The sequence below is a fragment of the Chlorocebus sabaeus genome, chromosome 7 (genome assembly GCF_047675955.1).
Source record: "Chlorocebus sabaeus isolate Y175 chromosome 7, mChlSab1.0.hap1, whole genome shotgun sequence".
Lineage (NCBI taxonomy): Eukaryota > Metazoa > Chordata > Mammalia > Primates > Cercopithecidae > Chlorocebus > Chlorocebus sabaeus.
This window is the reverse complement of record NC_132910.1, coordinates 62,437,395-62,581,573: the sequence shown is the minus strand read 5'-3', so window position 1 is coordinate 62,581,573 and position 144,179 is coordinate 62,437,395. Positions and strand designations below refer to the sequence as shown.

The following is a 144,179-nucleotide window of genomic DNA, read 5'->3' as shown; positions in this document are numbered from 1 at the left end:
GGGGCCTAATGGGAAGTATGTCTTTAACTAGATTAAGCTAAACATAAAAATAGACTGATGTCTCCAACTGTAGTTCAGTAGCACAGAGAACTCTAGTTCAGCAGCAACTCTAGTCCGGTACCCCCTGCAACCTTGCCTCTCTGTAACCTACCAACCATCCCAATAATAAGAAAGCTAACTCCCACTATTTTTCTTTCTTGTACTTTTTAAATTCTGGTGTATATCCATAGTGGTTTCAGAATTGTTTATCTGTATGTATAAAACAACAACTAACTGCGATATGGTGTCCACATACATTTCCTTTTGCCTTAGTCTCCACTCATTTCCAAAATTACGTAGGACAGCATATTTTCTCTCTACAATATGTAGTGAGGTTATCTCATTCACTTGTAATACAATGAGATACTTTGTCAAATATTTTTCTGCTTCTATTTATATAATCATATTGATTTTCTTATTTAGTCTATTAATAAGGTGAAGTACATTCATTGATTTTTGAATGTTGAACTAGTGTTTCATTCCTAGAATAAACCCCAGTTGATCATGTTGTATTTTCCAGTTTATATTTTGCCAAATTTGATTTTCTAGTATTTTGTTAAGAAGTTTTACATGTATGTCCATTACAGATATAACTCTGTTATTTTTCTAATAATGTATGTTTATCTGGTTTTCATATTAGAGTACACAGGCCTTGTAAAAGAGTTGGGAAGTATTCACTCTACTTATATTTTCTGAAAGGGATTGTTGAGGATTGGCAATATTTTTTACTAAAATGTTTGGTAGAATTCACCAGTGAAACTATATGGGACAAGTGCTTTTTTGGAAACGTTTAAAAAAAATTTAATTTATAAATTTAAATTGATATATATCTATGCTGGTTATCTGTTTCTCCTTAAGTGAACTTTGGTAGTTTGTGTCTTTCAAAGAACTGGTAATTTCGTCTAAGTTACTCAGTTTGTGGATGAAAAGTTGTTCATAGTACTATCTTGTTATAATTTTAATATCCATGGGATCAGCAGTGATAATCCCTTTTTTATTTCCAATCTTGGTAATTTAGATTGTTTTCTCTCTTTTTTCTCGGTTAGCCAGGCTAGAGTTTTGTCACTTTTACTGAACTTTTCAAAGAACCACGTTTTGTTTTCATTGATTTTCTCCAATGCTTTCCTATTTCCAATTTCATTGGTTTCTGCTCTAAATTTTATTTATTTATTCTGACTGCTTTAGATTTACTTTGCTTTTCTGTCTCTAATGGTCCTAAATTAGAAGCTTAGATCATTGATTTTAGATCTTTTTTTCTAATGTGTGCATTTATTTAATGCTATATATTTTCTCCAAGCACGTGTGTCCGTTCATTTTGTGCTGCTGTAACAGAACTGGGTAATTTAAACAGGAATGAATTGGCTCAAGATTCTGGAGGCTGAGAGGCTCAATACTGAGGGGCCGGCACCTGATCAGGGCCTTCTTCTCACATCACCCCATGGTGGAAAGACAAAAAAAGGCAAGAGAGAGTGAGGGAGTGAACTTGCAGCCTCAAGCCCTTTTATAATCAGCTTTAATCCATTCATGAGGGATTGTAACCCAAATACCTCCCATTAGGCTCCACATCCCAACACATTGTATTGGGGATTAAGTTTCTAACATGCACTTTTTGGGGGACACATTCAAACCACAACATAACTGCTTTTTGCTTCATCCCCCAAATTTGGATAGGTTGTGTGGGGTGAGGGTGGGACATACCAGAATTGGGAGGGAGACACAAAGTGTTTCATCAGGTTTCATCTCTGCTGCAACCTTCCTGTCCCGGAAGAACATCCACTCAATCCCTGCTGGTGCATGGCCAGGAGATGAAAGAACCTGCCTAGACAACTTTTTCCTGCTGGATAGGAGGATAAGGAGGTGCCTGGTCTGGTTTCAGGGCCCAATATTCTACCTGAGATTCTTAACTATGCTGATAATTCCTTCTGAGAAGATACTTCCTCCACGTTTCCCACCCCCAAAAAGTGACCTCTCTTCTCACTTAGAGATGATCTCTGCCCTCTGAGTATCAATCTTTATCTGATACTCAAATAACCTTTTCCTAAACTCACATTACATAACGAGCTACAATAATCACACTAAAAACTGCGAAAGATTTGTAAAGTATATGACACTTGCCTGTCACAAAGATGGAAATAATGAAGACTCCAGTCCCTCTCCCCTGCCAGAGGTGCCCGCAAAGCCTGCTTTGTTACAATTTACCTCTCTCCAAAATTCTTTGTGTGAATTCCTGTCCAACAGTTAATGATATGTTTTGGCTCCGTGTCCCCACCCAAATTTCATGTTGAATTCTAATTGCCAATGTTGAGGGAGGAACTTGGTGGGAGGTGATTGAATCATAGGGTGGGTTTTCTCCCTTGCTGTTCTTGTGATTGAGTTCTCCTGAGGTCTGATTTTCTAAAAGTATGTGGCACTTACCCTTTGCCTTCTCTCTCTCTTGTTAGCCGTGAGAAGATGTGCCTGTTTCCCCTTCGCCTTCTGCCATGACAGTAAGTTTCCTGGGACCTCCCTACCAAGCCATGCCTCTCCTCCAGCCTGTGGCACTAAGAGTCAATTAAACCTCTTCTCTCCATAAATTACCAGTCTCAGGTAGTTCTTTACAACTGTGTGAAAACAGACTAATACATTCTTGTTCACAAAAACCCTGACCACTGGAAAAGAAAAAGCAGGTCTCAAGAAGGGAAGTCCTTACCATAAATAAATAAATTCTCATAAAAAGTACTCTTGATTGCTTATACAAGTAACTAAGCTTCTATATAAGGGTTTTAAAAATGCATTTGTAACTTCAAGGTACTTGGTAGCTAAAAGACTAGAGCAGTCCCCTGAGAACAGTGAACTCTCTCTGTTCTTACTGTATGCATATTATTAATGAGGAAAAAGCAGCATCTTCTTTTAAAATTTTGACCAGCAGTTTTATTTTTAAATTTATACATATAAAGGATGCATATTATTATACATTTTTTAATGCCAGGATTGCATTTTTGTATTTTATAAAAAATGTCAGGATTGAATTTTGTATTTTAGAAAAAAAATGCTAGTACTGCACTCTCCACATTGTTCTGAACATTGTTTTTTATATTATCACTATATCTTGGAGGTTATTCAATGATATTATATATAGACCTGTATTATTAATGTGGAGTGACATACAGTATTTTATCGCACATTTGTAACAAGACTCATTTAATCTGTCCCATACAAATGGACTTTTAAGTGATTTCTTGTATTTTTGCCATTGCAATTATTGCTAAAAGATTTGCAAATGCTGCATATGCAAATGTCTGGAGAATAATTGCTAAAGTGTGAATGTTTATATTTTTCCAATCTTTAACCCTTCTTTGATTGTAAGCATACATCATTTATACAGAAGGGAAAAATGTTTTTAGAAAGGCCCAATTTTGCCATTATTAAAGAAACGTTAGCATTTTCAGGCATTCATATCCTGAATAGCATTAAAAATAAATGAGATACATAATAAAATGCTCTTTTTAAATAAAAACTGATTTTGAAACTATACTCAATTTTATTTGGACCACATTTAAAGATATTTATTTTTCAGCTCTCTAATTTTATAAACTCTTTAGTGAAAACTTTTCAAATAAGTTGTAGTCTACAGATGTTGGCTCTCTAAAATTTATCTCACCAAACATTTGTCAGTATTTTATCATTCTGAGACTTCTATTAAATTGCTCCATTGGTTTCCATGAAGATAGCTTAGTCATCCCAAAAATTTACCTCCGGAAGTTGTAAAACCCTGATCATGTTTCAGTTATTAGGTATTCCAAATTGAAAATTAATCTTCCTCAGACTTTTAAGAAGTTCCTCCTATCATGGAAATAAATTTGAAATCAACCTTTTTTTTTTTTTCATGTCCACCTGCCATCTTTATAAAAGTCAAAACCATATGTGCTTGGTCTTTGAAGTACAGTTTTGTCCTCTAATGATATCCTTCACATAACAGTATTATTCCACTAGCCCCAACTTCCCATTGCTCAAGTGGAGCCCAACTCAGCAGAAGAATGACAAATGCATGTGCAGATGGGTGATGTCGGGGTAACAAATGACCACAGCCTATGAAGTTACAAACACAGAAATGTCAACAAGTTGCCCAGATAAAATGACACACAAAATGAGCCAACATAGGCTGAATATTTAGAGCAATTTCTGGTTTGAATTACAAAATCAATTTTTCTTAGATGAAATGTTTCTGGGAACAGAGGATCTATTGTTTATTTTTTTCAAATATATATCAAGTTTTTTAGTTAGTAATTGTGATTAATGTGTACTGATTCATTTATTTTGTACAGTAAACTAAATCATTTTTGTTTGTGAAAATAGGCTTCACTGACCTGAACAAATACACATTCTAATTCACCAGTTGTGAAGTCTGAACCATCAATATTATTGCTAAAAACTTTGTGGCAAGTACTTTTTTTTGGTCTCATTTTAAATCAGAGATATAAAATGTAGAAAGTTTTACCCCATTAATATCAGCTAGAGGAATGTTTGATATATGAAATAGAGTCTTACAGGGCACAGGATAGACTTCAGCCTTCAGAAAAAAAAGAAAAAAAAACTGTAGTCAAATAAAATAGAGACCATTTTGAGGGATAAATGACATAGCTCTTGGATTGTTAGATGTAAAAACCAGATGGAAAGGAAAATCAAAAGAAAAGCTGCTCCATTTTTCAATCACACATCACAAAGGTAAGCACAGAATACTTTAAAGCCTATCAGTTATGGTGCCTTGTTTTCTGCATACCAACCATTATACTCTTAACATTTGGGAATGCTGGAAACATTTCTGTAGATTGAAATGTGAAGTTTTTCCATGTTCGTCCTTCACAATATATTGAGTCTATTCTATGTATCCCTATATATAAAATATCTTTTTAATCAACTCCACTAAATATTATTTGAGTCTCAAATCCTTAAGCAGGCAGGTTCTGTGAAAAAACTCCTTTTTGAAAACTTTGAAAAATCTATATAATAAGCCTCAGGTGGAAAGAGTCTGGTCTAAAGCATCTCAACTGGAGTGCAAAAGCACAATGGTGTTATTCAAACAGGTCACAGTTGTGCCCAAGATGCTGCAGAGGGACAGTACCTAAGTGGAAAGACCCTGGGCCAGCAACGTCCACCCAGGAACAAGCTTATGTATATATCCACAAAATGAAATACCACTCAGCAATAAAAAGGAGCAAACTATTGATACATGCAAAAACATGAATGAATTTCAAACACAATATGCTGAACAAAAGAGTGAAAGAGAAATGGTATATTCAATATGATTCCTTTTGTATAAAATGCAAATTTGTCTATAGCGACAAAATGCAGATGAGTGGTTGCCTCTGGCATGGAACAAAGGCAGTACTGCAAAGGAGTACGTGGAATCTTTGAGGATTGTGGAAATTTTCTGTATCTTGTTCATGGCAGAGTTTCATGGGTATACACAACTGTCAAAACTCATGAAATTTTATACTTGAAATGGATGCAATTACTATACTTGTTATTTTTCAATAAAGTTGATTAGAAAAATCTTATTCATATTATCACAAAAGTTTCAAGCTTATATTTATGAATGAAATAGAACTTTTGCGTATATATGTTATGTTTTAGTATGTGTAATTATTTCAGTTTTTATTTTATTCTTATGAAAAATATTCTGTCTATGGTTGCTACTAAGAATTTGGATAATAATATCAAACATTTAAATTTAAAATTACATACAGTCATTTTAAAAGTAAAACGTAATATTTAAAAATCACATGGATGAAAATCCTTGTTTCTCACTTAAATTTTTGGAAACATTTTACTTGCATGTAGAGTATAACCTCAATATTTGTTATATCCTCTAATACTTTGTACTTTTATTTACTTTAAATTATGTAATTTAAAAAACTTGCTAATTCCTCAGCAAACCCCTTACACATATCTCATCTCACCTCCTTTATAATTCTTATTTCCCACGTGTGCCATGATAGGATAAAATTGTAAAGCTCCCTGCCCAACTCTGGTGAATCAATCAGAGGCAACATACCCGCCCTAACATTTGAGGAGCCTGGGGAAAGAGTGCAAATGGAGGTCTATGGGCTCTTTGTCTAAACATTTTAAAGTTGTAAGTCTTACTAACAAACTATGATCTGTACTCCTCCTTTGACAGATATAACTTTAAAGAAAATAAAAATGGCCGGGCGCGGTGGCTCACGTCTGTAATCCCAGCACTTTGGGAGGCCCAAGCAGATGGACCGACCACCTGGGGTCAGGAGTTCTGGTCAACATGGTGAAACCCCGCCTCTACTAAAAATATAAAAATTAGCCGGACGTGGTGTCAGGCGCCTGTAATCCCAGCTACTCGGGGATGTGGAGGGCGTGGGGGGCCTAGGCTGGAGAATCGCTTGATAAAGAAAAGAAAAGAAAAATATGTGTAAAGCTATGGTTTTTACGTTATTGAAAGTCACAAATACATGTGATGACTAAATAATTATTGCACACGTCATACATTCTGTTGATGAACGAGTGATAACAATATATCGTTAAAATTTAAAATATATTCAGTTTATAAATTATTAAAAATGTATTTAATAAAATTATTTTTTCAAGCACAATTATTACTTTGTTATAATAAAGATTGTCACACAGTGTATTCTATAAGCTGTAATGATCTAATGAATTTAAATAGATCATGGTATTTAAAGTATATAAAAGTCTAATATATTTATATTTAAAATAGAAATTAAAATTATACAAAAATGAGATAATTTTTATTTTAAAAAAGCAGGTTTTTGAAAAATATTCAAATAAACACATAACGGACAAAATATATAAGTATTAAATATAAAAATAATAAATAAATAAAAGCTAAACATTTACTTTTTTTTTTTTTTTTGAGATGGAGTTTCACTCTCGTAGCCCAGGCTGGAGTGCAGTGGCATGATCTCGGCTCACTGCAACCTCCGCCTCCTGGGTTCAAGTGATTCTCCTGCCTCAGCCTCCTGAGTAGGTAAGATTACAGGGGTGCGCCACCATGCTTGGCTAATTTTTGTATTTTTAGTAGAGACAGGGTTTCACCATGTTGGTCACGCTGGTCTTGAACTCCTGAGCTTGCGATCCACCCTCTTTGACCTCACAAAGTGCTGAGATTACTGGCATGAGCCACTGCGCCCCGCCCACATTTACTTTTTAATATATATTTTCAGTAAATGTTGTATAAAAATAGAACTATTTTCAATTCCAGCATTTTATGTCCATCTAGTAACCACTGTAAAGAAAAGACAGTGTACTGTTTGCATATTCTGTCTAGATTTACATATAATATACAGTAAAACTTTAACAATAATATGAATAATTTTAAATTGTGATACTCTTCAGCTGTTCTGTGCAAATATTGTGAATACTATGCCATTTTGTGAATATCTACCAAATCACATCTTTGGCACACAATAGGAGGCAAAAAAGAGAATATTTTGCAATTAGGAATACTTTTTGGGTGAAAAAATCCTTTAAATTTAGGCTGAGATGAAGAATTTCTAAAATTATTTTATTTGTTTCTCTTAAGTGCTTTAAGTGTTCATTCATTGTGCTCTAAAGTGTCTATCTCTGACGACAGCTACAGCAACCCACCAAACTACAAGTTCTAAAGTCACCTTTGGTTTTCAGGCAATTGCAAAGAAGTGTTTTCCTGGGCCTGATTGTTGTTGGTCAAGAGAGCAGATGTTGACTGTCACAGGCCGTGCTGAGCCAGCACTGAGTGTCTGATTCCTAGTGACAGCATGGTTTATGTGTTTTTTTCATTTTTTATATATATATATATATGTGCATGTGTATGTATGGATGTATTTATATAGAGATAGATATAAATGGCATGCAATACAATTATAACAAATTATATATTTTATTTTAATTGTTTAAATAACATATAACTATGTATATTCTATAATATATGCATGTGTTTATTAATATATATATATATACGTGTGATAATTAATTACTCTTTCTGTATTTATTTCCGATTTGTAATCTGCAAGGCCTTCTAAATCACAGGATTCAGGGGGCAGTTACCTCTCTTGCTCAGATCTGATAGTAATAATGAGATTCAGAATTCATGGTCTACCTGAATCTGACCAAATAAATATGTAACCAGATATGAAGTGGACCCTTTTGCAAAGATTTTAGCTCAATATCAATAGTAAATAATATTCCTTAATGATACCAATGTTGTTCATACTTAAAATTCAAAAACTGTCTATTGATTCATTCAACATATGTTAAAAATTCATTTTTAGTTTAAAATAAGCATCCTTTCAGATAACCACAATTTTACCAGTAAGCTAACTTCTGTTTCAAATGGACTTCATCTTTTAGAGTAGTTTTAGGCTAACAACCAAATTGAGTAGAAAATACTGAGTTCCCATATACCCTCTAATTCCATACGTGCACATCATCCCCCGCTATCAAAATCCTGTACCAGAATGGTACATTTGTTACAATTGGTGCAATAATCCAAAATCTAGTTTACATTCTGTGGATTAGGACAAATGTATGACATGTATCCACCATTATAGTAATTGTACAGAATAATTTCAATGTTCTAAAAATTGTCTGTGCTCTGCCTATTTATCCCTTCCTCCCCTCTAACCCTGGCAACCACTGATCTTTTTACTGCTTTCATTGTTTTGTCTTTTCCAGAATTTTGAAATCATAAAATTAGCCTATCAGATTATTTTTCTTCACTTATTAATAACATTTAAGACTCTTCTATGTCATCTTGTGACTTGATAGACCATTTTTTAGTGTTGAATACTCCATTGTCTGGATGTACCACAATTTGTTAATCCAAGTACCTACTGAGGGTTGTCTTGGTTGCTTCCAGATTTGGGAAATTATGAATAAAGCTATAAACTTCCCTGTGCAGATTTTTATGTGGATATAAATGTCAAATGCTTTGGGCAAATATTAAGAAGTGCTATTGCTGGATGACATGGTAAGAGTATTTTTAGTTTTATGAAAAAACACCAAACTGTCTTCCTGAGTGGGCATAGTATTTTGCATTTCCACCAATAATGAATGAGAATTCCTGTTGGTCCACATCCTTGCCAGCATTTAGTGCTGTCATAGTTTGGGATTTGGGCCATTCTAATAGGTATGTACGTATAAAATTGCCTTAATTTGCAATTCCCTAATGATGTATTATGTTGGGTATCTTTTCACATGCTTCTATGCAATCTGCGTATATTCTTTAGTGAGGTGTCTTTTGCCCATTTTAACTCCTTTCTTGTTCAGGTATTTGTCTCCTTTAGTTGGGTTGTTTATCAAGTTTTGAGATTTCTTTGTATATTTTGCATAACTCCTTTATTAGACATATCTTTTGCGAATATTCTCTCTCAGTCTGTGGTTTTTTTATTCTGTTAACGGTATCTTTTACAAGGAAGGTTTTAATTTTAATGAAGTCCAGCTCATCCATTATTTCTTTCATGGATAGTGCTTATATTGATGTATCTACAATGTCATTGCCATGGTTAAAGTCATATTGATTTTCTTCTATGTGATCTGGGAGTTTTAGAGTTTTGTGCTTTACATTTAGGTTTATGAACCATTTTGAGTTAATTTTTGTAAGAGGTGTAATGTCTATGTCTAAATTCATATTTCTAAATGTAGATGTCAAGTTGTGTCCTCCCAACACCATTTGTTGAAAACATTATCTTATCTCCATTGTATTGTCTGTCTTCCTATTTCAAAGGTATTGTTTGTGAATCATTTCTGGACTCTCTATTCTGCTCCATTGTTCTGTCTATTTCTTCACCAATACCACTCTGTCTTAATTACTGTAGTTTTACAGTAAATTTTGAAGTTGTATAGTGTCAGTCTTCTGACTTTATTATTCTCCTTCAATATTGTGTTGACTATTCAGGGTTTTTGCCTCTCCATGTAAACTTTAGAAACAGTTTGTCAATATTCACAAAATAACTTTCTAGGATTTTGATTGAGATTGTGTTAAATTTCTAGATCAAGTTGGAAGAAAACATTTAGTATCCCTATCCATAAACATAAAATTTCTCTCCACTTATTTAATTCTTTGACTTTTTTCACCGGAGTTTTATAAATCTTATACTTATTTTGTAGATTTATACCTGAGTATTTCATTTTTGGGGGTGCTAATGTAAACAGTAATGTGTTTTTGATTTCACATTTTACTTGTTCATTGTATTTATAAAGAGAAGCAATTTACTTTTGTATGTTAGCCTCATTTACAACCTTGCTATAATCACTTAGTTGCAAGAGGTATTTTTTGTTCATTCTTTCAGATTTTCCACAGAGACAATCATATCATCTGTGAGAAAAGACAGTTATTTCTTTCTTCATGATTTATATACTTTTTATTTCCTTTCCTGTTGCATGAGCTAGTTCTTCCAGTCAAATGTCATAATGGTGCGGTGAGAAGGATTATCGTTGCCTTGTTCCTGATCTTAGCAGAAAGTTCCTAGTTTCTCACCATTAAATATGATGGTAGCTACAGGTATTCTGTGATGTTTTTTATCAAGCAGAAGACATTAGCCTCTATTCCTAGTTTGCTGAGACTTTTTATCATGAGAGGGTGTTGGATTTTGTCAAATGCTTTTCTGCATCTATTGATATGGTCATGTGAGTTTTATTCTTAGGCCTGCTGATGTGATGGATTACATTAGTTGATTTTCAAATGTGAAACTAGCCTTGCATATCTGGGAAAATGCCACTTGGTTCTGTTATATAACTTTAATTTTTTTTTTTTAATTTTTAACTCTTATGAGTACATAGTAGATATATGTATTCACGAGGTACATAAGATATTTTGATACAGGCATATACAGTGTGTAATAATCACATCAGGAGTATCCATTAACTCTAGCATTCATTATTTCTTTGTGTTATGAACATTCCAATTATGCTCTTCTAGTTTTATTTATTGAGACAGGGTCTCACTCTGTCATCCAGGCTGGAATGCAGTGGCACCATCATGGCTCACTACAGCCTCAACCTCCTGAGCTCAAGCGAGCCTCATACCTCAGCCTTCCAAGTAGCTACGACTACAGGTGCATGCCACCACGCCTAACTAATTTTTGTGGGTTTTGTAGAGACAGTGTTTCACCATGTTGCCCAGGCTGCTCTTGAATTCCTGGGCTCAAGTGATCTGCCCACCTCAACTTCCCAAAGTGCTGGGATTACAGGCATGAACCACCATGACTGGCATAGTTGCTTTTAAATATACTATAAATTATTGTTGACTGTAGTCACCTTGTTGTGCTATCAAATGCTAGATCTTATTCATTCTAACTATATATTTTTCACCATTAACCATTCCCACTTCTACCCCCATTGCCCCACTACATCTCCCAGCCGCTGATAATCATTACTCTATTGTCTACATCTGTGAGTTCAGTTGTTTTAAATTTTATCTCCCACAATATATTGCTAGATTCAATTTGCTAATATTTTGTTGAGAATTTTCACATGTATATTCATGAGCAATATTGGTCTGTAGTTTTATTTCCTTGTATGTCTTTACCTTGTTTTTGTATTAGGATAGGTTTTGGTATTAGGATAAATAGAAATGAGTTAGGAAGTAAACCCTCTGCTTCTATATTCTGAAAGACATTTTAGAGAACTGGCATAATTTGTTTCTTAAATGCTTGGTAGAATTCACTAGTAAAACCATCGAGGCCTAATGATTTCTGTTTGGAAACTTATTATTTATTAATTCAGTTTCCTTAATAGATATAGGCCTAGTCAGATTGTCTATTTCTCCTCGTTTGAGCTTGGGTAGATTGTGTCTTTCACAGAATTGGTCTGTCATCAGTGTTATCAAATTTGTGGACATAGAATTGTTATTGTAATTTTTTATTATCCATTTAATGTCCATGGAATCGGTAGTTATGTCCCCTTTTTCATTTCTGATATTAGTTGTGTCTTCTCTCTTTTATGCTTATCTAGCCTGTCAAGGCACACGAATGTATCTTTTTTTTTTTTTTTTTTTTTTGAGACAGAGTCTCACTCTGTTGCCCAGGCTGGAGTGCAGTGGTGTGATCTCGGCTCACCACAACCTCTGCCTCCCAGGTTCAAGCGATTCCCCTGCCTCAGCCTCCCAAGTAGCTGGGATTATAGGCGCACACTACCACCATGCCCAGCTAATATTTTTGTATTTTTACTAGAGATGGGTTTCACCACGTTGGCCAGACTGGTCTTGAACTCCTGACCTTAGGCAATCCACCGGTCTCAGCCTCCCAAAGTGCTAGGATTACAGGCGTGAGCCACCGCGCCCAGCCTAATTGATCTTTTTAAAGAATAAGCTTTTAATTTCATTGACTTTTCTCTATTGCTTGCCTGTTTTCAATTTATTTATTTCTCTCTAAATTTTATATTTTTCTTCTGTTTACTTTGGGTTTAATTTGGTGTATTTTTTCTAGTTTCTAAGATGAATGCTTAAATTTCTGATATTTGATCTTTCTTTTCTACTATATGCATTCAGTGCTATAAATTTCCTTCTAAGCACTGCTTTCACTTTATCCCACAAATTTTAATAGGTTGTATTTTCTGTTCATTTAATTCAAAGTATATTTATTTCATCTTGAGATTCCTTTTTTTGAGTCATATGTTAAGTAGACGTGTGTTATTTAATCTCCAAGTATTTGGGAATTTTCTAGCTATTTTTTGTTGTTGTTCATTTCTAGCCTATTTCCACTGTAGTCCGAAAACATAGATCATATGATTTTTATTCTTTTAATTTTGCTAAAATGTATCTTATGACCCATAATCTGATGAATGTTCCATATATGCTTGAGAAGAATGTGTATTTTGTTGTTGTTGGATGTAGTAGTCTACAAATGTCAATTATATCCAGTTGATTGCTGGTGTTGTTGAGTTTAACTGCGTCCTTACTGATTTTCTGCCTGCTGGATCTGTTCATTTCTGAAAAAGGGGTGTTGAAGTCTGCAGCTAGAATAGTGACTATCTCTCTCTCCTTACAGTTCTATCAGCTTTTGCCTCATGTATTTTAATATTCTTGTGCTAGGCACATACACATTAAGGATTATTATATTTCCCCAGAGAATTGGCCCTTTATCGCTATGCATGTTCCTCTTTATCCCTGATAATTTTTCTTGCTCTGAAATCTTCTGTATCTGAAATTAACTTTTTGTTTGTTTGTTTGTTTGTTTTGAAACAGAGTCTTGCTGTGTCACCCAGACTGGAGTGCAATGGTGCAGTCTTGGCTCATTGCAAACTCCACCTCCCGGGTTCAAGCAATTCTCCTGCCTCAGCCTCCCCAGTAGCTGGGATTACAGGCATGTGCGACCACATCTGCCTAATTTTTGTATTTTTATTAGAAATGGGGTTTCACCATGTTGGTCACTCTGGGCTTGAACTCCTGGGCTCCAGCAATCAGCTCTCCTCGGCCTTCAAAAGCGCTGAGATTACAAGTGTGAGCCACCACACTAGCCTTGTATCTGAAATTATATAGCTTTTCCACTTTTCATGTGATTAGTGTTTGCATGTACAACTTTTTTCATTTCTTTAGTTTTAATCTGTTTTTGTATTTAACTTAAAGTGGATTTCTTATACACAACTTACACACTTTTCTGATCTGCTCTGACAATCTCTTTCTTTCAGTTAGTGTATTTAGACCACTGAGTTTTAAATTGATTATTTATATACTTGGATTAATATCTACTATATTCACTATTGTTTTCCATTTGTTCCTTTTATTCTTTCTTCCTATAGTTGTAGGCATTTTATATGATTCTGTTTTCTCTTGTTTTTAGCTTGTCAATTATACTTTTCATACTCTTTTTCAATATTTGTTGTATAGTTTGCAATATGTATTTACAATTAATCCAAATCTACTTTCAAATAACACTATACCACTTGATGGGGAGTACAAATACCTCACACTAACAAAATATTTCTAATTCTTCTCTGCTATCCTTTGCATCATTGCTGCCATTTCTTTCTCTTATATATAAATGTATATATCATATATATGTTATCTGTTAAATCAATTAAGAATAATAAAACTTAAAGTTTTGTTTTACTTTTACTTTTTCATCCCCTGATGTTCTTCCTTTATCTAGACCTGAGTTTTCAACCTATATCATTTTCTTTATCTCTGGAGTTCTTTAAACATTTCTTTTAAAGAATGTTTACTGACCACAAAGTTCCTCAATTTTTTTTTTTTTTTTTTTTTTTTTTTTTTTTTTTTTTTTTTTTTGCTGAGAGGGTCTTTATTTCTTCTTAACTTTTGAAGGATAATTTTAGAGGGTACAGAATTCTAGGTTGGTGGGGCTTTTCTCAGTACTTTAAATATTTCACTTTACTTTCCTCTTGCTTGCATGAAGAGAAGGATATAATTTTTATCTTAGCTTCTCTACAGGTAATTTTTTTTCTCTTGCTTCTTTGGAGATATTTTTTATCTTTTATTTCTGCAACTTGAATATAACATGCCTACAGGTAGTTTGTTTTTGTTTGTTTGTTTTTGCTTTTGTTTTTGGCATTTATCTTAGTTGGTGTCCTGGATCTGTGGTTTGGGTCTGACATTAATTTGGGGAAATTCTCAGTTGTTATTAATTTAAATACTTCTTATGTTTCTCTCTTTCTTATCCTTCTGGTATTCTCATTATAAGTATGTATACCTTTTATTATTTTCTTATAGTTCTTGAATATTGTTTCATTTTTTCCAGTCTTTTTTTTTTTTTCCTTTGCTCTTCAGTTTGGGGAGTTTCTATTGACTTATTCTGAAGCTCAGCAATTCTGTAGTCAGCTGTGCCCAGTCTAACAATGATTCCATCAAAGACATTCTTCAGTTTTGTTACAACATTTTTATCTCTAACATTTTTAAAATTCTTTTTAAGAATTTCCATCTATCTGCTTATATTATCAATCTGTTCTTGTATATTGCCTATTTTTTCCGTTAGAGCAATTGCCATATTAAACATACTTGTTTTCAATTCCTAGTCTGATAATTTCAAATTTCCAGCCACATGACTCTCTGGTTCTGATACTGTCTATTTCTTCAAATTGTCTTTTTTTCCTTTCAGTATGTCTTGTAATTTTTTCTTGATAGCTATACATAGGCCTTTAGTGATGTGGTAGTAAGGTGTGGAGGGAGGGGAAGCATTCCAAAGTCTTACAATTAGATCACACTCTCTGAGAGTGTGTGTTCCTAGATGATGAACTTCAGAAGTGTTCCTCAGTGTTTTCTCCTTTTTAGATGAGATAGGATGGCTGGGGGTGGCCATCCTGTCTTATGGGAGTTGGGTATTTCACTTCTCCTACATGGAAAGCAAAAAGGTGCTGGAGTTGGGTATTTTCCTTCCCCCATGTAGAAGACTAGAGTAGGTTGGAGTTGGGTATCCCCTTTTGCCAGGATCTGTTGGGCTCTGATAAAACCCTAATATGTTGGGCTCTAGTAAAAATAGTTTTATCTTGAAGGCAAGCCTTAAGAAGAACAGAATACTCTGGCATATCTCAAAATAGCTACTTCTCCTCTCCCCTGCTAGAAATCCAGGGGAATTTTTCTCTGATTTTAGATGTGAGGACCTGGTAGAGCTCCTGGAGCCGAAGTCACACAAGAAGGGGGCACTACCTGCCCCCTCGCCATCATCACTGAGTTTCCTTCGATTTTTTAATTCTCAGAATTGTCCACACTGAACCTCTATGAATTTGTCAATTACAGCTCAGGTTTTCCTACCCTGGCAGTGGTTCTCTCAGAGGTTTCTCCTTCAGGGCTTTTGTTCTGCTTAAGTTGTAATTCCCTGTGTCTAGCTTGTCTGTCTTGCCAGTTTGGGGCACAGTGGATTGCCCTATCACCTCATTTCTCTTGTGGATCTAAGAAGAGTTGTTGATTATTCAGTTTGTTCCGCTTTTCACTTGGAGATAGAACGGAATGATGACCTCCAAGCTCCTTACATGACAGACTTAAACTGGAATTTTTTTTTTTATTATTATTTCAATAGATTTTTGGAGAACAGGTGGTGTTCGGTTACATGAATAAGTTCCTGAGTGGTGATTTCTGAGATTCTGGTCCACCCATCATCCAAGCAGCGTACACTGTGCCCAATATGTAATCTTTTATCCCTCAACCCCCTCTCATCCTTTCCCCCAAGTCCCCAGAGCCCATTATATCATTCTTATGTCTTTGCATCCTCATTGATTAGCTCCCACTTATGCATGAGAACATACCAGGTGAAACTGGAAATCTTTGCATTAAGTTAATTTTTATCAATTAAAAACAACTTTTCTATTTTATATTAGATAAAACTCTCTCTGTGGTTCCTTAGCTACTATGTGTACTTTAAGTAAGCTAGCATAGTCTGACTCTAGCCAGAGCTTTATGCAGGTGATAAAATGCTCAGTAGATATTTTTCAGAAATATGTAGCTCAACTGAAGGGGAACACCATTTCTAACTGGAATAGTAAAATAATCATCACAGTATTTTTTACAAGTTTGAGAAAAGAGCGATAAAGAACCAAACTTTAGGAAATGCATAAAAGTTCAAAATTGAGTTGACCATAACTCCTTTAAGTAATTGTACCCCCAACATATGAATAGAAGAAAGACGTTCATGAGATAGTATAAAATTAGGAATGTTGGGTGTTATAAATAAGAATCAATAAGGCTAAGGAAATTTAGATTTTTAATGTATACTATATTTTTATTTTAAATGGCTTATATTTACTGTTTGAGGGAAATCTGAATATAAATAATTTCATTTCAATACAAGTTTTATTATTATTATGAAATAAACAGTCATGTGCTGCATAGTGATATTTAGGTCAATGCTGGACTGCAGATATGACAGTGGTTCCATAAGATTATAATAGAGTTGAAAAACTTCTATCATCCAGTGACAATGTAGCTGTTTTAATGTCATAGTACAATTTTTTAAAATTTAGTGTAGCTTAAGTATACAGGGTTTATAAAGTCTACAGTAGTGTACAGTAATGTCCTAGGCCTTCACATTCACTCACTGACACCCAGAGCAGCTTGTAGTTCTGGTCAACTTCATTTACGGTACGTGTGCTACACAGATGTATCATATATTTATCTATCTTTTATATTGTATGTTTCCTGTACCTTTCATATGCTTAGACATGTTTAGATACACAATATTTACCATTGTGTTACTATTGCCTATAGTATTCAGTATAGTAACTTGCTGTACAGGTTTATAGCCTAGGAACAATAGGCTATACCACATAGCCTAGGTGCATAGTAGGCTATACCATTTAGGCTTATCAAACTACCCTCTATGATTTTGCACAATGGTGAAATCATCTAAGGACATTTTTCTCAAAACATCACATCATCGTTAAGTGATGCATGACTATATCGGAACATTTTAGTAGTTTGACTTTGAATAGAAACCATTCCTTGCATTAATGGGAAAATGTGGGCATCCAAATTTGTTTCCAGCTGAGGGTCAGCAATGTGTGTTTCTATGTAGCTGCTTTGCTTGGCACTTAAATTGTATTTCCATGATTTCACAAGTAGCTACTATACTACAGTTAATTTTTAGCTTTGTGATCTTTGAGCTAATTCTAAGTTAGAACAAAAAGAACATGCTTAGTGAATTGAGTCTTTATTCTGAATCCATAAAGAATCTTCAAACCATTGTGAAACTTTTTGATGCTTTTGATAAACAGCAGAAACAATGGTGCTTATAGCAATTAACTTTGCAAGAAGAATGCATCTAAAAATTTGTAGACAAAAAGACAATAGATATACTTAACAGAATGCCTCACTGTTAGCTTAAAATAAATACATTTAAACTGAAGTCATCATCATCTCCACCATATAGCCAGTTTTCTTTTGACAGTTAATTGCCACACAGTTCTAGTCACCATCAAGTGAGGAAAGTAATTCATTCTTCTTTCTAGTTTTATTTCATTCCCAATAACTAAAATTTATAAGATTTCACACAATGGCCTATCAGTTTTGTTTCTGTTCAAATTGCTTCCTCTCTCTTCTTTTCTCTTCTGCAGTTGTACCCAGGCAGATCTGACAACTCCTACAACATGCTACACTCCAGCAGTTCTCAACCTTTATTGTCCTTTAGAATCAATCACCTGGGAAGTTTTAGAAATACTGCACAGATTCCTGATCCCACCCATAGAGAGTCTTACTTGGTAACTCTAGAGTGTGGCCTTGACACCAGATTTTTAAAGCTCCTCAGATGATCCTAATGAGTCCAGAGCTATGCCTTTAATCTATTTTATCTCCACATGATTCTCAACCAGATTTCTTTGCTTGAAAGACCCTCTCTCCTCATTTCTGACTTTTTACATTTTGACCATTCTTTAAGACTTTGTTTAAATTATATTCAGAACTTAATTGGCACTTGGTTTAGCATCCAGCATTGACGTTATCTCATTAACATGAAAGAGCCATGTATTCCTGGCCAGATTATGTACTGTTTTTACTTCTTTTACTTTTATAAGTGACAAATAATAATTGTATATACTTATGGGATAAAATGTGATGTTATGATACATGTACGTATTGCAGAATAATTAAATCAGGCTAACTGATCTATCCTTTGCCCCACATACTTTTTCTATTTTTGTGGTGAGACCATTCAAAATCTACACTTTTAGCATATTATATATTCTTAAAGAAAAAGGACCAAAATTTAAGCTTTTCATACTCCTCACAATTTCTAATATATAATGATGATGATACGTCTAATAAAACAGAGGAAAATATCTATATCTATATCTATACAGATACTACATATATATACATAGTTGATCCTTACTGCATAGGTTAGGCTACTGACTTTCAAAGCAGTTGAAAATCCACTTACAACTCTTTACTCCCCAAAACTTAATTACTTATAGCCTACTGTTGACAGAAAGCCTTATCAATAACATAAACAGTTAATTAACACATACTTTGTATGTTATATATATTATAAACTGTATTCTTACAATAAAACAAGCAAGATAAAAGACAATGTTATTAACAAAATCATAAGAAGAAGGAAATATATTGACTATTCATTAAGTGGAACTGGATCATCATAAAGGTCTTCATCCTCATGATCTTCACATTAAGTAGGCTGAGTAGGAGGAGGAAGAGGAAGGGCTGGCCTTGCTGTCTCAGGGGTGGCAGAGGCAGAAGAAAATTCATGTATTAGTGGACCTGAGCAATTCAAATTCATGTTGTTCCAGGACCAACTACACACACACACTCACACACACACACACACACACACACTCACACATTAAAAGAGAAAAATATGGTGTTTTTCAAAATTATAGTAGTTTTCTTAACCTTTCATGTCAAACAAAAACATAAATATAGAATATTTTATAAAAATTGATTTTTAAATTATGTATTTTTGCATAAAATTGCTGATTCATGTTGTAAAACATTGTATAACTAGCATGAACATCTAAATATTTACTATTGAATGTCTTGATCATCTTAATTTTTTGTTAGAAATATTTTGTGTTGATTTTTAAATTTTTTAATAAACTTAATTTTATTAGATTCAAAGAAGAATTGAACAGGAGGTACACAGTTTTTAAAATAACTGTAAAATAAAGTCTCCTAGATAAATATAAGCAGTTTGTGTTTTAATTACATCCTTATCCCTGAATAAAATGGGGCATTTGGCAAAAGTGAGGGTTTTTTTTAATAAAAGTAAATAAAAATATTACTTTTAAGATATAAGAATACAAAATTTCAGAACCACTAATAAAAGAAGTACATAAACAAATACCTATAAATATAAAACTATGAACTGCATTTTATGATGATGTAACTTACTGCGAGAACTAAATGAATAATTTATTTCTAACTGCTAAATCATGTATACATATATATTTACACTTGCATTTGTATGAGCTCAACAAGTACACAAGATTTTTATTCTTCTCCAACTTTCCATGAGACTCATATGCAGCACAAAAAAATAAACAAATGAAAGCCTGATCTATATTTTTTTTCAAAAAAGTTGAGAACTTACAAGCTCCATAATTTTTTGCAGGAATAAGTCAAATTTCACCTAAACTATAGGAAAAAAAGTCTGTACTTACTACAAATAGCATCTATTCTATTTAACCCACGGATAAGGATATATTGCCAAAATATTAAAAACACAGATTTTCTAATTTTTAACCTACACTGATCCAAAGTCTTAAATTACATATTAACCAGAAACAAGGAAAATGTAACATAATATACATACACATTTAGATAATCCCTAACCTTTTTAATAGAATTAAATATTGGTTTATGCTTTGAATATTCATTTAATAACAGTTACTGAGCTAAAATGTTCAACAAAGCACTGAACAAAATATTTTTGTGTATGCAATCCCAGCACTTTGGCAGACCGAGGCAGGTAGATCGCCTGAGGTCGAGAGTTCAAGACCAGCCTGCCCAACATGGAGAAACCCTGTCTCTACTAAAAATACAAAAAATTAGCTGGGTGTGGTGGCGCATGCCTGTAATCCCAGCTACTCGGGAGGCTGAGGCAGGAGAATCGCTTGAACTCAGGAGGCGGAGGTTGTGGTGAGCTGAGATCACACCATTGCATTCCAGCCTGGGCAACAAGAGCAAAACTCTGTCTCAAAAAAAAACTAGTAATAAAATAAAAAATAAATAAAAAATAAAAAAATCACACATAATCCCAGGCTTTCAGAGTAAAATATCTAGAAGGAGAAATAATATAAAATATGTATCCAAATATCTATAGTGTAGAAAATGGTGAAAAGTGCCATGAGAAAGGTATGCTTAAATTATAGTTTTCAAAATGCAGAGATTGTTTTCAATCTATTTTATGAGGAAATGGTATCAAGAAATCTGGGTGAGTCCCAATACCTGATGCAATACAAACCTAATATGTTTAATATGTGCAGTGGTTAATTTTATGTGTCAATTTGATGAGGTTAAGGGACACCCAAATAGTTGATAGAACATTATTTTTAGATATATCTGTGAGGATGTTTCCAAAAGAGATCTGCATTTGAATTGTTAGGGTAAGGAGATCCCTTCTTACCAATGGAAGCAGGTATCATACAAACAGAATAAAATGGAAGAGAAAGAGCAAATTCTCTCTCTCTTCCCCTAGAGCTCTCATCTTCTCCTGCACTGGTACATCTTGGGCCTTCAGGTTCCAGGGCTTATACCAGCACACACAGCACATTTGTCCCTCCCTCTCTACGCTTCTCCATTCTTAGGTCTTTGGCCTTAGAACAAATTACATCTCTGCCTTTTCTGGTTCTTTACTTTGGAGAACATATTGTGGGAATTCTTGGCCTACATAATTGCATGAGGAAATTTCCATAATAAATCCTGTCTTATATATTTATATATACATATCCTGTTGGTTCTGTCTCTCTGGAGAACTCTGACTAATACAATTTGAAAACTAATAACTTTTCCTTTGCTTATAGTCCCCACATATAAATTTAATATTGTCCTAAATATGCTCCTATCTCTGGTAGAGAGATACAACCATTAATGGTTTGTCAGTTGTATTAATGTGGTGATGCTAGCTGCTGAAACAAATAAAATCACAAATCACAATGGCTTAACCAAATGGAAGTGTATTTCCATTAACCGAATGGAAATGCATGTGATGTCCAAAATGGATGTTCCTGATCTGTGGAAGTATCTTCTCTATATGGCAATTTAGATAATCAAGTATCTTCTAATAGTGGCTCTGCTGTTTTTAACACTTATGTCCGAAGGTCATGCTCAGAGTTACTTCCATTTCAAATACTTAGAAGGGATGAGGAAGGTCAGTGCACGAATGTTCTTATTAGCTAGGTCTGCTAGGTTCATCATTTGTGCTTTAGCTAGAACTAAGTCACACAGGAACACCAAACTGCAAGAGAGATTGGACAGTAAACAGCAAGCCATCTCTGCCACTGTTTTCATTAACATTTATGAGTCCAACAAAAGCGTGGCATATTAAGGATTCAAATTTTTCTTGGCACCACATGCTGGTTTTATGGAATGGAGCTTTTGATTATTGGAATGTGTATTCCTTTTCTCACATCCCAAACTGTTCTAGGAAAGAGCTTTATCTATGGAAGCATTGCTGTTGTTGGCACTCTATGAATATATTCAAAATTTCTTGAAATCTAGATTTGAGTATTGATTGGAGATGTTCTATTTTCTCCCATTCTTCAGTGTCACCAGCATCTTCACCAACCAGTCACTCAAACATTAATGGGTGCCTATGTGATGGCTTAGCTATTTTGAGATAGAAGAGTGAAGTTTTCTTATAGCTCTTTATGAGCCTCATCAGTTAGCTATCATCTGGACCTAGTTAAGTTGCTTTCAGATCTAATTCTGCTGGTCTTTAAAATCCAAATACGTTTTTAGTTTTTCCCTAAAGAGTTACTCTGCTAGGTGCTAAACAAAATGAATTGGCAATAGCATCCACCTCTGGGAACTTAACTTTCACATTTTTAATGCAATGCTACCTGAGTTCCACTTTGAGTACTAGGTGGAAAAAAAAAGTATCAAAAAATGTCTGCCTACTTTGGCCAAGGTACAAATAGTTTTGGAAGGTTTTTCCTGTATGAAAGAATGTTTTCCAGTTAGTTTTTACTTATTATTTAAATCATTAGCAGTTTCACATGCAAATGTTAATGAGTACCTCTTTGCAACTGGATCATTTTTCATTGTGCATGTGAAGTATTAGAATTTGAAAGTTACTTCATTAGTTAGGCTTAAATTATTTCTACATATTTGGTGGTAGGATAGTTTTGAGAGCATGTGTCTCTTAATCCAATCAGCTGTGACCCTTATAAATGGTGAGAAGATCAAAGTGACTCAAATGTCTATCTCTTTGTAGAATATAATAACCACAGCTGATCTATTGGATCAAAAGAATATTTTCACCTCAGTTCTGCATTTCCTCATATAGAAATAGCCTCAGTTATGTTTAGAAGCTTAGCATCATTATTATTAGCCTAAATTTCTAAAAATTAAAGTTAGAATCCAGAAGTTTAATGTACTAAAATATACAAGACATAAATCACATTATATAGCAAGCACAGTATTTCTAAATTTTACAATAATGATACAGTTTGCACCCATTGAAGATATGGTAACATTCGCATGTTAATGTTTATCTTGGAATTTTAAATCTCACTTATTAACATTCATTGGGTGTTATCCGCAAACTCACATATCTAATAACGTTTTCAGAATCACCAAGTTCAAATGAGTTTATATAAATTGGTTTTGAGCCACGTTCAGATGATACCTGAAAGATACCAATCTGTCTTAATGACAAAACTCCCTAAATAATACTATTCTTTAGATTCATTGGTAGATTACAATTGTGTTAAACAGCTACCAACAAAACAGTTTCAAATAGGGATCCTGTCTAGTTATCCTGACTCTCAGCCATAGAAGTTGTAAGTACATTCAAATCTTAAAGGCACAGCACTGTTACCACTTAACTTCCAGTTTGTTAATTGTATATAAGATATCAACTCCTTCACCATTCTCATTTTCTCCAGCTTCATCTAATAATCTCACTTACATATTATAAGATCTAACCTGATTTTTGTAGCTTGACAGCTTAACGTAAGATGACTCAAGTTTCACTATTCACAGTCTATGCTAAATTGTGTTTTTATATAGCTTTATTTAGTAATTGCACATATTTAAATCATGTAATTTGACAAGTTATGACATATATATTAATTAAATCATCACTTACTATCAAAATAATTAATATATCCATTACCCCCAAATATCTCCTCAGCCCCTTTGTAATTCCTCCACACCTCCTTGCCCTCTGCTTTTTTTTTCTTCTTTATTTCTTCTAAAAAAACAACACAGCAACAAAAAGCGGGATATGTGTACAGAACATGCAGGCTTGTTACATAGGTATATGTGTGCCATGGTGGTTTGCTACACCTATTGACCTGTCCTCTAAGTTCCCTCCTCTTGCCCCCTAACCACCAATAGGCCCTGATGTGTGTTGTTCCTCCTCTCTGTGTCCATGTGTCCTCAATGTTCAACTCCCACTTATGAGTGAGAACATGCAGTGTTTGGTTTTCTGTTCCTAGGTTACTTTGCTGAGGATGATGGCCTCCAGCTTCATCCATGTCCCTGCAAAGGACATGATCTCATTCCTTTTCATGGCTGTGTAGTATTCCATGGTATATATTTACCACATTTTCTTTTCCCAGTCTATCATTGATGGGCATTTGGGTTGGTTCCATGTCTTTGCTATTGTAAATAGTGCTGCAGTAGACATATGTGTACATGTGTCTTCATAATAGAATGATTTGTCCTCCTTTTGGTATATACCCAGTAATGGAATTGCTGGGTCAAATTGTATTTCTGGTTCTAGATGCTTGAGGAATCGACACTTTCTCTCCCACAATGGTTGAACTAATTTACATTCCCACCTACAGTTGTAAAAGCCTCCCTATTTCTCCACAGCCTCCTCAGCATCTATTGTTTCCTGACTTTTTAATAACCGCTATTCTCACTAATGTGAGATGATATCTCAATGTTGTTTTGATTTGCATTTCTCTGATGATCACTGATGTTGGGCTTTTTTTTCCATGTTTGTTGGCTGAATAAATGTCTTTTTTGAGAAGTGTCTGTTCATATCCTTTGCCTACTTTTTGATTTTTTTTTCTTGTAAATATGTTTAAGTTCCTTGTAAATTCTGGATATTAGCCCTTTGCAGATGGGTAGATTGCAAGTATTTTCTCCCATTCCATAGGTTGCCTGTTCATTCTGATGACAGTTTCTTTTGCTGTGCAGAAGCCCTTTAGTTTAATTAGATACTATTGTCAATTTTGGCTTTTGTTGCAATTGCTTTTGGTGTTTTTGTCATGAGGTCTTTGCCCATCATGTGTCCTGAGTGGTATTGCCTAGGTTTTTTTTCTAGGGTTTTTATGGTTTTGGGGTTTACATTTAAGTATTTAATCCGTCTTGAGTTAGATTTTGTAGAATGCGTAAGGAAGGGGTCCCGTTTCAGTTTTCTGCCTATGGCTAGCCAGTTTTCCCAACACAGTTTATTGAATAGAAGATGCTTTCCCTATTGCTTGTTTTGTCAGGTTTGTGGAAGATCAGATGGTTGTAGATGTGTGGAGTTATATCTGAGATCTCTGTTCTGCTCTATTAGGGTCTGTATGTCTGTTTTGGTACCAGTACCATGCTGTCTTGGTTACTGTACCCTTGTAGTAAAGCTTAAAATCAGGTAGTGTGATGCCTCCCGCTTTGTTATTTTTGCTTAAGATTGTCTTGGCTATACGGGGTCTTCTTTGATTCCACATGAAATTTAAAATAGTTTTTTCTAATTCTGTGAAGAATATCAATGGTGTTTGATGGGAATAGCATTGAATCTATAAATTACTTTGGGCAGTATGGCTATTTTCACGATATCGATTCTTCCTATCTATGAGCATGGAATGTTTTTCTGTTTGTTTGTGTCCTCTCTTATTTCCTTGAGCAGTGGTTTACAGTCTTCCTTGAAGAGGTTCTTCGCATCCCTTGTTATCTGTATTCCTAGGTATTTTATTCTCTTTGTAGCAACTGTGAATGGGAGTTTATTCATGATTTGGCTCTCCGATGCCTGTTGTTAGTGTAAAGGAATGCTTGTGATTTTTGCACATTTATTTCGTATCCTGAGACTTTGCTGAAGTCGCTTATCAGTTCTAGAGGTTTTTGGGCTGAGATGATGGAGTTTTCTAATTATAAAATCATGTCATCTGCAAACAGAAAAAATTTGACTTCCTCTCTTCCTGTTTGAACACTCTTTATTTCTTTCTCTTGCCTGATTGACCTGGCCAGAACTTCCAATACTATGTTGAATAGGAATGGTGAGAGAGGGCATCTTTGCCTTGTACCAATTTTCACAGGGAGTGTTTCCACCTTTTTCCCATTCACCATGGTATCACGGCTGTGGGTTGATCATAAATAGCTCTTACTATTTTGAGATATATTCCATCAATATCTAGTTTATTGTGAGCTTTTAACATAAAGGGATGTTGAATTTTAGCAAAGGCCTTTTCTGCATCTATTGAGATAATCATGTTTTTTGTCTTTGGTTCTCTTTATGTGATGGATTACGTTTATTGATTTGCATATTTGAATCAGCATTGCATCCCAGGGACAAAGCTGATTGATCATGGAGGGTAAATTTTTGATGTGCTGCTGGATTCAGTTTGCCAGTATTTTTTTGAGGATTTTTGCGTCGATGTTCGTCAGGGATATTGGCCTGAAGTTTTCTTTTTGTGTGGTGTCTTTTCCTGGTTTTGGTATCAGGATGATGTTGGATTCATAAAATTAGTTAGGGAGGAGCCCCTCCTTTTCAATTGTTTGGAACCATTTCACAAGTTATGGTATCACCTCCTCTTTGTATTTCTGGTAGAATTCAGCTGTGAATCCATCCAGTCCTGGGCTTTTTTTTGGTTGGCAGGCTATTAATTACTGTCTCAATTTCAGAGCTTGTTATTGGTCTATTCAGGGATTCAACTTCTTCCTGATTTAGTCTTGGTAGGGTATCTGTGTCCAGGAATTTATCAATTTCTTCTAGATTTTCTAGTTTATTTGCATAGAGGTATTTTTATAATATTCTTTGATGGTGGTTTGTATTTCTGTTGGGTAAGTGGTAATATCCCCTTTATTATTTTTTGTTGTGTCTTTTTTATTCTTTTCTCTCTTCTTTATTAGTCTAGCTAATGGTCTATCCATCGTGTTAATTTTTTCAAAAATCCAACTCCTGGATTTGTTGATTTGTTGGAGGGTTTTTCATGTCTCTATCTCCTTCAGTTCTTCTCTGATCTTAGTTATTTCTTGTTTTCTGCTAGTTTTTGGATCAGTTTGCTCTTGCCTCTCTAGCTCTTTTAATTGTCATGTTAGGGTGTCAATTTAAGATCTTTCTAACTTTCTGACGTGGGCATTTAGTGCTATAAATTTCCCTCTTAACAGTGCTTTAGCTGTATCCCAGAGATTCTGGTACATTGTCTCTTTGTTCTCATTGGTTTCAAAGAACTTCTTGATTTCTGCCTTAAATTCATTTTTATCCAAGATTCATTTAGGAGCAGGTTGCTCAATTTCCATGTGATTGTCTGGTTTTGAGTGGGTTTCTTAATCCTGAGTTCTAATTTGATTGCATTGTGGTCTGACTGTTTGTTGTGATTTCAGTTCTTTTTCATTTGCTGAAGAGTATTTTACTTCCAATTATGTGGTCAATTTTAGAATAAGTGTAATGTGGCACTGAGAAGAATGTATATCCTGTTGATTTGGGGTAGAGAACTCTGTAGATGTGTACTAGGTCCACTTGATCCAGAGAAGAGTTCAAGTCCTGAATATCTTTGTTAATCCTGTCTCGTTGATCTAACACTGACAGTGGGGTGTTTAAGTCTCCCACTATCATTGTGTGGGAGCCTAAGTCTCTTTGTAGGTCTCTAAGAACTTGTTTTATGAACCTGGGTGATCATCTATTGGGTGCATGTATTTAGAACAGTTAGGTCTTCTTGTTGAATTGTTCCCTTTACCATTATGTAATGCCCTTCTTTGTCTTTTTTTGGTCTTTGTTGGTTTAAAGTCCTTTGTCAGGGACTAGGATTGCAACCCCTGGTTTTTTGTTTGTTTGTTTTTTGGTTTTGTTTTGCTTTCCACTTTCTTGGTAAATTTTCCTCCACCCTTTTATTTTGAGCCTGTGTGTGTCTTTGCATGTAAGATGGGTCTCCTGAATACAGCACACTGATGAGTGTTGGCTCCTTATCCAATTTGCTACTCTGTGTCTTTTAATTGGGGCATTTAGCTCATTTACATTTAAGGTTAGTATTGTTATATGTGAGTTTGATCCTGCCATCGTGATGCTATTTAGTTATTTTGCACACTAGTTGATACAATTTCTTCATAATGTCATTGTTCTTTATATTTTGGTGTGTTTTTGCGTGGTTGGTATCGGTTTTGCCTTTCCATGTTTAGTGCTTCTTTCAAGAGCTCTTGCAATGTAGGCCTGGTGGTAATGTAATGGCTCAGCATTTGCTTGTCTGGAAATAATTTTATTTCTCCTTCACTTATGAAGCTTTGTTTGGCTGGATATGAAATTCTAGGTGGAAAATTTTTTTCTTTAAGAATGTTGAATACTGACCAGCTTATAAAGTTTATAAAGTTTATCTCTTCCAACTTATAAAGTTTCTGTTGTGAGTCTGATGGGCTTCCCTTTCTAGGTGATCTGGTCTTTCTCTCTGGCTGCCCTTAACAGTTATTCTTTCTTTTCAATCTTGGAGAACCTGATGATTACATGTCTTGGGGTTGATCTTCTTGCAGAGTATCTTAATGGTGTTCTCTGTACTTCCTGAATTTGCATTTTGGCCTGCTAGGTTAGGGAAGTTCACCTGGATAACATTCTGAAGAGTGTTTTCCAGCTTTTCATTCTCCCCACCTCCTTCCGGTACTCCAATTAATCATAGGTTCAGTCTTTTTATGAAGTACCATATTTCTTGGAGGCTTTGTTCATTCCTTTTCATTCTTTGTTCTCTATTCTTGTTTGCATGTCTTATTTCAGTTAAGTTAGGTGGTCTTCAAACTCTTATATCCTTTCTTCCACTTGGTCAATTCGGCTGCTAATGCTTGTGTATGCTTCATGAAGTTCCCGTGCTGTTTTTCAGCTCCATCAGGTCTTTTATGTTCCTCTCTAAACTGGTTATTCTCATTAGCAGTTCCTCTAACCTTTTATCAAGGCTCTTAGCTTCTTTGCATTGGGTTAGAACACACTCCTTTAGCTCAGCATAATTTTTTATTACCCATCATCTGATGCCTACTTCTGTCAATTCATCCATCTGATCCTCTGTCCAGTTTTGCACCCTTGATGAAGAGACGTTGAGATCATCTGGAGGAGTAGAGGTACTCTGGCCTTTTGAGTTTTCAGCATGATTTTGTTGATTCATTCTCATGTTCCTGAGTTTGTCTAATTTCAGTCTTTGAGGCTACTGACCTCTGGGGGGGGTTTTGTGGAGGCCTTTTTTTATTGTTGTTATTGATGCTGTTTTTGTCACTTTCTGCTTGTTTGTTTTTCTTTCAATAGTCAAGTCCCTCTTCTGTAGGGCTGTTGCAGTTTGCTGGGGGTTTACATCAGGCCCTGTTCATCTGATTCCATCCCGTGCCTGGAGATGTCACTCAAGGAAGCTGGAGAACAGGAAAGATGAGTGCCTGCTCTTTCTTCTGGGACCTCTGACCTCGATGGGCACCAACCAGACGCCAGTAGGATCGCTCCTGTACAGGGTGTCTGACAACCTCTGTTGGAGGGTCTCACCCAGTTGGGTGGCATGGGGAGCAGGACCTGTTTAATGCAGCACTTTGTCCCTTGGTGGAGGAGGTGTGCTTCGCTGGGGGAAACCCACTCGTCCTGGCTACCCGGATTCCTCAGAACTACCAGGAGGAGAGATTAAGTCTGCTGGTTCAGAGACTGAGACCTCCCCCACTCCCTCCCCATAGGGGATCAGGCCCAGGGAGATTGGAATTCTGTCCCTGAGCCTCTGGTCAAAGTTATTGAAGATCCTGCAGGGAAGCCCCGCCCACTGAAGATGGACGGGTCAGGGTTAGACCTGAAGAGGCACCCTGGCCTCGAACTGCCACAGCCAGTGTGTTGTGCTGTGGGGACTTCTTGGGACCAAGGCATCCAGCCTCCCTGGCTCCAGCAGGGGAAAGGCGCAGCCTGGAACTATAGAAATGGGTGTTGCCGTTTCTCCTGCCCAGGGAGCCTACTGTGTTAGGCAGTTGTGAGTCCCAGTGCGGGCTGCTGCCCCTCCCCCAAGGAGCTCAAATGGCTTAGACAGCAGCCAGCGCTGGTCGCCCCTCCCTCCCGGGAGTTCAGTAAGCTAAAGCCCATTCCAGCTGAGAGGCTGTAAGAATCTGCGCGTTCTGGGGTTGGGACACTAGGTCCTGGTGGCAGGGGTTCACGAGTGGGATCTTCCAATCCGTGAGTTGCACAGTTCCATGGAAAAAGCAGTTTCCCCGGCTGGGTAACTTGCTCACTCACCGCCTCCCTTGGCTGGTGGGAGGGGGCTTCCTTTCCCTGTGTGGCTCTCAAGTGGGCCACCGGGTCACACTGTTCTTCCTTCTCTCTGTGGGTCACGCCAGACTTCTAGTCAATTTTGATGAGAGAACCTGAATACCTGGGTTGCCAGTGAAGGATTCACACGCTTATTGCTTTTGTTTGTTTGTTTGTTTGTTTGTTTGTTTTGTTCGTTTTTTTATTTTCTGAAGGGAGCCTCCCAAAGCCGAAAGCCGCTGCTTCTAGTTGGCCCCTCCCCAGAAGTTCTCCTCCTTGCCCTCTTCTAAGGCAACTACTAATCTGTTGTCTGTCACTATCACAGTGAATTGTCCTATTACATTGAATTATCTCTTTAAACTATGAAAAAGTGTCCTTCTAAAAACCTTGATCACTTATTATTTCAAGATTCCATAAAACCTAAGATATGTTGTGTTGTTCCTAAGTAACATTCCAGATCTCATTAAAATAAAATCTTAAAGGACAGCCAAATAAACACAAAATGCTAAAAGCAAAAACTTAAAGAGAAATTTTCTTTTTGACAAGCAGCTGTGCCTCTTACAAAGTTATCTAAAGCCTTTGGCAGGAATCTAGGGCTAGGATGATCTATAGAGCTCTTTCAGCATCTCTATTCCTTCATTAGTTCTCACTTTCCAAATTAATGAGTGTCAATAATACATTTATTTATTTAAATTTTTATTCAGTTTCAGGGTACATGTGCAGGTTTGTTATACAGATAAATTGCATGTCACGGGGGTTTGGTGTACATACTATTTCATCACCCAAGTAATAAGCATAGTATCCAATAGGTAGTTTTTTAATCCTTACCCTCCTCCCACGCATCATTCTCAAGTAAGTGCTGGTATCTATTATTCCCTTCTTTGTGTCTATGTGTACTCAATGATTAGCTCCCACTTATAAGTGAGAATATGTGGTGTTTGGTTTTCCATTCTTGCATTAATTCACTTAGGATAACAGCCTCCAGCTCCATCTGTGTCCCTGCAAAGGACATGAACTCATTCCTCTTTATGGCTGCATAGTATTCCATGGTATATACATATAACACATTTTCTTTATCCAGTCTACCACTGATGGGCATTTAGATTGATTCCATGTCTTTGCTATTGCAGGTAGTGCTGCAATGAACATATGCATGCATGTATCTTTATAGTAGAATAATTTATATTCCTCTAGATGTATACTCAATAATGGGATTGCTGGGTCAAATGGTAGTTCTATGTTCTTTGAGAAATTGCCAAACAGCTTTTTCATAGTGGCTGAACTAATTTACCTTCCCAGTAGCAGTGTATAGGTGTTTCCTTTTGTCTGCAACCTTGCCAGCTTGTTATTTTTTGACTTTTTAGTAATAGCCACTCTGACTGGTATGGGATGCTATCTCATTGTGGGTTTGATTTGCATTTCTCCAACAATTGGCGATGATGAGCATTTTTTTCATACGCTTATTGGCCATTTATAGGTCTTATTTTGAAAACTGTCTGCTCATGTCCTTTGCCCATTTTTTAATAGGGTTGTTTGGTTTTTGCTTGTTAATTTGTTCAAGTTCTTTGTAGACTCTGGATGTTAGACCTTTGTCGGATACATAGTTTGCAAATATATTTTTTCCTATTCTGTGGGGTGTCTATTTACCCTGTTGATAGTCTCTTTGCTGTGAAGAGGCTTTTTAGTTTAATTAGGTTCCATTTGTCCATTTTTGTCTTTCTTGCAATTGCTTTTGGCATCTTCATCATGAAATCTTTGCCAGGACCTATGTCTAGAATGGTATTGCCTAGGTTTTCTTCAAGGGGTTTTATAATTTTAGGTTTACATTTGTCTTTAATCCATCTTGAGTTGATTTTTGTACATGGTGTAAGGAAAGGATTCCGTTTCAATCTTCTGCCTGTAGCCACTCTGTTATCCCAGCACCATTTATTGATTAGAAAGTCCTTTCCGTATTGCTTGTTTTTACTGATTTTGTCAAGATCAAATGGTTGTAGGTGTAGAGCTTCATTTCTGGACTCTCAGTTCTGTCCCATTGGTCTATGTATCTGTTTTTGTACCAGTCCCATGCTGTTTGGTTTACTGTAGCCTTACAGTATAATTTGAAGTCTAGTAATGTGATGTACCCAGTTTTGTTATTTTTGCTTAAGATTACTTCAACTATTCAGAATCTTTTTTGGTTCTATATGAATTTTAGAATAGTTTTTTTCTAATTCTATGAAGAATGTCATTGGTAGTTTGATAGGAATAGCATCGAATCTGTAAATTGCTTTGGGCAGTATGCCCATGTTAAAAATATTGATTCTTTCTGTTCATGAGCATGGAATATTTTCCATTTGTTTGTGTCATCTCTGATTTCTTTCAGTAGTGGTTTGTAATTCTCATTGTGGAGATCCTTCACCTCCCTGGTTAGCTGTATTCCTAGGTATTTTATTTCATATTACTTTTAAACTTCTAGGGAAGGAAAAGACTTCCAAGCTAACTAAGCTACCAGTTAATAACCTGGTTTTATATTTAATAGTAAAAATTCATCATTTTCCTCTTCACAAAAACATTACTCTCTGTTGATTTCATAAAATTTCCCATTATAATAATTTTCCATTATAAAAACAATGTATACTCATTATAAGAAATGTAAAACAGGTAGTAAAAAAGAAGAAGAAGAAGAAAAACATTACTCCTGTACTTCCTGAACTAGAAATAAAAATTTAGTTATATTGCCTTTCAGTATTTTTTATGTTCAGATTTTTGCTTCTGGATTAGTGCATGAATTCCATACTAAATGACCCTGTTTTTGAAGAAAATAACATGAAATGAAATGTGTTGACCTTATTCTTTGTTAATTATAAATATGGAAGTTGACTTTAAATTTTCTAATATCTATAACAAGTATTTTATGAGACTTTTTTCTTATTCTCTACAATTTTTTAGAGACTTTTATAAGAAAAGCAGCAATTCTATAAATTTCCTTTAGAATCAAAAAACATTGAATAAGTCTACTACTTTGAATACAGCTGTGATAGTCATTAGTGCTATTCCCCAAATATTTCTGATTCTTCACCTTTTGAGCAAATTGTTGGATTGTACTTCCCAGACCCGTTGTCATTAAGTGGGAGCCACATGACTAGTTCTGGACGTGAGCTGTGAACAGAAGTGATGTATATCCTTTCTGAGCCAAGTCATTATGTGTGGCCTGACGAAGCCTCTTTCCCCTGCCACTGGAAGCAGCAATGTTTATAATATTCCTGCTCTACCAGCCTGAGTCCCAAAATAAAGACACTTGGAGAAGAACCCACAACCAGTGCACAATAAGTTTGTTGTGCAGATGCAAAGCAAGGTTTTGTTTTTGAAATTTATCAAGGATTGTGGAATGGCTACAGCAGCATATTTTATCCTAATGTATTTCATAGCTTTGTAATTTTTATTGCATCAATTTCTATTTTATTCAAAGTGGATCCTTTTCGTTTCTCATCAGTAACTAATACTCCAAAAGTAGTTGGAAAGAATACAGAAAAAAAGATTAATACTCTGAACGTAGTTGGAAAGAACACAGAAATATTGTTATTTCTGATGGTTTTATACTTGGTGATAAAGAGAGAGTAAAAGTCAGAGTCAGGACCATCACTAGGGTGTACAAATAATTGTTGTGAGGGCCCTATATTTAGAGACAATCTGACGTGAGGTGAGGTCTGGTGATTTGTGGATAAAGATTTAGAATAACAGGTAAGTAAGAGGTACATATATATATATATGTTTGTATAGACACAAACACAGAAACAGACACACACACATACAATCTGCCAGTCAGTGAACATGAAATATATACTGTCTGAAAATGAGTGAGAGTTTCCCCAAAACAGCATGTCAGCATTATTCTGGCAACCCAGTATTATGCAATCCCATGAAATAAAATCCATGCCAATCCGTGGGAACAATCCACCACCAAGCTGTTCTCTTGGAAATGGGCCTGGCTATGGAGGACTCTCATGGTTTTAGTAGTCTGAGTCTTAGCGCTCCGAGTGTTAGCAAATGGGAAGTAGCCCCAAGGGGAGAAACAAAAAGCAGGAACAGGGCCCACATGGGTCCTGGTCTGGGCTTAGAGCACTCCCTCCTCTCCCCAGACAGCACTGCTGGTTCTGGACAGTTCAAGTCTCTAGTGGGAGACTTACAACATGTCAAAGAAGACACTCCAGCCCACTTGTGTGGGTTCCCAAAAGTGGTAAGATATGTCCATGCCCTTCAGAAGATAATTATCCAGCAGGAGGAACCCATTTGAAAATTATATGAAGTGGTAAGTGTTCCCAGGTATGATGGCTCACACTTGTAATCCTAGCACTTAGGGAGGTTGAGGCAGGCAGATAAATTGAGGTTAGGAGTTCGAGACCAGCCTGGCCAAGATGGTGAGATCCCGTCTATAATACAAACACAAAAAATTAGCCAGGCGTGGTGGTATGTGCCCATAATCCCAGCTACTCCAGAGGTTGAGGCAGGAGAATTATGGAGGCGGAGGTTGCAGTGAGCCTAAATCATGCCACTTCACTCCAGCCTGGGGGACAGAGTGAGACACTGTCTCAAAAAAAAAGAAAAAAAAGAAAAAAAAAAAAAATAAGTGACAAGTGCTCCCTTAGAGATAGTTAAACTGCTTTGTTATGCAAAGTCAAAATCTACAATCTTGATAAAGTTCTTTATAGGCATATGGGCAACTGTATCTTCATGTCCTCTAATGGATACCTTATATTGATTTTTTCACTTTTTTTTTTTCTTGAGGACACATCAACGCTAGAAGAGGAAGAAAGCAATAATTCTTCTCTTACCAATGCCCATTTCAATAGCATAGATTGGAGTCGTTATTCTAAGACTTTATTGTGCAAAAGAATCACCCCCAGAATGTCAGATAATGCAGCCCAGGCAATTCTGTTTCTAAAAAGCACTTCAGGTGATTGAAGTGAACCATAGCTTGAGAAACACAAAACTAGAGACAGACTCATAAGCATCCTTACCTTTTGATGTAAAGAATTATGTTAACAAAGCAAAGAAACTATGTAGAATCCTGGAAGTGTTGAATACAAAAGTTTAATGCCTTTTAGGTTATGTTACTGGCCCCTCTGTGACTGGTAGAGATGGGAAAAGATTTAGATCCAGGGACCTTTTCAATAGTAAGGAATGATCCTTCCAGAAGTTGTTCTAAGGGCTTTATTAGTATTAAATTTATTCATATATAATCTTTACAACAACTTAAGAAGGTAGGTACCACTATTATTACCACTAACACATAAGAAAACTGAAGAACAGACAGTGTAAGTAACTTGTCCAAGGTCACATAGCTAATAGGTGGAGACCTGAGATTCCAAACTAGGTGTTTCCTACACTAGTGTCCATGTTCTTACTCACTGCATTGTGCTACTATTGAGTACATAAACAGAAATGCTAGCTACTACCAATAATCACTGGGGTGGCTCTTTGCATATTCTAAGGCATATCCCAGTAAATATCAGGGTGAAAAAGTCATAATACAACTATACATTTTAGATGCCTAACCACATTAAAACAGTACTTTCCAATCTGGTTACACATTAAAATGACCTGAGGAGCTTTTAAAATATTTCAGTGTCCAGTCCCACTACACACAAATGAAATCAGAATAGCTAAGGGGGAACCCTGGCATAAGTACTTTTTAAAAAGTTCCCCCAAATAATTTTAATGTGATACCATTGCATTAGGCAGTTAAAAACACATATTTACTTAAAATTTAAAAGTATTCATGTCTTTGCAGATGGCCTCCTTTTGTTTTGCTTTAAGAGAATGAAAGAACGTTTACTAAATATTGTACGTATAGTTTGTGGAGTGTTGTGCAGTGGACTGAATTGAAATGCTTAATTACCAATATATGCATAGTTATAAATTTGTTCAGTTTTATTTGTCTTTTTATTAAAAGGGATTTGGAGATAATAATGTGACAATCAATTGTTTAGAATAACAATTAAGTAGTGTGATGACTCGTAGGGCATTTATAAGCCATTCCCTCCTAATTTCCTGATTCTGGATAATTTCCCTTTATTCAAAGGTAAACTACAATTATTTCAGAACACACTTACGCCTACTGTGATGAAATGCCACATTTCTTCACATTCTCTTTTTGGATCAAGTCCGTCTGAGTAGCCAGGCTCCTTTATCTATATCTGACACTTTTAAAGTTTTGGATGAAACATCTGTTTTTCATTTTTAAAATGTCAGCTTGTCCATCTTGAATGGGCATTGGGTAAAGGAGACAAATCCGGCTTTGTCTAAAGAGCCCATCTTGATTGTTATGCCAAAACCATATTTCCTCCATTAATCAGATTCCTTAACAACTTGCCAGCAAAGGCAGTGGGCAGTGGATAATCCTGCGGTACAACTTCTATGCTAACCACTCCAGAAAAGACTGTGTAGGGGACAGTAAAGTGTGCTTTCTCTCCAAAGTGTTGTTTTCCTACTACATGTTGTTCTTTACTCTACAATTTAAGTATCACAGTCACAAAAAAGATCCAGGGAGGTTTAAAAATAATGGCTGGTGATCTGTTCAGCCCCCTGTCCCCCGCCATACCCCTTTCTTTGCAGAATCACTAGTCTTTGTACTCAGCTGAGCTGACGGCTTTCTGTATTTCCCATCGGAAGGCCTAGCTCAGGAGCTACAGCCCCAGGGATTCTTTTACAACTGAAAAGATCTTTATAAAATGATATTTGGGAGACTAGATCCTCAACTCGACTCTGAGCCTCATAAAGACCCTCTTTTCCTCCCTTTACCCAACCCCCCAGGATATGGAGCCTCACAGTTTTCCAAGAAGTGGTGGGAATGAATTAGACTAGAATTTCACTACTGCTCAGATACTCTCCATGATGGTAAAAATCTTTTTTCACCATGCTCAATCCAAACACAAGGCCGTTATTCTAACCTGACAATAATACAGGTGAAGAGAATTTGGGGATGGCAAACCTCTAACAGGAGCTAGAATAAAATGCTCAAGCAGCCTAGGAGTAGTGGCCCAGGCCCATCTCCTAGGGTTCCACATGCCTCCATGGGTCAGAACCCATGTCACCTTTTCCTTTGCCAAGCATATAACACATGACTTTGTTTGGTGTTTGTTTGCTAAATGTTTACTGATGAATGAAAGTAGAAGTCACAGAAAAGGGTAATGGGCATATTTTGGCCATTGTTGAAATGGGGGAATTGGTTGCTTAGAGCAAAAAGCAAAATGACATTTTCACTTGTAGACTGCATTCCATGACTACTTGGGTCTTGGTTAATTCTCAATGCCCCCAGCTCCCTAAATCTGGCAAGATTTATGAATGCGCGGAACTCTCTGCCAAGTCACATGTGCAAGCTGGCCTTAGCTTAGCAACAGTGGCTCCAATGCTTCCAGTGAACTTTTTTTTTCAGCTCTGCCTTTCTGGTTGGCTGTCAGCGTGATCTCATTAAGGCTGAGTGACCCAGGCCTGACTGTGGCAGCTCACACTGTTGGTATGCTGCTACTGTTTTCTCTCCCAAGACATCTGCTTCAGCACTGCTTCAGATAATACTTCATTATGTCCTGGAAATGTTTCTTACTACTTTGTGCACCATTGTGTGTCGTTCTCTTTGAAGTTAATGTGAGTCTTATGTGATGATATGATATACATCAGAGTATACCTAAAAATGATGGCTTACTGCATAAAAAAAATTAGAAAGATCCGCTTTTCATTTGTTAAATTCAAAACAACAGAACTCTAGTTTTCCTTTAGAAATGCAGGCAGTTTGCTTAGAGATTGAAGAGAGAAAGAGGAAAATAGTCTTTCTTATCCTTGCAGATCAGACCTTCAAGGCAGTTAAGGAACACTCATGCATCTGGGGAAGTGATGGGCTTATTTGGTGTTTATGGATCTTAAAGCCCCTAATAAGACTCTGGAAGTACCTATATAGCAAATGTTTAAGTTAGAAAAAAGTGTTTCACATTCTACATTATGACTATGGGTGAGTATCTATTAGGACCCTATCTGTCTTTAAACCACCAAGCTATATAGGGGCTGTGTCAATAGTTCTTATATCTGTAAATATTTGGTAATGAGCAAAATATTTAGACTTAACAATAGTTAAGGTTTAGAGTATTCTTACTATTTAAGATGTAGTGGGCTAAACGTATGGCATAGATTTTCTGCCTTATAAGTTAATGGTGTTACATTTTCTACCTTTTGCAGATGGGGCAACTGAGTAATTGACAAAATAAGTAACTTGCTTGCCCAAAGGTCAGTCAGTGTCTATGAATCATAGACTTCTATGACTGTGACTTCCATGGATGTGGTTAACAGAGTGTGCCCCGGCCTTCCAGCAGGCTACAACAGGGCACACTCTGTTAACCAGATCCATGGAAATCACATTCACAGAAGTCTGGGAAAGCAGAAGATCTGTTCTTGGGTCCGGTGGAACTGCAGATTACCAGTGGGACAGTAACTGTTTTTCCTGGTAATCTCCATTTTAGTCTACTCTGCTTACAATTCTGTCAGCTCACAATATTCTCTGAGACACTGACCTATTTTACTCACCGTCACAAAGCAGATTATTGATGGGAGACAAAGAAGAAAACAAGGAGAAATTTATACTAGATCTATCTCTGTGTTAGGCCAATTTACAGCAGATATCCAGCATGTAGCTATTGAATTCTGAGTTTCTGTGAACAAAGTTTCTATATGCCAGAGGATATTTGCCACCAAAGAGCTAGAAATCCATGAGTGCCAGCTTCAAGACTAATATAGCAATGGTAGTTCTTAAATTTTTAAAATTCACTATAAGGAGAAAGTGCTATCTTGTAATCAGAAAAAAATTTAACATGTTTAGTGAAGTTTTTTAGATTTGTCATAATTTTAGTCAAATAATATTTTGAGAGATTCCTTGACAGATCAATATTTAAGTAATGACATGTGGAATATTACCTCAACAAAAACACTTTCTAACTATATTGCCTCCCCTTCTCCTTATTTTTTCTACTGACTACAGGGTAAGAGCCTAGGTGACTTGATATTTTCTGTTTCTGGAGAAAAAATATGTGTAGAAAAAATAACTTTCAAGTCATTTTTGTCCTCAAACTGTTTCTGCTATAGCTATGATCATATATATAGTGCAATAATTCTCCATTAGAAGATGACATCTACTTGAAAAGGCTTCTTGTTAGTTAAGTGTTTCTTTTATTGAAATATTGGCCCTATGTTCCCAGTGGTAGGAAAAAAAAAAAAAAAAAAAGAGGAGAAAGGAAGGAAGTAGGTAAAAGATGGTAGAATTCAACTTGAGACTGACCAAGAAGAAATAAAGAGATAAGGAATATGTCAAGTGTGCTTTCAGATATCAAATTCCAAACTCTACTCCCATCACAAATCACTCACAGTACCTCTATCACCTGTAACTATGAGAAAGTATAAACTAAGGCAGCAAGGATGGTACCTGTTAGATGTCTTTGAATCAACTACTTTATGCAGTACACACTCACAATGGATATGAACTAAGACCCTGACAAATCTCCAAACCCATAACTACCACCAATGTCCTGTTTTCCCCCTAAAATGCTCTGAAGGATATACTTTACTGAACATTTTGAGTTACCTCTTAGATTCAATTTGAATTTTTCATAGTGAAAGCATGAGGAAACTCTAACAAAGTAGCTAGAAATCAAAGGAAATCAATTTTCTCATGTGACTGAAAAGTACAGAGCTCTCTTCAACAACCTGAGTGAGGTCATCAGGACCTGAGTGTTCCCTCTCATTTTCCCTCCCCTCCTCCTCACCCTCATCCCACTTGTCTACTTGACCCCTTCAGTGCTGCAGTTGGAAAGAGAGATGAAGAGAGCTGGACATCAGTGAGGGCCTCAGCTCTCTTCTTTTTTGGTGTTAAATTTACAGAGTGGTGGGGGAAGTAGGGCAAGAGAAATAAACCACAAGATTTTGAGCTCAGAGGAGCTTACCTCCCAGAATACAGGGGGAGGGATAAAGATAACTCAGATTCTCAGAGACAATAAAAACCACCAGCAGGTTGAGTGAGCAGCAAGAGATCTTAAACTGTGGCCTTTTACCAGAATAGACAGTGAGTCACACAGTGCCCAACAAGGACTGACGCCAGCACCCAGAAACTACAAGACAATGCAGAAACCACAAGACACCTCATTCTCAGCACAGAGACAATGCAGAAGCTTCCTCTTGTTCCCCAGGAGAAGCAAAGGGAATCGGAGGTGACAAAGGCACAGCAGAGAGGAACATTGGAAAATTGAGGTATTTAATAAAAACAAACTTTATTATCCTATGAGCCCCTGTGTCAATTAGCAATAACTGAATTAATCTTTGATAGATAAGATTAAAAGTCTTTGTGGGTTTTGATCCCATTGAAAGAGGTCTTGTCTGTTGACTAAACACAGTCCTCAAAAGAAGTTATCTGTTCTTCCAGCACATTGTACCAAATTTATCATCTTCAACTCCACCCTGTTTCTGGAGCCTCTTGATAGCATATCCTATCAGAACTAGTTTGGAAGTGCTTCCGACCAAGCTATCTGCCTGATTCCCCTGACATATTCCTGTAATCTTGTTCCCTTGACTCTGTCATCCCAAGGTTTCACATCTAGAAGACTTGGCAACAAGTCCAGGATTTTTGGCCTTCCTTGACCCATCTTGCCTAAAGCATTATTTTATCAGCCTCTTCCTTCATCACATTTCTCCTCATCATCTGATCCAGAGAGCCATGTCACTGTCATCCTTACTATATGTGGCTCCTTTTCCTTTGGTGTCTTCCACATTAACCAGGCCATGGTCTCCTAAAGCCTTCTTCATTCCAGGCCAGCTGGCTCTTTTCCTTTCCTAATGCGGTAATTATATCAGCAAAGCATGATCAGCAGGTGGTGAACTGAGGATTGCTTCAAGTACACAATATGAGTTTGCGATATCATTCTCAGTAGCTATTGATCTTCTTTTGTGATATTGTTCTCAATATATATATTGTCCTCCAGGTAATCGTTGAGGCTCTGGATGTCCAAAAGTGAATCTGCAGTTTTCTGAAGCCTGTGGTGGTATCCCTATCTGGGAGCTGGGTAACAGTGGAGGGGAAGAGATTAAGATTTCTTTTGACTCCTTTTACTTGAAGGGTTTATTGGTTTATTTATCTGTTTCATTTAGTTTTTTTTTCCTGCTGCCTAGCAGAAATGAGGATTCAGAAGCAAATTAAATTGCATTTTAAAAAATTAAAAACAATGTTCTGTTTCTGTGCACTTGTGTTGTGACTATGCTATAAACTCACTGAAGTTTCAATCAATGCTCTGCCACTTAATTAGCTTTTTGACCTTGGGTTTCTGTAGCTCAGTTTCCTCATCTTCAAATAAAGGTAATAATAGTGCTTTCCTCAGGGACATATTGTATTAAATGAGAAAATCAATGTAAATGCCTCAGTTCAGTGCTATGCATATAGGAAGCACTTAACAAAAATGAATTATTTTTATTCATGTAAAGAGGTCATTGCCTTATGTAGAGTTAATTATCATGGGACAATCTAAGGACTGATTTTGAAAGCATACAGTTAGGATATAACCCAGGATTTATGGGCTCATGACAGAAAGTATCTTTTGAACTGAAGGTCAAAAACATGAAAGAATGAATTAATCAGGGAAAAAAATAAAGATCACTCCTAGAGAGAAGGGACAGTAAGAAATGAAAGAATGTGGAAGTAGCATTAGAGAAACTCCCACAGGTTGTTCCTTTTGGCTCAAGTATCATTGCATATGGAGAATGGGACATTCATCTGGAAAGTGTACAAGGAAGAGTCAAGGTAGATCAGTTAGGAAGGTCCACCAGGAATAAAGAGAATATTAATTAAGGCAACAATTAACAAGTTAGTCAGAGATGAAAGGTGAGAAGGTCTGGGTGAATGACCACACACCTGAGAGATATGCAAGAAATAGAATTCTTAGGTTTTGATTACTGATTAGATATGCAGAGGTTGGGGAAGTGATAAAAAAGAAAGAGAAGAGAAGGTTAAAGATAGCTCTCTGTTTCTGACTTGGTGGAATAACGGTTAGATAGATTATGGGTCTAGACTCCAAAATAAGGAATACATGAAAAGGAGCAAGCTTGAATGGAGATGCAAATAATTCAGTTATAGTTAAGTTGATGTGGAGGAGCCCATGCTGGAAAGATAAATTAAATATGCTGTAATTCATTTTTAAAAATGGATTTTACATTTAGGTAAAAGGTCTGGTTTAGAGATACGTATGTATTTGGGTGCCATCAGCACCTATCTCACTCATAAATGAGATTGCCAAGGAAACAGGGACTGGGAGAAAAGAACTAATGACAGAACAGTAGAGAACTGTGACCTTGGCCCAGCGCAGTGGCTCACGCCTATAATCCCAGCACTATGGGAGGCCAAGGTAGGGGATCATGAGGTCAGGAGTTTGAGACCAGTCTGGCCAACGTGGCAAAACCCAGTCTCTACTAAAAATACAAAAAATTAGCTGGGCATGGTGGCGCGCACCTGTAATCCCAGCTACTTGGGAGGCTGAGGCAGGAGAATCATTTGAACCTGGGAGGTGGAGGTTGCAGTGAGCCAAGATTGCACCACTGCACTCCAGCTTGGGTGACAGAGCGAGACTCCATGAGAGAGAGAGAGAGAGAGAGCTCTGACCCTTAGGATGAGTAGGGACAGAGGATCCCATGAAGGAAGTCACTTGAAGTGGCCAGAAGGTTCATCTAGAAATCAATATAGTAGCACCTTGGGAAAGAAGGGGATATTTAATAGGCCAGATGCTTCAGAAATTTCAAAGATACCCATTCTTGGTTACTAGGGAATAAGACACAAATGGAATGTGAGGGTGTAGTTTTAGGCTTTTAATTCTTCCTAAAATCTTAAATAGTATAGCCATTTACTGCTTTCCCCATCCTCATTCTTTGTCCCCAGTCATTACAGTTGACTCTTGCTACTTCTTAATACGTAGATTCACCCAACACTTTGGTTTTGTTCTACTCACTTCCTTTCTGCTGATTCCTCTTTTCATCTCTCCCCCCTACAGTTCCCATGCAAGCTCTTCACCTCATTACTCTTACTGGTACCCTTATTATTTTTCAACGGTATTCTACCTGGACTTTATGCCTTTAATCCCTTTACAACATCCATTTTCAAGGCTTTTTAACATATGTTTATATTTTAAAAGCTACCCCTCTTGATGTGTATTATACTTTCAGATACTTAAGACTCTGCATAACCTGCTTAACCCCAGTAGTATCACACAGCTCCCTCCCAGCTTTCTGAATACACTACAGTTTCTTCCCTCTAGCCCCAGGCTCTTTGCACAGAGTATTCCTTCTTCTTGAAACACTCGTCACCTTCCATTAACCTACCTCTCACTTGACCTTTTCCTCTCAGCTTAAATGGCACATCCTCCTTTAAGATCCCTACCCTGACCCCTAACATGGGAAAGGTGTTTCCTCTGGGTGTTCCCATATTTGTCTGTGTTTATCCCATCATACAAGTTAGTACATTTAATTGTAATGATCTCAAGCTATTTTCCATGTAAAACTGGGAGTTTCTCAAAGATCCTATTTTCTTTATCAATATATACTCTGCATACAGAAGGAACCTACTAATATTTGCTGAATGGAGTAATAACTATGTAATCATATAAAAGCTGATTACAGTGTAAAATATGAAACAGGACTATATGTACAAATTATAACAATTATATAAAACATATTCATATGTACTTAAAGTACCAGAACACATGCAAAAAATGCTGTAACTGTATAAAAGTTATATAAAAGATTGTATAAGGGCAGTGTTTTTAGAGGTGATTATCTTTCACTTTCTTCCCTTGATTTTCTAGATTGTCAGTGATTTCATTACTTTTTTTTTTTTTTTTTTTTTTTTTTTTGAGATGGAGTCTCACTCCATCTCACCCAAGCTAGAGTGCAGTGGTGCCATCTAGGCTCATCGCAAGCTCTTTCTCCCAGGTTCACGCCATTCTCCTGCCTCAGCCTCCAGAGTAGCTGGGACTACAGATGCCCACTACCAAGCCCGGCTAATTTTTTGTATTTTTAGTAGAGATAGGGTTTCACTGTGTTAGCCAGGATGGTCTGGATCTCCTGACCTCATGATCCACCTGCCTCAGCCTCCCAAAGTGCTGGGATTACAGGCGTGAGCCACCGCGCCTGACTGGTCTTATCCGGTTTTTAATTTCTTCATGGTTCAATCTTGGTAGGTTGTATGTGTCTAGGAATTTATACATTTATCCTCAGTTTTTCAATTTATTGGCATTTAGTTGCTCATATTACCCTCTAATGATTCTTTGAATTTCTATGGCATCGGTTGTAATGTCTCCCTTTTTATCCCTGATTTTATTTGTTTGGGTTTTCTCTCTTTTTTTCTTAGTTGGGCTAAAGTTTTGTCAAATGTATCTTTTTGAAAAACCAACTTTTGGTTTCATTGATCTTTGCTATTGCTTTTTTGGTCATTGTTTCAGCTTCATTTATTTCTGCTCTGATATTTATTATTTCTTTTTTTCTACTAATTTTGATTTTGGTTTCCTCTTGCTTTTCAAGTTTGTTAAGGTGCATCATTAGGTTGTTTATTTGAAATTTTTCTACTTTTTTGATGTAGGTGCCTATTGCTATAAACTTTCCTTGTAGCACTATTTTCACTGTATCCCACAGGCTTCCATATGTTATATTTCCATTTGCATTAGTTTAAAATTTATTTTCAGTTTTTTTCTTAATCTTTTCATTGACCTACTTGTTCTTTCAGAGCATATTGTTTAATTTCTATGTGTTGTATGTATAGTTTCCAAAATTTCTCTTGTTATTGATTCCTAGTTTTTTACCATTGTTGTTAAAGAAGATACTTAATATAATTTTTTCTTAATTTTTAAAGATGTGTTTGTAGCTTAACATATGGTCTATCCTTAAGAATGATCCATGTGCTGAGGAGAAGAATGTGTATTCTGGATTCATTGGATGAATGTTCCGAAAATAACTATTAGGTCCATTTGGTCTATAGTTCAGATTAAGTCCAGCATTTCCTTGTTTACTATTTTTTTCTGGATGATCTGTCTAATGCTGAAAATGGGGTGTTGATGTCTCCAACTGCTATTGTACTGAGGTCTATCTCTTCAGCACTAATATTTGCTTTATATACCTGGGTGTTCCAGTTGGGTGTATATAAATTAACAATTGTTATATCTTCTTGCTGAATTGACCACTTTATCATTATATAATGACCTTTGTCACTTTTTCTAGCTTTTGTCTTGAAATCTATTTGTCTGAATGAATATATCTTTTACTGCTATTTTTTGGTTTTCACTTGCATGTAATATTTTTTTCACCCTATGTTTGCCTTTGTAGGTGAAGCCTGTTTCTTGTAGGCAACAGATCATCGGGTCTTGATTTCTTTTCATCCACTCAGTCATTCTTTGTCTTTTGATTGAACAGTTTAGTCCATTTACATTCAATGCTATTATTAATATGCAAGGACTTTTGCCATTTTGTTGTTTGTTTTCTGGTTGTTTTGTGGTGTTCTTGTCCTTCTTTCCTTTCTTCTTCTCTTCCTCTTAGTGAGGACTTTCTCTGGTGATGTGTTTCCATTTCTTGCTTTTTATTTTTTAGGTATCTTTTGTATGTTTTTTGATTTGAGATTACCATGAGGCTTGTAAATAATATAACCCATTATTTTAAACTGATGACAACACTGAGTGCATGAACTAATTTTAACCCAAAAAATAAGCAAAGCTAATAAAATCTCTATACTTTACCTTCTTTCCCCTGCTTTTTAACTTTCTGTTTCTAAATATATCTTATGATACAATATCTTGAAAAGTTTTTGTAGTTATTATTTTTAAAAGGTTCATATTTTAGTCTTTCTACTCAAGATATAAGTGGTTCACACACCACAATCACAGTGTTATAACATTCTGTGTTTTTCTGTGTACTTGCTATTACCAGGGAGTTTTGTACCTTCAGATGATTGCTTATTGCTCATTAACATCCTTTTCTTTCAGATTGAAGAACTCTCTTTACCATTTCTTGTAGGTCTGCTGTTGATGAAGTCCTTCAGCTTTTGTTTGTCTGGGACATACTTTGTTTCTTCATGTTTGAAGGACAGTTTTGTTGGGTATACTATTCTAGGATAAAAGTATGTCATGCCACTCTCCCCCAACCTATAAAGTTTCCACTGAGAAGTCTGCTACCAGATGTATTGGAGTTCCTGTGTATGTTATTTGTTTCTTTTCTCTTGCTGCTTTTAAGATCCTTTCTTTATCCTTGACCTTTGAAAGTGTATTAGTTTGTTTTCATGCTGCTGATAAAGACATAACCAAGACTGGGAAGAAAAAGAGGTTTAATTGGACTTACAGTTCCACATGGCTAAGGAGGCATCAGAATCATGGCAGGAGGTGAAAGGCACTTCTTACATAGCAATGGTAAGAGAAAATGAGGAAGATGCAACAGCAGAAACCCCTGATAAAACCATCAGATCTCATGAGACTTATTCACTACCATGAAAACAGTATGGGAAAAACTGCCCCCATGATTCAAATTATCTCCCACTGGATCCTTCCCACAATACATGGGAATTATGGAAGTACAATTTAAGATGAGATTTGGGTGAGGACACAAAGCCAAACCATCTCATTCCTTCCCTGACCCTCCAAATCTCATGTACTCACACTTCAAAATCAATCATGCCTTCCCAACAGTCCCCCAAAGTCTTAACTTATTTCAGTATTAACCCAAAAGTCCACAGTCTAAAGTTTCATCTGAGACAAGGCAAGCCCCTCTGCCTATGGTCCTGTAAAATCAAAAGCAAGCTAGTTTCTTCCTAGATACAATGAAAGTACAGGTATTAGGTAAATACAGCCATTTTCAAGTGGGAGAAAGCAAAGGGGCTACAGACCCCATGCAAGTCCAAAATCCAGCAGGGCAGTCAAAATTTAAAGCTCCAAAATGATCTCCTTTGACTCCAGCTCTCACATCCAGGTCATGCTGATGCAAGAGGTGGGTTCCCCTGGTCTTAGGCAGCTCTGCCCCTTTGGCTTTTCAGGATACAGCCTCTATCCCAGCTGCTTTCACAGGCTGGCTTTGAGTGTCTGTGGCTTTTCTCGGTGCACAGTGCAAGCCGTAGATGGATCTACCATTCTGGGTTCTGGAGAATGGTGGCCCTCTTCTCACAGCTCCACTAGGCAGTACCCCAGTAGGGACTCTGTGTGGGGGCTCTGACCCCACATTTTCCTTCTGCACCGCCCTAGCCAAAGTGCTTCATGAGAGCCCTGCCCCTGCAGCAAACTTCTGGCTGGGCATCCAGGTATTTCCATACATCTTCTGAAATCTAGGTGGAGGTTCCCAAACCCCAATTCTTGACTTCTGTGCACTGGCACACTCAACACCACGTGGAAGTTGCCAAGGCTTTGGGCTTGCACCCTCTAATGCCATGGCCTGAGCTCTACATTTGCCCCTTTCGGCAAGGGCTGGAGCAGCTGGGACACAGGGCACCAAGTTCCTAGACTACACACAGCCCAGGGGCTCTGGGCCCTGCCCTCAAAACCATTTTTTTTCTCCTAGACCTCCAGGTGATGGGAGAGGCTGCCACAAATGTCTCTGACATGCCCTGGAGACATTTTCCCACATTGTCTTGGGGATTAACATATGGCTCCTCATCACTTATGCAAATATCTGCAGCTGGCTTGAATTTCTCCTCAGAAAATGGGATTTTCTTTTCTACCAAATTGTCAGACTGCAAATTTTCCGAACTTTTATGCTCCATTTCTCTTTTGAAACTGAATGCCTTTACCAGCATCCAAGTCACCTCTTGAATGCTTTGCTGATTAGAAATTTCTCTTCCAGATGCCCTAAATCTTCTCTCTCAAGTTCAAAGTTCCATAAATCTCTAGGGCAGGGCAAAATGCCACCAATCTCTTTGCTAAAACGTAACAAGAATCACCTTTGTTCCAGTTCCCAACAGGTTCCTCATATCCATCTGAGACCACCTCAGCCTGGATTTCATTGTCCATATCATTATTAGCAGTTTTGTCAAAGCCATTCAACAAGTCTCCAAGAAATTCCACTTTCCCACATTTTCCTGTCTTCCATTGAGCCCTCCACACTGTTTCAATCTCTGCCTATTACCCAGTTCCAAAGTCGTTTCCACATTTTCAGTTATCTTTTTAGCAACGCCCTACTCTACTGATACCAGTTACAGTGTAACTTACAAATTACATTTTTTTATGTATCTACAATTTGTTTTCACACGGCTGATAAAGACATAACCAAGACTTACAGTTCCACATGACTAGAGAGGCATCAGAATCATGGCAGGAGGTGAAAGGCACTTCTTACATGGCAGTGACAAGAAAAAATGAGGAAGATACAGAAGCAGAAACCCCTGATAAAACCATCAGATCTCATAAGACTTATTCATCACCATGAGAACAGTATGGGGGAAACTGCCCCCATGATTCAAATTATCTCCCACTGGGTCCCTCCCACAACACGTGGGAATTATGGGAGTACAATCCAATATGAGATTTGGGTGGTGACAGAGAGCCAAACCATATCAGGGAGTTTGATTATTAAATATATTGAGGTAGTAGTCTTTTTGGGTTAAATCTAGTTAGTGCTCTATAGCATTCTTGTACTTGAATATTGATATCTTTCTCTAGTTTTAGAAAGTTCTTTGTTATTATCCCTTTGAATAAATGTTCTACCCTAACATCTCGCTCTACCTCCACCCTAATGCCAAAGGCTCTTAGATTTGCCCTTTTGGTATTATTTTGAGATATTGTAGGCATGCTCCATTCTTTTGTATGCTTTTTTCTTTTTTTTCCTCTGGCTCTATATTTTCAAGTAACCTGGCTTCAAGCTCACTAATTTTTTCTTCTTCTTGATCAGTTTTGCTATTAAGAGACTCATGCATTCTTCAGAATGCCAAATACATTTTTCAGCTCCAGAATTTCTGCTTTATTCTTTTTAATTATTTCAATCGCTTTCAAAAATTTACCTGATAGTATTCTGAATTCTTTTTCTGTGTTATCTTGGATTTCATTGAGTTTTCTCAAAATGGCTATTAAAATGGCTATTTTCACATCTCTCTCTGAAAGGTCATATATCTCTCTCTCTCCTGAATTGGTCACTAGTGCCTTATTTAGTTTATCTGGTGAGGTCATGTTTTCCTGGATGGTCTTGACGCTTGTAGATATTTGTTGGTGTCTGGGCATTGAAGAGTTAGCTATTTATTATAGTCTTCACAATCTGGGCTTATTAGTACACATCTTTCATCAGAAGGCTTTCCAGGTATTCAAAGGTACTTGGGTGTTGTGATCTAGATCTTTGGTCACTACAGCCATATCTACTTTAAGGGACATTCCAAGCTCAGTAATGCTGTGACTCTTGCAGACTTGTAGAGGTATTGCCTTGGTGGCCTTGGGTAAGATCCAGAATTCCCTGGCTTACCAGGGAGATTCTCTTGTTCTCTTCCCTTAGTTCCTCTCAAACAGAGTCTCTCGCTTCTCTCTCTCTCTCTCTCTCTCTCTCTCTCTGTGTGCGTGTGTGTGTGTGTGTGTGTGTGTGTGTGTGTGTGTGTGTTGAATTTCCTGGAGATGGGAGACGGATGACACAAGTACCCCGTGGTCATCACTACTGGGACTGTGCTGGATCAGATGTAAAGCCAACATAGCACTGGGTTTCCCCAAAGCACTCAGTGACCACTGCCTGGCTACCACCTATGTTCACTAAAGGCCTTAGGCCTTTACAATCAACAGGTGGCAAATCCAGCCAGGCTTTTGCCCTTCTTTTCTGGGTGGAGGGTTCCTCCTGGCCCCAGGTTGGTCCAAAGATGTTATCAATGAGCCAGGCCTTGGAGTCAAGAACCTTAGGAATCTACCTTGCACTCCATTCTACTTTGAGTGAGCTGGCACCCAAGTCATGAATGAAACAAAGTCCTTCCCACTCTTTTTTCTCCTTTCCTCAAGCTGAGGAGTCTCTCCCCATGCCCACCACCACCTCAGGCTGGTGGCAAGTAGTAACCTGGTTACTGCTGATGATCACTCAAGACCTAAAGGCTCTTCAGTCAGCTTGTGGTGAATGCTGCCAGACCCGAGGTTCTCTCTTCAGAGAAGTGGGCTCCCCTCTGACCCAGGGTAGGTCCGTAAATGCCATCCAGAAGCCAAGGCTTAGAATCAAGGATCCTAGGATCCCACCTGGTACTCTACCCAACTGTGGCCAAGTTAGCATCCAAGTTGCAAGACAAAGTCCCCTTTACTCTTCCTTCTCCTTTCCTCAAGCAGATGGGGTCTTGCCCCATAGCCACCACAGTGGGCAATGTACTGGTTCACACGTGTAACCAGCACAGCTCTGAGTCTCATCCAAGGCTTGTTACAAGTACTCTCTTGCTACTACTGCTGATTAGTCAGGGCCCCAGGACTCTTTAGTCAAAAGGTGATGGATTCTGCCAAGACTGGGTCCTTTCCTTCAAGAGAGCAGTTTCCCTTCTGGCCCCGGGTGAGTTTAGAAATGTTGTCCAGGAGCTAGGGCCTGAAATGAAGGCCTCAGCACTCTGCCTGGTGCCCTGTTCTACTGTTGCTACCCTGGCATACAAGTTGCAAGACAGAGTTCTCTTTACTCTTCCCTCTTCTCTCCTCAAGCAGAGTAAAGGAGTCTTTCCTGGAGCTGTGAGCTACACTTCCTAGGGTTGGGAGATGAGTGAGGCAAGCACTCCCTTGGCCACCCCAGTTAATGTCTCACTAGGTTGCATGCTCCCCAAGTCCACTGGTTTGAGCCCAGCACAGCACAATAACTTGCTCAGGAATCGCAGTCCTTGTGGCCTAGAATGCCTTTCAAGTTTACTTAGGACCCCAGAACACTTCAGCTCGTGGTGGCAGGGCTTGCCAGAACTTAAGTTCTGACCACTGGGATTGATGTTTTGCCTCTGGCTAGAGATGGTCTAAATGCTCCCTTGGTGGGCAGAGTTCTGCCTTGTGTTACTTCCTGCTGTGACAGGGCAGCACTGAGTTCCAATGCAAAGTCCCACAATCACTGTGCTCTCCCTCCCCTAAGCACACAGACTCTTCATGCCCCTGGGGGGTTGGAAGGAGGGGTAGCAGCAGCAATTCAAGGCTGTCTTTCCTACACTCCTCAGTGCCTCCTTCCTTAATAAGATCTTAAATCAGGTGCTATGATCACCTACTTGATTTTCGGTTCTTATGAATGTGCATTTTTTGTGTGGATAGTTGTTCAATTTGGTGTTCCTGCAGGGGTCATGATCACTGGAGGCTGCTGTTCAGCCATCTTGCTTTATCTCCCCCTCATAATTTATTTATTTTATTTTTTATATGACATGTCATATGGTTTTACTATCTTCTACTGCAAAATATTTTTTGCAGATCTTTTAAAACATTTCAAACATTTAACTTTTTATCAATATTTACATTTTGTTAAGTTCCATTTATTTGATTATAAAACAAAATTGTCTTTCCAATATATTGAAAAGGAGTAAGTGCCAGGCCATTAAATACACAAATCAACTGTGATATGTGTATATTTCAGAAATCTGATTTCTGAAATCTGAAAGAAATCCTTAATAAATATGTATGGCTTTCCATGCGATTGGAGAGAATTCAGGTAGCACATTCATAATACATTTCTTTATTTTCCAAGTATTTTTTAAATCAACATTTAGTTAAAGTATTTATTCAACTATTGTAACTAAATACAATTTTTAATATAACACCAGGAAGTGGATTATATTTTTATAATGTTAATCTGTTCTTAAATACTACCTCATGTTTTTTACTTACAAAACATTTATATACCTAACTTTATTATGTATATATACATTTTTTGCTTGATGTCCTGTCAGAACTGTAAAACTCTTTTCAGTCTTATTTTCTCCCAACTGCTTAAATTACTTAACTTACTTTCTAAAGGTTGTCCTACATAATTCATTCTCCTGCTTTGGCCAAGACCCAAAGTGTTCATTCTGGGACTTCCTTTCAATATTTTTCTATGTGACTTTTCTACTTTTACTTCCCAGGCCCTCCTCTTTCTTAGTTTACTGCCTTCTTGTTGAGTATGCTTCCGTCAGAATATATTTGCCTAGAGGAGAGTGACTTTGTTCAAATGACCATAGATCTCTTTGGTGAATAATCAAGGGAATTACTACTATATATACCAGCTGTGTCACTGTAATGTCTTTCCCAAGGTGTCCTGGCCTCCCCTTCAATGGGCTCTGGGTCATATATGACTTGCCTTGAGTTGATGGTTGACTAACCCCACCTCACAGTTTATGATTACCATTGACACCATATCTCTCAAACACTACAGGTTATATATTAGCCAGTCTCTGTGTTTTCATTTCTCTTCTTTTTTCTGCATACTTTCTACTTTAAAATCCCTTCCTTCTCATAATATATAATACATTTTATTTGCTGTAATGATTTGAAAGTTAAAAGTTTATTTTTATTTTATTCCAGTAGTAGTGGAATATTCCACTACTATATAATTCCACTATTATATATATATATTATATAATATATAATTATATATTATACATTATATATAACATTATATATTATATATTATTATATATTATACATTGTATTATATATAATATATTTAATATAATATACAATGATATACATAATTATACATAAATTATGTATTATATATGTTTTCAAAAGTACAAAAACATGATAAATAGATCACCAAACACATAGATATATAGATAGATCAATAGATAATATTTTTCTTTTGAAAATATTTATTAATTTATTATCTTTTTAGAATTTCCATATGTGAATTATATTTTCTGAATCTGTTTTATGGATCTCTTTTTCTCATTCATCAATTCTCTTCTGAAAAAAAATTCTTTAGTTCACTTTCTATTTTGTTAATTCTAGTTTTGCAAGTATTTCATATCCTTTCTATGGCCTCCAGTATGGCTTTTAATTCCACAAATGTGTATTTTTATTACTATACAGCCTTTACCAATCATATATTATGTTTTTATTGGAAACCAGATTTAGTTTCATAAATATGATGTCCACTTTGATACTTAGGTGTAATTTCTGACTCCTGTATATTTTGATAGGTCTAGTACTTTTTCTCTATCATTGTAAAAATTTTCTGCTCATTTTATTTTAGTGCCCTGGAGAAGAAAACCATGTGATGCAGAGTTTCTCATTGTTTGTAGTCCTGTTGGGTACAAGCTTAACAGGTTTTTGCTAAGGCAGCAATCCACTCTGCAAGGTAACCCAGGTGAAACTTTTCTATTCCTCTAGCTGTTCCTTCAGGTGGAAACCCTGTTACTATATTTTCAGCTACTGCAGGTGTCCACTCTATGTGGAAGCTTCACCAACTTCATTCATATCTCCTACCTCTGCCTTTTCTCTAATCTGCTCTTACCACTATGATTAGATAAATTGACTTTTGCCATAATGTCCTTCATGAATGTCTATAAATGATGTTTTGGGAATTTCTAGAAGATTCTCACTCCCCTTTTCAATTTCTATGCCTTTCATAGCTAACCGAAGTTTCTCCAAGTTTTGTCATGGAAATTACACTCATTTAACAATTATTTTTTGAGAGCTGAGGCTACTCTGATAGAAGCATATAAATTTGGAACCTCATGATTTATGTATCATCTTATACACCTAATAGGGAGAGACTACAAACACATAAACAAGCGCATGTATTTGATGGCAGACAGAAACGTTAGACAGAAAAACAAAGCAAGGTCAAGTACAAAGGAGGAATCAAGTGGAACACATTTTCTAGACTTTATAATGATTTATATCCCCCATGAAAACACAATTTTGTCCATTTAATTTCTATTTTATTTGGAATCTAGGAACAGAAGAGAAACGTCAGGGTAGCAGGAAGAGTTGGATGCTTCTGCTATCCTCGCCAGCTTCCCGTGGAAGTCTTCCTCTTTTTCCTTAGAGAACTCTCCTTAGAGTCCTAAGGACTTTCTAATCTATAACTCTGCTTGTGATTTTATATTTAATTTGAGTGTGTGTGTGTGTGTGTGTGTGTGTATAGCGTTTCACGATTGTTGCCCAGGCTGGAGTGCAATGGCATGATCTTGGCTCACTGCAACCTCCACCTCCTGGATTCAAGTGATTCTCCTGCCTCAGCCTCCCAAATAGGTGGAATTACAGGCACGTGTCACCACACCCGCCTAACTTTTTGTATTTTTAGTGGAGATGGGGTTTCACCGTGTTGGTCAGGCTGGTCTTGAACTCCTGACCTCAAGTGATCTTCCTGACTCAGCCTCCCAAAGTGCTGGGATTACAGGTGTGAGCCACCACGCCAGGCCTTCATTTGATTTTTTAACGCATCTTCCTGTTCTACATTTCTAGCTGTCTACATGTGACTACAACAATATATTATATGGACCTCAGACTCATCATGTCCAGGGAGAATGTGTCTTTCTTTCAAAATCTAATTCCCTTCTGCATTTCACAGGGGTGAATGACATCGCAGTGCCCAGAGTTTTTCAGATCTTAAATTAAACCCTGGGTCACCTACAATTCCTCTTTCTTCTTTGCTTCCAAAATAAAATTTCTAATTTTTATCCATTTGAGATACAAGAAAAGTTTCAGTCATTCCTTTATTTCCTATCCCATAATTGTTGGTCAGTTTGCCCCAACTATTCAACAACAGCTGATTAGATTTCCTGACGACTCTTCTTTCTATGGAATCCATTCTTAGTAGTGTAGATAGCATTATCAGCCTAAGACACATGTATAATATATCATAACATCACTGTCTAGCTGCAATGGCCTCAAATAAATTATTGTTAAGTCAGGAAGTGAGTTAGATATTTTTTCTGTATTTAAGGTACATTTCATTGGGCATGCCTTATTTCAGTCTCTTTATATCTTGGAAAACATGAAATGAAATGACTTATAAAGTCAGTAAGATGGTTTAACAGAACTAAAAATATGCAAAGACACAAAACTATAATTTTCAGCATTAAAAAAATATTTAATTGTTATTCTTTAGACTTGGCTCTGTTCTCCTTCCTTCATGAGGACTATAATCATGCAAAAATTGAAGTTTATAACTTTTATTGGCTTTGAGTTAAAGAAATGATATATAGTTCAAAACCATTTTCTTAGAAGAAAAATGATTGCATTTATCTTATATTTGAAAAATTTTAAATGGCTTATGTAATTCAGCTCAACTATGTCAAAAGAGGGGCAAAGAAAGTACCTAGTATGAATTTTTGCCCAGAAAAAAAGGTTTTGAGGAAATTATGACCAACTGAAATATGAAAGAGAGAGACTACAATCATCATGTCTTCTATTTATGGTATTACCTGTATAGCTATAAATACGAAGTCTATTGTAATCATTTTAACTACCATAGGAATGCAGATAGCTTTGCAGTGACAAGTGGTAACTCTTTAATAAAGTATAACATGCCTATACATCATTTGGACAGAAAGAATAATAATCTTCAAACAGTGAAATTCCACAAGCAGATAAGTAGGTTAAATGATCATGATCAGAGAGATACACAGGTCAGGCAAAGTGCACCTGCACACTAAATTTACTTGTCTTTTAGAGACAATTTGCAAAGAGAGGACCATTGAACTACCAAGGTAATTACCCAGGATATTGCCTTCTCTCTTCGTTTAAAAAGATCGCATAATATTTAGGGAGGACTTATGATTAGAATCTTATTCACTTTAAAAATCACCATTTCAGCCTAAGGCAGAAAATAAGGAATGAAATTTTAAAATAAGGAATGGTGTAGAGTCCCATACTGGGTAAATGTTTATCATCTGGGCGGCTGTTAGTTTCTGAAAGTCACGTGACAAGTTTTGGATGGTCTATATGTAGGGTGCTAGTATCACACATGTAAAACCCCCCCAAAGCACATTTTGTTCCTAACATTATACCTTATTCTGCCAAGATTCTCAAAGGAAATCTATATTCTTTGTCTTCCCTGAGACTATGCTGTAGAAATGGTGAAAGGAGAGCATAAAAAGGCAAGAGGTTACAGGAGAATGGTTTATCCCTCTAAAGATCTGGGGCAACTTGTCTAAAGTGTTTGTAAAATACAACTCTGGGAAAGTCATCCTTCAGTTTCTTTATTTCTCTTCTCATCATCACACAATCTTCTAATAAGCCTCCTCAACCAAGCAGACCTGATAGGATGACTAACCCAAAGGGGGTACACCTTGTGCCAGGTTGCATAAAACAGTGTAAATTTTAAGGTTTTTTGGCAGTAACATCTTGTGACGTATGTTTTCAATACTTTGTCACTTAACAAGTGGCTTCGTTTCTCTCACCCACACAAAAATGTAAACAAATATTATAGTTTTGGAGAAACTTCCCTGGCATTTCCTTTCTGCTCTTTCAACTGCAGTCCTGCCTCCATGTGCCAAAGGCAGACTGGTTTCAACAAAGCATCCTTGCAAATGCTCAGGCAAAACTATCAACAATGCTATTGTCTTCAGAAAATATGCAGAAAAAAGAGCTGACATTTGACATACAAGGTAAGCCCAACAAAGTATTCAGAAGATTATTCTTTCCTGCTATTATAATCCACTAACTTCTTGTTGTTAGTTCTTAATCCAGTATCATGTCCAGACTTTCTTCTATACCTCCAACAAAGCTTTGAGAAAAATGAAATTGTATCTTCACATGCTTCTACACCCTTCAGCTATTATTGCCGGCCAACATGTGGAAAGAGCACATTGTATTCTTTCTTTGGAGTTTGGACGTTTTGTCTTTCTAGGACATTGGCAATCTGCTATGAGTATAATAACAGACAAGAAACACAGGTACTTGAGGTTCTTTTTTAGAAGATTAATTCAATCTTCTTTAGAAACAAGTACTAAGTAAACAGTAGAGGATATTGCTATAACTTCTGGAAAGTATTTGTGCAATATAACTAACACATAAATGATGATATTATGACTGTATTAAAAAGAGCATGTTTAAAAATTTTAAATGTGTCTAAACACACTCTAAATAAAGAAAATAAAATAATCTAAAATAAAATAAAACTAATTTATTTGACTCAAAGCATTTGTTATTAGAACAGACAAGGTATTGAAGAAGTGAAGAGGAATTTAAATGCGAGGGTGAGAAGCAGTCCCCCTTACTTCCAACTCCCCCACTCCAAATCAATTTACAACAGCCCTCAGGACAAGAAAGGAGTCTCACTGCCTTTTAAGTTAGGGCAGCATAGAATAAAAGACAAAGAAAGTTGATGCAGAATAATTTGCAATTTCCTGCAAAATGACTCCCATGAAGTTTAAAGTCATCCAGAACTGCAAAACTGATCCCACAGATCAAATAAATATGAGAACATTTCAATCTTTGACTAAACCATGTTGGCTTTTCATTCCAATAAGCAGCCAAATGGATGTTTGCAAGCTAGAGGAATTTTAAATAATTTTTCACGGGAGCGACTTTTTAAAATCTTCTTTTCTATAATGTTTTCATTAGCTTTTGAACTATAATAGCCTAAGGAAGAAAAATTGAGAACCATAAAAGATATTTATAAATTTGCTAAAAATATATTTGAATACTTGTTATCTGTGTATATATTACCTCAATCCTAGTGAATGTAAAATGCTGGAGAGAGAAGATTAATAATCCCTATAGTGAACTGTGAACAATGTAACAATATATTGCTAAATATATTATGCCATATCAACTATAGTTATTCTTGGATGAGAAAAATAAAAGAGGCTGGAGAACTTGGGAGCAAAGAGGTGAAAATTGGGCTGCCTTTGTGTGAAAACAGGTGAAGAGGAAGAAGAACACAGTACAGGTAGGCAAGTCACAGGTGAAGAGCTGAAGTTTATGAGTTGGGTAGATGTACCTGTGTGTTTGGTGGGGGAGGCTTGGAAAAGATCAATTTTTAAGCTACAGAATAAAGAAAGGGAATAGTGAATAGCCTTTATTGAGCACTTCTAGCTGTCATGCACATACTACTTTAGATGTAACCTAGTATTTACTGTGCTCTTTCTCTGTACCAAGCAAGTACTCTGTTGATCAATGTATTAGAGCATGGGAAATGAGGTTGAAAAATGATCAGATTATGGAGGGCCTTTAAAAATATTGGACCATATCATGAATCACATAAAAATAACTTTCTCTTACCTGACTTCTGAGTCAGAATCATGCATTCCCTCATGGATAAGTTTATTCATTCCTTCAGTCATTTCTTCCATGGGCATAGAAGGACAAATGACAAACAGTTTCTGCCCTCAGGCTCTCCCTCCTTTCCTCCTTCCCCATTCAGTTAAATGAAGAAAACAGACAAGCAAACAGACATGAGCACAATGTGTTTAGGGTTATGTGAGAAGTATCTGAAATCCTGTGATGTAGCTAGAGGAATTTTAAATAATTTGTATCAATCTGTTGAAATTGGGTAGATGATATAGTCATTGCAAGATTAAGAAATGAATCTGGATCACAAAGGTACTCTAAATTACTGCATCTCACATGGGAGTGTAAAATATCTTGAGGTTTCTATACCAGAGGCATAGGGTGCCACATGAGGTTAACTTATTCTCCTAACACATATTTATTTACCACCCATGCTGTGCCAATTACTGTTCTGGGCCCTCCCTACCCATGAGAAGTGCTCAGATGCTGGGGCAGGAATCAGATGATAAACGATAAACCAGTGAATAAATTATAACCTATAATAACGGGATAAATGTGATTTATACTTTTAGAGTCACACTTTTAGTGAAGAAGAAAAATCAAGGTAAGAGTGTTACTGGTATTGAATGCAAAGCATTACTTTTATATGAAAACAACTACAGGCATATCACAGAGTAGAATGCAAAATCTGCATGAATGTTTTGGATAAAATATAAGATTTCAAAATAATTTCACGTTGATATCTGAATACCTCAGAATCCTGTTGGTAAAGTTCTCTCTTTTGGCTTTTAGGGATATATTGTTGGGTAAGTTGACATAGCCCTGATCAGAATTAATGAATTTATTTTGCCACTGTTTAGCTGGACTACCAGGTATCGGCACAGCATAGATATCTCTTAGACGATCTACAGATAAAATTTATGAGAATTTCTTATATCTAAAAAAATTTTCCTCCAAAAAATTATTTTACTCAAACCTACATTTCTTATAGTAATATGATTCCCAAATAATGTTGGTGTTATTATCTTTACTACAGAGGATTCTTACTTTCCAAAGCCCAATCTAACTTAAAATACATTCAAATATTAAAATATATTCTGTTAAAAAAATTGATACCTCAGAGTTGCATTGTTTGTAAATGTTCCTATGTACTTGATAACAAGAATTAATATTCGAGATACAGTACTGTTCTTGAAGAATACATATGTTGAGATCATCTTTCATTTTCTAGTAAATTTTCAATTAAAAAGGCTTTTATTGACGATTAAAAATTATATATCCCAATTTGTATTATAGCCTTTTCCATTGCAACTGAAACATGTGTATAGCCTGTGAAGGAGGTGAGGAGAATTGGGAATTGGGATGCGGGAGAGGGGATGGAGGAGACCCCTCTTGGCTGGGACACTGCCAGAAGAGACCTAGCGCAGCTGTCATTTAACACCTGTCCTCTTTTCCAAAGTAGGGGGTGGCATTCTTATAGAGAAACCAGAGAAACACGGATTAGAGAAAACTACTAAAAGATGGATAGCCTATTGTTTCTAATCTTTTGGGCACCAGAATAATTGCTAATAGGCCAATGTCATGTTTGGAGAAAATACACATTATATACTGTCTTCTCCACCATACGATTCAATGATGTGTTGTCATAAATTGGAAATACAATCCGAAAGATTAAAAAATCTGAATTATGTTGACAAGCAACCAAAAAAATAAGAGTAATTATAAACACCATTGAAGGGAGATATTAATACAGAATGATTTTGAATGGATTGGGAAAAATAGCTTGAAATCAGATGTAAAAAAATTATAGGAAGGAATCATCTGTTCATATTAACACACAGGGAGTTTAATAGTACCAAAGGCTCTGTTTGGTGTTAGAGATTGTGGACAACAAACTTAGAAGGATTTTAAAAAATCTATTTCCAATAAAGGCAAAGACTTTAATGCACCTAGATTTTAGGTGGAATGCATACAGAAAGAACCCACTTTTACTGCTTTGAGTTGCTCCATTTAGGCCTATTTGAGTGTTGTGTTCTGTTTTGGATATCAGACATTTGAAAAGAAGACAAACTGGAGTAAGTTCAAAGGAAAGCAAACTAAACTGATAAAAGGTTTGGAAATAAGACAGACCTGTGAGCAATGGGCATGTTCAGGCTAGAGGAGAAACAATTGAAAGTGAGACACGTTAATTGTCTACAAGCATTTAGAAATATGTTATGGGAAGAGAAAGGATAAGTTATGTTAATCATTAGGAAAAGAATAAGAAACCATAAACTTATCATATTCATGGGAAGTGCTCGGAATAATTTATGTATGTATGTATGTATGTATGTATGTATTTTGCTCTCAAGGTAATTTATCTAACTTTCTAACTTGACATCCCACGGGTTCGAGTACATACACACAAATGGCATGTGCTTTTAGCCCCAAGGGTACAAAAAGACCACGAATCAACGTTTGTGGGTAAAAGCTGATTGGAAAGAAATATATGTCCTTTACCTTTTGACACAAGTAGCCCGAAGTGATCTGTGGGACCCCAATGCCATTGAAGATACCTCAGAGTGAGAATAAGTTTTAGCTTATTAGGGAGAGTTAAGAAAGGAAAAAAGAATGATTTTCCCACAAAACATAGAGACAATTTGAAATTGGGTTAGTGTTTCTATAAAAAAGATCTTTACATATAGATGCTTCTAGAACATACTATCTGCCGTGACCACTAAGTAAGCAACAATTCACTTTAACCACACAGCATTCCCTAATTTCATTTTGCCTGCTTTCCATGCCTTTCTTTCCCAGCAGGCATGTGGTGGTACAGGGGGCAGGAAACTGAGGGAGTATAAAATTTTTATAATTAAGGCTGGATTAGTAGTTAGAATGCCCAGCCATCCAAAGGCTGAGCAGCAGTTTTGATGTTTGAAAGAAGTGTGTAATGTTGGATTAAGCTACAAGTAACCAAGCATTTTTTTTTTTTTCTGCAAGTAGGCTTTGATGTTGGGGGTCGAGTGGGCCCCTTGCCTCTCTGCAGTTGCCTCTGTGCATTTCTGATACGGTGCTCCGTGTTCTAATCCATTGTAGCGGAGTCCTTGAACCAAGAAAAACTGACACTCATTCTCATTAATGGGTTTGCCTGGATTGCTTTTTTTGTTATTTCTCACTGCTTTTTTTTCTCACTTTCACATTTTCTAGTGACTTTGATTGATCTGATGTAAGCTCTTTTTTCCACTTTTTTTTTTTTCCACAAAGCATGAAAATTTCCCTGCCAGGTGGATATTCCCCAATTCTCACAACTCCGCTTATGATTTTTTAAAAAATGAGAGTGACTCTGAACGGTGAGAACTCATAACTCATTTGAATGAAAAGCAGTCGGGGGGTTGCCACACTTCATTGTACTTGATTGTTGACATTGGTGGCAGCTGTTACTGCCAATCTATCTTCAACCAACTGTGAACATATCAAGATCACACACACACACACACACGTGTGCATAAACATAGTCCCCTTCCATTATGTTAATGGAATTTCGAGAATACTAGAGTATCTATCTGTCCTAAATTCTTTCTCCAACAACTTTTAATGAAATTCAAGTTGATTTTATTTTTCCTGTTATCATTGCCCATTCCTTTATCTTTATCCGTGGCATTGCAGCTACAAGCATATAAGATTTATCCAAATTAATAACAAAAATGAAGCAGACATAGCCATAAACTTTTAAAAGAGAAACCTAATAAAATCATTAATTCCAGGCTGATCATTTTTTTCTATCTATATAGTTAGGAGAAATAGAAGTTTCTATTTTTTTATCCTCCATTGGGTTGCTGTAACTTCAAATCCAAGAAGGTGATATATGGATCAAATTATGTTATTGGTTTCCTTTTGACTAAGAGACTCAATGCATACACTACACAGTCCATATTAAAATAGAGAGGCATAGCAAATGAATCAAACTAATGCTAATAATCTGAATTTTAAGTTCTAATAGGCTTCAATAATGCGTACTCTAGAATCCGAAAACTTTTTAGTGTCTTATAAAGATTACTAATTTCCTCCTGCCCTGACCTACTGACAGAGCTGCCATGAATATATTAGATCATTCTGTCAATTAAGGAGTGTAGTCCATTATACTGCCGTCCCCAAATAATTTCACAAACAATCCAAATGAAGATGGTAAAGAACTATCATTAATGCATAAACCATTTCTATGTGACCTCTTCTCTGAACTCTTTCTATGGGTGAGTCTCTTCCATGGAATAATAAATACTAAATAATACATGTACATGTAAAGTGTGCATTCTCAGGAGCAGTGTGATAGACCAAACACAAACCACTTATGTGCATTGAGATCACTGTCAATACATGAGCTTTATTGTTATATGGTGGAGAAAGGAAGAGAGGAAGAAAGACAGAGTTCATCCTTCCAGTAAGAATATAGGAAACTGACTGATTTTCAGGTATTTTAGCTACTTTACATGTGCAATAATGCTAATACTGTTGAAAAGTAGTCTACGAGCTACGATTAAATTTTATAAGCTTAAAACTTTAAAAAACACTCTTTCACCCACTATCATACTGACTTTAGAGCAGTTTAAAGGCTGCAAAATAGGGGAAAAAATTTAGTATTGTTTTCTTGCCTTTTTCCAATATGTAATTTTTGAAAAGAGCGATGAAAAATAAGTAACCAAATGGCAAAAACAATAAAAACAATAAAAATCTTCACTACCACACAGTATTTTCCCTATCCATTCAGCAGGGAAATTTTCAGTCAAACCAGAAATGTTTGTGTTTGTTAAATATAACTACCCCTCATGATAAATACCATATTGTAAGTCACATCATAAGTCACCTTACTCCCTTCTTTTTCTAAATGTACCAAATGATAAATAAACCAGATAGGCTTAAATACGTATGTGTACATACTCCCTTCAGGACTGCCCAGGTTTTGTAAAAGAGCTTCTGAGACTCTTTGGTAAGTTATAAAACCAGTAGAGAAAGTGAGTAATAAATCAACTAAAGACTGACAGGAAACATTTTACCATCTTTTTAGCAATTATTATTTCTCCTTTGTCTCTTTTCTAATACTCTTTCTACCTGTCTTATAGAAATCATTTTAGAGATGCTAACAATGATGAAAATTGAACATGATCTGGTTTGTATATAAAAATTGTTTTTAAAGACAAATTAACAGTAATTGAAATGCTCAGCCTTAATCATTCAAACTTAAAATGAATAAATATTCAAAACGCAGTTAAAGAATATTGAAAAATGTTTAGTTCTTGGAAATTCTAATCCACAGTTTTTGTGACAGTCATTTTTTCTTATATTTCCATGAATTCAATATTAATATGTAAATGACCATGATTTAAAGTAAAATTTAGAAAAAAATGACATACATTATATTGTCTAATTCTATGTGCATAATCTTATACTTACAAGCAATACATTTACTTACTTTTTTCATGCATCAAGGACTCAGCTTTTACATGAGATGAATCAACACAACAAATAGCAGAGGTAGACAAACAGTATGATTTGATTTCCTGTTTTCATTCTTAATCTATTCAACAAATATGTATGTAAACCTATTGTATGTGACACTGAATGACTATGGGAAAGACAATAATGAATGGGCATAGCTCTTGGCCCCTGGGCTTGGCTATTGCATAGTACATTTTCTATCTTATGGTTCTAAAATCAGGAGAGTTATGAAATTTGAGATTGGACAACCTAAGTCAGTATGTTCACATCAACTAAGCTCAAAACATAGAAAATATATATTTTTTCCTCCAACTGAGATAATGTCATACCTTCTTCAGGGAAGAACCAGATCAGTGTTTCAGAAGCTATGAAATGAGCTCAGACTCAAAGGATATGTGTCCCACCATGCCCATAAAGAAAATTCCCAGAAAGGTTGAGGTGCCCAGCATAGCCCAGAAGCAGTAGGTGTCTGAGTCGGACCACTCTCCCTTATTCAGTAACCCAAGTATAATTCTCCTTACACAAATATAAGTCCCCTCTCGCATCCTGTCTTACCTGCGGGAAAGAAGAAATGTTATAGAATTACTGGTAAACGTGAACTCTAGTATTGGTGTGAGAAACAAAACAATGAAAAGTTAATGCAGTGATTCACCAAATGAACAATAAGAGGATAAAAGACATAAAGAAACATCAAGTATTTTCTGCCAAAGATTTAAAGATGCAGATTGCCGCATTAAAGTAAGATAGCTTAGTCCCTTGCATTCATTTAGTAACTCTTGGATTTCAAGCTATTATCCAGTATTATAGAAATAACTCTTTCCCTCTTTTCTCAGTGCCAAAGATCTGCCTGCCTTCTTTAAAGAAAATGAAGTTACAGACAATCAAGGGATTCTATCGTTTTCCACTACCCTGGTTCAAAGCAGTTCCATTAGCAAAATTATCATAGCAATGTGTTTTTATATTTTGCTTTTATCAAAGAAGCCTATTTTTAACTCTGTGTTTTGTTTTAATGTTCACTTCTTAAGTTTAATTAATTCTTAATTATTTGCAATTTACTACTCCATAATTAAACTAATGACTCATATTCAGTGTTTTATTTATTCTGTAGATAGCAAAAATAATTCTGATTCCTCTCATCTCTGCTTGACTACTTTTGGCTTCCCATGACAACCTAAAGTTCATGTGCATATAGTATACAGAAAAACATTTTTACATGGCATAAATGAAAATGGAGTCATAGCCCTTGATTATTCTTATTTTGAAATAATTTTATGTTCTGTCATCTGAAAGACTGGTAAGGAACAATGAAAATGAAACTATAAAAAATATTTAGAAAGACAGGTGAATTTAATGAAAGTCTAGAAAGTGTAAGCTACAATATATTTTTAAATGTTTTATCAAAAAAATGTAAGTTGCTTTACCCAAAATTGTCTTATCAACACCTTTTAAAAGAGCTCAATTAGGACAGTGGTAAGTAATTGTCATAATGATGACTTCCCAATAATACCAAAATACTTTCTATTATCACTCAAAAGTAAAAGTGCAACATACATTCATTTTAAGTGCTTAATTACATTTCAATACTTCAAAAAGTAGTACTCTGTCTTTGAAATTCATGCTAATTTGATACAGGCCAAGAAAAAAATAATTGGAAGAATAGAATTAAAATATATGAGGGTCTATATTTTACAAAGTAAAGGTTTAAAAATCCTATTTTCAAAAGTACTAATTTTAAAAATGTATTTATTAGCATTTCAGAGGCATTTAAGCATTTAAACCCTTGGTATCCCTTTTCTTGTTACAGTAATAAATTTATTGGTAAGTCATGTAAGTGTTTAAAACATCAAATGTTTTAAGTTTATACATGTTAATGTTAACATGTAAATGAAAATGTTAAGGTAATTTAATCAAGTTTATAAATGTAACTGATTATTTAAAGGGGAATTTAGTGTTTTCAACTTTGGTTAGTCAGATTTTAATCAAAGAGTCTCCTGAAAGATAACTGTCCTACTTTTACATAAAAAGTGGAAATTTTTAAATGGAATAATAAGATTTAGAAATTTGAATTTAAGGGCTTAAGTAAAGCTGGATATAAAACATATGTAAGTAATTTCAAAATAGGGTTTTCTTCTCCTACTCCATAAAGTGCCTGGGTATATTAGATAAACTGTTCTAAAAATGAGAAAAGATTGAATGGAAACTTTTTTTCTTTTGATCCACTTAGTAATTTTTGAACTTGCCCCCTCAGTGAGGCCTCCCTGACTATCCAGCAAAGTGAGTCATTTTCTCTACTGTATTTCTGTATTACTTGTGATAGCATATGAAACAGTCCAAAAATAAGAGCACAAGTTTTGAATTGAGAACACCCACTAATAAGTCCTGGATGTGTTACTTACTAGCTATGTGATCTTGGACAAGTTATTCAACTTCTCTAAGCCATTGTTTCCTTACATAAAAGATGGGTATAATAATGCCAACCTTTAAAAAAAGCAATGCAGGCAAACTGTTCAGTTTAATGATTGATATTACCTTGACTTCTTGGCATTGTGGTTGTGCCTATTTATAAGAGATAAATTCTGATTTTCAGCATGTCTGCCTTATGTTAACAACATAATAGATAAAGTTTTATAGTGCTTATTTTGTTCCAGCCAATTTTCTAAGCAATTGGTATATGTTAATTCATTTAATTCTCACAATAATCCCAGGAGATGAGTTCATAATTCCCATTTTACAGGAGAAGAAACAAAGGTCCCAGAAATGTTAAGTAACTGGTCCAAGATCACACAGCTTGAAATTAGTAGAGCAGGAACTTGAACCTAGGCAGTCTGCTTCCAGGGTCCACACTTTTAACCACTACAATATACTGGTTATAATTTAACAAGATTACTTGACAGTTCCTTATGATAAATACTAGGAACCTCAAAATTGGCTAACATGGAATTATTCTTAAGAAGCTTACAGTATAGCAAGATAGACAAGCATTTATATGTAATTATGTTAAAATGCCAATAAAGGCCAGTTTTAGATTAATTTTCTTTCTCCGTCTTTCTACTACTCACTTCAAATGCCAACTCGAGTCTGCGATCCACTGGGCTAGGATTACTTTCGCCATATCCTTCAGCAATGACTACATGCAAAAGCAGATTAAGCACTTGATGGTTTTCATTCAAGAAACTCATAAGAGAAAAGTTCTGGCCAGGGATGGCATTACCACAGACCTACTGATGTAAGTGCACAGAGACTCAGTCTTCCTGTAAAAGATACACTAAGACACAGACTCTACTGAATAGATTAGTTCTCCAGAGTTTCCACCAATTTTTGGAGTCCCTAAATAAAGACTGCTTGTGTCAGAAAGAATAGGGCCTCTGTCTGATAGAGTCAGAAACAAAAAACAATAAATAAAAAGCAATTTTTAAGTTCAAAACTCCACTAACACGACTACCAAAAAAATAAAAACAAAAAGATATGGGACTTTCTCAATTGATCTAGAGATATGCTTATCTGAGGAAATGTTGATTTCCACTGTGGTAGAAAACCATGTGACACATAACCCATCAGATGAGACCAGAAGTGCTGGGAGACTCATATTTCTAGTTGTTCTTTGGCTAATGTCAGTGGTAAGATTTTGGACTAAGTTTATGGGAGGTGGAACTGATTACATTACCAGGCTACTCAGATACAAATATATCAGATATTGAATAAATTGTTAGTTATATGCCCTTCTTCCTCTCCATGCTTTGGTGCTGCTCTACAGATCTCAATGGAATAGACATTATTAGCTTTATTGTTAACTTCAGGAGAAACTTTTAAGTTAAATGCTCAGAAACCTTCCTTCAGTTATTTCAAAAGGAATCCAGCTTCTGATTGATTCTGAAAAAAAGTGGATGCGGGAAATGGATGCAGTTGCATGAGCCTCACTGAGACATACACTCTTTGCCTGCTTCTAGTTATCTAAGACAGATGGTAATATGTATGAAATTATCATTCCTTTGTGTCTAAGTTTTGCTGTCCATATTGGACATGTAGTCATTCTTCTAGAATTAGTAGCTTCATTTTTGTTACCTAAGTGGCTGCACTCATTTTTCCTACCTATGTGGACTTAGAAGTTTTCTCAAGTGTTTGGGTTATCTCTTGTTGCACAACAATTTACCCTCAAATTTAGTTTAGTGGCTTAATGTCAAACTGTTTTTTATAATCTCTTGTGATTCTATAGATTAGTTGGGCTCAACTAAGCAATTTTTTCCTGTTGGGCTCTCTGGAGTTTCTCATGCAATTGTAGTCAGATAGTAGTATGACTAAAGTTATTAGAGACATTCAAATGAGTTGTCAGATGTGGGGTGACTAAGCCTCTCTCCTCATCTATAGTGTCAAGTCACTCTTCTCCATGCGATCCCTTTTCCTATGTGAAGATTACTTGCTCTCCCATAGTACAAAAGACAAACCCTCTGGTCTTCTTAAGGCTTGGGAGTGAAACTGAGTCAGTGTCACTTCCATTACCACCTAATGTATTGGTTAAGCAGCCCATGGCCAACCCAGATTTAATGAGTAGTGAGTGGGATGAATTTCTCCTTATGGGAAATGTGACAAAGAATTTGTGACCATCTTTTATTGCTTTGGCCACAAATTATTTACATTCCTCCCACTTGCAGAATATGTACACTCCCTTCACAAGGTCACCAAAATTCTCATTCTATCACAGAATCAGACTTAAGTCTTAGATTACTTCATTTAAATAAGATTCACATGTCATTGAAAGTCCTTATGTCTACCCCTCTCAGTCTAAAGACATGCAAACTAAAAAGACAAGTTGTCAGTCCCACCTCCCAATATGTCAAATACACAATGGGCACACATGTTCCAGTGAAGCTGCAATCAACATTCTCATTAAAAATGGAGGAGGGCTTCTACTTATGGCTAGCCAATTTTCCCAGCACCATTTATTCAATAGGGAATCCTTTCCCCGTTTCTTGTTTTTGTCAGGTTGGTCAAAAATCAGATGGCTGTAGATGTGTGGTATTATTTCTGAGGGCTCTGTTCTGTTCCATTGGTCTATATCTCTGTTTTAGTACCAGTACCATGCTGTTTTGGTTACTGTAGCCTTGTAGTATATTTTGAAGTCAGGTAGCGTGATGCATCCAGCATTGTTCTTTTGGCTTAGGACTGTCTTGGCAATGCGGGCTCTTGGAAAATTGGCTAGCCATAAGTAGAAAGCTGAAATTGGATCCTTTCCTTACTGCTTATACGAAAATTAATTCAAGATGGATTAGAGATTAAATGTTACACTTAAAACCATAAAAACCCTAGAAGAAAACCTAGGTAATACCATTCAGGACATAGGCATGGGCAAGGGCTTCATGTCTAAAACATCAAAAGCAACAGCAACAAAAGCCAAAATTGACAAATGGGATCTAATTAAACTAAAGAGCTTCTGCACAGCAAAAGAAACTACCATCAGAGTGAACAGGCAACCTACAGCATGGGAGAAAATTTTTGCAATCTACTCATCTGACAAAGGGCTAATATCCAGAACTTACAAAGAACTCAAACCAATTTGCAAGAAAAAAACAAACAACTCCATTAAAAAGTGGGCAAAGGATATGAACAGACATTTCTCAAAAGAAGACATTCATACAGCCAACAGACACATGAAAAAATGCTCATCATCACTGGCCATCAGAGAAATGCAAATCAAAACCATAATGAGATACCATCTCACACCAGTTAGAATGGCGATCATTCAAAAGTCAGGAAACAACAGGTGCTGGAGAGGATGTGGAGAAATAGGAACACTTTTACACTGTTGGTGGGATTGTAAACTAGTTCAACCATTATGGAAAACAGTATGGCGATTCCTCAAGGATCTAGAACTAGATGTACCATATGACCCAGCCATCCCATTACTGGGTATATACCCAAAGGATTATAAATTATGCTGCTATAAAGACACATGCACACGTATGTTTATTGTGGCACTATTCACAATAGCAAAGACTTGGAATCAATTCAAATGTCCATCAATGACAAACTGGATTATGAAAATGTAGCACATATACACCATGGAATACTATGCAGCCATAAAAAAGGATGAGTTCGTGTCCTTTGTAGGGACATGGATGCAGCTGGAAATGATCGTTCTCATCAAACTATCACAAGAACAGAAAACCAAACACCACATGTTCTCACTCATAGGTGGGAACTGAACAATGAGAACACTTGGACACAGGAAGGGGAACATCACACACCGGGGCCTATTGTGGGGAGGGGTGAGAGGGGAGGGATAGCATTAGGAGATATACCTAATGTAAATGACAAGTTAATGGGTGCAGCACACCAACATGGCACATGTATACATATGTAACAAACCTGCACGTTGTGCACATGTACCCTAGAACTTAGAAAGTATATTTTTTAAAAAAAATGGAGGAGGGGTAACTGGTCTATGAAAATTCTGAAATTAAGCAAATTGTGCCAGTTCCTTGAGCAAAGCCCACTTCCTCCTCCTGATGATGGTTCTCACTGATTTTTAGTGCCACTCTCTTGTTTTTGGTTCTGCCCCTGTAAGTGTTCATTTTGATAAGCAGTGGCTCATGTTTGCAACAGAGCAGCTTTTTCTGTTTCCTACCTGTAAAAATCTGGGGTCACCAAGTGTCTCTTTGTTTTGAACTTAATCTATTTATTTTGGTTCAACATGGTATAACTGCTTTAAAAATACTGTGGGCTTCCTGTGTATAAAATTATAGTCTAATCCATCAAACAAATGACAAAACCAAAAATCTCTTCAAGAGGCTCCTTTTTCTCTTTGGGATAAGAGTCAATGTGCTGTGGCAAAACATACTTAGAAACCTAATTTTTACCATAGAAGTTTAAGAGGCATGTACTTAAGATTGTTAGAAGCCTTTTTTGGCTATCTCAGGGTTTGGCAAACCATGGCCCACAGACCTAATCTAACCCACAGCCTGTTTTTGTTAGGCCTGCAAGTTAAGAATATTATTTGTTACATTTGAAAGGATTGTAAAACACAAATAATAGTACACTGAAAACTACAAAATATTGTTGAAATAAATTAAAGAAGTCCTAATTAAATGGAACAACATTCCATGTTCATGGATTAGAAAACTTAAAATTGTTCAGATGGTAACACTACACAAAGCAATCCACAGATTTAATATGTAATCCTAATCAAAATCCCAGTATCCTTTGTGGCAAGAATTGGAAGACTGATCCTAAAATGTATGTGGAATTGTAAAAATCACAAATAAACAATCTTTAAAAAGGAGCACAAAGTTGGAGACTCCACACTTTCCAATTTCAAACATACTGTAAACCTACAATAATAAAAACAGTGTTATGCTAGTACAAGGATAGACATATAAATCAATGGAAATAAACTGAAACAAGTCCAGAAATAAACACATATGTCTATGGTCAACTAATTTTAAACAAGAGTTCTAACACTATTCAATGGGGAGAGGAGGCCATGGTGCTGAGACAACTGTATAGCCACATGCAAAAAATTGAAGTTGGATTTCTATCTTATACTATCCATGAAAATTGACCCAAAATGAATCAAAGACACAATATGAGCTAAAATTTTTAAAGCATTAGAAGAAAACAAAGGAGTAATCTTCATGACCTTGGATTTGACAATGGTTTCTTAAATATGATGTCAAAAGGACAGACAATAAAAGAAAACATAGAAAAATTATACTTCATACAAATTTAAAACTTTTGTGCACATAAATTATACTTCACAAAATGCAAAACTTTTATGCATCAAAAGACATTATCAAAAGAGAGAAAGGATAACCCACAGAATGGGAGAAAATATTTTCAAATGATATAACTAAAAAGCGTTTAATATCTAGAATATATTTAAAATAAAAACTCTTACAATTAAATGACAAAAATGCAAACAACCCTAATTTTGAAAATGAATAAAGGATTTGAATAGACATTTTGCTAAAGAACATATACAAATATCCAACAAGCACATGAAAAGAAGCACAGTGTCATTGGCCATTAGGGAAATGAAAATTAAAACCACAATGAGATACAACTCTTCACCCTTTGGGATAGCTAGACTAAAAATTAAAACAAAACAAAATAACAAGTGTTGTCAAAGACATGAAGACATTAGAAAACTCATATATTGTTGGTGGAAATGTAAAATTGTGCAGTGACTGTGGAAAACAATTTGGCAGTTCTACAGTAAACAGAATTGCCATATGACTCAGCAATTCAACTCCTGAGTATATACCCAAAATAATTAAAAAAGAGCTCAACGAAAAATTTGTACATGAATGCTCATAGCAGCATTATACATAATAGCCAAAAGGTAGAAACAACCAAATGTCCATGGACTGATGAATGAAGAAGCAAAATGATGTATATTCATACCATTTAATGCTTATTATTCAGCTATAAAAAGTAATGAAATACTGATATATGCTACAGCTGGAATGATCCTTGAAAGTATTATGTTAAATAAAAGAAAGCAGACACAAAGACCCCATAATGTATGATTCCATTTATATAACATATCCGGAAAAGGAAAATCCACAGAGTCAGAAAGCAGTTTAGTGGTTGTCAGTGCAGGGAGGAGTAGAGAATGGGAAATGACAATTCAAGGAGTTTGGGTTTTTCTTTTGGAGTGATAACAATGTTCTGTAACTAGATAGTGATGAAGGTTACATAACACTATGAATGCGCTATATGTCTCTAATGGTAAATTACATGTTCTGTATATTGTACCACAGTAAACAAACAAACAGCAAAGAATATAGGACAAAGGTCTTATGTAGCCTGCAAAACCCAAAATATTTACTATCTGGCTCTTTATAATAATAATAATAAAAATACTTGTCAACCCATGTTCCACCTGAGGGTCCTACCAAGCACCCTGCAAATATCTTTGAATTCTTAACAAAGAATATTGAAATATTTACCCTAAGATGATGTTTTCCTGGTAGCACCCTAGTTTTTACCCTTACCTGAGGCATTTCTTTTAAAAGCCTCTTGCTGGTTGGAGAACACGGAAAAGAGAAAAGGTTTTATTTTTGAATCTAGCAAGTAATTGTCTCAGAAATGCTTCCTCTAGATTTTACTTGAAAACTTAACAGATTTTTTCTTGTTTTTTCCTATGTCTTTTCCTGAAAATTAAAATGCACAACAAAAAAAATCCGCTGACATTTTTAACACAGACTTTACTAAAAGTTTCCTTAACATACTTTTAGCTTCCACTCTCAACTGGTCCTGAAGGGAATGCAGTGTGTGTGTGTGTGTGTGTGTGTGTGTGTGTGTGTGTGTGTGTACATTATCCCACTTCCAAATTGACTGGACTCAGCTGGACAGCTGTCATGAATTTGCAGTTGCAGTTAGATAGTGTTTGGGCTGGAGATACAAAATAAGTTCTTTCACATGTCTGGTACCTTGTCTGGAATGTCTGGAAGAGCACAGTGCTGTCTGGGCTCTCTCTCTCTTTCTCTCTCTGTCTCTCGTCACATAACTAGCCTGAACTTCCTCACATCACAGTAGTCTCACAGTAGTCATCCTTCTTGCATGGTGTTTAGCTTCCTCCAGAATGAGCATTCCATGCAATCCATTTGAAAAATGCAAGACTTTTTATGGCTAGCCTCCGAAGTTATGTAGTATCTTTCTACAAGAGTCTAGTGATCAACAGCAAATGACAGGGCTAGCCCAGCTACAAGGGGTAAGAGAGGACTCAGTGGCATGAAATCCTGTATGTGTGGTTCATTGGGGAGAGGAGCTTCTATAGAGACTAGCTAACCCATATTTATCTTTACATTTAATAGGAAATTTACATTGTGAGTGTGCTTTCTTTATAAAAATAAAAGATTTGTGTGATGAAATAAATTAATAATGTACAGTGATTCAGTCAATAATAGAAGCTTGATAAAAAGTTCTGTGACAACATGAAGAAGGAGGGAATAGTTCTGCCTTAGAAAAAGGAGAGGAAATTCTTCATAGAAATGGAGAAATCTGAACTGGATCTTGAAGAATGACAATGTATTTTACATGGTGACATGGTTAGGCTTTGTGTCTCCACCCAAATCTCATCTTGAATTATAATCCTGGTAATCCCCATAATCCCCAGGTGTTAAGGGAGAGACCAGGTGGAGGTAATTGCATCATGGGGTGAGGGTTTCCCCCATGCTATTCTTATGATAGTGAGTGAGTTCTCACAAAATCTGATGGCTTTATTAGGGGCTCTTTCTGCATTCAGTCTGCACTTGTCCTTCCTGGTGACTTGTGAGGAAGGTGCCTTGGTTCCTCCCTCATCTTCTGCCATGATTGTAAATTTCCTAAGGCCTCCTCAGCCATGCTGAACTGTGAGTTAATTAAATCTCTTCCTTTATAAATTTCCCAGTCTCAGACAGTTCTTTATAGAAGTATGAGAATGGACTAGTACACAAGCAGAAAGAAGGAAATGTGTTCATAAGCTAATAAAACAGTATAAACTCACACTGAGATGAGAAAGCATGATGTGGTTCAGAAATAGCAAATACTCCAGCTTAAGTGCAGCGTATATTATGGCCAAGATGAGACTGGCAAAGCAGATGGGATGAGGTTGTAGAGGATACTGTCTGTAAGAAGAAGGACTTGGAAATTCTTTTTGCAGTTACCTGTTTTCTAAAGAGTAGTTCTCCATCCATTTGTGCCCCCAAACCTCCACAAAAAAAGGTACTATGTATATATATGTCTGAGAAATTATACATACCTTTCTATAGCTCTCTCTGTGGTTCCCATCAACCTTAGAATACTAAAGGCTCTGAGCAGTCTTGCAATAAAGAAATCCTTTTTAACTCCAAAAAACTTTCCAATATATTTGAATAGAGAATGCTTTTTTGATATAACAGTCACAAATCATCCCACAACCTTTTATTTTATGGTTGATCCTTGGGGAGTCATTTATGACTCAAAAGCAAGTGAGAGAAATGCGAAGATTTTCATTATAGAGAAAACCTGTGGTAATATTTTGGCTGGCTTTAAAGGAAACAGACTGGAATGAAGGAGACAAGTGTATAAAATAATGGAGACCTAATACAGAAAGCAACACTGGGAGTGAGAATGAGGGCAGTGAGCATATCATCTTTAACAATTCTGAGTGAGTTCTTGGATAGAAACAGGAGCACTGAGGATGTTACTATCAGTCTTCCTAATGAACGTGTTATCCAATTATGTAGCTGTGTCATTTTGTATTGACTTGAACTGAAGGATTAAAATGAAATATATATATATATATATATATATCTCACATATAACCTGTCTACATTACACTGAGTCAAATGACTAGGAAAAATTGAAATGTCTAATTCTCTTGGCCAATATAATGAAGCACAGCTGTTAATTTTTAAGGTGAACTTTGTTTTTCTGCTGCTACTAAGTTCTAAAAGAAATTTATCTTGTAGGTCTTTACTCAGGAAGAGTTGAACCACAGAATGAACAGTGTCTTAAAGACTTACACTGCAAAAGATGCAAGCATTCTTTCTCAATATTTTTCCTATACGTTAAGTTTGAATCATACACATAAAATCTATGTAACCTTAACACAGAAAAAAGATTTATATATTTCTGGGTCTCCAGTATATGAAATATTCTATAGAAAAAAGATGGCCTTATTCTTGTCTGTACCTTTAGAAATTGCGGGTGCAACTTAGAAACAAAATCTGGAGCAAGTTAAGAGCAACATATACATAGGGGCTTTAAAACAAAAAAAAAATTCAGTAACCATGGGCAATTATTTGCAGATGCACGTGTAGTTTACTAAGCTCCTGTGTTGCTCATTTGCGTGCCTGACATTATGGTATAGGCTCAACACCTGTGGACATTTGCATGCACATCTTTTACAGCCAAATTTTCTGCAGCAGCGAGGGAAAACTTCCATGGGAAAGGAAACTCAGCTGAAAGAAGGCAGGAGAAGATAGTTTGACCATTTCATTGCTCACACACAAAGGCATTTATTTAGGTCTTGGTATAACCCTACTTCCAAAAGCCAAATTCATTACATAATTTGCATTATGCTGTGCATTTATATTTGCAAATGAATCATATATTTAAATTTTCTCCACTATTAAAGGTAAAAACAATTGTAATATCATGGACATGCTATTACAATGATTTAAAAAGCAATGATAATATAAGCCCATAGTAAAGTTTTTAAATGGCACTGTGATAGCATCCCTTAGAACTCAGTAGAAATTAATTATCATAGCCATGTATCCAGATAAAGAGAGATTAAATAGACACAAGGGGATAGTCACATTAAAGTAAGATTCCGGAACTATCCATTCCATAACTCTATTTTCATACTCTCTAGCTAATAGCGATGGCAGCAGTTGCAAAGCATTTTTCAAAGACAAATTCCACGACATTAAGTGTAAATAAGATAATTTTCCCATAGAATATTTTGCACCTGTCTGGCACATAATAAGTACCCAATAAAAATAGCTTTTATTTTTTAAAATAAGGACAAGATAAACTTGAGCAGAGAACGAGAAGTTTGTGTTGGGTAAATGTGTAAAAAACACTAGTAGAAAAAAATTAAAAGAATTTTTTTTTTTAATTGTCGGGGAGATTCTGGTTTCACTAGCTGTTAGACTACTGGAAAAAGTTAATGTAAATGGTTGACATAGAGTGAATCTGTTTATTAAAATAATAGCAAAGCAAGAGCATGTAAATCGTATTAAAATGAATTATTTTAGAACTTCACTAATACCAGAATTTATTATTTAATGCTTCTTTTCTGTTTTATTTTTTTCCTTAACTTGCTACATGATGTGAGGAGTTTTGAATATCTTAACAAAGAATCTGTTCATCCTAATTCATTATGCTATTATAAGTTTCAAAGAAAAGTTTGGTTCTTCCAATACAACTGATTGCAGATCTAAGGGTTTCCCACTCAGTCCCACCACTGCCTTTGCTGTGGTTATTGGTGATTATGTCTTTGGCTCCAGTCCTGCCAGATCAAGAAAACTGACAGCTACATTTACTGAAGGTTCTCTTTCAGTTTATGCCTGCCTCTTCCTCCCTGACAGTTTGTATCCCCATGATGTCATGGTCACGCACCCTACGAAATGGCAGTAACCTTCCATTTTGGTTCCCTAGCTATAAATATTCTTCACTTCAATCTTCATACTTTCATCACTCTGCCTTAAAGCATTTTAAATGTACCAAAGATATGTTTTTAAAATCTTAATTGGTTGAATCATTTATAAACGCCTTAGTCTATAATCATACCACTACTACCTGAGGGTGGGTCCAAAACTACCCTCCCAACTCATTTCTCAGTGTTCTCTAAAATCAAAATTTTCCATTTCTAGAGAATGAATTGAGCAGGTTGTATCTTGGGCATCCTATCTGGTACTATATAACAGTACGGGCTTTAACTTGTACAACTCATTTTACATGACACTTAGCAGTGCAAATTGCACATGGCAGGAACTCTAGTAACCTGCTTTAAAAAAAATCTAAATTACTAGTGTGTTTATTTTTAAGCCAAATGTTAATAAATAATTTTGACTTCACTATAATATAAACAATTATCTTGTATGCACTCAAACATCTAGCTACAAGGAAGTTTATGCAACCATTTTTATAAGAAAACCTGGCAACTACTTAATACTCAAGAGTAGGACTCCAAGGAAATAAACATGGTCTATTTCTGCCATGCCATACAATATAACCATTTAAATTGGCATTATAGAATACTCTTGAAATGTCACAGGAAAAAGTTCATTATATACTCCAGTTTAAAAAAGGAGACTATAGAATAAGGGTATTGTAGTATGCTATTTTTTGACAGCAAAAATGTGAGTACAAAAGTAACTTAAAAATTGTATGCTATAATATTAATGATAATGATTTCCAAGTAAAGTGGAATTCTATGCGATTTTAATTTTATGTTTTTTGCTGGTTTAGTATTTTTAAAAATTTCTTCAGTGTATGTATATCATTATGGTAACATAACTATAAAATTTAAAAAAATGTTAATGTAGTTTTGGAATATTATTAGAAAAATCAAGATAAAAAGTTATAGAAAAGCAAAGCATAACAAATTTCAGTTCTTTAATGTGAATATTCAATAATATAACTAAAACATTTAAATGCAAAATTAATCCTGTACGAATCATTTTTGCTCAATCTCCATTGCCCATCTGTGCTTAAGCCTTCCTATTCACGGGCCCTAGATTTTTCCCTTATTCAAATTACATATTCTGCATATTTTTATGGAGTTTCACTTCTCTGCCTCAAAGCCAGCAGTGGCTCCCTCTTACCTACTACACAGAATGAAAATTCTGTTCCTGGATTTCAACCCTGCTAACTATCCAAATGCTTTTTCTTAAAACTAGCTCTTTTCTTCAGACTAGTTCCTTTTTATTGGCTTCTGATCACATAGCATGTGTGACCCACATTTTGCCTCTTCCTCTCTTCTCTAATTCAGGCCTTCTGTGAAGGTTTATTCCTCGCTCTGCTTCTTCCAAACAACTTCTCCTTAGCCCATGCTCATCACTGAATTTCTATCTTGCTCAACTGCATAACCCAACACACACTTATGTGCTTGTCTGTGTTATCCAATGTTTTCCTGTGTCATGTCTGCCTCGTGTGATTCCCTTCATAGAATTCAGAATATTCTTTTCCTTTACTTTGTACAATATCTGTCACAGTTTTAGATATAATGGTAGCTGCTCAATAAACACTTCTTGATAGATTAATAGATATAAGATTTATCTTTTCTTACATGATCAGCAAATTAATTTTTTAATTACTGGTTTGCCTTTGTCCACTTCTATCAATATTTTTTTAAAAACTAACACTCACTAAGAAGGGATGTATGTATTTGATAGTCATAAAATGTCATTCTGGGATGAAGAAACAGATTGAGAGAATTGTTTTATACTAGTTATATACCATCTTTTAAGCTATAACTTCTTTTTAAACACAGATTCTGAAAGAGAAATATGGTAAATTTAATTAGGACTATTAATGATAAATGATAAAGACATAATAACAAAATGAAAAGAAATGTGAAACATCTTTCCGTAAACTGCAGCAAGCTTAAAATATATGCGTTAGAACTACTGAAATTATAACAAATCAGTGGGCTTTTAAATTTTGCATTTTAAACAAAATGTGATCCTCAACAAAGCCTAATTGGATAAATGGAAAGCAGTGTCTCATTCCTTTTGGTGGAGAAGTAGAATTGTGGTAATTCTGTTGGAGGCAGAAAAGAAATGATTCTGACAAGATCAAATAGCTACTAGGTATTAGCACTCACTATGGTTTAAGTGTAATGTCACTAAGTTTATACAAAGCCATTATTGCATACGTTATCTCCGTGGTTCTAAGACGGAAATCACATAATCATTGGTCATCAGACCACAAAAAGTTGGAATCATCATTGGGCTAAGTATCCAAAAGTGATATTTCTTATCCGGAACAACCACCACAGGGGAATAAACTTTTTCATGGGAGCTTACTTATAACAAAGTTCCAAGTTTCTGTGGCAGAACTTGTCAAAATCATCTTGATATCTGCTTTTAGGTCTTAAACCTAAAAGGCCATGAAAGCAAAGAAAATTAAAATGTCATCAAAATGTAGATTACCTTTTTTTTTTTCCTGAAAAATTTACTCTTAGAGCAAATAATAATAATTGTAGTCGTTCAGCCTAAAATAGCTTATGCTTAAACGACAATCTACCAAAACATCACTATGTAAAAGGAAACAATAAATATCTGATAAAATGTCCTGGACTCCTTTGAAGAATATGGTAGATTTCTTATTTAGCCTTTTATCAACCAGATTCTTCTACAAAGACACATAGGACGTTAGGAAATTTGACTTCTGCAGCTCTTGCTAGGGTCCTAGAGGACTTGGGAAGAATTCTAAATAAACAAAGATTTTCAGCTCAACCTAGCCACAAAGAACTTACAAGCCATTCTCTCCTACCTTGAAGTGGGCTCTACCAGTTCACCAGCAGCCTACACTCATCAATACATAGGAGTCCTAGATTATCAGAAACCAGATCCTGCTGAGATGAGTAAACACCAATCAACAGCCCCATTAGCCTCCAGAGGTCTCCGTGCTTTGTTTATAGTAAATAATGAAACAGCCAGCACTGGAAGGCCTGGTCCTTCTAAATTTTTATTTAATTTAGATGTTACAGGTCTGCCTTTTTATAGGGTTTTTTTTTTTTTTGTGCTGCACCTTCTCTAATTTAAATTTTTAAAAAGTAACTTGTTTTACTTTTCTCTTTTTAATAAAACAAGAAAAAATGAAGGTAAATATTCATGGCCTTGCTTAAAACAACTACTTTCTCAATTGTATTTAACCTAACCGTCTGCAGGTAAGCACTGAAGTGCAGAGGCAGAATATGAAGATGACTTTTTTTTTTTTTTTTAACTCTAATAGGCATGATTAGTCATGGGACCTCTTTTCCAATTTAAGGCAGAGACATCTCGATTTATTATTCATCTATAGCTGGACCTGAAATGCAGATGTTTCAGACCATGGTTTCTTCTAGTGGGTGATGCAGCTGGCCTAATTCTTTATTGCTGCCCTCACATGATGACACATAGGAGAGTTGGGCCAACTTTTGGATGATGGTTTTTCACTCTGAGAGAGCATATAGTGGCTAATATATGAGGTGCATTGAGACAACCAAGAGAAGTCCTGGCAGCCCCATGGGCAAGGTCACGGAGCTGGAGTAGAAAGGGCTAAGTGCCTTATAGGGGTGAGAGTTCAACAGCTTAGTTATGGCACTATCCCTAGAGAAGAAGTAATATTTACTTGTAGGAGCCAGTCTGTGAATCCCACATTGGCAAGGGGGCAAATTAAGAAAGTCAGCATCTTTTTTTTATGAAGCAGAGGTAATCACATTTGGGTTTTTTTTTGTTGTTTTTTTGTTTTTTGGGGTTTTTTTTGCCATTCCTTAGACTTTAGTCAGTCACATGCTTATGTTTTATCTTGTATCTATGAAAGAATACCTGGTTCTTATTTTACAAAATTTTTAGATATTTGCATACATCTAGAGAAGTATTCATAAATTCAACATATTTTTATTTTGGAAACATTGTGTGCTATTATATTCTTTCAGTGCAAAAATCAAGAGCCAATTTAGAGGTCTAAATGGTCCCTCACGATATGTTTGTGACATTTGTGAAAAGAAAAACCATGTCATTATGTGAAAATCGTGCATGACTCTCAAGAAAAAGAAAAAAGTTTATTATTATAGTCTACCTAGAAGACAAATTACACATAGCAGTGGCTGTGAAATCAAATATCAGAAAATAAACAGAAGAAAAAGTATTTCAAAGTATTTCAATCTTAATTTAGTGTTTGACCATTGGGACTTTTTTTTTTTTTTTTTCTGAGACAGTGTCTCGCTTTGTTGCCCAGCAGTGGCGTGACCGTGACTCACTGCAACCTCCACCTCCCAGGTTCAAGTGATCCTCCCATCTCAGCCTCCCTAGTAGCTGGGATTACAGGCACCCACTGCCATGCCTGGCTACTTTCTTTATTTTCTTGTAAAGATGGGGTTTTGCCATGGTTGCCCAGGCTGGTCTTGAACTCCTGCACTCAAGCAATCTGCGCACCTCAGCCTCCCAAAATGCTAGGGTTACAGGCTAGCATGAATTTAACATTGCAGCCCTTTCCTGATAACTGTTGATAATACAGTCCCAAACCTAAGTGTCAGTCAGCATTAAGCCCAGGAGCATGTAAAGGTGATATAATCAATTGAAAAATCCAGGGGCCGCCATTCCCTGACCTCCACCTCTACCATCTATTGAATTAAATATGCTTGTGGACTTAGGACTGAGATACTTTCCTAACATTTGAAATGAGAAAAAAGTGAAGTCTTCATCTACTAGGCCGAGGTTCCTACATTTCTTAGCTCAGACACTTTAACTCCTCACACTTACTTAGACTGCCAACCTTCCATTCCTTGCCTGAGTCTCAGATCAATATGCTAGATAAAGGTAAAGCTGAAGGTAAACGATTACTCTATAAGCTGATAAGAATTGCAATTTCGGTGTATAGCAAACACTACAGGGTATAGTGAGTCTTCAAGCATAATAAATTCATCACTTATTTCCAATGATTGATTTGTATTCTGGTTTAATTAGCCATGAAAGAGTCTTTTTTTTTTTTAAGCCTTCCTTTACTTTTCATTTTTATTTCCTTTTACCGCCGCTGCCTATTGTAGATGTTAATCCCCAGCTGTCAAGTTAAGGAAATTTAAAGGGAGACACTAAATACAAACATTACCAATCATGAATTCATTTTCATATATCAATGGACTCAAAGATTTCATAGACAAACCAGGATTTGTAATTCTATTCCTGGAAGATTGTCTTGTTATTATAATTAATATTATTCTTAACTACAGTCTGATCATTTACAACACGTAATCTATAAAAACTGATATGTTCGCCTCCCAAAAAGCAGACGTTTTATGGTATCTACTAAACCTACAATTTTCATGTTGCTCAATTCTGAGTAACCAATATAAGTGACTTTAAGAGGAACATACATTGATAGAACTCAGGAAAGAATGAAAGCCTGGGCTATGAAGTGGATGGGGTCAGAGTGGGATAAGGGATTGGGGGTGAGACTGACAGAGGAAACGATTTGGTTACTAAAATAACAAACTCACAAATGCATTCAGAATATTCACCAAGAGTGTCCGTGTTTATTTTAACTGGCCTCAACAAAAAAGGAAAAGTTGGGACAATAGCGAAGGCCAGCTGTTGTTTTTCTTGAAGAGGTCCCAGCTCTGTATGCTGAGGAACTCTACTTGAGATGGCCTGGCTGAGACAAATGTTCTGTCCACACTTTAAATGGCAGCTGGTTATTAAATGACTCCCAATAGGGTGAACACTTGCTATTGACAATAAGGTAATATAAGGACCGTGCAGAGCAATCAGGATGGGAATGTGAATGAAAAATCTTTAATCTGAAATTACAGCTGTCAGGGTTATATTATAAAACATGAAAGTTGCATCTGCAGTTAGAATTAATGTGTCCCAAAAGCCAAGTTTCTCATAAACTGCATCTTGCAGATACATATTTTATAAATAGTCCACCAGTCTTCTATAAATCAAAGAGAACTGTGGCCTATATTAAGGAATTAAAAGGGGTCATCTCTCCCAGCATTGGTATTTGTTGAGCACTATTGGGGGAGAGGGAGTAGGTGTGAAATGAACATTGATTTCCAAAGTCTGGCAGATAAGTTAGAAGTGTTAGTCCTACACAATACTATCTCACTGATTCTAGCACCACATACAAATGGCTCTGAGTTACATTTTGTAATAAGCTGTGAATGAGGGGAAATGGGAATTATAATATAAATAGTGAAATTGTCTTCCTGACAAATTTATCAGCAAAATGTAAATTTTGGTTGCTGAGCAGTTTATTTAAAAAACCAATATGACCTCTGAGGGGAAATCACATACTTTTAAAAATAGTTATACTCCTAACAAGATAATTTTACATCAGAGATACATAAAAGTCCATATTGGGAATGCCCACATAAATGCATAAAATTGGAGGTCTGGAAAGATTATTAGAGATCATCTAGTCCAGAAACTCATTTTTTAAAACCTGGTTCATTTTTGAAATATACATGTTGAGTCCCTAAAGGGACTTATACTTTAAATCTCTGAAAACATGAAGCAGTTGGTTTCACAGTGTCCCAAATCCTATCTTTGTTTTTGATAATGTATCTCATTTAAAAGACTGAAATGACTGTAATGAGCGAGACGGAATCTTTACTGCTAATACTTAAGTCATAGTGGTGATCCCCTGATAACTCTGTCGTTTCAAAAAGATAAAGTTATGCCTTTTTCATCAACCACTTAATATCTCAGATTCTCTTAAAAACTGAAAGAAATGATAGATACATATATAACAGCATCACACATGCAAGTCTAATACCTGTCCCATGTGACACTATTTACCCTGGGAAATCCTCAGAAATTTACTACTGCTATGAAAAAATAGATAAGATAATTTTCTTAAAGGCTAGAAGATAAACTGTCTCTTGAAAAGCAACCACATACTTTGCCTGAGTAGTAATTATTGCCCTCAAAAGGAAATTGTATTTTATCTATTATATAATTAGATGACTAGAATTTATAATTCTGTGTTATAAATAGAAAGACCAAATGGATAAGCTATATGTATGAATTGGTATCAGGCTTGGTGCTAATTTTGTAGAAGACTAAATTAACATACTTAACACAAACTTTCCTGAGTTTGCAAACTGAGGAACTGAAAAATGCCAGTTGGGCACACAATGGTGGGATCCAGGGATTCTGGTACCCTAATTAAAATAATGGGTTTTCTCTTTACATCTGCAGTTTGCAGACTAGATGCTATTCAATCAGATGCTACTGGATTTTCAAGTGGCCTCAATGGCTGAAACTACTTTTTGTGTCTGTGTTTTACAATCATGTTAGAACATTGTCTTCTTTTTGTAGAGCTTGTCCTCGGGATCCCAAGCCTTTGTGACCTCCAGACTAGATTCCTGCGGGAGCTTTGTCTAGATCCCCTTGGCAGACCACCCAGAAACTTTCCACTGGTACAAAACACAGCAGCCCAACCACATAAAGATGTGGGCTGAAAACAGAGGACACAATTCAAGCCTTATACAGGCTTGATACAATTCAATTCTCATATACAAATTATAGACACAATTCAATTCTTACATACAAAGACCTCAAAGTGAGCCTATTCCATTAGAGTTCCCAAATCAGATAAATTCTGAATTATAGATCAAAGTTTTAGGTAATGATGTGACAATGGGTCTGATAGCTTGCCAAGTAAATATAAAGCTGAGTAAATTTTTGTAAGCTGTAGCATTGTCATATTTTGATAATTTGGAATTTGAATGTAAAAAAAATTCTTTTTATATTGATAGACTCATTTAAATGAAAATGGAAGCTTTAGTCATAAGTATTTTATATGCAGTAATAAACCTTGACTTCTACAAGCCCAACAGTGACTTAACTAGAAAAGAAATAAAACCTGGGTGGGATTCTTGCACTATGAAAAAATGAGAATTGCTTCCTGATATTCTGGAGTCCCTAAAGAAAAGGAGAAAGAAAAGGATAGGAAGATAGCATAGGAAAGACCATGAAAATAAGCAGAACAAAAGTATTATTAAAAAAAAAAAAAACCTGTGAACCAACTTCATAGTACAGAATGCTCCCTGGTACTCCTAGCCACCTGAAACTAGAAGGATCCTCAGATATCCTGGCACAGACCCTTGGCCCCAAAAAGGTATTCGGGAAATACAGAGCAGTGCTTCATGTCTGCCATGTTGGAGTATGGGAGAAAACTGAAGAGAAGAAAGAAATATTCAGAACATTGGACAAGTCATTTCAAGTTTGGTTACTGGAATATAGAAACTTTGCCATGTGTGCAAATGACATGAGGAAATAGAGATAAGCTGATGCAGAGTAGTCTTTTTAATGTTTCCACAAAATGGCACTATAATAAACAAAAATAAAAACTACCACCTACTTTCATCATCCTTTCATAAACAAAAAAGCATTTGGCATTTTAGCTCCCCAAATTAAGAACTTAATATTAGAATAAAGCTCTATCCTTACTGCAAAATGGATGCATTAAAAATATGGTAGCAGGAGAATCACAACATAAAAATATATATCATAATACTGCACTCAGCGTAAATGTTTTCTTATAAAAGTTTGTTAATATGCATCTACTTGCTATCATGTAATATAGATTGAAGCACAGAAGTTCAGCTTGGTCTTGAAATTCTTTTATTGTATCAATACCTAAAATATATGTTAGGTAAGACTATGTTGTTGAAAATGCAAACAAGGGTCTTAAAACTACTTCACTTAATCTGTGGCATTTTGGAGACCAAAGGGATTAGGGCTACCCAGCTTCTTATGCACCTCTGGCCATCTTCCAGCCTAGTGAGATAGAAAGCAGCAGAGCTGGACAGGTGTCTGTCTGGGTGGCCAGGTTAATTAGGCTTCTCAAGAAACCCAGGGAATGTGTTGACCACCCAGCAAGATACGCTCAGGGGAATACCTTAAAGGGGTCTGAGAACTACCTTAGATAATCACCCACTGTACTGGATTGGAGGTGGACCAGCGTTTGGTCATTGTTCTTCTACTATATGAACCCTTTGACTCTACAATCACTGGGGTTGGAAAAGGTCGAAGAGATTCTGTAGTTTATGCTAAGCCACACCTTGTGTGTCATTAGTTTAGCCATTGTCTCTGGAATTCTAACTCATCCTTGTATCATCAGCTTTCTGATGCTAGGGCTGGAACCCTACAAATTACAGTTCTCCTTTGCCAGCTGCTTTCTATTAGGATCTAAAAACAGGGGGCTCCCTGAGGAATCTGGAGGCGAATGGAGGAGGATAGCACACCCTTCTTCCTGCTTGCCTCCTGCCTGCCTCCTGATTCTGACAGCATTTTTCTCATAACACTCCGTCACCCCAGCAGGGCCAGCTTGTTCCACCTGCAGTACTTGATTCCATGTCACAGTTTTTGCAAGACTCAAAGAATCTGTATCACCTTTCCTCAGAGACACTAGCATCAGCCAGGGAGTGCCTTCCTAAAGGTCTAAATTTCATCTCCTCTAAGCTGCTAAATGTTAAATAATTCCAGTCTCTCTGTTTTCCCAGCTCTAAGGGTGCCAGTTGCTACTTTTGTGATACTTTAGAGTCTTTTTTTTTTTGTCTTCCCACTTCCTCATTACTTATTAAATTATCTTTGTTAAATTAACTGACGTTATTTCTATCTCCAAATGTGCCTTTACCACATTGAGATTGCATTTTTAAGCAGCTTTATTGAGATATAATCTATACACCATAAAATCTACTCATTAAAGGTGTATGATTCAATGGTGCTTAATGTATTCACAGGGTTTTACAGCCATCACCGTTGTCTAACTCAAGAACATTTTCATTATCCCCTCCAAAACCCCTGTACCCATTAGCAATCCCTTTTCATTTTCCCATTTCCCTAGACCCTGACAACCACAAACCTACATTCTGTTTCTGTAGATTTTCCTATTTTGGATATCTCATATAAATGTGTTATGAAACAAATTTTGTTTCCCCAAAATTTGTGTGTTGAAGCTCTAACCTCGAATGTGACTGTATTTGGAGAGAGGACCTTTAAAAAAGTAATTAAGACTAAATGACATCATAAGAATGAAGCCCTAATCCAATAGGGCAGTGTCCTTATGAGAAGAAGAGACATCAGGGGCATAAGTAGACAGAGGTAAGGCCGTGTGAGGATCACAGCAAGAGGTGGTCTAGGAGAGAGGCCTCCGGTGAAACCAGACCTGCTCACATCTTGATCCCGGTCTTCTAGCACTCATAACTGAGAGAAAATGACTTTCTTGTGTTTAAGCCATCCAGATTATGATATTTTATTATGGTAATACTAGCAAGTTAATATACGGAGTTATATAATATGTAGTATTTTGTAACTGACCTCCTTTCACTTAGCATATTTTCAAGGTTTCATCATGTTATAACATATGTCAGTACTTCCTCATTTTTGTCACTGAATGATATTTTATTGTACGGGTATACCTCATTTTGTTTATCCATTCATCAGGTGGTAGATGGAGTTGTTTCTACTATTTTGTTTACAGTGAAAAATGTTGCTAAGAACATTCATGAACAGGTTTTTATGTGGACATATGCCTTCATTTCTTTTAGATATATATCTAAGAGGGAGGCTACATTTTAATAAGAGCAACAGACAATAGGAAGTAACAAATATATGGTTATGTTAGAGTGTGGCATATAGTTGCACCTGAAGAGGGGTCTTTAACTCAAAGAAATGGCAGATCAAAGGATACCCAATCAATGTCTTTAAGGTAACAGTTCATGGTGCATCCTAAGTACTCAGGAAACAGTATTCCTCATTCTGTTTCCATCTTCTAAAAAAGTCCTTGGGGTTCTTCAAAGTTTAATTCAAATCAATAATTGGTTATTCAGAGTCAGTGTATATCTACGCATGCTTCCTCATTTGTCTTCACCACAGTGTCTTGGCTCTCTATCATCCAAATCCCATTCCAGTTTAGATACTTTGAAAACAGAGCTCTAAAAATTCTCTTTGCAAGAGAGATTCATAAAACTAGAACATATTTTTCTACAGGCTTCTTGAGCCTTTCCAAGTTTCTGTATGCTTGGATTCTACTATACATAAGTTTTGGTCTATCTTTTTCCTCTTTATGCTTCATTCCTGCTCTGCTCACCAAGACTGATTAGAAAAATTGTTCTCTGAGTTATAAATCCAAGTCACCATAGCTGTAATATGGATGAGATTTTAAACTCTGGGATCTATAGTTGACACTCCCTGTAGCAAATTGAATGCAAGCAGAGGCACATAGTTCAGAGCATTTTTCAGATAGGATCCCTTTATATTTCTGCTGATTGAGAAGAGAAGGCATCCTGGTCCTACAGGAAGAAGAGCTGGATTGTAAAGCCTTAGTCCTGTCAGTACCTCTGTGACCTCAATAGGGCCACTAAACCTCTCTACTCTCAAATTACTCTACTGCCTAATAAAGAGGTTGGATGAAATAAAATCTAAAATTCTTTCTAGTTAGAAAAAAACTGTAATTTTTTAAATATTGAAGTAGCAACCATATTGAAACTATAAGCTATAGCCATTTTATATATCTGCAATTAAAGAGAATAAACAAATAAGAAAATAATTCTCAGAATAAAGTATAACTCTGTGCTACTCCAACCCAAGGACTGTTATTAGAGAAATATCCCCAAAAGTGTTTACATGTTCCAATACCCACCTAATTGGTAGCATCTCCTTTTACAAATTTGTATCTTCTTGTAAAAATATCTGTCTCTATGGTCAATTTTAAGTTTATGCAAAGGGGGCTTTGAGGTAATGCTTCCCCTTAAAAATTTCCATCGTCGGGGTTTTCACACAGATTGTGATACCATAATGTGTCATATCTTCAGCAGAAAAACTCTTATTCAAGTACAACCATGTCTGAAAACAGAGAGACATTAAGTCAATGGCCCTCATCAATATCCTACAAGAAATAATTTATTTGATTTTCAACCACATGGCTGTACCCAAAGTAATGATCTATGCAGTTGTCTCTAGAGTGAGTGTGCCCACAAAGGAAATACTAGACTTCTATCAGAGTATAGGAATAAAGTTTCACTAACCACTTTTTTCCTCAGTTACCCTTAATTTTTATTTTTGTATGTGTTATGAAACACATATATTCATACAGCAGTTCATGCATCCAATGTACAAATAACCAAAAATAATATTCTGAAGTTGAATGCTCAAAATTTTTTTCTTGATTAGCTTTATTAACAAAAGTTTGGAAAATTTACCGATGTAGGCAAATTTTGCAAGACGGTAAATTTTGCAAGAAGAAAAGAGGGCAGAAAAATTGTTTCTAACAGGAGTCCTTGAGAATCTCAGGCCAGGTGCAGTGGGTCTCCAATGCAGAGCAGAGGAGGGCAGAACAACAGAAGCAGGGGAGGAGCCTGTACGGATGGCAGCAGGTAGAGGCTGAGCTGCAGCTGAGGCCAGGTGAGGATCACAGAGAAGTTATGACATAGAAAATTGTGCTAAGAAGAAGAGAAAACAGAGACTTTACCCCTTCAAAAATTAACTTTGCAAAACTCTCTTCTTACTTTTTTGTGCTTACTACATGACTTTAGGGCATAGCTTTTGGGGACCTTCCTTACTTTAAATGGCATTGCAATTAGCCCTATGTAAAAATGGCCTGCTCACCATGTATTAAATTCAATCACCAAATTCATCTGTGTTATAACTTAGTATGTTTGCAACTCCAAATGATTCTTTTATAAATAGGACATATATTACTTTTATTTTTAACAGGCTCTCTCTCCGTTGCCCAGGCTGGAGTGCATGGGTGCGATTTTGGCTCACTGCAACCTCTGCCTCCTGGGCTCAAGCGATCCTCCCACCCCAGCCTCTCCAGTAGCTGGGACTACAGGCGCCCACCACCACACCCAGCTAGTTTTTGTATGTTTTTGTAGAGGCTGGGTTTGGTCATGTTGCCCAGGCTGGTCTCGAATTCCTTAGCTCAAGTGATCTGCCCACCTGGGCCTCCCAAAGTGCTGGGATTACAGGCCTGGGTCACCAAGCCCAGTCGTGTATTACATATTTTACTACTAACTTACTTATTTACATAAGTAATTATAGCTGGACTCTATGACAAAATGATATTAATGAATATTAGGTACCTTTGAATTAAGATAATCTAAATGTCTTAGTCATCTGAATAATATTGGAGGAGTGTGAATGTTAACATTATATCTAAATCGCTGAAATTCATTTACATTTATCTACCTTACTAGATGCTAAGAATATAGTGATCATAATGTTTAAATTAGAAAAGTAATTTGTAATTAGAGTAAGCATATGCTGTAAATTCAAATTGGTAGTGAAATAACTAAATATAACTTTTCTAAGGGAAAAAAATTAAAACATGCCAATAATTTTAAAGTTACAAAATATAAAAACCATTAAAATGAAATAATTTTCTTCAACTTGACAAAAACCTTTTAATGGAAAACTGAATTTTGGCATTTATTGTTGAAACTATTAATGAGTTACTTCTACTTTATTATTTTAAAAAGTCTCATTTTTTTTCTTTTTAGTATGCCACACTTGGTTGACAAATGTGAATATTTTGAGAGGATATCCCAGCAGAACCCACTGTGGTTTGAGGGTTTTCTCGTCATCTTGCATTAGAGAAAATGATGCTGAATCATAGACACTTAACAAATCAAAAAGCAACAAACATATGTAAGTAATGAAAATGTCCCATGGTAAGTAATCATCATGATGCCACCAAAGGAAAACAAGACTTTTTTTTTTTTTTCTCATTAACGCATTTTGCCATGTTCCATAGAGAAAGAAACTTTTATCAAATACTGTGGAACTGAAATTCTACCCATTCAATTTCATCTTTATACCAATTTTTAATACTAACTATTATAAAGACTATTTTCTGCATGAAAATGAATTTCCATTAGACTAGCAGTCCCCAACCATTTTTGGCACCAGGGACGGGATTTGTGGAATACAATTTTCCCACGGACAAGCGGTGCGAGGTGGGGACTGGTCTGGAGATGAAACTGTTCTACCTCATCAAGAGGGCACAACCTAGTTCCCTCACATGTGGAGTTCACAATAGGGTTCACCCTTGTAATGCCTCCACTGATCTGACAGGAAGCGGAGCTCAGATGGTAATGCTGGTTCACCCACTGCTCACCTCCTGCTGTGCAGCCCGGTTCCTAAGAGGCTATGGTGGACCAATGTTAGTCCATGGCCTGGCATTAGAGACACTGCATTAGACACGAGTAACATTGGTTTTGTAATTGATATAGATGAAGTGAATAGCCCTTCCAGAATTTGGGAGAAAAAAAATTAAGGAAATTATATGTTCACCAAAATGGAAAACCCACAGAGAAAATATGATGATCTCATTAAATAGCACAAACTCTGCAATAGATGGACAGGGAAAGTTGTTTCTTCCATCACAAACCTGGTCATGCCTACTAAGCTGTAGAACTATAAACAATAAAAATTAAAAATTCATAACCAGGCGGAGAATTAAAAAGTAAGAAAATTGAGTTGTCAGTAGAGAAAACATTTTAATTCATTTCTGAAAGTCAAAGAAGCATGAAAGCTAATGGATGGCTGAAACTATACAAAACAGTTTAAGTTCAAGATGTGCTGTGAGGGATTATAATGAAGTTATGTCAAGAACAAATGAGAAGGATGAAAAAGAGATGTTAAATGAAGATCTGTATATGGTAAAATTCACCAATCAGTACTCCCAATTGGCAGCAACGAAAAATTCGAGTGTTTCTCCTCTAGATAAAATCCCCAGGGGATTCTTTTCTGAAGAGTTGGAGTAGACCTACTTGCTTAAATCAAGGCTTCTGCTGTGAATGCGTCTGCCAAGAATAAAGCCCTTTGTTTTGAATTCTGGGGGACCTGAGACCTAATAGCTGCCTCTGCTCATTCAATTTAAAGTTAAACCTCCCAGTCAATAAATCATGTCCAGCCACACACTGATCTCCAAGTCTACCATGCATGGCACACACCTAACATTTACCTATTAGCAGAGAAAATGCACACTTGTTAACTTATGCTTCTTGATTGAATATAAACAGACAACCAAGATTTTTCAGACAAAAAAGAACAGCATAAAGGAGAAAGATCTATATAAATTAAAATGAAAAATCATCATAAAGGGGCAAATAAAAAATCAGAAAAAAGAATTCACTAATTCACATTTATGTAGTTTCAAGAAAGCATTATATTCACAAAACAAGAATAGAATGCTATACAAATAATCTATACAGGTTTATGAGAAAGCTTATAGAAAGTGAAACTAAGATCTCTGAAATTAAAATTTTTAATTAATGGACAAGAAAATAAAGCCAAGGAAATATCCAAGATTATAGAGAAACATACAATGACACTAAATATGAAAGGAAACGAACAAAATGTGAAGGAATAAGCTAAGATTTCTAGCATCTTACTATTAGAAATAGAGAAGGCAAGAAATTCTCAAAGAAATAATAGAAATGTAAAGTCATTGGGGTTTTAAGCAGAAAACAATCTGTGACTTATATTTTAATAGAATATTTTTTGCTGCAGAAGAAAACAGACTACAGAGAAATTGGGGTGGAAGAAAGAAAAAAAAACATGACTTAGACAACTGAAAGCATTCACGTAAGAGATAATGCTACCTTGGACTGAGATACTCAAGGTGGAGAGAGAAGTGGTGAGATTCTAAACAATACTTGAAGGGTAAAATCAACAGAACTGTGTTAGATTGTGTGTGGGGGAAAAGAGGTGTCAAAAAAGCTTCAATTTTTTTTTTGATCCAAGCAACTGGATGAATAGAATTCTGGTTTACTGAGATGGGAAGAGGTTTTAATGGTGGGATTTGGGAGAAAATATATAACTTGGACTTGGACATGTTAGATTTGAAGTTCATATGAGATATCCACCTAGACATGTTAGATAGGCAGTAAGATATTAGAATCTGGAATTCAAAGGAAATGATTCTGGAAATAGTGTATAAATGACATTTAAAGCTAAACTAACCGAATTAGTTCACTGAAAACTGAGTATAGAAAGAGAGAGTACTGAAGGTCTATAGATTGAACCTTGGATAGCTACCATGTTCAGATGTGAAGATAAAGAGGAACAAGCCCAGAAGGAGCATTTCATGAGGTAAAAGGATCATGAAAGGAGAGTGGTATTCCAGAGGTCAAGCATGTCTCAAGGAAGAAATCACCAGCTGTGTCAAAACCTGCTTCCCAGTAAGTGAAGTAAGAAAATAAAAGTGCCCACTGGATTTTGCTATATGGAGCTCTTTGTCCCTGGGAAGTGGTTGGAGTTGAAACCAGAATGAAGTATGTTAAAGAGAGAATGGGTGTAAAAGTGGAGAGAGATTAAATACAATCTTTTGAGGTGACTTTTTATAAAAGTTAGCAGAGAACTGGGGAGGTATCTGGAAGTGTATTGAGGCCAAATGACTTTCTTCTAGAATGTGTGATATTATAACATAGATGTAGAATATTGGGAATGTTCCTGCAGACAGGTATAATCTGATACAGGATAGAGAAAGCAAATGTAGAAACAATCTCCCTAAGATGTGATGAGGAACACAATGCATGAAAGAGGGGCTAGCCTTAGAGGGAGCAAAGGTAATGTATAGCTTCTACCTGGAGGGAAGGTAGAATGTTTAGGGACTGATGTGCACAGGTTGGTATATCTGTTGCAGAAGCACACCGAAATTGCCTTTTGATTGTTTCCATTATTTCAATGAAATAAGAAAAAAAAGGTCATATTTTGAAAGATGGCAGAAAAAGGATGTGGGAGATTAGAGTTTTCTTTTTCAGGTGTGAAATAATCTTCTAGGAGAGGAGTACAGAACCTAAGGATAAAGAGGTGTGTTGCAGAGCAGCACTAAGAGCTCACCTGAGAGTAGTGGTTGTGAACTTAATGAGAGACACAAGAACCTGATTGTATGGTTTTCCTCAGCTCAAGTCAGCTGCTTGGGCAGCCGAATAGTGAGTTAGGAGTTGAATTTAATAAGCTTGGGATTTTTCTAGGCCAAGATAATGGATGAGAAAATAGCTGAGGTGGTATGCAGGAAAGTCAGTATAATGATGGACCACAGCATCTAAGCTATGTAAGGATAAGGATATGATGGAAAGTGGAAAAATAGGAACTGGAAAGAAAGGCATTTTGGAGTTAGCGTACCAGACAGAGTGAGAATGAGAGACCGGGTGGCGGGGGGCGGGGGAGGGCGGGAAGTAGGCACGCAAAAGTCTGAGATTGGAGTGCTTAAAGTTGAGATTATGAAAAGGTGCAATAATTCATAACAACAAGATCTAGGCATAGCTACAGCGACTAAGGTGCACTGGAAGGCAAGTTAATGAGATGAGGGGGTCAAGGACCTGAGCAGTCAGGATGCTGGAAAGGTTTCTCTGCATAGATACTGAAATCACCATGATTTATGATAGGAGTTGTGTTGGAGCAGGATAGATGGTAGCATAATGGATAGGATCTACTTATGATTGTAAGTTGACGAGATGAGGAAGTAGTGTCTCAGAAATCTGGTGATGATTACGGCAAGAATGAATAGAAGGTGGAATAATCAAGCAGCATATGTTTCTGAGAAGGAATGTTTGAAAGAGGAAGAGGGTTGTTACAATGGTCTGCAGGCAGCAATGAGATCTAGGAAGACCCTTACTCTTACCTCCAGGCATGGTGATATGAAGGTTGTAGATGGAAAAAGTCATCGTTAATGAGGACGACACATAGAAATATGCTCAGGGAGCAGTGCTTGGGGAGAGCCAGGGTCCACATAAACCAAGAGGGGGAAGAGAAATTTTTGTGAGGAGACTGAAGATGCAGAGCAGGGGTTGCCAGGCTGTGGTCAGTCAAACTCTTGTTTTTATGTCCAGGTGCAAAGAATAGGTTTTGTATTTTAAAATAGTTACATTTTTAATGGTTATAGAAATACCTCCATGATATCCTTGATTTTGTCTCTTGGCTCCCAAGGCCTAAAATATTTTCTATCTGGCCCTTTAAAAATAATGTTCTCTACCTCTGACATCGAAGATTTTGCTAATGACTGAAAGTGTTAGGGTGAGTCAAATTATGGAATACACAGAACCATATAGGCATGGAAGTCTAAGGCATGAATGATGATTATGGGGTTTTGGGGTGTCTTATGTTGACTGAGGTAAACACAGACACATGACCAAATTACTTCTAAGGGTCTTTTAATCAAACTGCAGTGAAAGACTATGAATCAGATGGTGGGAGGAAGACAAGGACCTTTCCAGGAGAAGATAGAATTCCTTAAATACATGGTCCAGCCACTGCTGTGGTGTCTAGGCTGTACGAGAGAAGTTTAAGAACACATAGAGCTATGGTTGTGCTACCTGATGACACCCTCAAGTCTATGTTTATATTAGCCCATATTCGCATAGCATTTACTTATCCTTACAACTCTGTGAAGAAGATAACATAACTTCTATTTTACATATTAGAAAACCAAGGCTTGGAAAAAATAAGTAATTTAATCAGAGTCACACAGATAATACAATCTAAAGCCTGGTCTGGAACCTAGGTCTTCTGAATACTAAGCAAAGTACTTTTTTCTCACAGTTACCTGCATGTTGCCCCCAGGCTATTCAGAAGCAGTACATGATAGCAATTGGGAAGTACTTCTTACAAACAAGAAAACATAAAAAGAGGATATTCTCCACGAAGAGCTCAATTATTAAGTAAAAACACTGGTTTATCAGGCAGTTCTACCATCTGACAGGCAAGAATGTTTTCTTCAAACTTATTAGAAACATGAGTACATCAAAAGAAAAAATACATATGCCATATAAATGAGAAAAGATGACCCAGATTGAATATGGATTTCAAATAGCAACATTAGTGGAAAAGGGAAGAACAGTGATGAATCTAACAAATGCATTCTACCACTAGAGACCTATTATTTAATACAGGACAAAGAGATTTCATTACTTCCAACTATTGAAATTACATTTCAATAAAATGGCCACGTGATACGTACTTCTCATGAAAAATCTCCAACAACTAGTTCCAACTCTATGTACTTCCTAGTCCCTGACCTTTCCTGAATAAGAGTACCAGGAGAAAGGATCATGAACATAGCTATTCTTGTCTGTAAATAAATAACTTGGCATCCTCAATCATACTTCAGTTGGTATAATTATAATTCTTTTCAATCTATCAGTCAATAGAAACTTAAACCTAATTTTCTCACATCAAGGGTGAGGGTCAGCCTCAGAAATGGAGTAAATATCCTGAGGTTACCAGCAAAGCTTCCCATCTGAAACTTCCCCTACTTTAGTTTTAAAGTAACTCTGTTCTTGAAAATGTGTACAACAAGTGCCATATTAGGCAGTCGTCAGTAGTGCAAGTTAAAAGTGTGATGCTTTATTTTTATAAAATAATTTCAACCATATATTTATAGTTTTTAATTGTACACTGTGCCTTCAGATGTCTCATTAAAGAATGGAAGTATCGTTTGCTTTACTATCAGAAAGAGATGAATTGATTGGTAATTGCTATAGACTTGTCGATATGGAAATATTTATCTTAATTGCACTTTCTTTGACATGTTTGTATCACTCATAGTTACTAAAATGGAGCATATGTTAAGTTATTCACTCATTGATTAACCTTGACACATTCTAAAGTTCTTTATTTCAGAAGTTTACTGTTTAAATGGTGGATCAAAAAGCAAAAAAAAAAAAAAAAAAAAAAAAAAAAAAAAAAAAAATATTAAAGTTATTCTCAAGGGACATACAACTTAGGTAAATAAGATTTAAAAATACTATGTAAAAAATGCAAAGGGCATACGAATACTGACTGACCTCCAGGATAAACAATCATGTCAATGACAATGTATGCTATCAGATCATGCTAAACAATGCCATGATAACAAGCAATCTCAAAAATCTCAGCGACTTACAAAATAAAGGTGGATTTTTCACTCACATTGCATGTCTACCTGGGGTCCAACATGATATCTGTTCCAGCTTCTTTTTATTCCCTACCTAAAACTTTGCTGGTTTTATGGCAAATGGAAAAGATAGCATGGTGGAGCCACAGGAGAGCTCTTAAAGCTATTGTTCAGAAAGAAATAGCACATTTTCTTTCCACTCCTTTTCCCTAGACCAGTGAAATTGGGACTGGAACTTCTCATAGGAAGAGGCAGCACAGTGATTCTTCATAAATGTTTAATATTTTTAATATAGTTTTTTAAAGCTAATGTGCATTTACCAGAGACAAACACTTTGCTAAAATTATTTCAGAAGTTGTTTAGGTTCCCCTAAAGACTCAAATAGGAATGACACTCCAGGGATAAGGCAAGACACTTTCTTGATGAATGGATCCATGCTTTAATTATATAATAATATACAAGTGACAGATGATTGCTCTTAATTTTTCTCTATGTACTTCTTGTGCTATTTGCCTCTCACTTACAATCAGATCCTACATTGACAATGGGTGATCCAGCTCCTGGTCCATTCCTGGCTTTGTGCAGCATTCCCACTCATCTCTGGCAATCACACACTTCCAGTCATCAGCTCGCTCTCTCTCTGTCCAAGCCCTAATCCACACTGCTCTGCTCTGCTGAGGAGTCCGAGGACTTCAGCCTCTGTGTCCTCCAAACACCTGTACCACATCTGCCCACATTCACTCAGTCCAAATCCCAGACCTGGCTCTTTTCATCAAATTTGGCAAATCAGTGCCACTATTGTCTACTGCTGGTTAATAGTACCCATAAAATAGAAAGTGAAGAAACAAATGACAAAGTAAATACATCTTTGCTAACTAAAATCTGGAAGCATAGGTGGGGTCTACAAAAGGTAAAAATTAACTTGCTTTATGGCAAAATGTTTAGAAACGACCGTTCTTTGGGTTTATTACAAAAAGGAGACTGCTATGGACTAGAGTGATCAGGAAAGGGTGCAAAATAATAGTGAGGCTTGGGGTAGGTAGAGTTTGAAAGAAAGAGAAAGAAATTCAAGTTATCATGCTTATTTAGCAACTTTTAAAATATGTGAAAATACATACACAATTAGAGGTCACACATACTTTAAATTTCATTGATTTTGTCTGTAACATTTATATATACAAACCATCAACTTGTAATATAGTTAAAATCAATAACAGCATCGGTATAACTATGAAACACATTCATTTATTCATAATTTTTTAAGTCAAAGTAAGAATTACACAAATTTATACATAAACTGCATATTCTTAATAAGAGGAGACAGTAAACAAATACTGATTTGGTCACATTTTCATGGTTAACTCTTTACAAAATATTACTGTTTCTTTGACGATTGAACTGCCAAATTGTTTTGTTTCACTTTTAGGATGAAAAGGCAGAAGTGTGGGTTTTGGATAAAGGATCCTATCTGTTTAGACTTTGGGCTCTGCCCAACACAGAAGGAGGCTTAGAGACAAGAGAGATAAATCTCTCCCATTTCTCCCCTTCTCTCTTGGACACAAGTGGCTGAATCTAAACCTGATGGCACTTTATAGAAGCTGTGTTTGAAGGCAGCATCTGATGCAACTGATCTTTCTTTCTTGCAAAAATGGGAAACCTTGTTTACAATCTTTCTGTTTAGAGGCAATAAGTAATTTTTCCTGCCTAACATATGAGAGCTATTTTACATAATCTTTTCCAACTTTTCTTAGAGCACCCTCCGGGGATCAGCAATTCAGGTTGGCTGATGAGATTTTGTCTTTCATTATTTTCTTTTCAAATAGGCTGGTCTTGACGGCTCTACCACTGGCTGGTTTCAGCAGGCCCTGGGCTGTGCGGGTTCGGGCTCCTCCCAAGAGAGATGAAGAGATGGACAGACAGTAACAGAAGGTCCTCGAAGCTGATGTGTGATGAAGGTACTTAGCTTTTAGTAGATTTGCCTCCGTTTTGCATGTGGGAATCTCTCCAGGAAAAAAGTTCGAGCACTGAACTCACACTCTCTATTCTTGTTTTAAGGTCTAAGAAGGGATGGAAGGGGATTAATTTTTTGTATGAATTAAAGATGACTCTAACAATATGTTTCCTTACAAGGTTAATAAACAGGAAAAGGCAAGTGATCAAGATGTAACCATAATTATTACTAGATTTACTTCAGACTGCTACTTAAAGCTACAAGACACTATCATTATAGGCAATCCTTTTTAATGTCAACATCAATTTAAAATTATGCAGGATTTTTCAATAAGTGGTCTAAGCTTATTTAAGTTTAAAATGACATCATAATAGTGGTGACATATTTTTACCATTCAATCATGGTAAAAACAGTAAGATTATAATAAAATGCCTTCTAGTATCCAGCTATTGTTTTGCATAGCTAGTAAAGGCCAAACACCACATAGTAGACCAATAATTACAAATGTAAAATCAATTTCAGATTAAAAATAAAGATTAAGTCATGAAGGAAGTCTGCGATGTAGTGCTGGGTGCTAATTGCAATAATTCTAAAGATTAGCAGAATATTCATTATTGCCCACCAATAGTAAAGGCACATTAATTTACTCAATACTGTTTTTGACTTAGGACTGATTTTCTTGGAGATCACTTACTTGTTAAGTAGTATAACCATACACACAAAAATACGTCAATAACGTAATTTTCTATAGTTCACTCAGTTTACTAACCTACACACTTATTCAAAAGAAGTTGACCTAAAGGTTCAAAATAATGGAGAGATAAACATCTCAAAGTGCTTGCCTTCTGATATCTTTGTGTCCTTAATTTCCATTGCTTTAATCACAATCCTTTGCTATTGAGAATAAATCATATCAATAGAATATGTTTAATATCTACATTCATATATCAAAACTATGAAAAACAAAAAAGACAATACGTTTATATCAATAGCTGTGTTTCAAGGGGTGACCCTTAGGTTTTTTATTATTAATTTTTTTATTTTAAATTTTTATGGGTACATAGTAGGTGTATATATTTATAGCATACATGAGATATTTGATACAGGCATACAGAGATTAATAATCACATCACAGAGAATTGGGTACCCATCCCCTCAAACATTTATCCTTTTGTTACAAACAATCCAGTCATACTCTTTTAGTTACTTTGAAATGTACAATTAAGTTATTGTTGACTATAGTGCTATCAAATATTAGGTCTTATTCACTCTGTAACTATTTTTTATGTATGCAGACACTTAGGTTTTGATGGTAAAAGCTTGGGGGAGGTAAGGTTTCCTTCCTTGGATCTATGGTTCTATAATGTATTCCCATAGCTTCATGGTAAAGAGTACAGATTGTGAGGACTGAAATCCTAATTTTGAATTCTGATTCTACCACTTACTAGATTTGTGACTTGGGAAAGTAACTTAATCTTTCCAGGCCTCAATTTAATTATCTATAAAAATGAGAATAATTATAGTAATTTCAGTACCTACCTCATAGGGTTGCTGTGGGTTTAAACTTTTTAGTATATATTTTTAGTATATATTGATCACTTAGCAGTAGGAGGCCCTCAGTAAGTTCTATGCAACTGTTTGCTTTATCATGATAAGTATTCTTGTTATTATCTGCTGAATGATTTTATCAAAGTTATTTAACCTCACCAAACCTATTTCCTTATCTTCACAATTGGTTAATAGTCTCTATCTCATAGAATTGCGACGAGGATTGAAAAACATACATTGTGTCAAGCATTTGGCAAGGTTTATGGCACATAAGAAGTGCTAAGGATTTGTTGGTGATTTGCAGTCACTGATTTGGGGCATTTCTTAGTTCTCTAGTAGTAGGGCTACAGTGAATTCTCTAGTAACAGGATTCTCATTGATTTTTTAATTGTCTCTAACTCTCTCTCTCCCAATACACATGAGAAGGATGATAAGCTAGAAAGGACCAAACTACTCTGCAAAATACGAAATGTGTATGAAAGAACCTCTTCCTTCGTGGCAGCTCCCGAAAAGGTGGATGTGCTTATTTTCATCCAATTTTGCCAATTTCCAACAGTCTGGCCTGCTACCTTGTAAAAATAGAGTGTTTGCAATTATGATGGGAAAATGTTATACTAGCAATATTCAAATTCATGATGACACTTGGAGGCAAATATCAGCCCTGTCAAGAATCGGCTCTTCCTTACTAACTCCTTATCCTTCACAAATCTCTTCCGTGAGCTTTCTTGTCAACATTCTTGTAATGGGGCATGACCTAAAAACGTAACATTGCCATATACAGAAATAGACCCCTAGGATTCTATCCTGAAGAGGATTCTGTCTCCAGTATCATGTCCTTTGTTGTAGAGAAAAACAGTCATATGGCCCATTTTTAAACCAAAGTCCTGTTAGCCAGGACCCAGATGCATATAGAGAACATCTTTATTGTTTGATTTTAATTATCTCTTCCAATTCAGACAGAGTCTGAGATGGAGCATGAGGAGAAAGTTGTGTGTGCTTTTCACTCTTCAAATTCTCCAGTCCTCTTCCCCAGTTCATCTGATACAGGTCCCTAAAATTAGGGAGCTGACACTCTCATCTCTTGGTCTCCTCCCCAGGATTCCAAGAGTCTCCACATTAGGTTGTATCATCAATGGCTGCTTCTGTAATCTGATTCTTGGTGGAGGCCGTGCCCAGGAAAATCATCAGGAAGAAGTGGGGGAAAAAACAAAAAATCACCCTGCCACATTTTTTAAAAAGATAAACACGGCCGGGCGCGGTGGCTCACGCCTGTAATCCCAGCACTTTGGGAGGCCAAGACGGGCGGATCACGAGGTCAGGAGATCGAGACCATCCTGGCTAACATGATGAAACCCCGTCTCTACTAAAAAATACAAAAAACTAGCCGGGCGAGGTGGCGGGCACCTGTAGTCCCAGCTACTCGGGAGGCTGAGCCAGGAGAATGGCGTAAACCCGGCAGGCGGAGCTTTCAGTGAGCTGAGATCCGGCCACTGTACTCCAGCCTGGGCGACAGAGCAAGACTCCGTCTCAAAAAAAAAAAAAAAAAAGATAAAATATTCTTCTGTAGTGTAAACAGATGATTTCTATAAAATCAGAAACTCTTTCCTCATCAAGAGAGAAATAGGGTCTTGATTTTTTTTTCAGGTAAAAATTCTACCATATGCTTTATTCCTTGCTGCTAATTTTATTTAGATGATCAAATATCTTTCCTAAAGTGTCATATTTTCTCATTTTACGTGGTTAGAAGCAGGATGTGTAATTTAATTGGGTATTGAGAAATCTGGTTTGATATCTTGAACTAAAGGTGTTTTTTCCCCAATGTATCCATGGCATGTTTTCAAAATAAACCTGTTTCACAATGATATTGTATGCAAAATGACTAGAAGTTTTAGCACATATACTGTACCAAAACATCCCTGAAAGGCTTTGAACACAAATAATAAGGGAAAATAGCGGTGCAACAGAACTGAGAAATCAGTAATATGATCCCGTGTTCAGAGGAAAACATTAATTTGATTTTAGAAAGGCTGAATTTGAGATGATAACATAGTTTCTAAAGACAGGAAGTTAGAGGTACAACTGTTGTGTATGAAAAACGTCAAAGTTATAAATGAACATTTTGGAGACATCAAAAAGTAGCAATTGTTCAAATTTTAAAAAGAGTATTTTATGATAAACTACCAAGTTGCATATCAGATACATCATTCTAAGTAATGCTTGACATTCTGAGGTAAGCATTAGAAACATTTCTGTATTTGACTGTATCTTGGTACCCCACACCTACAAAGAGGTAGCACAGAATAACTGTTCATGTATATCTGAGTCTGAGACCAGCTTTTGGCTTGTCAGTCTCTGGAATTATGTGCATCTATTACTAAACCATTTGCTGATTGTTGCTTTAGGCATCAGTCATATATCATCAGCTTGGGAACTCCATTATGTTCACATGAATTTGAATTTATCTTTAATTTATCTTTCTGTGTGTCATTTTTTCTTTAGTGTGGCTATATAATGCGGATGACACCATGAACCAGATGTCATTTTATACCCAAGAGATGATTATACCTCACAGTTGGATAAATTGATTTCTGTATTTAGTTTACACAAAACCCAGGGATGCTTCTGGACCCAAGATGTTGTTAAATGGAAGACTGGTTACTGAGAATTGTGCAAGGAGAAACAAAAAGGTAGCTTGACTTCAAAGTCAGTACCCAGACCAAATATAGAATAAAAACTTAGCTCTTGATTTTATCTTCATTCTATTTTTTTTACATCAAGGAATGCAAAATTTTATATTTTTATATTATGTATTTATAAAATATGTTTCTGAGTTTTCATATTTTAAGGGACATTTTAAGATAAAATTCCCATCTATAAAAAAGTCCTCTTTCCTACATGATTTTTAAAAATACAGTGGAACTTCAAGTTAATATTCTCACTTAAAAGACCTAGGCAAGGCCAGGTGGTGTGACTCATGCCTGTAGTCACAGCACTTTGAGAGGCCAAAGCAGGAAGATCACTTGAGGCCAGGAGTTCAAGACCAGTCTGGGCAAGATAGCATCTCTGAAAAAAAAATTTTTTTAATTAACTGGGCATGGTGGCATGTGTCTGTAGTTCTAGCTACTTGGGAGACTGAGGCAGGAAACTTGCCTGAGCCCAGAAGTTAGAGCTTATAGTGAACTATCAAAGCAAGACCTTGTCTATAAAAAATAAAGGCAAAAATGAAAATAACCCAAATTATGTAATGACAAATTACATAATTTTGACTTTTTAAAAAGAAATCCCAAGCCTAATGTTTCAACTTATTTTTAGTAAAATCTCAAATTTTACATATTTATAACATATTTATATCATTTATTTTATACAACCTATACACACACAGGCATATATAAAATATAACATGGTCTAACTTGCCAAAACTAACCCTTAATTATGAAAATTAAGCTTTGTATTAATTGCCATTCATTATTTTAAATTAATGGTTCCAAATTCTAAGTGTCAAAGAAAAACTTGGAGCTATTTCTAAACCTATAGAGACTCATATAGTGAGTCTGGGCAAAGGCCTAGGAATCTAACTTTTTCATAAATACATCGAGTGATTCTAAGACTTGAAATCTTCAGACAACTCTTTGAGAGTTGTATAATAGCTCTAGAGTTTTTTGTTTGTTTGTTTGTTTTCTTCTTGAGATGGAGTCTCACTCTGTCGCCCAGGCTGGAGTGCAGTGGCATGATCTCAGCTCACTGAAACCTCCAGCACCTGGGTTCAAGCAATTCTCCTGCCTCAGCCTCCCGAATAGCTGAGAATACAGGCACGTACCACCACGCCCAGCTAATTTTTGTATTTTTAGTAGAGATGGGGTTTCACCATGTTGGCCAGGTTGGTCTCAATCTCTTGACCTCATGATCCACCCGCCTTGGACTCCCAAAGTGCTGGGATTACAGGCATGAGCCACCGTGCCCGGCCCAGCTCTAGAGATCTTTAAAAACTAGAGGAAATGTTATAGCATTATGGCAATAACCATATTATAGTGGTTACTTTAGGCTGTTCCTTGCAAAGAGTCAAAGCATGTCTTCATAAATACAAATAATTTTTTGTAACCTTATACAGATTCTTATATCAAATGATATATAAGATATATGTCTAACTAGGACCCAGGTGTGGTGGCTCATGCTTGTAGTTCCAGCCCTTTAGGAGACCAAGGCAGGCGATCACTTGAGCCCAGGGGTTCTAGACCAACCTGGGCAACATGACAAAACCCCATCTCTACTAAAAATACAAAAATTAGCTGGGTGTGGTGGCGTGTGCCTGTAATCCCAGCCACTTGGAAGGCTGAGGCACAAGAATCACTTGAACCAAGGAGGTGGAAGTTGCAGTGAGCTGAGATAGCATCACTGCTCTCCAGCCTGGGTGACAGAGTGAGACTCTGTCTCAAAAAACCAACCAACCAACCAACCAAACAAACAAAAACTGAGATATTTATCTAACTGGAAGAGTTTGAACTTTGGGAGTCCTGTCACTCTTACGTAAGTTTTATATCAAATATACTCATCAACAAATAATCTTTTTGAGGTATAACTCTAAGGCCCTACAAATGCATATTGAGATTTAGAATACTCTGTTATGAACAATGAAAATACTATATAATATGAAACAAACAAAACAGAATCTTCACTGCAGCCTATTAAAAGATACTAAGCATTTAAGAGCCTAAATTCTCTGGGAAAGTGTTGCAGGAAGAGGGGATCTTGAGTAGGAGGGGATAGACCCAAAGAGTGGGGTTTTAAGGACTTTCTTCTTTCTTCCCACTTTCCTTCTCACAACTCTCATCTCTGCAAAAATGTAATTTTTATGGAAAATTCTAGAATTTACAGATTCAAGAGGTGTTCTGGGTCTTCTTTGGTACCGAAAACTGACCTATAAAAGATAAGCTATCATCTTGAATGAATATTTAGAACTCAAGATAAGAACCTTTGTGTACAAACAACATTTTTTATGTCAAGATCGCTTTATTTTGGATGGCAATTGTTCTCGACGCTTTCTCCAAGCGAGCATGACAAATGTCTTAAATAGCACACATGTAATTTCACCGTGAACAAAATTAATCTTATAAAATTATCATTGTTTCAATTAAATGCAAGAAAATACTGCATGAAACTAAATGACCAAGAAAATCAATTACCAATACACCGACAGCATATTTGTATTATAATTCGCCCTTTAAACAATCAAATGTTCTTTCATAAGCTTTAGCTTATTTCCCCAAAAGGGTTGACATGGCATTTTGTCTCGTATTTGAAAGCTATCTTTTGCTGTTAATTTGCATTAGACAAACAACAAAAAGACAAGAAAATCAAAGGAAGTACCCCTATATGGTTCTCCCACACATCTTCAGCTGTGTGAGCAAGCAGTTAAAACATGCAAATCCAGTTTGGAGGAAATTCGACATCTCTATTATAGATGAAAGGTAAACAAAGCAGATGAAGGATTAGTGCAATTCCAAATTTAAGATATTGCTCTCAGTGACTTATAATAAAGTGGTGTTGCATACGGTGGCATGTTTTAGATGACATTTCAATTGTACGAGCAATTTGCATTCTATCTGACATTAAATAACGTTCTTAGTATTATGAATTCCAGCAGCATCCTCATCTCCACAGCATAAAGATATGAACTATGAGGCACATCTTAATGAAGGGAGTAAGTTTTCCTGTCAATCTGAAATGTGAGACACGGCAGTACCTCGGCTAAAACGCCAGCAACATTATTGTGAGTTGCCCACTCCTGGCATAGTACAAATCTTCAGCTAAGGCACTCTTCTTATTAAATAAAGATCTATAACTGAACACATGTATCTGTAATATCACTACAATCCAAAGAAAATTAAAAGACAGATTATGTCCAGGATATTACATGCACCACCACAGAGCACTGCTAGAATCTGGTATGGTCTTGTTGCTAAGATACCTGGCTAATGCCACGGAAACGAGCCCCTCTTACTAATCTAGTACAATCCATGCATGCTTCCACATATTTTGGCAGGAGAAAGTAGGAGTCCACTGACAATGGTTTGGGATATTACTAGCCAGTGTTCCTGAATTTATACATTTTTTATCTCTTTCTGGTAAGCTTCAACAATCTTAGTGAAATAAGAAATGTAACACTCTGTTAATGGCATTTGGTTGCTTTATGCCATTTAAAACAAGTAAGATTACTTTTTATCCTGCTGCATAGTCAATAAAAGTTGCTTAAAAAGGTAATTATTTAAGTGCCTTTAGTTGCAGAATTGTGATGCTCCCCAAAATGATTCCCCTTAATCTTTACAATTTATATTGTTATATGCACATAAATGACTAACTGCATTTTCTCTCTCTATGGCTTTCTTCAAGGAGAATGCAATACACCAGTTTCCCTGAGTGCAAACTGAATAAGAAATCAGGACACTGAAATGAAATACTTTTATCAGAAATTACTCACAAACCTATGATGCATAAGGCTGGTTTTCAGTGTTCATGTTCCAAAGATTTTTGTTTTATTCATTTAAGAAAAAGTAGAAAGTGATAGAGAAGATTAAAAGCTGTTTCCTGCATAACAGTAATATACAAAATTCCAGAATGAAAAATAGAGACTTTGAGGCTTCCCCTGTACAGAATGCAAATTTGCTTCCCACCTCCAGGTAGCATTTTCAAAAAAAAAAAAAAAATTGAAACAGTCTGCCTTTGTTAAAGCAAACTAAGCAAAGATTCCTACTGAAAAATCAAATAAATTTTTAATGTAAGTGTGTTCCTACTCTGCAGTGCAATATGATCTTTAGAGCATCAGTGAAGGTAGTTCCATTGAGCTCAAGTTATGATAACAATAACTTTTGCAGATGTTCATAGCTGTCAACTATTATTCACTAAAATGTCAGAAAATGTGATAAAAAGTTAAACCAGAAAAATTATTCTAAAGTAATTGGTTCAAGTCAAGAAGGCAAGGAGAGGTCAAACATTAATCCCTATCCATAAACAGTGAATGAACTATAGTGGAATCACAGCCATATTGATTTTTTTTGGAGGAAACAATTGTATACTGTATAGGTGAACACACAGAGTAAAGTGGATGTTTATACATGCACTAGTGGGAAAATTTATAGATGCATATCTCAAAGGTATTTATTGATTTAAACAAAAGTTTTTCTTCAGGTTTACTAGATTTTTCACTCAGATTTGCTTTCTTTTCAGCAGAGACTTAGCCAATCTCTGATAGTAATAAATTATAACCTGAGTACGCTAAGTTTATGTTATTCACACTCTTTTCTGTTTTCCAGTCCATGGATTCCCAAGGTCATATTGGAGGGTTCTTTGACCAGAAGCCATGGGGACTTCATGGATTTAGAATTCCATTTGCAATGTTATGACAATAGCTCATCATGATAGTGTGTCTTTTATTAGTGCTAAAAACAAATATTGCAAATATCAATGTATTAAAAACACCTAGATAACACCTAGAAAAGGTTTACACATGTTTATTCTTTTATTCATATACTTCCAATATTTTCAGCCCCTCGGGACATTGCTGCAATGAAAATTATTTCTAAATTACTGCCTAGGAACAGTATACAAGGGTAACTGTATTACAAAACAGGAGATTGTTCAGGACAAAGAAGAAATAAATCAATAACAAGTGCAAGTATCTCACAAACTGTTACTTCAACATAAATTGTCCCTGTAAGAAGGACAGAAAAATGTTTTTACAAACCTTTTACTTTTTTCAATTCTCACTGGAATCCCATGTCAGAAGAGAAAATGGCTGTTTGCTTAGAATAAAGTGTCTTAGCTATCTGCGTGGACCTGACAGTAATGGCAAAGGATGGTGCCGATCAATATCCATCTTCTTCATTCCTGAAGTAATAACTTTCAATAGGAAAATCTATTTACTTTTACTTACCTTTATTTTATTTCATTTTGCTTTAAAGAAGTTCATTCCAGAGGGAGGGTTTACCTTGCAAACAGCAGTTAACAAACTGATGATTTAACTAAGGACTCTGGGCCAGTTGGGGTGTTACCATTTGCTGTACCTGTGTGTTAATGCTAAGAAAAAACATATTTCTCTAGATTCTACATTTATTATTCAAATAACAGTCACTAGAAGCCTTGCAAGGCCCACAGCTACTTTATATGGAAGGTATATCAGCAAGGTCAGTCAGAAATAAGGGTCAACATTCACATTCTTACATGTAAGGCTTCTTGAATTTTTTACATTCTGTTTGCTGAAGACACCATATGATATTGTACTGTATGATAAGGAAAACATCACTGGATGAGGATTTAAAAAGAAAACCCCAAACTCTTGCTTGGGAAGACCTGTAACAAAAACTATAGCTAGGAAGGGCCCATGTACTCTCTGTCCAGGTAAACAATACAGAAGGAACTTTCACCCCAAGTTGTCACAACAGTTAGTATTTTAAATTGCACTTCAAAATGAAGCACTCTACATTTATGATTATCGGCACTAAAATAAAGCATTTTTCAATGTTTGAAATATTTTTACTTCTCTTTAGCTCTTCTGTCTCCCTTCCAGCACTGTGACTATTTTATAATCATAATAGATTTTATCCCTATTGAGCTAGAATTGGTTTAAAAGTTACAGTTTTCTGTTTCCTAAACATACTTGTTTTACAAGTTTTCTTTCTCAGGGGGATGACAATTGACATTTCAAATGTCAGATGTCTAATAACATTCAATGACAATTCTTGTCAGTGAATCTATTAAGTGATTTTTATCTTAATTTTATTTGTGAAACTGTAATTAAAAGTCACTACTTTAATATACACAAAAATTCATGTAACTGTCTTTATAGAACTCTGGAAGTAACATCATGAAAAACATATATTTTTATAAATATTTAGATTTTAATTTTCCACATTTTTTTAATTATTCACATACATATATATGCACACAGTGATTTCAGACTATGAATACTAGAGAACCTGTTTACACTAGAAATGTTGCTCAAAAACATTGATTTTAATATCAATAATTTATAGTTTAAAATAACAGGAATGAATTAAATAGCAATCTGAGACTACTAATTCTCAATGTGAATTTTTAAGCTAATAATTGGTATTTTAAGTCAAAAGGAATAATAAAAACCCATTTCTGAATTCTGGGTTCATACACAAATCTCAGAACACTCACTATGTGTATTTGTTACTAAGAAAGGAGATCACTGGTATTAAACCCCTGCTTAAATTAATTGCAAGATGGGAAATAAATTAAAGTCAGTACTCTCCTTAGAATTTGTAAGAAAACATATATTAACATAGATGTAATATAGCAAGAGAATTAATTGCAAATAAAGTAAAATATACACAATGATGAAGATAAATTACATTTCATTTCTACTATCTAAGCATTCATTAGTAAGAGGATATCAGCAAAGAAAAATGCATGTATGCTTTATTTGTTTGATATTTGCCGCAGATATAAAGGATCACATTTTGCAGGAAGGTGATCAGCCTTTCACTCTGGCAAACTTCTCTGTGTATGTTTTCGTGTGTGAGCATGTGCACTAGGAAAATAATACATGAGAAAGCTTTTTATACTGTTAAAACACAAAAAAACAGATACTCCAGCTAAATAGGGCCCCCAATAAATCTCAAAAAGCAGCCATTGACAATTTTACTTTTTAAAAAATAGTTTCACTTGTTAAAAGGCACCAAGGGATTAGCAAAAAATATCCAAGGTCTTAAATATTTTAGAAAGCTTTTGGTTGTTATTGTTGTCCAGAGATAGTAATTTTTATTCATTGGTGTGTACCTGCAACATATTTTGTGGTAGAAATTCATCCACTATCTTATGTTCTATACATTGTCATTAAACTATATATAATATATTTTTTAAAAATTATTACATTTATTTTAGGAAAATCACAATATATAATAAATATTGCTCTTCATGCATATACATTATAAAGGAATCTTTTTTATCAGGTTAATTCTCCTATAAGGAAGAATAGATATTATTGAAAATATATACAAATATTAGGGAAGACAAAATTTGAGGCATAATAAGTTGAAATCTCAAATTTAGAGACAACAAACACCACTATTTATCCCTCAGAGAATACCCATTTTAATACTCTAAATAAAATTGAGTATCTGCAAACTTAGGTTGTCAATAACTATTCAATACATGTTAATTGAATACATAAAAAGGAGAAGTTAGCTTACACTTAAAAACATTTTTGGCTTTGAAGCTTTACTACAGGCATGAATAGTAAAGCTGCACCTGGTCTTACCTAGGCCTTTTAAGTGTGAATATGAACTTGAAGTGCCACTGTATTTTTAAAAATTATATGGGAAGGAGGAATTTTTTTATAGATGGGAATTTTATCTTAAAACGTCCCTTAGAATATGAATGTCCCTTCAAAAGAAGATTAACTTATTCATCTCACCCATTCATCTGGTTTTACAAAATCAGAACTCAAAATCTTGAATACTTTTATAATTACATGATTAAAAAAAGACTTGGTACCAATATGTTAGATGCATTGCATCTGTGAGTTAACTTTCATATCTTCCTGTGAAGAACTGCTGACTCCCAGATATGAACAGTGCCCTAGACTGAGGCATATAGGAAAAAGCAAGATAAAGAAACTTGCACAGGCCACTACTTCTACACACAATCTACAAATGGAAATTAGAATTACATTTTATTTGGAGAAATTACATTTTAAAATGTTCTCAGCAGGAAATGTTATTATGTAGAAAATTTCGGATTATCATTTTTTTCTAAATGATATCAAATAAAACACTCATCTGTTAAAATCACCATTAAGTGGAATAGTGATTGCCAGGGCTTGGGGGTAGAGGAAATGGGGAGATGTTGGTCAAGGAGTATTAATAAGATTTTTAAAATATAGCCATTAAAAATAAATATTTAGGGCACCTAGCAAGCTAAACCTGTGATAACGTCATAGAGCCCATGGAAGAAGCTCAATAAATATTTTCCTGATATATTTATTATGGATATGTGTGTGCATTTATCTATGTGTATGTCTGTATATATAACAATTATACAACTAGCTAGATACATGTGCAATTCCAGACAAGTACTTATACTCTGTTGCTGCGCTGTGTCACTCTACTGATTTCCTCCTCAATTCTTTATTTTCTAATGTTTTAAAGAAGTGAATATTTGCATGGTTTATGACCATATTTTAGATCCCAACAAAAGATATGGCCATAATAAGGCATCTAGGCCATAATCTTAGGATCAAAATTACACACAGTTGTAATAACTGGAACACAAGGCAATTTGGTGTGCTCAGATTTCTCCATAGTTGCATTATTTGTTTTTATGTTTAACTAGACAAATATATCTCATCTCTATTTTAGGAGATTCCCAGGCTTTATACCAGAATTCAATCAAATCTGGACCCCAAAAGAACAAAATTAGTTTACATACACACTTAAATTGTTCAGTAATTGATTATAGCTTTGGCACTGCAAGAGTAATACAGTTACAACAATAGAGTTGCTAATCTGTATGAAGTAATCATACAAATGCCTTTTTATATGACACAGCAGTAGTGGAGGCCTACATATCATAGGCATTGGTGTTCATCTATATCAAAACTTCCTATCACTCTGTGTATTTATTTGATTTTGACATATTTATAAAAAGTCCATGTATGTGTGCACAGTGAATTTCTAAATTGTTAAACTCGCTTGTATCAATAACTTTTTTAACAAACAAAAATAATTCTACCTAATTCAATGTTATAGTAAGAGACAATTTCAGAAATGTAAAACAGCCAGCAAATGATGGAGTGAATAGTACAAGAGTAGCTACATTAGTCTTCCCTTCTTACATGCAGGAGCTCTAAAAATGCTGTTGGACACAGAGCTTTATTCGAAGAGGTTTCACACATGCATTTTTAATCAGGATTATATTTCACAGAGATCTGTCACCGCTCACAAGTGCAGCTGGCCGGTCCTCCTTGAAATGTATCAGCTCTCAGTCTCAGCCCTGAACTAGTTTTTCTTTGTACAAATCTGGACGTGGTGATCCATAGGGCGGTGTTTTTCTTAAAAGGAAATAATAATCCCCTAGAATTGCGTAGGACTCCTATGCACACTGTTTTTAGTTCAAACATACAACTACTTTAACCTGAAACTGTCTTCAGAGTCACTCTCTCCACAAAGTTAACAGTCTAAACATTTGGCTTTCAGGTATTTGCTAAACCTAGAAGATCTAGTAAGTGGTTATTTTAAATTCAGTCATTTACATAAATGTTTGTGTTGAATTAATCCTATGCTACTCTTCTATTCTTGAGCTATTATATTATTAACCTATTCTCTCCCCTTTAATAACTAAGACCACATAATAAGCAAAATATAATGAAAAAATATTTACATGAATATGTTTCTTGAATATGCTTTATATGTTGGATATATGATGTGGTGAAACTATAAAAGTATGTTTTTACTATGTATAAATTATGTATAAAACTATGTATAAACTACATATAAAGCGTCCTACAGAAATTTATACATGCAGAGGAATGACTTGTGTGGATGTATAGCGATATTCCCAATACTGCCTAAATACTGGCAAAATTGATATAAGTATCAACAGAGGAGATTAAAGGCTGTAATTACTATAAAAGTATATGTTGTTTTGAAATTATATTTTTCACTAAAATATATTTTAGAATAGTTACATTTTGAACTTTTCAGGTTATAGCAACAAAATTTACTCTTAGATATTCAAATTCATACAAAAATAGAAGATTTTTTAAGAGCTTAATTTTATACATAGCATGTTTAATGTCTAATGAATACTGAATCACTAAAGCACACCCACCACACATTACATATCTAATAACTAATACTTGTCTCAGAATATGTTTCCAAAAGAGTGTGTGGAGAAACATTTTTCAGTTACAAAAGTTTCTAAATCTATAACAATGCAAAGCACTAGAGCCAGTTTAGAATCTATAAGTTGGGAACTACTGCACAACAGCATATGTCCAGAAAAATATGCTAACACCAACAGCACAGGAACACTCACATGAAGTAACTATATCTATATGTTGTCAAGCAACTGGTCATAAAAGCACTGAATAAAAGGGCATTTGAAATTGGATAGTTCTGAAAATACCACAGCTGATTTTTTATATTCTCTGACAGTTAAGAACAAAAAGACCTTCAGACAAAAATTTTAGACACTCCCTGTGATATTTGACTTCCTCAAAGTTTATGCATAAGATTACCAAAGGTCTGGGACTCCCAAATAAAAGTCAATATTAAGCCACTTGATTCTTGATTCTCAATTGCTTCATGTTCATAAAATCACTCTCCATCATTATCATAAACACTATACATTTTAACATCTGTAATAGCATTTTTAAACCCAGAGCTTATATCTACAACACTGGGATGAGGAAGGCAGCTTAGGATATTACAGTGTCCTTTTTAGAAATTTTATATTTTCCATAGTTAACATTGTCTTTAATTTTACCACAATCAAAAGGTTTGGAAATTACATTTCAAAATTCTATTGCATCTAATTAGCAGCAATACCAATGACTCAACATTTTCCGGAGCTTAAAAGATAAAATTGTCTTACAGATCTAAATAGTTGTCTAGTTTAAGTACAAGTAAAAAGGGGGTATTAAAGCAATCATACTTTTTTTAATCTATTGCTTTAGCATTTAGTTAACAAGAAATCCTGGCTTTTGAGTTGCTTAGCCAACAACCTTGAACAGCACATTTATATTCCCCAAATGGTTTCATGTTTCCAAAGCGAAATTTTACAAGGTATTAGTTTAAAATATTTATTTCTGTTTAGGAAAATCTCTGTCTGTAGTCTCAAAAAATCATTGTACAAACAACTTTCTCTGAGCAAATATTAATATTTAACATATAAAATATGGAATAACAGTAGTAAAATAAAATCATTCAAAACATTATATTAAAACACATAATTTCTCACAACCTAAAAGAATGTCATTACAGAAGATTGACTGATAATATAAAGTTTTACATTTTCCCCAAAAATGTAGTTAACATCCACTATAAACTAACAATTATATTTACAAAAAAAAGTGCAAACCTAATCTTCCTGGATCCTGTTGAAATCTAAGAGATTTTAAGTCCTGCATGTTTATAATTGTATTTGGTTTTGAATATATAGGATGATTTTTGAAATGAACAATAAGGATTTTCAATTTCTTATACATGCTTTTTCTGGTATCACAAAGAAAGCAGTAAGCTCAAAGCCAAAACATCTGTATTTCAATCTTCCTTTTACAACTTGATGTCCCAAATCCTTGAATCTGCATTTTCTCATCTGAAAAGTGGGGATCGCTTCTGTCTTGTTCCACCTGTCTCACAAATTTGTGAGGGTGAGAGATAATTACTCTCAGTGATCAGAACACATTCTGTTTCTGGAGCATATAGGCCCCATATGTAACAAATTTCAATCTCAAAGGAAAGAGGTCAGTGTCTCTAACACATCTCCCTATGCTTTTTAATGACAAGTGTCACCAGAAAATGTCTTATTTATTCATCTTCCTATTCATCATCTCCCTTTATTAGAATGTAAGACCCTTACTGGAAGTGACTTTGTCTTTTTCATCACTGTATTACCAGTGCCCGAGTCAGTGCTTGGCTCATCAAAGATGCTTCAATATTTGTTGCTGGTCTAATTATATAAAAAGTATGTGTTCAGATAAGTATGTGGGAATATAGGCCCCTGCTGCCTTCCCCAGCATTGTCTGAGGTCCACTTGCTAAGAGATCTGTCAGGTGTAGGTGACACAACCATCTCATTCAGTAAAAATGCCTCAACTAAATAGAAGCCTTCACGTTTATAAGCACATTTACAAAGGGCTTTCCCATGGCCTACCTGACCTAATACTCCCAACAGCAGGTATACAGGGTTGGTATGATTCTTTCTATTTATGCCAGACATAAGCAATGTCATTGTCATATCAAAGGCCAAACTATTCATTGTAATTTTTTCACCTTTCTACCTATTTTGTTTCTGTAACTGTTCCTTTCTCTCTCACACCATGGCTTCTCCCCACTCTACTGGATCATTCCACCAGCACACAAACCTTCTATAATGTTATCTGTCTAAAAACAAACCCTCTTTTGATCCCTCACTGAGCTGCAGCTACCCCTCCCTTTCTCTGCTCCTCTTTAGAACAAACCTACTCTAAAGCATGTCTATTCACTCTCTCTACTTCCTATCTTCTATTCTGCCATGAACCAACTTCAGTCAAGCTTTCACCTCTACCACTCCACTGAAACCTCTTCATCAAAGTCACCAAGGACATCCACATTTGTCAATTCTAGTAGTATCCAGTTCTCAATCTTTATCTAACGAAGCTTCTTAGTGGCATTTAACAACTAATCACGTTCACCTTTTTTGAGACATATCCTTCCTTTAGCTTTCAGGACACCACTGGACACACCTTCTCAGCCTCCATTGATGGACACTTTTCATTTCCCATTTGCTAGCTGCTGGAGTAACCCAAGGCTCAGTTCACTGACCTCTCTCCTTCTCTCTATCTCCCTACTCCCTAGGTGCTCAACTACAATCACTTGACTGTAAATACCAACTATAAACTAACAACTTCCATATTTACGTGTGTGTGCGCTAGACTTATCTAGTTCAAATAGAATGTTTACTAGGCATTTCAAACTTTATATAGCAAAAGTTTAACTCTTGATTTTTTTTCCTCAATTCTGCTCTTCCTGTTTTGTTTTGGATCACAGTAAATGACACCAGGGTTCTGCACTAGATAAACAAACAAAAAAAAAAAACAAACAAATGTGGACACAAAGTTTAATGCCTTTTTTTTTTTTTTTTTTTTGCATAGCTTTCCTCTAACCCATCAGCAAAATTTTCAGTTCAATCTTCAAATTATAACCAGAATCCAATCATGTCTAATCATACCTACCTCTACTTCCTTAGTAAAAGCATCTATCATCTCTTGCCTGAACTACTATTATAGCTTTCTAACTCTGGCTTCCACTTTCGTCTCCCTATGGTCTATCTATATTTAGAACCAAAATCAAATTGTATCACTTATCTGGTTAGAACCATCCAATGACTTTTCCTTCCACTTAGAATAAAACCTAAAGACCCAAGATCCCACATCATGTGCCCCTAACCCCACCACATTCCTAATGTTGCCTTCTATTACTTTTCCAGTATCTCTTTGTGCTTCTGCTTTTCCTCAAGCCTGCCTATCACACTCTTGATTCAGGGTCTTTACATTCATTATGCCCTCTACATGCAACACCCTTGAGTGGATATTCTCATGACATGCTCTTGCTATTCACTTAGTCTTGGCTCAAAGTAATTAACTTTATTCTCTGACACTAGAATATAAACTCCATGCAGGCAATGATTGTTTCTTTCTTTTTAACTGGTATATCCCTGTTACTTAGAGCAGTGCCTGGCATAGATTATGGTCTTGATATTGGTGGGAGGATGGGAGGAAAGAAGGAAGGAGGGAAGAAAGGAAAAAAGGAAGGAAGGGAAGGAGGAAGGAAGAGAGGTAAGAAAAGAGGAAGCAATTAGAAGAGAAAGAAGAATTAAGATGTTTTGGAGGTTGATTTTTCTGTTATACAATTCTAAAGATTCCTGTAATGTATCAAACATGAGTATCATTGTGAATAAATTAAATGGACTGAACTGAATGGGGTACAAACAGGAGGCAGTTTATTTTTCCCTTACCATTGCGTTAAAGATGCTCTCTTAAATCTCTCTTACTACGACTATATTTCTAGTCTATGCCGGTAGCTTTGCAGATGTTTCCAGCTAAAAAAAAATATCTGTTCCAGCTAAAACAATAGTTGCTTTGGAAATTAAGACTCAATTTAGGTTTTCTAAAATTTTAAGTGAACTTAATTTAAAACTTTAACATCTATTCCAAATAATCTCCCCTCCCTGCACTCAGGCTTGAGCCTGGCTCTGAGGAAAGAAGATGGCAGCTATCTGCATTGCCTTGCCTTCTCGACTGGGCAGAGGATAGGGATTTTTAGGAAAGTGGAGACAGTGTTATTTTCACTTAAGTAGTACAGTTTGTAGTCTTTGCTAATGGTGGCCAGCACTGCCATGTCAAGGACCCATGAGCTGGTCTTTCAATAAGCACATTTGTCACCTTTTTTGAGAGGCTCCCATGAGAACATTTACATTGAATTTCTCAGGAATACAGAGGCGTATCTTCTAAGAGTGCAGAGAAGTGATTGTAGGATTGAAAGCCTGAAGACTAAGGAGATGGCTTGAATCAACTACTTTTGGAAATAGACCATAGACTAGCATAAGAGGAGTAAAAGTACTCAAACTTCATTTGAGGCTATGCCTACTGAATAGGATATTATCACAACCAAAGTATATACTAAAAATGTGCAAAGTAACTATATGTGTTTTTAAATCACATTTAGAATGTGTAATTAACATTTAAGTGTATATCTAAGTTTAGTAAATTACTCAGTTGACATAAATAATGTTACAAAGTGAATTCAGATAGTTGAATATGTACTAGAAACCTGTGAAGGAACAGCAAAAATTAATGCGTTACTACAGGCACCAAAGGAGATTGTTTGTAGCAAGTTACAGGAACTGGAATTAGATCTATACTCATTCAACAATTTTCTAATTACCTGGAATGATGTATTTTGTGTTAATTCAATTCTCTGGTGATACTAAATAATTGCCAGTTAAAACAAAGAAATGATTGCAAAGATACATGCAGTGGTTACACATCATCGCAAACATTTTTAAATTTTTTTTAATTGAAATTTTAAAATGGCAAAATCATCAATTGTCCAGGCCAATCATTGCACACACAGAGGCAGCACATAATCAGTTACATCGAGAGAGAGCTCTGAGATTCACACTCCCTGTTAGAGTTGGTGCTCAGATATTAGCTGACACTGATTACACTAATAACTGCACGTCAAAGGGAAAAAGCAAATATTTTAATAATTTTATATTTTATGTCAGCATGTGGGGAAAAGTGTGAAATTCAATCTTTTTGTGGTTTCCCACTTACTAGAGAAGAAAGTTTAAACTCTATTTTTTCCCTTTATGAGCTTCCACAACATGCCAACCTTCTCAGACTTTTCTTTAGTCTTGACCACAAGAACCTATTTGCTCCAGCTGAATAACTAGCTTGTCACTCTCTCCCAGTTTTGCCCTCTGCTTTTCTACTCCACTACTACCACTCTCAGGAAACACCTTCTTCCTATATCTCCCTATTAAAACTTGCATCATCCTTCAGGGTTACGTTTTGAAATATTTGGTTTCTCTATATGCTGCCCATCTCAGCTGAATGTGCTATCACTCTTTTTTAAGCTTTTTCTACAACCCTTTTTGCTCTGAACATTTGCTGTCCTTTATCACAATGTTTTGTAAATCTCTCTTTCCAATTAGAAATTCTGCCCTAGAGATGAAATGTTATCATATACTCCATTAGATTTCCCACAGGATCCATTGGGCCACAGAGAGTGCATGTGCGTGCAGAAGCATGTGTGTGCAGATTTGTGTGTCTGTATTTCTACTCATTTATGGAATCAAGATTGATTATGCTCCTATCTGATCTTTATGCCAGTTACTATTGGAGGCCATGGGGCCCTGGAGATAAATCAATAAAACAATTGAGAAAAGCCTTAGCCTTATGTAGTTTATACTTCAGTGAGGAATTTAGACAAACAGGTAATAAACGTACAGTAAAAAAACATCATGTAAGGAGTTTTGAGGGAATAAATGGGAGCAACAACTTTCCCAGACTTGACGAAACAGAGAAAGGGATGTGGAAGGGAAGAATTAGAGGATAGATTAGAGTCATCACAGTGAGGAGAAAAGAAAGAGTTCTAGAGAGATGGAAGTGCTTATGTGATGGCCCAGATGGAAAAAAGCGCCAGTGTCACTCAAAGAACTTACCTATGTGTCCTGTGGCCAGAATAAGAAGTAAAATGGCACATGGGGGAGAGCCAAACCTGACACTTAAGTAAGAAGTAAGTATTTCAGGGCAGTTGAAAAGGTCAATAATATCACGTGCTGCCAAGATAACAAATAATATAATGACTGAGACGTGTCTATTGGATTTAGCATGAAGACACCTTTGGTGACTGGCAAAACAGTGTCAATGGTATGGTTTCCTGGAAATCAAACTACAGTGGATCAGGAAAAATGTGAAGAATGAGTAAGTGAGACATCAGTGTAGACAATGCCTGTATTACATTGTACCATTAAAGAGAAGAGAGATAGAGGAGGAATGATGGAGGAATTTGGTTTCAGAAACGATGAGGAAGATATGAGCATGGTGAAAATCGGAGAAAAAGGAGCCAATGAGAAGAAGAAATTGATAATCCAGGATATGGGGATGATCAATAAGTCACAGTGACTTAGAGAGTAGGAAGCAATGGGATCTAGGGTGTTGTGAAGGGAATAGGCAGTGTCACTTCTTCCATTTTAAGGAAAGGAAATGAGAAAAGAATGAGTGTAGATGCACATGAACATCTAGCTTGGCTGACAAGAACAGGAACTAATATATTGTCTATAGTATTACCACTTTAATATCTTCACTCTCTTTCCTCAGAAAAAGTACTATACGTTTTCCCCAAAGCCAATATGGGGTAGACCCAGAGCATTCTGATGACTTCCCATGTGAGCTAGAAGACACTCATAAGGAATGAGCCAAAATACATCGAGTTGGAGACCCAGGCAAAGTAACTGTAATCGAAAGGCTGCCCTGCTATCCTCATCCTCCCTTCACCCCAGAGAGGCCTCAGATGTCATTTATTATGAAGCTTAAGACAGTTTAGCCAACTCCAGGCCAATCTAGGACAATCTTGCTATTCAACATTTTTTATCCAGGGATTAACTGGAGCCTAAGTGTCTGTGCTAATGATCCAGTACACTTTTGTGGTCAAAAGGAAAGTTTGTGAAAGCAGTATCAGGCTCTTTCCAGAGGTATTCTCCAGTTTAGTGTTCTTCACTTTAACATGCACAAAAGCCACCCAGGGAATTTGTTAAAATACATTTTTCCTGGCCCTACAACCAGACATACTGATCAAGAAGATCTATGGCATGGCCCAGGAACATCGACTATTTACAGCCACCCCCGAGTGATTCAGGTGCAAATGGTTCACTCTAAAGCACAATGTAGTAGTAAGGAACAGAAAAAAGTGGGAAGAAATCAGGGCAACTTATCCCACTCTGAGCCTACCTCTCTAGGTCCTAGTCTAGGTTCTAATTCTTTGCAAAACCAAGAGCCAGCAGAAAGAAAACATAAATAAAAGAGACTGCAGACCTAAGTTGCTGGGCCAATAGACTAGCAATCATAGAAGTTTAAGGAAAAATGGAAACTAATCTACAAAATGATGTTCTTCTTAATACACGATTCTTTGTTCTCCTCATCAGACACTGGCAACCTTCACCAACTAAACCGGTTCCATATGTCATATGCTCATGAGAAAGAAGCCAGTAATAACCCATCAAACTGCTTTCTCACTGGTTCCAAGACTGAGAAGCCTGAGCATGTAATAATAGGATCGCTACTGTGTGGTGGGACAAGCAGGCTTGGACAAGCAGGGGCTCCAGCTTTGCACCTGATTATATATCTTCCCAACTCCACTTGGAATTTGCTCTTCCATTTTCTCATTTATAAATCTTTTTTTCCATTCAACTCTTCTTTGCCTATAAATGTACTCAAATATACTCATTCCTAAAAAACCAAAACAACATTTTCCTCTGTTCTGTTCCCTAAGCTCTCACCCTATCTTTTGTCAAGAAGCTGTTTGACAACATGGTGTGAGGTAGTTATCTTTGTTACTTAGCTTCTCATTTTCTCTGTAATCTAGCATTTCTCAAAATGGGGTTTGCCTCACACTATTTTGAGATGCTTGTTAAACATGAAGATGTTTGTGCCTCATTTCAGACCTACCAGATCAGATATTTTTCTGTTTTGACGAGCCTCTTAGGTTACTTACAGAAACTAAAGCTTGAGAACAACTGCTATGATCCATTATATTCTGGATTCCACTCCCTATAACTCTAAAGAAACTGCTCTCTCCGGGGTTATTAATGACCTTTCAACAGCCAAATCCCTTAACTGCATCTCATTCCTAGATTGGACTGACACATCTCTACTTTTTTGTTTTTTAAGATATGTTCCCTTTGGAAACAAGTTTCTGGGACAGATTTTCTCCATCAACTTTTAGGGCCATTCTCCTGAAGTTTCCTTTCCTGGCTCTCATGGATCTGCTCTTCCTTTTTAAACTCCTTCTGGGTGATGCCCTTCACTCTCAAATTCACATCAGCTCCCATGGCACTGCTATCCCAGTTGTTCAAAAGGAACACACACTCACACACACACATTTTATTAACCTATATTAATCTTTTAATATATCTCTTTTAATCTTTTTAAATAATATCTTTTAATGTATTTAGTAATCTCTCCACTACTCTAAGAGAACCAGAGCTATAATGATCATAACAGTAAACCAAGTACTTGATATTGTCTCAGGAAGCAAGTCTATGCTAAATTCTCCTATGAAAAGACCACACGGCTACTTGGTGTACACGAATGAATTCCAAGTGACTCAATAGCAGGTTTTCCCTCAAAGTGGAAGAGATGTCCCTCAAAAAACCATATAAGAGTGTAAACTCCTTCCACATTGCATATGGCTGACTCTATGATTCATTTTGATGAATAGAATGTGGCAGAAGTCACATAGTAACTTCCAATGCTAGGCTTTAAGAGATCTTCACATTCTGTTTTGTTTTTTGTTTTTTCTTTCTTTTTTATCTTTTTGGCTTGAAACATTTCTTATAAACCTAGCTCCCATTATATGAGAAAGCAAGTACCCCTGTGGACTGGTCTCTGTCTGGGTTGATTTCTCAAGCCAGGCTCTAAGAATTTCACAGCAGAATGTTAACTACCTTTTGACCCTGTGGAATCTAAAATACATAAACCCATCTTTAATCACCAACGTGGAAGAGCCATCTCTTCAAATGTCCATCAGAGAATTCAACCAAGAATTGATGGCCATCCATCACTTGCCAAATACTCACTTGAAACCCTGGATATTTAAGTAATAGATGACACCCCTTTGTTCACTCATTCCAAATGTATAAGACATGTAATATCTAGCCCCTCACCTAGACCATGCAGAACTAAAGAAAGAAAGTATGGCCCTTGACCTAAAGTAACTCACTGACTTGTAGATAGGAATAAAAATTACAATATAATATTATATCTGCAATTCAGAAGTAGCACAAGGAAGGATTTGATTAATACTGTCAGGGATGGAGATATGAATAGGGGTTAGAGAAGTCTTTACATAGAAGACAATGCATTAGCAATGTTTCAAAGGCAAAAAGTGAAAAAGAAAATTCCAGAAACAGGGCACAGCATTTCCATTTCCATTTCTATGGATGCATAGAAAGAAGTCCCACTAGAGAAGCGGGCAGGCATCATGAAAGGCCTCATAGACCATTCTAAGGGGTCTAGAATCCTGCATGGACTACTAGTCTTAAGTCAGATGAATTGGAATTAAATCTCCACTTTATTTCTTACTTGTTTATAACAGCAGTAAGCAATTGAAAATTCCTGGCCTCAGTTTTCCCATCCATTAAAATATTATAATAATAATTTGTCCCACTATTAACTCAGGACACATAGTTGTGAATAAGACAGACATAGTTCCTGCCTTCAGAAAGCTTATAGCTAACACTGCTCTGAAAACTAAAGTTGTTAACGTACCTAGTATAGTACCCAGCACAGAGTAGATACTCAACTATCATTAATACTTAAAGGAGAGTAATTTTAATGAAGTAGTATCAAAAGAAGGCTAATGAATTCATCTTTGAACAATAAAGTTAATTTTGCAAATTTTGGCCAACTATTGTCACCTCGGTATCCCACTATAAACATCATCATATCATAGCTATGATGCTCTTTGGAATAATTAACAAACCTGTTGTCATTTCACTTATCTAATTTTGTTTTAAACATTTATTTCACTAGAATACTTTTGTTTCAAGTAATGCTACTAAAATCTTGTGAAACTAATGTTCTACCATGGAAAAGAGTCATGATTAAGAGCATTCTTTGCTCTCCCAGCACTTAAAACCACTGAGCTGAGGAAAGTTGCTTAAGCTCTCTATAACTTGATTTCCTCATGTAGAAAACAAAGAGATAAAACACCTACCTCACAGGTTGCTATAAGAACTTAAAGAAAAAAGTTTCAAACCATATTAACTACTCATAAATAGCAGTGACAACCAAAGGTTTTTATTGTACATTTTAGGGGAAAGCAGTAACATTAAAATACTTTAAGAGCTACATAAATATTTATAATAAATTGTATGCCAATTTGAACACTAGAATCAAGGGCATTATTTGGCACTATTTATATCCTGAAATGGCTGAAAGTAACATCACAGTACATTTTTAAAAACAAAATGTATTGTCTTCTGTTCAGAACAGTGTAAGAGTGGTCCATCTAAAAACAGAGCTAAATAATCTCTAGTGGTTTCCTATAAACTATAAATTATAAGAATTATTTCTACTAAATGATACAGAAATATTATTTTCTCTTGTGTCTTATAAGAACAAATAGCTAGAAAAGTAGCATCTAGAATCAAATCTATGCCTGCTTTAAGTCAACAAGCAAGTAGCCATGAGTATATTTATAGCTATGAATGCCTTAGACATATTCTATTTCTGCATAAGCATGAGACTTATCTTTTCCAGCAAAACACTCTATGTAAGGATGAAAACACACTTCTGCTCTGTTCTTAAATCTCACTATACTAATTTTATTCTCATCTTCGTTTCATTGCCATCAATATCAACCTCATCAGCTCATCAAAAAACACTATTAATACCTGAGCTTGGTACTGTGCTGTGCAGCATACAAAGTGCACTGAGCTTCCAGATTAAACAAGTAATTATACAAATGTCCTTTAGTGCACATTTACCAGCATAAAATCTGCATGAGGGGAAAATAGTCAAGCAAGCCAAAGTTATACATTTCTAAATACAAATACACCACCTGAGTTAAAAAGAAGAGGCTTAATAAAAATAAATAGCTTTAAAAGAGAGATTTAAAGCCTAAACGCAGCTTAGGACAAGTTGTGACTTTTCTATATTACATAGGCATTACATCAAAAAACAGCGCACTCTACCAAATGGACTAGAAGGGATGCTCTTTGGATCCATGTGCAAATAATCCTCTCTCCTTAAGAAATGTATTTCAAATGAGAAAGTTAGCATCATTTCCACAGCATAAAAATCCTAAACATTCTCTATGTTTTATTTCCTTTACTGTATTTCATTTCATTTTTTTAGGAAGGGCCTGCAGAATATTGGTTAAAAAGAGGAGATGAAGAGAATGTAGTAAAACCCTGAAATGCCTAACCTTTACCCTTGAGTAAATAGAAATAACCCAAAATAAAGACTGTCAAAATTAAAGACTCTGAAAAGCAAAAGCATGTCAAAAATGGAATTTGAAAAACAAAGTAATAAAAATTAAGAATAATAATAAAATATCACAGGTCAGTTTATTTCAGCTTCCACCTTGACACACGTATCCCTTGGGTAACATCTCACTATGACTACACGTAGGGAAGCATTTATAGACAAGAAGATGGGCAACTCTATCAAATGTTCTTCTTGAGAAATACATGCAGAATGTTCAAGCGAGGCAGGATCCTAGCAAACACATAGTCTAGTGGCCCAGAGCATTTTTCTACCTAAGATATCTGATGGATCACCCTCTTATACTATCACCACCAAATTTCTATATTGCCCTCCACAGCAAGACAGACTTGATTAGCAAAATGTTGCGCATAAAGATCAGCAGAAGATAACACATAATGTACACAATATAAATTATACCAGCCACCAGTTTTTTTGTTTTTTGTTTTTTGTTTTTTGTTTTTTGTTTTTTGAGACGGAGTTTCACTCTTGTTGCCCACACTGGAGTGTATTGGTGCAATCTCGGCTCACTGCAAACTCCGCATCCCAGGTTCAAGCAGTTCTCTTGCCTCAGCCTCCCAAATAGCTGGGATTACAGACACCACCATGCCCGGCTAATTTTGTGTTTTCAGTAGAGATGGGGTTTCACCATGTCGGTCAGGCTGGTCTCGAACTCCTGACCTCAGGCAATCCGCCCGCCTTGGCCTCCCAAAGTGCTGGGATTACAGGCATGAGCCACCACACCAAATTTTAATATTTACATTTTTGTTCGCCTGTACGATTTTATAATGAATAAATGTACAACTTTCATGATGCTTTTGAAATCCTGAATATATACCCTGTGTAGAAATGACTCTGCCTTTGCATGTACTATAAATATCAGCATTCCAGGTTCTTACTGAGAATATAACTAGTGATTGCATCATCAGTTTTTAGAAGTCTGAAATTCTGTTGTTTTTCAGTGCCTGCCAAAAGGCTGATTTTGTGTGTGTGTGTGTGTGTGTGTGTGTGTGCAGGAGTGTTACTTCTGGTATTTAAAAATTGCCTCAAATCAGAATAATTTTTGCTGAAGATATACCTAGAGAATAAAAGCTTCCTAGAGTCTAACAAAGCTCCACTCATTTTAAAAGTATTCCAACCACTTCTCTGTAGGTTTGAGACCATTCCAAGAGTTTTATTGTCATTTTAATTATTTTTTCTTAACTTGCTAGTAAATTTGAACATGTTTTCTATGTTTATTAGTCATTTGTATTTTCTCCAAAACCAGTTTGGGCACCTATGAACTTCCCAAAGGTCCTGATGGAGTCATCGTAGAATTGGAGGAAGGGAGTAAAATTTTTCAGGAGAATAGCAGAATAATAGGAAAGGGAAATTAAAGGATATAAGTAGAGGACAAAGTGAGTGGGTCATTAGCAGGCCCAATTTCCTGCCTGTTCCTTGATCTGGATTCCTCTCTCTCTCTTTGCCCTTATTTCTTCCAGGACCAATTCTTTCTCTTAGGCCTTTGCCTCTTTTCCCTAGGATAATATATTTTATCCAAAACCTTTTCCTCCAGCTCAGTGGGCTCTCAGACCTGGCATTTGGTCTGTCTCTCTCAGCTGGAGTAGTATCTAAAGAAAAAGTGTATAAAAATGTTAATCATCTCTTCCTTAAAAAAGAAAAGGGGAACAAGAGCATTGGAATTTAATACTGACACATTAGTACTGTCATTTTGCTCCATTATTGCAACCACGAAATATAAAATCGAATTTTCCCATGTTCAGTTCTAATTGCAGAGGATTACTAGAACAATATGATGCAAACCCATTTTTTTCACCCATTCTTATAGTTCTAATATCTAAATTCTTTCCTTGGATTGAGCCAAACCATCTAAAATATAAGCATGTTCCTCACACAGATTCCATGCTTTGTATTAATTGCTGCACCTGAGGTATCTTTTCCTGTTCTGCCCTAGATTTTCATTGAAGGTTGAAAATCTGCATTAGAAACAGTTACTTAAATAATGGTATTCTATAAATATATCCACAAGTGGTAAAACTAAAAAACCTATGTGGGAACAATGCTCTCCAGTCGTACAAGAAAAATTACCTCCAAGAAGGGAGGCAAGAGACAGTGACGGGAGAAAATATATAACTGTGTCTGTGTTTTATTTCTTTATTAAGGGACAGATTTGAAACATACTTGGAATAATGTTAAAAATACTTGAAATAATATTAAAAATATGTTAAATCTGGAAACTGAATTATATTTTTTACAATACTTTTTTGTATATTTGGAATTTAAAATCCAAAACTTAAGCATATAAAGAAACCATCACATAAAGCTCACAAATTTATTTGAGTGAAATTATTGCAAACATCATCCTCTACAGAAGCTTTTCTCAAAATTTAATGTGCATACAAATCACCTGGAGGTATTGTTAAAATGTGGATTTGACTTTAGTAGGTTTGGGTGAAGCCTGAGATTCCACATGTCTAACAAGCTCCCAAGTGAAATTGGTCCAAGAACCATAATCTGAGTAGCAAGTCTTCAAAGTACACCACAGTGTCACTTTGTGATTAATGCATCTAATAAGTCTCTCAAAAGACACAGTTCCAGGAAAAGTTCTGCTTATCCTTAGTAATTGGTTGATTTTTACCTTGTAGATGCTGTAAATTTTGTTTCCTACTTTGTCTTGGCCACTAGGAAGCTCAAAGGTAAATCACTCATCTATCCTAGAAACCACACAAGACTACAAGGCACACATTTTTATGAATTCACTTACGCTCGGTTTTTATCCATATTTTCCTTGTGTTATAATTTTCATACCTATACACTTTACTCCATTGTTATATATCTCTTTTCACAAACTGTTTCAAGTCCTCTTAGCAATGAAATTGGGCATATTCAAACTAATTCAATGATTGTTTCAAAGGAGTTCACAGTCTTATGGGGATGAGTGATGTACAAAATTAACGTGTCCTACACAGCTCCATTTGGGATCTACAAGGCAAAATATCTAATTCTGCATTAGAGTACCTGGAATATTACTGTTACTAGTATCATTCTTAACATTAATATTTACAGGCATAATAATGATAGCAACCACCAATTGAATGTCTACCATGTTGCCTGGCACTGGACAGGTTATTTCATCTTATTTTATCTCATTTACTCTTTTATCATTTATTGCATGTAATCCCACCTATTAAATCTGTGAGATTTATCATCACATTGTCAAGGCTCATCAAGATTACTTACACAGCTACATCAGGGTACAGCTAGGTTTAAAGCCCATGTATGGGTATCACCAAAGCCCATGTTCTCATTGTTAAACGCAATGCCTCCAGAAGCTTCACAGAGAAAATGCTTAGTCTGAGACTTATATGTTGAGAAGAAAAGTTTAAAGCTGCCAAAGAGACTAAGCAGGATGAAGAGGGAGGAGGAAGAAGTTATTCCAGATGAAGGGAGTATCATGTGCACACACGGAGAAATGTGAAAATACAGAATATGCTTAGAGATTTGTAAGAGGTTCAGAATAGCAGCAATATATAGCCAGCATGGGAAAGAAAGACAGATGAGGCAGGGGTCAGACTCCAAAGAGACCTAGGCACCTTATCGAGGAAGCAGATGTTTATTATGTAAGCAATGAACAACTGTAAGTCATCAGGCAAGAAAGTGAGAAGGTTAGATTCCAGCTTTTCAAATATCCCTTTCATGACTATATGGAGGATATATTAGAAAAGCATGAGGATCGAGGTGGGGAGATGACTTTGGAGGCACTTGCCACAATTCCAATGAGTGTCCAAATTGAAAGAATGGACAATGACTTTGGAGAATGGGTCTTACTGGAAAGGTTTTCAGAATTAGATAGTTTTAAGACTTGATATCATTTAAATATGCTGAATGGGCCAGGTACGGTGGCTCACATCTGTAATACCAATACTTTGGGAAGCCGAGGCAAACAAATCACTTGAGACTAGGAATTCAAGACCAGCTTGGCCAACATGGTGAACCCCATCTCTACTGAAAATCTAAAACTTAGCTGGGTGTGGTGGCATGTGCCTGTAGTCCCAGCTACTTGGGAGGCTGAAGAAGGACAATTACTTGAACCAGTAAGGCTGAAGTTGCAGTGAGCTGAGATCATGCCACTGCACTCCCAGGCAACAGAGCAAGACCCGGTCTCAAAAATAAATAAATATGCAGAATGAGGGAGAGGGAAAGGTTGAGATTTAATCCAATACCCATATTCCTGGCTTGATAAACGGAGTGGACAGCAATAAGAGACTGACTGGGATAGGTCAGGAGACAGGAAGATGACAGCTATATTTTAAGTGCTTTAAGATATCAGTGTAGAGGGCTGGAGCCAGGAGAGACAGAAGAGGCATCAATTGTATGTTTGTGGTTACAGAAACTACAGGAATGAAAGGTAACACTCAGCAGCAAAACATACAAAATGAAAAAGAGCCATAAAATGCCAATATTTAAGATGCAGGCTAAAAACTAAAAACTTGAAAAGTGTGTTGAAAAGGAAGAGCAGGATGTAGGGAGAAGATCTGAAGAAATCATATCACAGAAACCAAATGTGGATAGAGTTTGAAGGAGGGAAAACTCAACAGTCTTCAATATCTTAAGAGACTAAGTATGATAAATATTGAAAACTTTTCACTGATTCTAAAATTATAATGCCATCTTTAACCTTAAACAAAGGCAGATTCAGAAAAGCAATTGGTAGACTGCAGTGGGTAGAAATGAAGACGTGGAAATAGCAAAGGCAGGCTATACTTTCAAGAATCTTGGCTGAAAAAGTTAGAATCTGGAGTAGCCCTAGCAGCCTTCCTGGTATAGGAGCAAAGACTCTAGATCTCTTCACTGAAAATCCAGGAGTGCTGATCTACATCTATAATGAGAGAGTAAGGCAGAGGAGAGGAAGCAAGGGTAACTATAACAGTATCATTAAAGTACTGTTCTTATGGTCTAAGGCAAGTAAGGAAAAGAGTAAACCCAGAGAAGCATTGATAGACATGGAGAAAAGTGAAGAGTTAGAGCAAGACAGTAGTGATTTCATGGAGTCAGAAAACAAGCCAAATAGAAGGAAGAGTCTGCGAGAGTTAAAAGATCATGTAGTTATTCTAAGAAAAGCAGAGAACATGTGATGAAGATTTGACAACAGGAAGATGTTCAGGAATTACAAAATCAAAGGTGAGATCACAGAGCTGGGTTGCTTTTATGAAGTTGGATTGGAGGTGTTGGAGTCTACAATATGGAGGAGCAGAGAAGCTGGGTCTCTCATGGGCTTTCATATAGACACTGTTATCCCTCCAGATCATGGCAAGGGTTGAAGTACAGAGAAAGACTGAGTTACTTGCCAAAGTTTTTGTGTGGGGGAATGAAATGTGTGGAAGACCCAAACAAGATAAAATAAAGTGTTTATTAATAAATATGAGTTTACATGGGGTAGAAGTGAAATTGCCTGCAAGGAAGCAACAGGAAGAGTCTAGAAGAATTCTGACTTCCTGCAGGACCAAAATAGATGGCTCGTGGAAGAACAAGCATCCTCTATTCTTTACCATTATGAAGTGATATTATGGAGCTTAGGATAAAGACAGGAGGTTCTGTGAAATGACTGAGAAATATACTTGTTACTAAGGTACTGTTTCTCAGCTTTAAAACCATGCTCTCTACTCTGTTTTTTGATTCCAGCGAGTGACTGAAAACTCTTAATACTTATTTCTGCTTTGTTAGCAGCTCCCTGTTAAGCTCTGACATTAGGGGGCACCAGAAGGAGACTGAAAGATGGGAGAAGGCACTGGGTCCTTCCTGTTTCTCTAGGATGACCTCAGAAATGTTGCTTCAACCTGGTAGTGGCTGTTTATTCCAGTAGTAGCAAGTGACTCTCATTTGTGGTTCTCATATTCCCATTCCAGCCTCATGGTTCCCTCTCAGAAACATCACTCCAGTCGTCCAGGGTCCCCTCCCTGGGGGTCTGATTCCACCTCTGCTGGGCTGCATCTCTCAGCCTCTAAATTTTAATAACCTCAACTTCTTAATACTGCATAATCCATTTGTTCACAAGTTTACATAATTTAATGTTTATGAAAATCTAATGGTTGACTACAAAATTTTTGAAAATTTAAACATTTCAAGCAAACAAAAAAATGCATAGAATATGATGAGCTTCAAGAATTCTTAACATGTTGCTATGTTTTCATTTTTAAAAGAGGAAATATTATAAGTAGAGTTGAATCCCGTTTGAACTCACTCCAGGCCACATTTCTCTCTTTTCTTCCCTCTACAGACTTGACCAATATCCTGAAACTAGCATGTATATTTCACATGTATATGTTTTACTAAGTGTATATTTATCTAAAAACAGTATACAGTATGTTTTAAATTTTGTAAAATGATATTCTCTGTATGATTATGCAACTTATATTTTCACTTATCATTGAGTTTTCTACTTGGGAGGCTGAGGCAGGAGGATTGCTTGAGTTCAGGAGTTTGAGCTTACAGTGAGGCATGCTCACGTCACTGTACTCTAGCCTGGGTGACAGAGCAAGACCCTATCAGAAAGAAAGAGAGAAAGAGAGAGAGAGAAGGAAGGAAGGAAGGAAGGAAGGAAGGAAGGAAGGAAGGAAGGAAGGAAGGAAGGAAGGAAGGAAGGAAGGAAGGAAGGAAGGAAGGAAGGAAGGAAGGAAGTTCTTCTGCTCTCATATTCTGATATTATATTTTCTCTTATATTTACTCTGAAAACTGTAAACTTTTGGTTTTCACTCCAAGATGTTGTATTTATCTAGGATTCTATGTGGATTTTTTTTCCATGTGTCTAAACTACTCTCCTACTATCATTTGTTGAGTAGTTTCCCAACATACCCATGGATCTGTTCCAGTTTTCATTTATGAAGAATTCTTTATCAGGAGTCTCCATTCTAGTCTATTTGTCTACCTCTATTTCTGTAACACTTAACCTTGATTACTATAACCTAAAGTCACTAATGCTTCCTTATTCTTCATCTTCAGAAAGTTGTTTTGGTTATTCTTTGTACTTTTTTCTCCATAAAAATTTTAGAATTAGTTTGTAATCTTCCTACAAACCCCTGTTGGAATTGTCAGTGAAACAGAAATTTTAACATTCTTTATCAGACATTTTCCGATCCCATCCTCCCAACAAACCCAAAAGATAATTGGGTTACTATTCTATTACTATTTTATGAGAGAGAGAGAGAGAGAGAGAGAGAGAGAGAGAGAGAGAGAGAGAGAGAGAGAGATAGATGATAGATAGATATAGATCTGAAATGTTTAGTAACATGCCTAATTTCATAAGGCAGGGCTGAAATACGAATCTAGATTTCTAAATGGTGCTGACTTTTGTGTGTGTTTGGCTGGTCTGTTTATTTTTAAGATTGTGAATATCCCTTTTTTCTATCAACAGCCTTTCACATTTTTTGGTATAGTCATCTACACACAAGACTTGTTCAGTGCTTTTGTGATTTTAACCATAAAGAGGAAGAGAAAAACAAGAAGGGCATGGTGAGTAGTGAAAAAAAGGAAAACCTCCATTATTTTCTTTACCTGAACATGCGGTCTTTTTCCAAGTCATAGTTTCTCTGACCTTCAACGTGCCAGTCTTTTATTTATATAAAATGAGTCTTTATTACATAGATCAGAGCAATGATGGAACTGGCTTCTTTGCTCTTGCCCTGTGTTTTTGGTTAACTTGTATGGAGTTCTGTGATAACAACATAAAATTCTCTAAATTGACTCTGCTACTGTTTTTGGAAGACATGCTTAGAAATATTTGAAGAATTTCCTTTTTAGAAACAGTTCAATAATTTTTATAAATGAATATCCAATTATGAACAGTAAAAAATGACCAAGAAAGGAGAGAATCTAAAAACACATGCTATTTTAAGTATTTTGGTTAGTAAAAATATTTTCTAACCACAATCTGAAGTTTTCAATGTGTATTTTACAAAGATTTTTTAGAAACTATGCTTAGATTTTACTTTGCCTTAATGTTATTTTTTCTATCTTTATCTAAAATCCATCCTGAGCCAAAAAATAATTTTAAAAAATTTGAAATAAATATGTATTAAGTTATAAGTTCATTAACCAATCAACTGTAAAATGTAAAAAAAATAAATTAATTCATTAAAAATTCCAATGACTTAACCCACTCAAAAACTTTAATAGTACATAATATAAAGTCTTATAGTATTAAAGGTGTTCATTAATTTGATTTTCCAAAATTATATTTTGTTTACTTTCATCTGTGAATCAGTACTGCTCTTTAAAATTGTATGATCTTTTGTTGAAACAGAAAACAAATCTGGAAAGATATTATTGTTATTACTGATAGATAAATAGTTTGCAATTTGAAAGGCAGGTAGGAATTATTATGGTGTAAATGCATGTCAACCAGAAAGACAAATGACTGAAGTATTACCTGTTCTCCCCACCACCTCCCCCAAACAAAACCCTAGCTTCACTGTGTGGGAACACTTCCAAGAGGCAATATTCATTCTACTAAACATCTCCCACAGTATGTAGCTATTGGTACCTCAGGACAGACTGAAAAAAGAGAAAGGGAAACAGGAAAAGGGGCAGACAGCTGGATTAGACTGTGCTGTGTATATTAGTGATGGGTAGACTTCAAAAGACTTAGAGGTTCATTTTGGACAGGTGCCCAGAGATTCTCGGGCTTACCCCAAAACCTTCCATAACTTCTGATTTTAAAATTGAGCTAGAATGATTTTGAGACCAGACTTTTGGTCTTCAGTCATATTCCACACCCATGGTCCTTACAATAAATGTAAGTTAAGAGATTTAAAACTTTCTGAATCCTGAAAAATGAGATATCTATTTTAAATACTTACCTAACAAAATACTATGTTTTAAAGTCTTGTAAAAAAAAGTCAACATTTTTTCCAGAGAGGTAGAAATGTCTTAAAAACATTTACCTCTTGAGTCCAGTTTTAAACAGTGTTAACAATGACACTTTTGAGCATGTTTTGGGAGACAGGTGAAATCTTCATTTGAGTTCCAATTCATCTATGAAGACTGGTAACTTTACATCTCTGATTAATGTGTGTCCTCATCCACAAACTCCCAGTAAGTGGTAGCCTGAGAGGCAGCCTCTCAAGGTGATACACCATTGATATGGGTCTTGTATATGAATGAGAGACTATCTGAAAGAGTTGACAGGGAATTTGTCACTCCAGTTGCAGGACCTCCTTTTAACTGAGCACAGTGAAGGTTAGCCTTTAAATAATATGATCATTCTTTAGTCTGATGATCATGTGTCTAATTAAACGTTCTTCTTAAATGGCTCACGTAAGATTTATTATTACTAACAAAGCCTACTATGGGAAAAGCTACTTTTACTAGACGCTGAAAATTATTTTTTGACACAAAGAATAAATTTCTGGTATTAGCTTTGAACCAAAATAAACTACTTTGTATTTGTTAGTATGATTCTGAGGAAGGCATGGTTTTCAACTTCTCTAGAAAAGACGACATAGGATGTGGACTGAATAAGCTGTAACATAATAGACACAAACTAGTTTTTAGGGCATTCACCACTAGAATCTCCTTAAATAGAACTTATACAGTCATCTCAGGGAAGGACTGTTTTCATTACTTGATTTATGAATATGTCCCTTCCAATATTCCACAGTCAGCAACAGGTGCTCCAATGCCCAATCTTCATGGTATTGCATTAGGCTCTCCATTATGTATGAATAACAATTACTCTCCAAGAGAATTAGATATATTAGCAAAGAAAGCTGCATCTGGGACAAATAAATTTACAATTTATTATATGCATAATTTTACATCCAAAGGCTTTTAAGCAATAGCAGCTAGATAACAACTAGTTATATTTATAGTTCAAAGTGCCCCAATCTCTGAAAAGCCATTACCATAACAATATTTTGATGTCAGTCCACATTTTACTTGAAAATGTACAGTTCCTGCCAAAATAGCAGTAGCTTATTTAGATATGCATGCTCTACTACAATAAAAGTGTAAAAATTAGTAACAGTTGTTCCATGTCAATCGCATGCTGAAAGCAGATCCTCAACAGATATGAAATCTGGAATAAGACCTACATCTCCTTATAGTTCTTTTCTAGGATTTTTCTAAAGCAGACCTCATTTGATATTTCAAACCATTTCTAACCAAGACAGCACTTGTAATTTGAACTATTTTGTATCGTTTTGCCCATTCTTTTTCAAGCTCCTCCAATCACTCTTCTCTCATTTACTTGATTTTTAAATTTTCTTACTATTGCAATAAATACTTAAAAAGAAGACCAAAATCAATAATATCTACCAATTCTACTGTTTATGATATATACCAAATGAGAAACAGGAATAACAAGCAGAAATTAATTTCATTGTTAATTTAACATATAATTTTTTCTTACCCAAACATTTCCCCAAATCCATTCATATATGTAACAGTAATCAAATAAACAAATCTGAGCGCCAAGATCTATCTTCTACTCTAGCTTTGGAGCCTATGACTATTTGAGAATTAATGTAAAATAAACACTATAAATTGTTCTTCAAACTATTAAGAAAATTAATACTGTACATTGAAGATATTCATTCATTTGTTGGTTAATCATTTCTAGAACACCTACCATGTTCAGTGTTTACCTCAGGAGTCTATTATAAGAAAATGTAAATTCAGCTATTCATATATATTCACATAATAAAGAAAAGCAAAGTAGTTATATTTTTAAGTATTGTAGTATACCATTCTTACATTATGGAGTAAGCAGTGTTTGAGGTAATGTGTCACTAATCCCCACACCTTTAAAAAATATTTTAGAGCAGCGTTAACACACGTCCACTCAAATACATTAATGTTTACATCTCCACTGACTCATTTGGCCCAAACGAGCTCATGTGCTTTCTCAAGTAGACAAATGAAAAGGGGATTTGAAGAGGCATTTGATAAATTACAAAGAAATAAACAATTAGAACCTCATACTTTTACCCAAAAGAACTTTAAAATAAGGAATGTCATAGTATCTATTTGCTTGTATTTGAAGGACGCATACTATATGTCATAATATACATACACTGTACTTAATAGTGTTTATCTCTGCAAATGCTTCCTAAAGACCAGCATAACTGAAATAATAAGTAGAAAAGCATCAAAATCTACACCCTTTCCATCATTATTTAATTTATTGAATAACTTTCAAAAATCACATACGCAATATACTACTTAAAAACATAACCATATAAACTGCTTTGGAAATTGTGTATTGACAAGTTCATAATTTCTTACTTCTATATATTTAAATTAAGACTTCAATAAATACACCAGTAAATGCATTTATTATTAAATAGAAATTTCTTTAAAAATTCAAATCTTAACGTATTAAAAATATAATAAAAGACTTTTTTGTTCTTTAGTATGCAAGAATTAGATTGCTTGACCTCTCTTTTAATGACTTAATTAGCTGTACTAAAGCCCAGCTGGGCCTCTGCTGACAACATAGCTAGATATTTCAATCAAGCAGTGTTATGGAGAATAAGTAATAAATGCTACCTTGTCGCCATACAGTCCCAAACCATAGTGCATGCTGGTAATGCTAAATTTGATCAGTATGCCTCGTATTTCAATTAGTCGTGGTCTGAATCCCTAAAACTGTGTAACGTGTATGAATTCCTGATATCAGATACAGAACCACAGTCTCCCACAGTTAGAAGCCATTGAGTTTGCTTTTATTAGCAGCCAATTAATGGCAAAAATCTGCATCGCTTTTAAAATTTATAACCTCCATTCCAGCTGCATCCACGGCTCCTGCTATACTGTATACAGTCAGATCTATATCACTGTCGCAAGTCAGACAGCTGCAAACTGTATTCTGTCCGCAGAAGTAAAAAATCCTTTCATACAGAAGCTTTTTTTAACCTCTTAGAAGTTCTTTTCAAAGCCCAGCAGCACTAGTCACTTTGCGACAATGAGCGATTTAATACAGAAAGAAAGAAATCTACACCAAGGTAACCTCTTGGGATGTGCTAGGTTTTCAAACGGAGTGAAACCCTACCACTCCGGCAATGCACAAGGGCAAGCAAAGCCACTTCTCCTGACCAAGGCTAAGAAAATATAAACATATAAAACCTGACCCTCATCCAAAGTTAACCCATTGAAGTCTCTGTAATCATTAAAACAAAGTGATATAACACAACTTCAATATTAAGTAACTTACATAAAATCTTGGTATACAAATTTGTATGCCCGAACCTTAGATGTTTCCCTAATATTACATCTGTGGAGATCACATTCCCCATCAAGAAGCAGTTTATTACATACCTCAAGATTTCTGGACATTATTTTTAGGAGCCAGGCTCTTTCTGACATATGATAAGACAGGAAATTTAGATGTGATCAGATTTAGTAACGAGCACAATTGCTTTACGTATAGCTAATGCTGTCCTTTCAAGATTATTAAGAGAATAGTTCGGCTTTATGGTGTTATATATTTAAGTTGCCTTATACGTAGTATTCTGTGAGGCCTGAAATATTTGATATCTGATCATTATAATGTTATTTGGGAGAAATAAAGTAGAAAGTTTCTTCCTTTAGTCTTCTACAAAATGGCATTAAATTTTAAAATACATAATAGATATGTTTATATTAATACATATGTATACGTTTTTATGTTTGTTTAACATAGGATTTAAAAGATAGATAAAAGAATTTACCTGGAAAAAGAGGAGCATGAAAAATACTCACCAACGTTAATACATGGTAACAAAAATGTTGTACTACGATAATACAAAGTGCTGCCATGGCTATTTAAAGACAACAAAATCCTATTTTACAAATTTCAACTGCTAATAACCAGCATTCTTTCTAACTGCTTAAATACTGCAGTAAGACTTATAATGCCACTGTGAAATCATAAGCTAGTACTTCAAAGGTGTTGTATCTGTTACAAATTTAATCTTCACTGCTTTGTCACAACTGATTTCATCCCAGCAGCTTGGAGATGCAGCATAACAACATTCTTGTTGTCCTAGACAACCTGAACCAAACTGTTAAATACCTGCCTGATGCCCATGAATGATTATAATATTGCCTATGGAATCTCCCAACAACCACACTCAAAATGTGCAATTAGTCTGTTCCAGTTAATAGGAGGAGAAAAGTATGCTTTACGACGTTCACAAATTGTAGGCATTTTAATGGCAGAGACAGAAATTCTGTGCTGTATTTCAAAAATGGCACAGTATTGTGTTCATTGTAATAAAATATTATGTCTTCTTTTAATACTTGATGTTAGTACATTTCACAACTATGCAAGTTAACATAGGTTTGAATCTAAAGTAATTTTCTTCCCACATGAGGAAATATACTATTTCATTAACTATAATGGATATTAGAAGTTCGTTTTGTTTCTAAATACCAAACATTTTTGTCTTTGAAATATGTTTCTGAAAAAGCAGCTGTAAAGCAAATGTTTTTGCTTCCTCCCAGGTATACAGTGACACACCGTTTGCGGCAGGAGCGAGGGGAACTGATGTGAACAACTAAATGAATTTGTGTTCATGAAGTTGTTCAGACAAGGAGCTGATGGAGCAGGGTATTGAAATCTCCTTGCATATTGGAGTTCAGTTATAAAGCATTAGGTTAAATTTAACTCCTCAGAGTCATTATGAACATTTGTAGCTCTCTGGGACAATTTTAGAGCCATCAACTGGCACATGAATGTAGCACTCTACACTATATGTAGAAGTGTGTAAATACGCAAGCATCTACCCCACCCCATAACAATACTGTGTTATTATTCCACAAGACAGCACTTTGAATTTGAAACCTTTTAAAATTACTAATCCATTGCTCTTCTCATGGAACATCTCAACTACTTCATTTGAATGTGCTATTTAAATAATACTAGGAAGCACTTCTCAATGAATATTTAATTTAATTACTGAGTACTATGGTTTAAATATTCCAACCAAGAATTATAATGCATAGAAAATTATATTTATTATATATCTCAAAAACCATTGAAACTCCTGAAGTTCTAGCAAAGATGACTATTCTCCATGAAATACACATCATCATTACAATGTCTGTGTTAGTCATAGTATGAATAAGATCTGTATGTCTTCAGTGAATTTAATAGCTTAGAAGATGGCACAATGTAACTTCCAAAAAAATGAGAACACAGTTTTGTTTATGTGAAGACCTTGCATAAAATAAAATATAAATGAATCATATTTAACACAAGATATGAAAACTCAGTTTGCAGGCAAATTAAGCAAAAACAAAATATGCTTATTATAAATATCCTATCCTTATTAGGAAACAATTACATTATTTTTAGTAGATTTTTAATTCCTCCAGATGTGCCACTTAAAATGATTTGATTCCAAACTACTAGTGATTTAAGTTTAAACACATCCTTTAACTAGCATGGTAGTGACATATTAAGTTGCCCATATGCAATTCACACTTGTGCCTTTTCTCTGCCATTCATAAATTATGCAATTATCCCTAACTCATGGAAATGAAAGTGCATTAACTGCCCACTGTCATGTATTGTCTCTTTCTATGTCCTTGCGCACACATTTCCACAGCTCATTATTCATGGATGCATCTATGCAAGTGTAAATGTACACACATAATATGGAAATAGTCACAAATGGATAAATAGCAACCAGACACTTGTTTGTAAAGATATATGTACTTCATTCCAAATAACAAAATTTAACAAGGAACACCTCTATCCTTATTATGGATGCCACAAGGTAAACAAAATGGATGCCATTGTTATGGAGTAATAGAGGGATTTTCTCACGCACGAAAGAATGAAGTTGTTGATGTACAAACCTGAAACAGCACCCTTTCATCTCTGACAACTGTTTTTCTAGCTTTTTCCTCCATTAAGAAATATGCTTTTCAGCATTGATTGAAATCTCACCAGAACACTGTTCAAAAAATACTGACTGTACGTTGTGTTCCTAATCCTTATCTTTTCTTCATGAATGTTAAGATAGAATTGTAATGATGGCATTTTGTTCCTAGAGAAAAAAATTGTTTAAAATAAAGAGTTTTGGGGAAATGAAAAGATTGTGTTTTCTCCATTGAATATTATGGTCATGTAGGTGATTCCAAATTTTGAATTGAGCATCGAAACAATTTGCCCCTGGTGTGATGTATTCCTGAGGAAAATTTTTGGATTTTAGTCTAATAAGCACTAGTGAGCACACACGTGCAACAATCTGTGATAAGGGGAATCATGAGGATTCCTTCTGATTTACATTATTTCTAACATAAACAGATTGTCTCCATTGAAGTAATAATTTCTAGCTAAATAGAATGAATTTTATCAGATATTCAGGTTTTAATTTGTACATAATAAAGTTTTGAAAAATGTTGCTTCAGGCAATAAAAGCAGTATTTAATGACCTAAACAAAAGTAGAATATTTTTTCCACAACACAGATTTTAATTTTATTGCAGATAGTAAAAATTTCATGTTCAGAATTTCTTAAAAATGTTATTTCAGCAAGATAGTCTATTCAGTGTAAACCATATCTACAGAAAATTAATTGGAACATGCTTTTTTTTGAAAACCAATTATTTTATAATCATCTAAGTAGCTTATTAAATGCTATTTAAAATTAAAACTGAAATAATATAGATTCATAATGAGATTTCATTAGTATCTTTATATTAAGAAAGAATGAAATACTTGATGTCAATATTTTGCTGAAAAATACAACTTTTCTTCATGATTATACATGCTTCTCTTTTTATTTGATTCTTTTTCAAAGCAAATTTAAAATCAACCATCTTTGTTATACCTTGATAGTTAGACAAATCTTAAATCATTCTTACTAAATATTATTAAATATTTTGTTAGTTAAGTTATATTTCAAATTCTGCTGCATTTCTCAAATTACAAATAAATTTCATGATTCTCAAATTTTATAGATATTGATAATATGTAAGAAATCTACTCATTTTAATTAGACACAGTGTGACTGAAAAGCTAAAAAGAAAAATGCCGGTAAGTAAAAGATCAATTTCAAAATCAGAAAAACAATAAAAATAAACAGGTGGAAATATTCCCCATTTTAAGTTGCAGTATGTAGGAAATGCTTTTCCTTTTAGGAGAAACTTTTTAACAGGTCCAATTACTGCTAAAGTATAAGAAATAAAATGTGTTAATCTCTAACACACCATATTTTTTATGCATGTAAGTTGTAATTCACAGAAATGCTTTTGCCAAGGCAATAAAAATACCCAAGAATAATTTAGGATAAACACAAGTTTTCATTACTTTTCAGTAATTTCACTGACATCATAGATAATGTGTGACCAGTAGAAGGCACTGTTACAATAAATATATACATACGGCTGCTCATTTACAAACTGGTTGGACATTCTGATGAGAGCGTTACCAACTTTTTACAGCACAAATATTCTTTTCATGTAGATATTAAGTTATAAATTTGTCCTGTAAATGTGAAGAAAAAACTCATTGTATAACTCTTTCTTGTGTAATTTTCAGTTGGATTTCAGCCCATTGACAATTTTATTACCCTCATTTTTAATTTAATTCATAAAAGAATTATGTGGTCACACTTACCACCCTTAGCACTGCATTTAAGGAATGTTGCTCTCTTGAGAAAGAACTCAGACTGTTGCAGGATTAGACATAGATTCATGTAGACCTTGCTTCAAAACAAGCTTCTAGTTTCATTCTTTTTAACCTTTAGAGGTTTGATCATAATTTGCTAGAGCATGTAGGCATGGTCTCTTAATGGAACTGCTTGGATGTATAAAAACACCTCTAATTAAATCTCTGTCGAACATACCACTAACAATGTTGTTTAGTTTGTGTTCGTATACAAAAGCTCTTGAATACCTCTCCAAGTTTACAAAATCCATGTTAAAGGAGTCAGCATTGCAAAAAAATGTTACGGCATATGTTTGGATTTTTGTATTTCAGAGTCCTGACTACTTTATCTGAATTACAGATTTAGAGCTTTGTTATGTGTGATAGTTATGATAATATGATCACTAACGGCACAGAGACAGGGAGACTCAAATCCCTTTGAAAATCCCTTTCTCTATTTCCTACAGCTGCTGCAGGAGTTTAATATCTGATAGAATGATGAAAAAGAACAGGCCGAACTCCAGTTTTAATAAAAATTTTAACAGGTCTACATATAGTTATGAAAAATGTTATTTGCAATGCCGATTTTTAATAAAATTTTCTTAAACCAAAGAAAAAATCCCCAAGGGGAACCTGATATGAATGTGTTTTTCATATGTACTATTTAAGGCTCTTTAAAGGTTATGAAAGTGATTGATAAAAGAAGTTCTATTCTATACAACACAAACCTAAACGCACTTGCACTTTTGCATTTTAATCAAATAAATAAGCAAAGCTTTCATTTTGTGTGTTGGATCAGAAACAAATATTATCATATTGTGTAGTCAATTTTTATTCTTAGCAGGAAAAATTCATATTATAAAATGATGGCATTTTTAAACAAGTCAAAGCACTTCTAACACACACATCAAAGTAATCTATCATCTATGAATGTATGATACTAAGAAATAATACATTCTCATGAAATTGGAATTGTGCTTCTTGTATTTTTTGAATTTAAGAAATCATATAAAGTTTGAAGACTTTTTCCTCACAAGAGAAAATAAACACATTAGGTATGACAAAATGAAATTTGATTTAATCCAAGAGCTTCAGAACTTATAAAGAATCTCACTATAAAGTAAAAACATATTATATGCAGTGGCCTGTGTGGGTGCCTTGTACTGTAATTACCCATTCATCATGATACCACAGCCTGGAAAACAGTCATGAGATAATAAGGCCGTTCACAAAAAAATATGTTCACAAAAAAATAGAAACAAAGTGTTTCTAGGAAATCAGAAAGACATTTTCATTTACCCGTCTAATCTACAGCAACTACAAAATAGGAGGGCCTTGTAACTTCCAAAATGCTAAACACAATCAAGGAGTTCAGTTTTAAGCCTTAAAATGTGTGAGCTGGTATTATTTCCCTTAAAATCATTGCATTCTAGTAAAGCGCTGATTCTCTAGCAACACTGACCTTGTCATTGTTTCTGAAACATTTTGAATATCATAGAAAGACTTTTTAACACAATATGCCATGTGTAATATATTAACATTTTCTTTAAAAACTTGATAGACTTTTTGAATTTGAAACTATCTATACTAACACAAGATAGTCACTCTATTCTTTACAGAGGAGCACGCAAACTGTAACTATAAAGCACAGTCTTTATTTTATCCCTAAATAAATATTCACTTTTGAAAACATTAAATTTATTATGCACTGAAATAAGGAAAGGAAAGCATTACCAATCTTATTATAATACTAAGAATTCCAAGGCTAGAATATTAAGCAATATTCTAAACCTTTGGTCCTCTTGTACAATTTATAACAGGAAATTGACAGTTGTGGATTCATGTCTTATTTATAATCCTACTCTTTAACCATTTTTAAAAAACAACTTTTACATTTCCAGAACCAAAATTACTGATGTATTTTGTTTACTTGATATTTTTCTATATTTTTAGTTAAAAGACATTTTTTGAATGGGGCAGGATAGTGGGTAAGTGCTCTTAATCAGGGGATTTGAGAAAAACTGGTAGACTCAAGGTAGCAAGAATTAAAGAAAGAATAATTCATTGCTGGGACCATATCCCCCCTTGATTTCTGTATTGGGATTACAACAGATTACCTCCAAACAAATATGATTTATCAGATACTTGTAGACACCTTTGATAAATTACACAACTAGGAGTGCAAGTTTCTGATATCATATCTGAAATGTAAACACTTGCTTATAAAACCTATGATGCACAAAAAAAGATGAGACAAAACTAAGCATCACTAAAATAATGCTTCAGCTTTAAACATATCTTAAATTTCCTACATAAAGTATTTTCATGCCATGTTAAGAAAGACAATTGGATATTAATAAAAGTATTTGCTTTCAAATTGTAAACCAAACAACAATATGCTAGCTAAAACATGCTTTGACCAATTTCACTTTTTAAGATATTACAAGGCTCTATAAAATAAAAACTGGAGATGTTTTAGTTTTTCCAGGAAGTCTCCACAAACTATACAAGTGTCCATATAAAATAAAAAGCCATCTTATTTTAAGATATATACTCAAGTTTTTAATGGAAGCTCTCATTAAAAAAACTTAAATCTTACAGCTCCATGTGGCCATGTCCAATGACATGGATTTTTCATCAAAATAGACATTTTTTGTGTCTATTTTAGGCATTTCTATGCTCTAAAATAGTCATTTTTATTCAAATAAAATGAGACATTTAGTTAGATATTAGTTAACATAACTTATTTTACTCTCATAGAGCAAGAAACTATATTCTATAAGCAAATTTCTTCCCCACTAAAATCAAATA

The 144,179-nt window shown here is 35.6% G+C and overlaps 1 long non-coding RNA gene across 1 annotated transcript; it reads left to right on the top strand.

Moving 5' to 3' along the window:
- Positions 1 to 39,996: 39,996 nt before the first annotated feature.
- Positions 39,997 to 139,725, top strand: LOC103236124 (uncharacterized). The gene is made up of 5 exons (XR_498068.3): positions 39,997 to 40,328; positions 90,366 to 90,513; positions 98,569 to 98,700; positions 132,148 to 132,245; positions 138,216 to 139,725. It is a non-coding gene; the product is annotated as an uncharacterized lncRNA (long non-coding RNA).
- The last annotated feature ends 4,454 nt before the right edge of the window (positions 139,726 to 144,179 follow it).